The sequence below is a fragment of the Sus scrofa genome, chromosome 6, assembly GCF_000003025.6.
Source record: "Sus scrofa isolate TJ Tabasco breed Duroc chromosome 6, Sscrofa11.1, whole genome shotgun sequence".
Lineage (NCBI taxonomy): Eukaryota > Metazoa > Chordata > Mammalia > Artiodactyla > Suidae > Sus > Sus scrofa.
In genome coordinates this window covers 55,415,804-55,551,574 of record NC_010448.4, presented here as the reverse complement: position 1 = coordinate 55,551,574, position 135,771 = coordinate 55,415,804, and the positions used below count along the sequence as shown (strand labels likewise).

The 135,771-nt window shown below is 57.1% G+C and overlaps 7 protein-coding genes and 1 long non-coding RNA gene across 71 annotated transcripts in view; 3 read left to right on the top strand and 5 right to left on the bottom strand.

Moving 5' to 3' along the window:
- The window catches only part of LOC100620498, a 12,513-nt gene extending 4,008 nt beyond the window's left edge, over positions 1–8,505 (top strand). Inside the window, exons 3-9 of one of the 50 annotated variants that reach the window (XR_002344754.1) lie at positions 459–3,530; positions 3,727–3,769; positions 4,076–4,269; positions 4,678–4,756; positions 4,903–5,081; positions 5,835–5,875; positions 6,943–8,505. Coding sequence is in view for 19 of the 50 variants with exons in the window: in XM_021094812.1 (XP_020950471.1) it covers positions 4,409–4,756; positions 4,908–5,081; positions 5,835–5,875; positions 6,943–7,345 (966 nt within the window). In the remaining 31 variants the exon portion in view is untranslated. Of the gene's footprint in view, positions 5,876–6,942 lie in introns of all 50 variants that reach the window. The other 49 variants (XR_002344752.1, XR_002344762.1, XR_002344756.1 and 46 more) reach the window with 49 other exon arrangements.
- Positions 9,646–16,169, bottom strand: ACPT (acid phosphatase, testicular). 2 transcript variants are annotated; one of them, XM_013998709.2, is made up of 13 exons: positions 16,045–16,169; positions 14,434–14,626; positions 13,805–13,949; positions 13,629–13,733; positions 13,462–13,548; positions 12,545–12,691; positions 12,169–12,267; positions 11,856–11,951; positions 10,977–11,109; positions 10,810–10,892; positions 10,279–10,403; positions 9,904–10,082; positions 9,646–9,828 (listed from the first exon to the last, which is right to left on the bottom strand). In XM_013998709.2, exons 3-13 carry the CDS (start codon positions 13,910–13,912, stop codon positions 9,713–9,715), a joined length of 1,278 nt encoding a protein of 425 aa, XP_013854163.1. In that variant the 5' UTR covers positions 13,913–13,949; positions 14,434–14,626; positions 16,045–16,169; the 3' UTR covers positions 9,646–9,712. The 2 variants fall into 2 exon arrangements, 1 of the variants encoding a protein (XP_013854163.1); XR_002344767.1 differs by lacking the exons at positions 10,279–10,403; positions 10,810–10,892; positions 10,977–11,109; ... (5 more) ...; positions 14,434–14,626; positions 16,045–16,169 and having other exon boundaries at positions 9,646–10,082; positions 11,856–12,011.
- GPR32 (G protein-coupled receptor 32) lies at positions 29,173–31,643 on the bottom strand. Its single transcript, XM_005674555.3, is given in 3 exon segments — positions 29,173–30,296; positions 30,299–31,262; positions 31,568–31,643. Coding segments are annotated over 3 exon segments (1,047 nt in total). The 5' UTR covers positions 31,615–31,643; the 3' UTR covers positions 29,173–30,260.
- Positions 45,885–48,683, bottom strand: CLEC11A (C-type lectin domain containing 11A). Of its 3 annotated transcripts, none has more exons than XM_005664792.3 (5): positions 48,272–48,620; positions 47,815–48,007; positions 47,304–47,495; positions 46,511–46,901; positions 45,885–46,176 (listed from the first exon to the last, which is right to left on the bottom strand). In XM_005664792.3, exons 1-5 carry the CDS (start codon positions 48,416–48,418, stop codon positions 46,026–46,028), a joined length of 1,074 nt encoding a protein of 357 aa, XP_005664849.1. In that variant the 5' UTR covers positions 48,419–48,620; the 3' UTR covers positions 45,885–46,025. The 3 variants fall into 3 exon arrangements, with proteins under 3 accessions (XP_005664849.1, XP_020950468.1, XP_003356058.1); XM_021094809.1 differs by having other exon boundaries at positions 45,885–46,136; positions 48,272–48,619; XM_003356010.4 differs by having other exon boundaries at positions 45,886–46,901; positions 48,272–48,683.
- On the top strand, positions 55,271–99,480 carry SHANK1 (SH3 and multiple ankyrin repeat domains 1). Its single transcript, XM_003127374.5, is given in 26 exon segments — positions 55,271–55,525; positions 55,682–55,885; positions 56,372–56,443; positions 57,440–57,548; positions 57,646–57,797; positions 59,430–59,597; positions 60,363–60,479; positions 65,505–65,582; positions 65,845–65,911; positions 66,178–66,423; positions 66,426–66,507; positions 67,650–67,696; positions 67,699–67,842; positions 71,512–71,625; positions 71,835–71,910; positions 72,368–72,394; positions 79,842–79,924; positions 80,138–80,262; positions 80,819–80,954; positions 81,240–81,320; positions 82,101–82,169; positions 82,619–82,737; positions 91,344–91,440; positions 92,879–93,832; positions 93,835–95,989; positions 98,763–99,480. Coding segments are annotated over 26 exon segments (6,495 nt in total).
- LOC110261023 lies at positions 89,994–93,760 on the bottom strand. Of its 3 annotated transcripts, none has more exons than XR_002344734.1 (4): positions 93,675–93,760; positions 91,783–92,485; positions 91,513–91,697; positions 89,994–91,056 (listed from the first exon to the last, which is right to left on the bottom strand). It is a non-coding gene; the product is annotated as an uncharacterized LOC110261023 (long non-coding RNA). The 3 variants fall into 3 exon arrangements; XR_002344733.1 differs by having other exon boundaries at positions 91,513–91,920; positions 92,385–92,485; XR_002344732.1 differs by having other exon boundaries at positions 91,513–92,485.
- C6H19orf81 (chromosome 6 C19orf81 homolog) lies at positions 101,994–105,492 on the bottom strand. 2 transcript variants are annotated; one of them, XM_021094808.1, is made up of 4 exons: positions 105,244–105,492; positions 105,028–105,148; positions 103,181–103,320; positions 101,994–102,354 (listed from the first exon to the last, which is right to left on the bottom strand). In XM_021094808.1, exons 1-4 carry the CDS (start codon positions 105,363–105,365, stop codon positions 102,159–102,161), a joined length of 579 nt encoding a protein of 192 aa, XP_020950467.1. In that variant the 5' UTR covers positions 105,366–105,492; the 3' UTR covers positions 101,994–102,158. The 2 variants fall into 2 exon arrangements, 1 of the variants encoding a protein (XP_020950467.1); XR_002344731.1 differs by lacking the exons at positions 103,181–103,320; positions 105,028–105,148; positions 105,244–105,492 and adding an exon at positions 102,913–103,020 and having other exon boundaries at positions 101,998–102,354.
- Positions 102,253–133,626, top strand: SYT3 (synaptotagmin 3). 9 transcript variants are annotated; one of them, XM_021094805.1, is made up of 14 exons: positions 102,253–103,299; positions 108,624–108,825; positions 117,034–117,105; positions 117,400–117,547; positions 118,303–118,432; positions 119,857–120,027; positions 120,845–121,370; positions 123,500–123,887; positions 124,159–124,377; positions 128,023–128,143; positions 128,397–128,568; positions 128,677–128,809; positions 132,626–132,694; positions 133,115–133,626. In XM_021094805.1, exons 6-13 carry the CDS (start codon positions 119,877–119,879, stop codon positions 132,689–132,691), a joined length of 1,776 nt encoding a protein of 591 aa, XP_020950464.1. In that variant the 5' UTR covers positions 102,253–103,299; positions 108,624–108,825; positions 117,034–117,105; positions 117,400–117,547; positions 118,303–118,432; positions 119,857–119,876; the 3' UTR covers positions 132,692–132,694; positions 133,115–133,626. The 9 variants fall into 9 exon arrangements, with proteins under 9 accessions (XP_020950464.1, XP_020950463.1, XP_020950462.1 ...); XM_021094804.1 differs by lacking the exon at positions 117,400–117,547 and having other exon boundaries at positions 103,167–103,299; XM_021094803.1 differs by lacking the exons at positions 102,253–103,299; positions 108,624–108,825 and adding an exon at positions 114,448–114,479.

Below are 135,771 nucleotides of genomic sequence, written 5' to 3'. Positions count from 1 at the left end.
ATGACGGGAACTCCACCCAGATCTTGACTGAGATCCTGGGAGTCGGGTGGAAACTCCGTACAGCTTATAGGCCACAACGTTCAGGGAAAGGTGAGCGCGTGAACCGGACCCTTAAAACCACTCTAGCTAAGTGGTGCCAGGAGACTCAGCTACCACGGGTAGATGTCCTGCCCTTAGCCTTACTCCGAGCCCAAGGCGCTGCCCCAGATCCACGGGCTACACCCCGTTTGAAACTCTGTATGGAAGGCCCCCTCCTGTAATAGCGAAGTTGAAGGGGGATCCCAGGCAGAAAGCCGACGTGGAGCTATCCCGACACCTCCGGGCCGTGGGGAAAGTCCTCCATTGCATCACCCGGGAGACCCTGGAGAGGCTCCTGTTCCCTTAGGCAGCTGGATCCACCCCCACCAGCCTGGGGACATGCTGTGGGTGAAGGACTGGACAAAGGAGCTCTCCTCCAGCTGCGGTCAAAATTGCAGGTGTCCGTGGCTCCATCACACCAGAATAAAGAAGGCTGCTCCCACCGCTGACACAGATGCCTGGGACACTGCCTGGCACAGTGAGAACCCCCTCAAGGTCAAGATATGTAGGCGCCCACCATCGGAAAACAATGAGCCCTGCTCTGCCCACACCTGGAAGCTCGTTGAACTGTGCCCTGGAAGCCAGAGGATCTCCATGCAAACTTGAACTGACGGGGACTGTTGGTAATTGCCATTGCCATTGCCATAGCCCTCGTGTTTGGAGTGGGGCTCTGTGCCGTAACCCCCTCGGGATGGGGACAGGGAGCCCAGCTGCCTGTCTGTGCAGTGTGTCTCCTGACGGGCAGTGTGCTAGGATCCCTGCTCCTACCAGGTCAGCGAGCAAAATCAAGGGACTCACAGTCCTGTGAACACTCGCCCTGCTGCTCACTCCAGGGGCGACAGGCTGGAACAGGGCTGACTCATGCCAGGCTGCCTGGAAACCACTACCCGGCTGGCTACCGGGAATAGATTTCAAGTTCGAAGAGTTACATGAGGGGCCTCCGCCGCCCCCCTGATAAAGCTACTGGGCTGAAACTCAGCCCTCCGAGCCAAGGCCCCGGCCTGGGCCAGGTGCTGAATGCGGGGACTGCTGGCTCTGGCTGCCCATCCAGAAGCCCCAGCCTACTGCTGTCCCGATGAGCGTCCTCAGTGCCGCCAGGGAAGGCAAAGCCAGTTGGATCCAAGAACCTAGGCCGATAGGTGTATGCATGCCTCTCAGGGCCCTGAGGTGCCTTCAGAGCCTTGGGAAAGTGGTTCAGGTGGGTAACCTGCCGGCGAAGGAGCAGTGTGACAGTGTCACCAATGTCAAGGACTTAGACCCCTCCTTGATCCCTTGGTGCAGACCCCAGACAGGCCTCTTATTTGTGTGCGGAAATCACACCTACCAGAGGCTCCCTGCTAACTGGACACGGCCTGCACACCACACTAGCCTTTGTCACTCCTCAAATACATACTGTCCCTGGTAATCAGTCTCTTATGGTGCCCGTGGAGGCACATGGCAGAACCAAGAGAGCAGCACAAGTTATCCGCTTATTAGTTGGTCTGGGAATTTCAGCAGGGGTGGGAGCGGGAGGATGGCGTCCATTGCCTGTGATCATCCGTTATCTACAGGATTCACAGATGACAAGGAACAAGTAGCCCCTGCCCTAGTGGCCTTACAGGACCAGGTGGGCTCTGGCAGAAGTAGCCCTCCAGCACAGGAGAGGATTGGACTTCCTGCTGAGACGGGGGCGCTTGGCCTGCTCCTCAGTGAAGGATGTTGTGTTTACACACACAGGTCGGGAGTACTCAGAATAGGGCCTAACACTTAAAAGAACACACAGCGAAGTGAAGAGACGAATTGGCTGACTCCTGGTTAAGTTGGGGTAACTACTGGAGCCGGGCATCATGGCTCGTGGCTTTCGCTGGGCCGCTCCTGCTCTTCGTGCCCTCTCATTTGGACCCTGTATCCGGAGCTGTAGGGTCAAGTTTGTCTCCTCACGCCTAGAGTCCAGAATCTAACAAGTTACACATGGTGGTGACATCTGGGCCGCCCTTATATCAGCCCCTGGGCCAAGAAGATCATAAAGGTTGATGCCTTTTAGGAATTTCAAAGAGCATGGTGGGAGGTGGATGTAGGGGAGAGGTCTCCTAAGATAAAGGCCAGACGACAAAGCAGAATCCAGCTAAGTAACTACCCCCTCCCCACAACTCCACTTCTGTAAACTTGCTTCTGCATCAGCTACCTTGCCTGTCCTTACTCTGGTCTGTCCTTCCAAGCATGGGCCCAGAAGAGCTAACCCATGAAAGCCTTGTCAAACTCATCTCTGGGGCTCAGACTCCGGAGTGGGAGCTCCTCAGAGCCCACCAGCATCATAAACCCGAGTTCTCCAACTCTCCGAGTGCCAGCTTGGTTTCTTGCCGGTACAAGACCCGCTAGAGCTGATAGGCTGTGGCCCCGGGGCTGCTGGGCACCTGCCGTGACAGAAGTAGAGGCAGGTCTCGGGATGCTAAGGAAGAGGTGGGAGTGAATTACTGATTTGTTTCTGAGAAGCAGTTTCAAGAGAAAGCACATGGGGGCCTTTGTTCGCCTTTGGGAATCATTCTGACACGGCCCCTCAAATGTCAGTTTTGTGATGCCTCTGAACATCGGAATTCTGTTAAACTTTAGTTTGGGGCTAATCGGACATTTGGGGATCCGTTTCTTGCCTCTGGAGCAGTGCCATGCCCCTGCCGAGGAGACACAGCCTAGGAGCAGGTGGCGGAGTCCCATCTCCCTGCTTCAACGTAGCAAGAGGCCCTCTGGCTGAGTCTCTCCCTTCCGTCGGCGATCTAGAAAGCCGGTGGCTTTATCCTAACTGCTGCCAGGTCACCAGTGGAAGGACGTTTGTCGCCCGTTGGTTGATGAGGCTGTCTGCCTGCTTTGTGTTCCTAGTCTAACTCATCTCCACATGTCTTTCCCCTTTGATTTGGTTAAAAAAAAAAAAAAAAATGGTTGCAGTTAAGGATCTCCGGTCATCGCTTAGGCTGCTTGCATTTTCGGCTTCTTTCGTCCTTATTTCCCCCAAGAGGTTCTTCTAAGAATTTTGCAGCTTAGCTTGCACTGCTCTGGGTGAGCAGTCAGTGCTGGAAATCTGCAAAACCAGGGAAGAGGAGTCTTCACTGGGTTCTCGCCATGTAACGGGGTGGTTGTTATTTTCTTTCTAGGGTCACACCTGCGCATATGGAGGTTCCCAGGCTAGGGGTCAAATAGGAGCTACAGCTGCCAGCCTACACCCCAGCCACAGCATCGCAGATCCCTGACCCACTGAGCAAGGCCAGGGATCGAAGCCACAACCTCATGGCTCCTAGTCGGATTCCTCTCCCCTGCAGGAACTCCCATGGAATAGGTTTGAGGACAGCCCCATGTAGACCCGTGACGCCGGATGCGAGGACATCTTGGTGTCGCCATCGGGAAGGCTGTGGGCGGTTGTACCTCCTGCTGGAGTCTGTGTTCCAGTCTGAGAGCTGCTAGCTTGGCCTCTGTCCCTGAAGGTGAGTGTCCTGGGGACCTGGGTGCAGAGGGCCCGGGGCTCCCGTGATGACCAGCACTGGGCTCTGATCACCCCTGAGGACACAGTGCACCCCAGGACCTTTGACACCTGAGGATCTGAGGGGCCCTGATTTTGCTGTTCTCTGGACCACAGACAATGCCTTTCCCCACCCTCACCAGGCCCTTCCTGCCTCACAGGTGTGTCTTCCAGCCAAGGGGCCGCCCCCCATCCCCCACCTTGGTAAGCACCCCGATCTCAAACATCTCACCTTCATGTGGGGTGACCTTCCAGCCAGGATCTCTGGGGCCTCATGTATATGCCAGCAGGCATGTCAACCCTAGCTCTGCTCTACTTGGGCCTGGAAGTGTTGGTCGTGGGACTGAGAAGCCCCAAGCCTCTACCCAGGAGGGTGGGGAGTAGTGCTGTTTCTCGCCTTCGAAGGGGAGGGTTGCATCCAAGGTCCCGGGGGGCTGGGGGCGTCTCTGGGGAAGGGCGGGGGAGGGAAGGTGCCTGTTGGGCAGGGGATGTGAGAGGAAGCGTTGCCAGGCCGGGGCAGCACCCTGAGGACCGTGTCCAGGCCCTTCCTGAGGCGGAGCTAGCAGGCTGTGCTGTCCTGTCGGGGTGCGGCGAGGGCCCTCCCAGAACCAAGGGGAGGCAGCGCAGCGTGACCAGCAGCCTGACAGCATCAGGGTCCACGTGCAACTTGGTGACAAAGACCATCCTGCTGGGATGTACAGAATGTATGTTGTTATCTTACAAGGGGGACAAAGGGGCCGAAGTGCCACGGGAGATAACGGAGGGCGTGTGGGACCGCGCCCCGCCGCTGTCAGGGCTCAGCCTTTGGATGAGACTCCGCTGAGCCGGGGCCGGCCCGAGTAAATGCTGCTTCCTGGCCTGACGCCTCGGGGTCCCGTCTCTCCGTACCTAAGTCCTGCAAGAGGGGTTGGGGGGCGGGGGTTGAGGGCCCCGGACCCCGGTGATGTCCAGCACTGGGCTCTGATCTCCCTTGAGGACGCAGTGCCCCCCGGGACCTTTGACACCTGGGGGTCTGAGGGGTCCCGGCTCCGGGGAGGGAAGGATGGGGGTCCCGTGGTTGCCGTGCACCCCACCGACCTCCCTCCTGCTCCCTCACCCCTTCCTGTCAGCAGGGGGTTCTTCCAGGAGTCCATCAGCCTGGCCGTCCTCTCTGTGAGCTCAGAAGAGACTGCCCCCGAGATCGATGCCATGGTGTGTGTCTAGATTCTGATGCTGTGAGTGTAATGAAGCCAGATCAGAGAGCCTGTTCTCAGCTAGGCGGTAGGTCTAAGCCTGGGATTAATTTAACCTTCCCAGTAACGCCATTCTTTTTTCCTTTTTTTTCCCCCCTGTCTTAGGGCAGCCCCCGCAGCATGTTCCCAGGCTGGGGTCTAATTGGAGCTGCAGCTGCCAGCCCACAGCAACGCTGGATCTGAGCCGCATCTGTGACCTCTACGTCAGCTTGCAGCAACACTGGATCCTTAACCCACTGAGCGAGGCCAGGGATCGAACCCCCGTCCTCATGGATGCTGGTCGGGTTCGTTACCCATGTTAACCACTGAGCCCTAACGGGAACTCCCTAACAGCCTCATTCTTTGAAATAGGTGCCATCGTGTCCCCGCTGTCCCAGCTAGGAGTTGGGGTTCCTCGGAGATGATAATCTGTCCCTGTTTCGAGGGGGGGGTCGGGGTAGAGGGCCTCCTTTCTGCAGCCTCCCTGCACGTTCAGGTCCTGCTGGGGGCTGGGGCTCTCTCCCCCCCCCTCCCTGCAGTTGAGAATGCTGGGGGGCGGGGTTTCAATCCCCATTTCTGTCACTTTGGCCCTTAGGGCCCCTTCGTGGTTGATCTGCAGGGACTGGGCTGAGGGGAGGCTCCGGGGTGTGCCCTGTGAGGTCCGTGGGTCCTGGCCTTAGAGCAGATGCTCAGCCCTTACTCCGGAGCTTGGCCAGAGATGCCAGGGCTGGGTCATTGAACAGCAGCCTCTGTGCACCCTTCGCCCCCGCCCCCAGCACCATGCAGCACCCTGAATTCCACGGCAGCCCACGGAGATGGGGGGATGGAGAAGGAGGTGGCTGTGCTCAGGCGGCCCCTTCAGGAACCATGCTTGGGGACCCCCATGATGTCCAGCACTGGGCTCTGAACTTCTGTGAAGACGTGGTGCTCCCCCGGGACCTTTGACACCCAGGGGTCTGAGGGGCCACCCCCAGCTCTGGGAAGGAGTGGGTGGGGGTCATGGTTGCCCCACACCCCCTCCCCAACCTCTTACCTACCTCTCCCCTTCCTGTCTGCAGGCCGTTCCTCCAGAAGTTTGGCAGCCCCACCAGCCCCCTCGGTAAGAACAAGTTTTTTTCTTTATTTTTTTTTTTCTTTTTGCTTTTTCTAGGGCCACTCCTGCGGCATATGGAGGTTCCCAGGCTAGGGGTCTAATTGGAGCTGTAGCTGCCAGCCTACACCAGAGCCACAGCAACGCAGGATTTGAGCTGAGTCTGCAACCCACACCACAGTTCACAGCAATGCCAGATCCTTAACCCACTGAGTGATGCCAGGGATGGAATCTGCAACCTCATGGTTCCTAGTCGGATTCGTTAACCACCGAGCCATGACAGGAACTCTGAACAGGTTCTTATTAATACCATAGTTATACTTATGTTTGTAGGAGTTTCCATTTGTCGCTCGGGGGTTAAGAACCCAAGTACTACCCATGAGGACGTGGGTTTGATCCCTGGCCTCAGTGGGTTAAGGATCCGGCTTTTGCCGCAAGCTGCAGCATAGGTTGCAGATGTGGCTCAGATCCCACATTGCCATGGCTGTGGTATAGGCTGGCGGCTGTGGTGCCAATTCGACCCTAGCCTGGGGATCTTCCATATGCAGCAGGTGCCACCCTAAAAAGACCAAAAAAGGAAATGATAGCTGCAAAATGTAGAGATGGGAGTTCTGGCTAAGGCGCCGCAGGTTAAGGATCCAGTGTTGGCATAGCTGCGGCTTGGATCCCTAACCCAGGAACTTCCATGTGCTGCAGATGCAGCAAAAAAAAAAAAAAAAAAAAAAAAGTGGAGGTGAAACTAGTATACTGGCAAGTGATGAGCAGCTGGCCTTGAACCAGGCACAATTCTAAGCGTTGGGTTTATTTCATATCTGCAGTAACCCCACGGGGGAGGGGGGTACAGGGTGTGTAAGGGGAGGTTGGTGCAGGAGGGTCTTTGGGGGGTTATCAGGGCTCCTGAAGGGGCTGTGCTCAGGGCCCCCATGATGTCCAGCACTGGGCTCTGATCTTTCATGAGGACACGGTGCCCCCCAGGACCTTTGACACCTGGGGGTCTGAGGGGCCCCACTATGGGGAGGGGCTGGGGCTGAGTGGCGATTTCCCCACCCTTACACCCCTCTGTGCCCTTCCTGCAGCTCCCGGGGGGGGCCTTGCCCCTCCAGCCTCCGCGCTGCTCTCCGCACAGAGCTGCCGTGGCCGTGGCTGAGCGAGCCCTGGGTGGGGCGAGCAACCTCTTCGACACACACAGCGCTCCTGGCCATGGCGCAGCGCTTCCGGCAGAACCGCAGTGAACTCATGACCACCTGGACCTGTGGGTCTATGACGGGGGGAGGGGGGGCCCAGCCCTGTCCCTGGATTCCGGGGAGCAGATGCTGCGGGCGACCTGACCGGCGACACTGTCTTCAGCTACTGCTGCAAGGCTCTGCAAGACGCTGCTGGCCTGGCGCCAGCGCTGGAAGTCCTTCCTGCACTTGGAGACCACTGAGCCGCCCTCTGGCCCTGGATCGCCATGGAGGAGGGCTTCCAACTGGTGTGTGAGCTGGGCACGCTGGACTGGATCTACCACGAGCCAAGCCCAAGTGCCTGGCTCCCAAAGACATGCCTGTGGCGGTGCCTACTGACGGCCGCGCCCTCGGAGCTGTCCCTCTCCCTGGTCAGCCTGCTGGTCAAGGGCATGACGGTGCTGAAGATCCAGACCATGGCCGCCAAGCTCCTGCTGGGGCCCAACCCGATGAACACAAATCGTGGGCTGGCTGCTGAGCCGCGGTGTGTCCAGGGAGCGGGTGGACCGGTGAACCACCAGGGTCCTCCTGGAGCTGCCCATCAAAGGGGCCAAGCACAGCCGGGGCTGAGGCCCCCCACGTGCTGGTGGAGGAGCAGCCCCTGCCTCCCCGGTCCTCTGACCAGGCCTGCAGGGAGGAGCTGCAGTGCACCAGGACTACGCACCCCACAATCCAGGCCACTTTCTGCTTGGTGCTGGGAGTGGAGCAGGGGCCCATGTCGGAGAGACACAAAGTCTTGGCCAAAGCGCCTCCTGATCGTCCCCAGGATAGACAGAGGGACAGCACCCCCAGCTCCAGCCATCTCCTGCCAGGCCAGACCCTGACCACGCATCCTGAAAACCTCGGAGAGGGTCCTTGCCCCCGCCGCCGTGGGCATCACTGGCCTGAGCTGGTGGAGAGCAGCCAGTTGGCTGGCGTTGCTGGTTGAGGGGAGAGAGTCCGTTAAATATTTCAGTCTGTTACACCTTAGCCTGATAAGCGGGGTGGGTGGGCACCCACCGTTGTGCCACACGGGCCCCCAACGCACTACAGGCCAAGCTTGAGACCCCGCATCCCACCCCGCAAAAGCACCTTCAAGTTTGTGCCCTTGCCCTTGAGGTTTTTTCTTTAACGCGGTGGCTGTACCTGATACTTGACTTTAGGCGTGTGCGGCGCTTGGGTTTAGTGTCCTCACTACTGCTTTTGTGATGGTTTTTCTCTAAGTTGTTTTTTTTGTTTGTTTTTTTTGCAATGCCCTTTTCTTGAAATGGAATTTTTTTGCCTTTTGCTTTCCTGGGAAAAGGGCAGCCAGTCCCTTCCAGTTTCTCTCGCTGCACGCGTGGCTGGAGTGTCTGCATCACCAGAGTTCCAGCATTGTGAGGATGGACAGCCGTGGCAGGTGGTGCCGGACACCATTAAAGAGCCCATGTGCTGCTACGTGTGAGCTGTGGTGTTTGGGCACCGGTGTGGAACTGGGTCCAGAACCTTCCATGGGCAAAGGCCAGGGGTGGTGAGTGGGAGGGTTGCGTGGCTTCATTGGGGGGCACAGGTTTCCTGCTCCATGCTGCTGGGGGGTGGGTAGAGTCAGGGTGGGTGTGCTGGTGGCCCTGTTCGGGGGGGGGGGCATGTCCCCACTTGTCTAGCTGTGGCAGGGCTGCTGACCCACCCCTTTCCTTCTCAAGCCCATGAGGTCCTGGTAGCAGGGGCTGGCTGTCACTCTGTCACTTGATCCTCCACCTCTACCCCGTCGAATGGGCAGCAAGCACCTGCTACACACTGAACTACCCACACACAGTCTGAAGGGGTCCTGACACGTTTCCTGCACAGTCATTGGTGCCCCAGACTAGGGTGTGGTGCCTGGGGCAGGCACAGTCTCCTGAGCCTGGGGTTCAGTGCAGCAGCACAAGGCCTGAGACTGCCTGGTCTGTGTTGGAGGCTGCTGTTTTATGAGGTGTGGGTGCCTTTCTTTAGGTTTGGTGCTGTCCCGCAGATGATGAAGCTCCCTGTTGGTGCTGCCTGTTGTAGTGACCATCGGCACCCGCCATGTGGGACTGCTGAGCCCTGGAGCTGGCAGGGAGGACTGGGGCCCAAATTTTACGTTTTACTTACATGAATTCGAGCATCCGCATAGCGGCCAGTGGCAACCATGCTGAGCAGTTCTTAGTTGCGGTTCCACCTCCAAATCGCAACTGCTATGCTGGGCAGTCTTGTGGGCGTTAGTGGCCCCAGCTGCTCTGCTGGTCCCCAGGAGGTGAGTTTCAGAGGTCATGGAAACTGATGGCATCGTGTGTGGCAAAGGACGGGGGTGCCCAGCTGCCCGGTGATGGGGCCTGGCGTTGAACCTTGACCTGAGCTCTCCCTCTGCAAGGAGGGAACCCAAGCCAGGCTGGGCAAGATGAGCCCCAACAGGGCAAGACAGTGCAGGCTCTCATAGGTCTGTGCAGGAGCATGCGCATGAGTAGCTGTGCACGGGTACACGGTCCGTGCATGCACACGTGCATCAACACGCGTTCCACTTAAGCCCGGCCTGGTGACCCTCCCGCATTTGGCGCGCACAGTAAGTCACGGACACCAGAGTGGCAGGCGAGCAGGTGTTTTGGGATCCAGTGTCAGCTGTGGGGGAAGGGGTGCCCAGTTTCCGGGCTCACACAGGGCCTCCCCAGGCCCGCAAGCAGCCAGGTCTCCAGGCCATTAGGCCCAGCCCCATGCTGAGGACCGCCAGCACCGCCACAGCCCCAGACAGCAGGGGCACCACAGTGGCTGCGGGGAAAACATGGGGCTGTGAATCACGAAACTTGCACCCCCGACTCCCACCCCAGCACCGAAGGCCATCACCTGCGGGGGTGGCAGGCTCGTGGGAGCCATGGCAGGGGATCCCTTGAACTGAAGGCCGGGCAGGGGCTGTCAGCTGGCGGAAGCGGCCTAGAGAGCAGGGGGCTGGGCACCCGGGGAGCTTGAGCGTCAAGGGCAGGCCAGTAGAGTCGTTGCGGTAGAAGAGGGAGATGGTGACATTCCTGGAGGGAGAAAAGGAGAGTGGTACCCAGGCCCCTCCTCACCTTCCCTCCCAATGACCTTAAATCTGGAGAAGAGCTGGGCTGCTGGCTCCTGGTTAACCCAGCACCATTCCCTCCCTGCCTGGGCCACACCCTCCACCTGATACCCCATCTGACACTCTTGAGGGTTCCGTCCTGCCTCTTCCTGGCTTCTCACCCTCTGTTGTCATCCAGGTCCCCGAGGTGCCTCCGGAACTCAAAGCCCAGGCAGGCAGCATAAGGCGGCGTGTGGCCGTCATAAAGACCCAGGGCCCCCTGGAGGGCCAGGAGAGTGCTGTCGTGCTGCAGGCAGATCCAGGGCTAAGAATGGGCTTCTGGATTTGACGTCCAGCTGCCTCTCAGATGGTCCTTAGAACCAGTCCCTCCCAAACCTGCTCACACTGGAGGCAGCCCCACCAGTGACAAGTGGTCATTTTATAAAGATTGGTCAAACAGACACAAAATATGATGAGGCAGCCCAGTTAAACAGCCTGTCTTTCCAGAAGAGCCAAATTCCTTCCCTTAACCCCATCACCTCCCTCCTTCCAGAATCCATACCTCTAGTGATATGGTCTAAGAGTATGGTTCGGAGATAGGAATTACTCAAGGCATTAGGCTGAGATCCCCTTGGAACTGCCAGTTCTTCTCACCCAAATTGCCACCCCATCCCTGCACCCACGTGGCACTGCATCCCTTCCCGAAAACTCACAGCTGAATACATAACCATCTTGAGGGGCAGCCCCAAGTGCTGGACCCGAGAGAAGTTAGCGAGGATGGCATCCAACAGGATCCCTGACCGGGCGAAGATACAAGAGTGCTAAGAAATCCCCAGAGGAAGGCACCTCGGCCTCCCAGCCTCCCACCTCCACGTCTCACCCCCAGTCAGCTGGGCTTTCTCTGCTGCCCGGGGTGGGCCCACGTGGGCCCCAATATCCAAAGCTGAGATCTGGGCTAGCGTCTGCAGGACATCCGGGGAGGCCCAGGATGGGAGGGGAAGACCATGGGCTTGCTGGGGAGAGACAGGGAGGGGACACTGTGACCGTGACATCCGGAACACTCCATGCTCCCCTCAGGCCCTCCTGGGCTCCCCCGTTCACTGCCATCCTCTCCTCCAACCCTCTTCTGAATCCCTCGTGGGCTGGGTCTGGTCAGGAAATTACAGCGTGGGCCACAGCGATTGCTGATTAACCACAGTAACCACCATCATTCCAGAAGCCCTGATCTGAAACCCTTGGGGCCAGAGCTGTTTCAGAATTCAGACGTTTGGTATTCTAGAAAAGTCCTGTGGTGGGTTGCCATGTACTTCATAACACATCCGTGGGTCTTAATGCATAGGCATTGCTGTCCTCCACCCCCCACCCTGTGCGACTAAGAGCATTCCCATAAGGTGGGGTCAGCAAGACGAGCAGCATCACGCAGCTTCCGGTCAGCTCCTGCCGCCCAAGCTGTAGTTTCGGCCGCTCTTCCAGTTACGGAACTGGAATTGAAAACACGTAGCTTCAAACCCTCTGGAGGGCTTCACTGTGTGCCACGCGCTGTTCTAAGCACATCGCTGTGAATTAACCCGTTTTGCTCTAAAGAGCAACCCAAAGGGTGTTGGTAAGAGCGTCACCACTCCCACTGTATAGATGGGAAAACTGAGGCACTAAAGGTTAAATGACTTGCCTGAGGGAACGCAGGTAGTGAGGGGCAAAGCTGGGATGTGAACCCTGGTGCCCTTAACGACTTGGCTGGGTGGGTGGGGCAGGAGCCTACCTGGCAAATCAGAGTGTCCAGAACCTTCCATGCCTTGCGGAGTGGCTCCCCGACCAGCGACAGCCCGGTAAAATTCTCCAGGCGAGTCAGGAAGTCCTGGAAGCCCCCGCGCTGGGTGAGCCTGACAGAGCTCCTCGCCGCGCAGGCGCTATCCTTCTCCGCCCCTCTCAATCAGCCCCGCCCATCCCGCTGGTCCTGCCCCCTTAATCAACCCCGCCCCACCCCGCTGGTCCCGCCCCTCTCAATCAACCCTGCCCCATCCGATGGCCCCGCCCCCTCAATCAGCCCCGCCCACCACTCAGGCCACGCCTACCGTCCAGCCCTCTAGAGCGGCCTTGTACTCCGCAGCCTCCGTGGCCTCTCTCAGCAGCTCCCGGTAGCGGGGACAGCTGCGCGTTGGAAACCTCAGCAGCTGCGGAAAACTGAGACTCAGAGGGGACAGCACTGTGACTGGGGCCCGACTGCAGGCAGGGGAGTTGGAGCTGTGGCGCCCTGGCTCTGGTCCACAGTATCGCCCAGATGTGATGGCGCAGTGTGCCATTCGCGGGCTCACCCAAGAGGGCGGCTCTGCCCCAGGGAAGGGCGCGCTGCTCGGGCGCCCAGGAGCCACCCAGCCAGGCGCAGAGACTTCTCGGGGTCCTGGTCTCTCGCCAGCCCTCCCACCTCCAGGCTCTGTCCAGCCCCCTGACCTTGTCCTCAGTGACGGGCACCGTGTGCACAGGGATGGGCTGCCAGGTGGCCTCGGAGCGGCCCGGGCTGGCCTCAGGGAACAGCCCCGCGAGGTTGGCCTGAGCGCTCTCCAGCGTCCGGTCAAAGTCAGTGCTGCGGATGTACACCTGGGTGGAGTGGGGCGGGGAAGGGGACCACGGCTGGGGTGAAAGTTCAGCCCTAGCAGCAAACCCAAGGCTTCAGATTCAGATCCGGGTCGAGGATCGGGTATTGGGAGTCAAACCTCAGGGCGGCTTCAGGGGTCTGGCCTTTAATGTTGGAAGTTGGGATCAAGGGTCAGAGGTCAATGTCAGGAACAGTTGGCTTGGGGATCAGGGATCAGAAGTCAGGTGAACACCAAGGTTGAAGGGGGTCCGTTGAGTCAATGAAAGTCAGAAAGGAAGAGCAGAATCGCTGGAGGCTGGAAGTTAGAAGTCAAGATGAGGAGGGCAGGTTGGAGGTCATGGGGTCAGAGTTCAGCACAGGTCAATCAGGGATCAGAAGTCGGAGGTCAGAGAAATGATCCTAATTGCAGATCCGTCAGGAGACAGAAGATGATACAGGAAAGTCAGATTTGATGAGGGGTAGAGGTCAAAGGTTGGAGCCCAGAGGGCAAGCAGCATCAGTGAGGGTCAAAGACAAAAGCAATCACATTTCGGAGTCAGAGATCGGTGGGGGTCAGAACACGAGCTGGAGGTCCGAAAATAAAGTCAGAGTTGCTGGAGGTCAGAGGTCAAGGTGTGACTCAGGTCGAGATGGGGTCAGAGGTCCGTGTGGGCGAGTCACTGGTACAGGGAGGGGTCAGAGATCAGACAGAAGGGGCAGGTCAGGTGGATGGGGGTCAAAGGTCAGAGGGGGAGGCCAAGGGAAGCACTGCAGTCAGTGGGGGGGTCGGTACCTCCTCGCGGCGGTACTGGGGGCTCAGGAACGACTCGTAGCGGCTCCTCAGGAAGCGGCCCAGCTCCAGCTGCTGGTGGACCCCCTCCTGGGGACAGAACAGCCTCAGCAGACCCCTCTCCCACTCCCCCTCCCCCTGCCCCCTAACTCCCATCCCCAGCTTCTCACCCTCGTCAGCTGGCCCAGGCCACGTGGCCACAGGGTGGCAATATTCTCCTTATGGGGGTCGGTGGGATAGGAGGCCAGCGGAGCCCGGTCGCCGTGGCGGAACACCTGGGGAGGGGAGCCGGTCAGGACTGGCCTGGGGGACATGAGGGGCGGGCCTGGGGTGGGGGACACCTCACCACAGCCACGAAGACCAGGGGTCCTTCCGTCAGGGCCTGGCGCAGCAGCAGCAGCAGCAGCAGCAGCAGAGGTCCGGCCGGGTGGCCCCGAAACCCTGGCCCGGCCATTTCCACGCAGCCAGACGCTGAGCTCAGCCCTCTGTCTCTGCCGCAGCCCCACCTGGTCATTACCCCCGCCTCAGCATCCCCCCCCCAGGCCCAGAGCAGGTCCCAGCCCGCCTTCGCCCAGAGCCCAATCCCCCAGGGCCTTTGTCAGCCTTAGATTCACCCTGGATTACTCCATTTCATCTTCACCGCAGCCCCAGCAAGGGTCTGTCTCGGTGTCACCATCTCCATAGTGCAGATGGGGAAACGGAGGCACAGCAGGTATAAGTAATTTGCCGAACGGAATACAGCTAGTGATTTAAACCTAGGTGCCCTTAGGAGTTCCCTGGTGGCTCAGTGGATTAAGGACCTAGTTTGGGGTAACATCTTGTGCTGTGGGCGTGGCCAAAAGGCAAAACCAAAACCCAGGTACCCTTAAACTGGGCACAGAGAGAGGGAGAGAGACCCCTGCCCCTGCCCCACATTCTAGACTCTGCCCCCTCCTCCTTCCCCACTCCTCCCACCATGTCTTCCCTTTTGCTCACCCCTGAAATGCTGAGGCTCTTTGCAGTCCTCAAGGGCTTGTTGGTGGTTTCAGCTTCTTCTAGCATGGCCCACGGCTGGCCAAAGCCACACCCACACCCTGGAGCTGGACAGGCTGCGCTCATGTCCCAGCTTTGCCGTTTACAGTCTGTGTGGCTTTGGGCAAGTTACCCAACTTCTCTTTGCCTTAGATTCCTGACTCATAAAAATGAAGACAAGCACCGTCTAGGCCTCAGAGAGTTGCTTTGAGTAAATTCTTATTTTTATGATAAGAAACATTTCAACATTTAAAAGTCTTCTCTGGGAGTTCCCATCGAGGCTCAATGGAAACAAATCTATCATCCATGCGGATGCAGGTTCGATTCCTGGCCTTGCTCAATGGGTTAAGGATCCGGCTTTGCCATGAGCTGTGGTGTAGGTCGCAGACATGGCTCAGCTCCTGTGTTGCTGTGGCTGTGGTGTAGGCTGGCAGCTACAGCTCCGATCTGACCCCTAGGCTGGGAACCTCCATGGGTGCAGTCCTAAAAAAAACTACTAAAATAAAATAAAATAAAATCCTAAAACGTACTCATCTTAGTGGATTCTATTTTTTTTTAATTTTACAAACTAGAAAATTTGCCTGAGACCACCCCACTCACAGATGCCAGAGTTGGGATTCGAATCGCCCCACTGGCCCCGGAGCAGGTGTCTCTTACTTGGCACCACTGGCAAGGGCCTCTGGGCTGCTCTCTGCTCAGCAGCTGAGACAAGACAGCAGGTGATCGCTTGATCAACACAGGCTGGGAATGTACTGTCTCGAGATGCAAAGTTGTAGCCATTCTGTGCAGAGATGGAATCCTGGATTATGAGGGCTGAGCACGTGCTTCTGTCCTCTGTATTCCAGTAACCCAGAAGTTAACTGCTTTTTGTTTTTGTTTTTTGCCACTCTCCCAGCAAGTGGAAGTTCCCGGGCCAGGGATCAAACCTGTGGCACAGCAGTGACCCAAGCCACCACAGTGACAACGCCAGGTCCTTAACCCCCTGCACCACAAGGGAACTCCCAGAAGTTAGTCCTAAAAGCAAAATGGGGAGTTCCCGTTGTGGCGCAGCGGAAACAAATCTGACTAGTATCCATGAGGAGACTGGTGCAATCCCTGGCCTTGCTCAGTGGGTTAAGGATCCGGCATTGCCATCAGCTGTGTTGTAGGTCGCAGATGTGGTTCGGAGCCCTTGTTGCTGTGGCCGTGGTGTAGGCTGGCAGCTGTAGCCATGATTCGACCCCTAGCCTAGGAATCTCCATATGTCATGGGTGCAGCCTAAAAAGCAAAAATAAAGCAAAAGAAAAGAAATAAAGTAAAATAAAATAAAAGCAAGATGGGGAGTTCCCATTGTGGCTCAGCAGGTAAAGAACCTGACTAGTATCCATGAGGATGCGGGTTCAATCCTTGGCCTCACTCAATGGGTTAAGGGTTCTGAGTTGCTGTGGCTGTGGTGTAGGCCGGTGGCTATAGCTCCAATTAGACCCCTAGCCTGGGAACCTCCATATGCCGCGGGGGCAGCCCTAGAAATAAGTAAATAAATAACTAAGTAAATAAATGCAAGACAGACAAAAAAAAAAAAAAAGACTTAGGTACCTGTCTACAAAACTCGCAGGATTGCTGGCGGAGCAAAAGCCGGGGCCTGGCGCAAGAGGGCTGTGGGAGTCACGGGCGTGTCCCTGTCCCCGTGGCCCAGAGATGGGGAAGCTGTGGCCTCTGCCCTGCTTTCTGCCATGATGACGGCTGCCCCTGCCCCCACACTGGAGACCAGGCTCTGGCAGGCTCGGTCCCACCACGGCTCTTGCATCCGACAGACCCCTTAGGAAGAAATTTTTCCTGGCCACTTCGGCTGCTCTCCTGGCCTCCAGCCTCCCCCTCCCGGCGATATTCCGGCCCTCAGAGCTGGCCTGGTGCCTCCCCGGCTCCCAGCCCTCCCACGGCTTCCCAGAGCCCCCCCAGGGCTGCAGGTCTGGACTCCCCCATCTCAAGTGTCCCCTCCATGTGGCCGTCTGCATCCAAAGGCCCCTCTTGCCCCAGGCAGCTGCCTCAAGGCCCCTCTACCCAGCATGCCCTTCTCCCGTCACCATGGCTGCCATTCTGGTCTCCCAGACGACCCCCTGGCAGGTTCTGCCCACTGGTCTTTCTCTCTCTGGCTCAGAGGCCCAGCACAGGGAGAGGGAGCCACCCTGCAGCCGAGACCCATGGCCATGAACTTTCAGGAAGTGAGGAGGGGCCCGGAGAGGGGAGGAGGGAGGGAGGGAAGGGGAGGGGTCCTGACCTCTGACCCCTCCCCCCAGAATGTGACTCTGGCCATGGCCGTGTTTACCATCCTCGCCTCCATTTACTTCTTCAACAAGGTGAGTGGCAAAGGGCCGCGGTAGCAGGCTGGGTCTCTGGCCCTATGCCCTTCCCGTGAGCATCCTGGCCGCTCTTCCTCGCTCATGTTTCTCTGTATGTCTTTTCCTCTCAGGCTCAGCAATGAGAAGACACAGGACCCCCTCATCCCAGAGCCCTGTCTCTGCCCCAACCATGACTGTGGCCTCGGAAGCCAAATAAATGTGACCGAATCAGCTCATCCTTCTCCATCCTACCTGCTTGAGGGCCAGGCTTCCGGGTCAGAGAGCAGAGGCCTGGACTCCTGGCTCTGTGGAAGGCGAGGGCTGGGGTAGGGAGCTCGACGTGCAGGTTTGTGGCTAGGCGCCCAGAGTCCAAGCTGGGTTTTGAGGGATAAGTAGGAGTCTGCCACGAGCATTTAGAGAGGCTGGAGGACATTCCAAAGGCGGATGCAAGAGAAGTTCAGATTTAGTCCTTCTCTCTGAGCCCTGGTTTTCTTCTCAGTCAGACAAAAGTGAACATCTTTTTCCAGTGGGCCCCAGAAGGCCATGGCAAGGGCAGCCTGAGATCAAAGATGTGAATGGCATTTGCAGGCTGCAAGGGGTCTGCAGTCGTCCTCTGATGTCTTGTCTCAACACATCTTTCTCTTTTCTTAGAAAACTCCTATTCAGCCTTCAAGACCCACTGTAAACACCCCTTCCTATAAAAGTGTCCAGACCTCAAGACCCGCAGTTACTGGCCCCCTCACAAACTATCTCCTCCCCATTCCCTATCTCCATCCCCAGTAGATGGAGCGCCCTGGGTGACACCCCAGCCTTTGGTTGAGCTTCATCCTTTTTTCTCACCAAATAAATAAGATGATTTTCAACTCAAGATCTAAAAAGGCAGCTTCTGGAGTTCCCGTCGTGGCGCAGTGGTTAACGAATCCGACTAGGAACCATGAGGTTGCGGGTTCGGTCCCTGCCCTTGCTCAGTGGGTTAACGATCCGGTGTTGCCGTGAGCTGTGGTGTAGGTTGCAGACATGGCTTGGATCCCGCGTTGCTGTGGCTCTGGTGTAGGCCGGTGGCTATGGCTCCGATTCGACCCCTAGCCTGGGAACCTCCATATGCCGCAGGGGCGGCCCAAGAAATAGCAAAAAGACAAAAAAATAAATAAATAAATAAAAAATAAAAAGGCAGCTTCTGAGTAGGGTGACTGAACATGCTGGGTTTCCCAGGAAAGGCCTAGCAAGTTCCAATCAGGAACGGAACTATAGGAGTTCCCATCGTGGCTCAGTGGTTAAGGAACCCCACTAGCATCCATGAGGACTCGGGTTCCATCCCTGGCCGCGCTCAGCGGGTTAAGGATCCGGCGTGGCTGTGACGTAGGTCAGTGGCTACAGCTCTGATTGGACCCCCAGCCTGGGAACCTCCATAGGCCGCGGGTGCGGCCCTAAAAAGACAAAAAAAAAAAAAAAAAGGAACGGAACTATAATCTCACTGTAAATTTGGCTTGAGGATTACTCTGGGCCCATTGTTCCAGCATAATTTGTAACAGCGCCCGCCTCGTTCGCAAAAAGCGGTCCTGATGGAGAAGGTGGTCTTACTTACAGGAGACCTTGGTTGCAGAACTAAGAGTAACCACACGAGGGCAGTGTTGGACCACGTGCCCAGGCAGAGGGGGCCACGGTTTCCGCACTGTTAGAACTGAGACCAGGGGAGGCATCGGTCCCGGAGGAGGCTTCCAACCCGCTTCCCCAGGACCACAGCCCCGCCCCCTCCTCTCCCAGCCCCCACAGGGCCTTTCTACAGAGCTGACCTGTCCCTCCTTGCTCACAGCATTCCCACAGCTCCCCAGCCCTCCTGGAAAGAGAACCCTTACCCTGGCATCAGGGGCTGTGTACGACTGGACGCCCGTCCAGCTGTTGATTTTTTTTTTTTTTAAGTCTTTTTAGGGCCACATCAGTGGCATATGGAGGTTCCCAGGCTAGGGGTCAAATGCGAGATGTAGCTGCCAGCCTACGCCACAGCCACAGCAGTGCGGATCCAAGCTCACCACAACCTTCAGTCCTTAACCCACTGAGCGAGTCCAGGGATCAAACCCTCATCCTCATGGATACTAGTCGGGTTCTTAACCCGCTGAGCCACAATGGGAACTCCGGATGTTAATTTTTTAAAAAACTCAGTCACCTCCTACACCTCCTCTGTGGGATACACTTAACCATGAGAAATGGTCCAAAAAAAAAAAAAAAAAAAAGCCACACCCCAGGGCCTTTGCACATGCTGTGCTGCCTGCCCAGTGCCCTTTGCCACCTCTATTCTGTGTCTGTGTCAGCTCTACCTGGAAGGATTCCTAAAACCCCTCCCAATCAGAGAGTCTGCCTGCCTCTTATCCCCCACCTCCCTCCACCCCCTCCTCCCTCCACCCCCTCCAGGCCCTACCATCCACCGTTCTTGGCTACGACTGGGCGCAAGAAGCTGGGGGCACACAGATTGGGATCTGCTGGGCTCCCAGATTGGACTTGGCTATCAATGTTTGTAAAAGAAACAGCTGTTGGCAAAGAAGTAGGTCTTTGTTCCGGGAGGGGGTGGGGGGTGCCTCCATTCCCACCTCCAGGGTCTCAGCGTCATGCTGGGTCTCAGGCCCCTGGGAGCGATCGAGTTTGCATTGTCACAACCACAGGCACTTGGAGAAGGATGGGGCTCAGCCGCTGCCCGCGGGACTCCCTGGGGAGCTTTTGAAACTCCTGAGAGCCCAGCTCCGCCCTGGACCACTTAAACCACAGCGCCTGGGGCTGGGGCCTGGGCTTCGATTTGGATTTGAAAAGCTCCCCCGGAGATTCTAATGTTGCCGACCGGGTCAGGAGGCATCAGTGTAAAGCTTTTTCCAAAGACAGAAGCGATAGATTTTCCCCCCTAGGCGCTCTGTGCTTTTCTGAAGGAGCTCAAACAGCTCAGCTCAGAACATGGAACCTGAATGAATCTTTAGTTTGGAAACTTCTGGGAGTTTGAAAACTAAAGAGGACCGGCAGCCTCGTGTCCCAGGGGACAGGGGACATCCAAGGGGTGGTTGGGAGGCACACAGGTATTTCAAAAGGCAGCAAGAGGACAGATAACAGTCGGTGTCCTGGGGACCCCGGAAATCCAGGGGCCCAGTGCCGTCTTATGTGACTGGGTTCCACTGTTGGGGACCTAGTTGTCCCAATGCCAACGACACGTTTTAGCCCTGAGGGTCCCACAGCCCCGGTCTTGTATCACTCAGTCCTGGGCTAATGGGATGGTTGGTGCCGAATTCCTATCGCGTCTATACCATCCTCAGATCCGGTCCTGTGTCTATCTATCTGTCTCTCTCCCAATCTGTCTTTCTTTCTCCCCTTCAGTCTGAGACTTGTTCTTTTTTCATCTCCTCTGGGGTCTTTGTCTCCATATCTTTTTCTGTCTTGTTTCCCATTTGGTCCCTCAAGGAGCAGCCGGACCTGTCTCCAACCTCGTCTCTGACCACTGCATCTGTGTGATGCTACTGCGCCTGCGTTGCCACACTTTCCCCCCCCCGCCCCGCCCCCCATATCTTCTTCCACTTTGCCTGCTTTTCCTCTGCATCCCTGTCCCCCGCCTCTGGGTCCCTGTCCCCTCGCCCTGGGGCCTTGTCCCCCTCTCTAAACCTGTCTTTCTCGGTGTCTCACACTCTCCTGAATTTCGTAAGATGGGAGACCCCCCCTTCTCACCATCCCCAATATCCTCACTCCCCCCCAAGTAATTTCCCTTCAGTTCCTCTGAGGACACCTGAGCCTCCATCCCCAGGGCCCGACCCCACCCGTCTCCTCCACAGACTCCCCACTCTGGGAGGACCAGAGGGCCTAGCATAGGGGCCACCTGAAGGCCCAGTCCCCGCACACATAGAACAGTGGGTTGAGGCAGCCACTGCCCCCCCACACCCGGGGGGAGCCCCAAAGGTCTAAGCAGCACCCAAGCCTCCCTCACATCCAGCCTGGGCTCTCGCATCCCCACCAGCCTCAACAGAAGCAGCAGGTGGAGGGAGAACCAGCAGAGAAACAGCAGGGCCCCCGTGACCCAAGGGCCTCCCCCCTGAGCCTTCCCAGCTGCAGCCTGGCCTCCAGGAAGCTGCGAAAGGCACTCTGCACTGCCAGTGGCACCCCAAAGCCCAACACTGGCTGATCCAGTGCCTGGCCGGAGGATGGGTGAGGAGGTGCCGCCACAGGTGTTTGGTTATAAGGATCGGCCCAGCTCACCTGGCCCACCAGGGTGCTCAGGGCCAGTCTGCCCAGGACCAGCAGTAGGAGCCAGAACCCAATGACCCAGAAAACTGCCCTGTGGGCCACGCGATGGTTCAGTGCTCAGGTGGGCTGGAGCACAGAGGGGCAGCAGTCAGCATCTGCATGGGTCAACAGGCGGCCGCTGGGCATAGAAGCTCAGGGAGGCGAGGCCGGGGTCCAGGTGGCAGAAGATGCTCCCCAGGGGCCAACAGGAGCGCATCCCGGTGAGGGGCAGGGGCAGGGGCAGGAAGACAGTGAGGGCAGCATCCACGGTGGCCGGGTGGCCGAACCAGGCAGCTGACAGAGGGGGAGGCAGGAGGGGGCCTGCTGCTTGGATCAGCAGGCTGTGGCCGGCTGCCTCCAGGAGGTAGGGGTGAGGGCGGCCAAGGAGCAGAAGAGGAAGAGGGCAGTCCCCGCGGGCACATGGCTCCAGAGGGTGACGGCTGCCAAGGCTCCCCCACGGTGTGGGTGATGCTGTTGGGACCCATCGGCCTCCAGGTCCGCAAGTCCCAAATCCACCCCGCCTTCCGGGTGTCCTTCCAGGGTCCTTCTCAGGGGGCAATCAGGTTTGCATTGTCACAACCACAGGCGCTTGGAGAGGGATGGGGTTCAGCCGCTGCCCGCGGGACTCCCTGGGGAGCTTTTGAAACTCCTGAGAGCCCAGCTCCGCCCTGGACCACTTAAACCACAGCACCCGGGGCTGGGGCCTGGGCTTCGATTTGGATTTGAAAAGCTCCCCTTGGAGAGTATAACGTTGCCAACTGGAGTCAAGAGGCAAGAGTGTAATGCCCTGTCCTCAGGGCGGGGGCAGAAGGGGGGCTCTGTCCTCTCCCCCTTGCGCCCCCTCACGTCTCCCAGAATCACTGATTCTCTGCCTGCATCCCCTGCTGCATCCCCATCACACTGGCCCATCTCAGTCTCCACCTCACCTCAGCCCAGCCTCCTCCCCAGCCTCCCTGCCTCCAGGCATCGCCTCCAGTCCAAAGGGGACCTGCCGCTCCCCTGCTCACAGGCTTCCCCTGGCTCCCCAGGGTCCCTGGCCACAGTCTCAGCCCCCTCAGCCTAGGGTGGAGATCCTCAGTGGCCCACCCCCCTCGTCTATATCCCCTCCCCCCATCATTGCATCAACCAGCTCCTCGCTCCAGTCTCCTGCCCTCTGCATCCCTGGCGACTTTGTCCATTCTCTCAGGACACCTGTATCCTTCACAGGCTGTAGGGCCTGGCTGTGCCAAGCCTCTGACAGCTCCACCTTTCAGGTGGGGAAACTGAGGCTCAGAGCAGGAGAGACACTTGCTCAAAAGCAAAACAGACCTGGAGTTCCTGTGCGACTCAGTGGGTTGAGAACCTGACACTAGGAGGTGTCAGGTGGGTTAAGGATCCGTGGTTGCCGTGAGCTGTGGCTTAGGTTGCAGATGCGGCTCGGATCCCGCGTTGCTGTGGCTGCAGGGTAGACCGGCAACTGCAGCTGTGATTCAACCCCTAGCCTGGAAATTTCCATATGCCACTGGTGCAGCCCTAAAAAGCAAAAAAAAAAAAAAAAAAATCAAAGCAGACCAAGCAAGACTGCGAGCCTGGATCTGAACCCCCATCTGCATGACCTCAGAGGCTAAGGTGTTAACTCGGGGGCCTGCTCTGGCCTCCATGTCCTGCTCTGTGCCTCTGTTGTCCTGAGCTCACCAGTAGGTGGCAAGCAGGCGTCTTCCAGGGTAACTGAGAAGGGAACCGGCGGCCTGATCTCCCAGGGGGAATCTGGGATTGGGCAGCTCACAAGTGGATACAAATCAGAGGGGCCACCAGCAGGGTCCGAGCATGGGCCTCGGGTTCCCCTCTGTGAACGGAAGGATCAGCTTGTGCACCTGGGCGCAGTCTCCCCATCACCCCCCCAGGGTGTGGTCTGAGGGCCTCCACCTGGCATTTGCAGCCCTACCTATTGTGACTCCGCCCACATCCCCAGCCCCCTAGCTCACCACTTCCCTTCCTTCTGCTCTGGATTTTCTAGAACAAGTCACGGGGTTTCATGCACACATGCACACACCCAGCCTTGGTCCTCACTATTTCCTCATTCTGGACAACTTTACACTATCGTTCCAGCCAACGAACTCCTACTCATGCTTCAGAACCCGACTGAGCACCACCATCCCCAGAAACCCTTCTCTGACTACTACAGACCGCCTAAACTAAATTGGGTATCACCTTCATTATACATAGGGTCTCTGAGAGGTTCAGCTAAGGGCAGGAAGTGTCAGTAACACACAGGGCAGTGTACCTTCACATGTACCTTTTTCTTTTCTTTTCTTTTTCTGGCCGGGCCCACAGCACGTGGAAGTTCCTGGGCTAGGAATGGAACCTTCGCCATGGCAGCAACCCAAGCCACTGCAGTGACAATGCTGGATCCTGAACCCAAAGTGCCACAAGGGAACTCCAACAAGTGCCATTTTAATTTTGTTTCCTAAGAATCCAGTGAGAATGATACTATTGCTCTCCTCATCTTTTGTTGTTGAGTTTTAGGGCTGCATCCATGGCATGTGGAGGTTCTCAGGCTAGGGGTCGAATCAGAGCTGTAGCCGCCGGCCTACGCCACAGCCACAGCAACACGGGATCCGAGCCGCGTCTGCGACCTGCACCACAGCTCACAGCAACGCCAGATCCTTAACCCCTTGATCGAGGCCAGGGATCGAACCAACATCCTCATGGACCCTAGTCAGGTTCATTACTGCTGAGCCACAGTGGGAACTGACAGGAATACACCCATTTTAGAGAACAGCAATTGGAGGCTCACAGAAGGCCACATGCTTCACGACTGAGTTCACCCCTGGAGTAAGAGGGGGTAGAAAGTTGGAGACAGGCCTCAGGCAGAGGGGTATCTGGACCCAGGATGGCCAAGAGAGAGGCGGAGAGGGTGTGGCCAGGCTATGGCAGAGAGGGGCAGGGATGGGGAATGGGTGGAGGAGGGGGTGTAGATGCCTGGCTCTGCCAGGCTTCACCCGGTGGCTCCTGGGGCTGCAAAGTGACCAAGACTGGGGCGGGGAGAGGGGAGGAGGAGAGGGGTCCTGGATTGGAGCCCACGACCAGCTCTCCCTCCCTTCCCTGCCTCTCTCCCTGTCTGCCGTGCCCCTCCCCCCACTCTCCCTCCTCCATCCCCCACCACCCTGGGCCCCTGCTCAGGCCCCCTCCTCTTTCCCTGGACCCTCCCCCACCCCCACTGGTCTCTGTCCGGTCCCTACGGGGCCCCAGAGGGATCTTTCTACACTCAGCGTTGACCCTCCCCCTTCCCTGCTCACATACCTCCCATGGCTCCCCAGTACCCCTGGACAGAGTCCCAGCTCCTTAGCCTGGCCTCCCATGGTGGCCCATCAGAGCCTCCAATTTCACCCCTCATGGCCTTGCCCTTGAGCTCTGGGCACCACACACCTGGTATCTGCTCTGCCGCACCGGGACTGCCTAAATTCTCACCATCTGTGTCCCATCTACGCCCTCTTTGAGATGAGTGTCCTGGCTGGACTTTCCCCCAGCAGGACCCACCACGGGGAGGGAGGGGATGTTGGGGAAAAGGTGACCTCCGCTCAGATCGTCAGTGTCGGAAAGCGGGACACACAAACACCGGGAGATCTCGACAAGGCTCTTCTGCGGAAAGGCACTGGTGCTCAAAAAGCAGCAAAAAGAAGGGAGCTTCCCCCCCCCCCATTTATCCCTAACCCAAGCGGTACATCTGTCCCCTTCCCATTGGTCAGGTCAGGGCGCACATTCTTCTCGGTTGGCTAATTTGAAACAAATTGTTAGCGGGGAGAAGAGGGAAAGGGGGCGCGGAGGAGGGTGTCTGAGACCAAGCAGGAACAAAATGGAGTAACCAAGGCTTCCTTTGATAGAAAAGGCGTATGTTAATTCTCACACAGGGAGGCACCTGGAGGGTCCCCTTTTCCTTTTCTTTTCTGGCCCCTTCAAGGCATATGGAGTTCCCAGGCCAGGGATCAGATCCGAGCCGCGGTTGGGACCTATGCCCCGACTGCGGCAACGCGGGATGCCAGGCTGGGGGGGCCTGGGGATCGAACCTGTGTCCCAGCTCTGTTGAGACACCGCCACTGATGCGCCCCAGCAGAAACTCCAGGGTCCCCATTTTCAAGTGATTGTATCACTGAACACTCTGTAAACCCAGGTTTGGGTCCGTGGAAGACTGCGGAGGTGGGGAGGATACGGCTCCCGCCCCAGCACAGGAGACACGGAAGCATTGAAACAGACAAGGACGGAGGGCCGTCACGTGGCCATCTTATTCCACACGAACCAGAATGCGGATCGGGAGACCCGCAGCCCAGCTGGCCGGGACCGCCACGGTGCTGACTTTGCATGCTGCCCGGGACATCCTAACCCCGGCCCGGACTCGGGGCGAGCAAGTGTCTACCCCAGGGAGACAACGCCGCCGGGCGGTTCCTTCAACGGGAAAAGCACCTATGACTTTGCAGCCGCAGAGGGAAGGTTTCAGGTGTCGGGGTTGAGGAGGCTCCTGACAGCTATTTCCCGACACTGGCTGACAGTCTGTCTGTCTCCCACGGCTGGGAACATCGCAAACCAGGCCAGCTGCGGGGCGCCGTCTCCCATCCTTGCCGAGAGGCACAGAGGTGGTGATTAAGAGCGCGTAACTGCCTCCCTCCTTCCTGGAGGCGCGCATCTTTCTGTCTTTCCTAATCCGGGGGCTCCGCGAGGGCAGGCGCTGCGTTCTTGCCAAGCACGCTTGAATCCCAGAGGAGAGCCGCGATTTGGGCCTACTATGTGCTCCGTGAGTACCTGTTGGGACCGAGTATGACGTGGCGCTGGGGGCTGAAGGATGGAGCCCGTCAGCAAGGCCCTTGGGAGGTTAGCCCCGCCTCCTCGAATGTAGGCCCCGCCCCTCCCGTCTCGACCCCGCCCACCGGAGTACCTGTGCCTCCACCGTAGGGGTCTTTGTCTCCACCTTTTCATCTTCAGGGCCTAGAATTGTGCAGGTCCGCTGACAGGCACTCAGGAGAGAGAAGTGGATGGATTCGTTCGGTCAAACCGCTCAAGGCTTGACTACCACTTACTTGCTGTGTGACCTTTGGTGAGTGACTTGACCTCTCTGAGCTTCTGAGTTTCCTCGTCAATGGACCTAATAGGGTCGACTCCTTTATAAAGCTCTGGATAGCACCTGGAGCCCAGGACACCATCAGTACCTGTGAGCCATCCTTAGGGGATGAGCCGTCCTTAGGGGATGAATGAGGGTGTGAACCGCCTTCTTGGCTGCTCATGGAAAGCATATTAGAGAAGGATTTTCAGTCCCTTTTTGGCAGAGGAAGAATCTGAGGTTCAGGGCATCTTCTACCACCACCCCTCAAGGAGACTGATTAAAGAAATGCTGATTTCCGTGCTGGGCCATGTCCAGAGGCTGCGGCTGCTCGTTAGATCTCAGAACCCTCCTCATCCATCCTGCCAATCTCTTCCCCAATCAGAAATTCATCACGGGAGAATCCTGCAGTGGCTGTGCAAATCAGAGTCTCCTAGAAAGACTGCTTAACCGCATTCATTAGAAAATCAATGCAAATTAAAAACCTCACTGGGATCCCCCTATTTGCTGAGAAGACCAAAGAGGCTGACATCAGGGTTGCTGGTTGCTGCTGGTTGCAGGGAGGAAGGGTTGGGAGAGCTCCCGGTGGCGGCGTCTAGCAACGTCTAACATGCCCTCTGACCCTACCAATCCTGGAGGGAAAATCTTTTTTTTTTTTTTTTTTTTTTTTTGCTTTTTAGGGCCGCACCTGTGGCATATGGAGATTCCCAGGCTAGGGGTCAAATCGGAGCTACAGCTGCTGGCCTACACCACAGCCACAGCAATACAGGATCTGAGCCGCATCTGCGACCTGAACCACAGCTCAGGGCAACGCCGGACCCTTCACCCACTGAGCGAGGCCAGGGATTGAACCTGCAACCTCATAGTTCCTAGTCGGATTCGTTTCCGCTGCGCCATGACGGGCACTCCGAGAAATCTATTCTAACAGATGACTAGATGGATAATAGCAAACAGGTCGTCGCACATCCAGGGTGCCAGGCACTGAACAAAGCGCTTTACCCACATTAAGGTGCATACCGTCACTGCCACACTTTGAGGGAAGTGCTGTCCTGTCCCCATTTCACATAGATGGAAACGGAGGCACAGAGAGTGGAAGCAATTTGACAGGTGTCACCCAGCTCTAAGCAGCTGTCATGCCATTCTGCATGACAGAGTGTTCACCAAAGCACAGGAGTACAAGTGTAGGAGTTCCCACTGTGGCTCATGGGTAATGGATCCGACTAGTATCCATAAGGATGCAGGTTTGATCCCTGGCCTTGTTCAGTGGGTTAAGGATCCGGTGGTGTCTGAGCTGCAGTGCAAGTCGCAGATGTGGCTCGGATCCTGCATTGCTGTAGCTGTAGTATAGGCCGGCAGCTGTAGCTCGGAAAAAAAAAAGTTCATGAAGGTGGCAGAGATATTATGTTTGTGCCGGAGGAATGGCCTTGTTTCTAGGAGAGCAAAGACTTTACAGATGAAATATGATGTCTGCATCTACTTTCTTTTTTTTTTTTGGCTTTTGTCTTTTTAGGGCCACACCTGCAGCATATGGAGATTCCCAGGCTAGGGGTCTAATTGGAGCTGTAGCCACCGGCCTACGCCAGAGCCACAGCAACAAGGGATCCGAGCCGCATCTGCAACCTACACCACAGCTCATGGCAACGCTGGATCGTTAACCCACTGAGCAAGGGGAGGGATCAAACCTGCAACCTCATGGTTCCTAGTCAGATTCGTTAACCACTGCGCCACGACGGGAATTCCTGCATCTTTTTTTTAAGAGATGTCTCTGGCCTCTGGGCCCATCAGGGGACAGCACCTATGCTGAGGGCTCTGTCCCCCATCCTCTCAGACCTCACCTCTCCCAACGGGTCTGTTCGTCATGGCAGATGTGTGGCGAGATAGAGAGATGCATGTGTATTTAAAGAGAAGAAGAGAGAGGCATTCCCATCGTGGATCAGCAGTAACGAACCTGACTAGTATCCAGAAGAACTTCGGTTCGATCCCTGGCCTCGCTCAGTGGGTTAAGGAACAGACCTTGCCGCGCGCCATAGACCCCTAGCCTGGGAACCTCCATATGCCACTGGAGAGACCCTAAAAAGCACACACGCATGCACACACACAAAGGAATAATGCAATATAACTTTCAAGTAAATCTATCAAATGTTAGTATTTACCCATTCCTGTATCTTTTCCTTCCCCCTCCTTTCTCCTTATCTGTGTAAGGATAGAGGAATTGGAACCTCCTGTACAGAGGTGAGAGGCTTGAGGCTCCAGGGGGCGAGGATTCAGGGCGAATCAGAGCAGGACCAGAGCTGCTGCTTCTGATTATGAACAGGTGGCATGACATCTTTGGATCTGACTGAAACAAATACTTGCCTCTACCTAAAACCACCAGGGAGGTCCCGTCGTGGCACCGTGTTTAAAGAATCCAACTAGGAACCATGAGGATGCCGGTTCGATCCCTGGCCCCACTCAGTGGGTTAAGGATCCGGCATTGCCATGAGCTGTGGTGTAGGTTGCAGATGCGGCACGGATCCTGCGTTGCTGTGGCTCTGGCGTAGGCCAGTGGCTACAGCTCCAATTTGACCCCTAGCCTGGGAACCTTAATATGCCGCGGGAGTGGCCCAAGAAATGGCAAAAGGACAAAAAAAATAAAAAAATTAAAAAATTAAACCAACGGAATGGTCCACTCTGATGAGGAACCACTAGGACTTCTGCTCCCAGAAAGGAGTGTTTATTATATGCATCAGTAGGGTTGCTCTTGCTTTCTTTTTTTTTTTTTTTTTTTTTTTTTTTGTCTTTTTGCCATTTCTTGGGCTGCTCCCGTGGCATATGGAGGTTTCCAGGCTAGGGGTCAAATCAGAGCTGTAGCTGCTGACCTACGCCAGAACCACAGCAACTCGGGATCCAAGTCGTGTCTGCAAACTTCACCACAGCTCATGGCAACGCCGGATCCTTAACCCACTGAGTGAGGCCAGGGATCAAACATACAATCTCATGGTTCCTAGCTGGATTCATTAATCACTGAGCCACGACGGGAACTCCTGCTCTTGCTTTCAAGTCAGAGAAAACCCACTCCAAATGGCTTGGACAAGAAAGGAATTTATTACGTGGCTCACACAAGTTCCTGTGGTTGGCGGCACCATAGTTAAGGTGTGGATCCAGCAGCTATAACAGAGACACAAAATAACAATTGCTTTCATAAGCTAGAAATTGAAATCTCTCTCTTCGCAGCGCGGATGTCAGCATTCCAGGCCTCGTATGGGGTCACGGTCATTTTCCACATGGTTCACCACCGCACGTGCTGTGGCAGGTTGTCAAAGTGGTCCCAGTGCTGGGTGCCTTCCTGTATCTATGCTCCTTTAAATTGTCACTTTGCAGATTTTCCCATTGAGAGGTGGGATCTATCTCCCCAGCCCTTGAAACTAGTCATGTTGTGCTAAGGGTCAAGTGCAAGTCTTATGCTTCCCCTCTCGGCCCCGGAAGCCTCCCTAACCACCCGATGAAAAAGCCCCCAGCAGCCTCCTGGACGACAGGGCTCAGTCAATCCCATCACCCTACCTGAAAGCCAGCCTCTGCTGCCCAGAAACAGAGTCACTTAGCTGACCCAGAGCTGACCACATGCCCGAGCAAGCCCAGGTAAAACCGAACACTGCTCAGCTGAGCCCAGCCCAAGTGGATGACCCAAAGAAATCATAAAAGGTTATGATGTTAAGCCTCTAAGCCCGGGGGTATCTGTTACACAGCCAAGGTAACTGATACATCTGCATTCTAGACAATGGAAAGGGGGGAATGCAAGGAAGGAAGGCAAGCACTCTCCGTTAGGGGCACTTCGAGGAAGTGACATGGATTCCCTTCACTCACATCCTATTGGCCAGAACGTTGTCAGGTGGTACAATCTCGCTGCAAGGGACACTGGGAAATGTAGTCCTCTCCCCGTCCCCCAGGCTAATCATGTACATAGTTTAAAACAAACAGGAGTTTTAGGATAAAGGAAGGGTAGTGTGGATACTGGGGATACAGTAGATGTCTCTAATGGAGAGATTTAGATAAGACGTTGCCAGGAAGACTTCCTGAAAGAAGAGGCAGGATTTGGCAGAGTCTCGGGAGTCTCTAGGGCAGGGGCTGGAAACTAAGCAGGAGGATTCCCAGCTTTCACCTGCAGGTTTGCCTCATTCCCTGAGGGCTTCGCCTCGGGGACAGGCTGAGCGACAAAACCCTCCTCGCCAAAAGCCCTGGCAAGGGCAAAAGGCAAAGACTGGAAAAATTTTTCCCGGAAATCTCTGCCAATGAAGACATAGAGGAAAGGGTTGAGGCAGCTGTTGAGACAGCCCAGGGAGAAGGTCGCCCAGAGGATGAGCAGCATCTTGGGCTTGGGTTCGTTTTGCAGTTGCCCCAACTGGACCAAGAGCGCCACGTTAAACGGGAACCAGAAGATGAAAAAGGCGCTCACCAACACCAGCAGCAGCCTCTTTGGCCGGCTGGCATGGACCCAGCCTTCTCCCCGGAGTTTGGTGCAGATGAGGTGGGCACAGGCACTGATGACCACCAAGGGCACCAAGAAGCCCACCAGGAAGTGAACGATGACCACCGTCAGACGCCTCTCGAAAACCACTCGATCCCAATCCTGGGAGCTCTCCTCCTGCTTTTTCTCTATGTCGAACTTGAAGTAGCAGTAGAAACACTCGTTCTCTTTGCCGATGGTCCGGAATTTCAAGTATGGACTGCACATGACAGCAGCCAGGAGCCACACGCCCACCGCCAGCCACACTGCTCGCTGCACGGTGCGATGGTTGCGGCACCAGACGGGGTAGAGGACGGAGATGCAGCGGTCCAGAGAGATGATGACCAGGAGGCAGATGCTGGTGAAGAAATTGAGCGCCAAGAAGGTCATGTAGAGCTTGCAGGCTACTTCGTCCAGGAGCCACTGGCCGGTGGCCATGGTGTATGTGGCGATGGGCAGAGACAGCAAGACAGTGAAGTCGACCAGGGCCAGGTTGAAGAACCAAATCGTGGTGACAGTGCGGGCCATGCGGAAAAGGGTCATCCAGATCACCAGCCCGTTGGCCACGACTCCAACCGCAGAAGACACAGACATGAGGGCTACGGTCAGCTGGCGGAGGCACCCCACTTCCTCAGGAATGCATTCGGTCATATACGTAAGATTCATCTTTCTAGAAGAGGAAGGACCACATAGCAGACGTACACATTACCTTCCACTGCTTTTTTTTTTTTGTCTTTTCTAGGGCCGCACCCGAGGCGGATGGAGGTTCCCAGGCTAGGGGTTGAATCGGAGCTGTTGCTGCCAGCCTACACCAGAGCTTCAGGGACACCAGATCTGAGCTGTGTCTGGGACCTACACCCCAGCTCACGGCAATGCCGGATTCTTCACCCACTGAGTGAGGCCACGGATCGAACCCACAACCTCATGGTTCCTAGTCAGATTTGTTAACCACTGAGCCACGATGGGAACGCCTACCTTCCACTGCTTTTCAGAGACCATGGTCCCCTCTGAAACCCCGTCATTCATGTCTCCATCCAATATATTCTTTTTTTTTTTTTTTTTCTTCTCAGGGCTGCACCTGAGGCACAGGGAGGTTCCCAGGCTAGGGGTTGGATCGGAGCTGCAGCTGCTGGTCTACACCACAGTCACAGCCACAGCCACGCCAGATGGGAGCTGCATCTGCAACCTCTCTGCCTCCATTTTTCTCATCTGCAAAATGGAACTAATAGCAGTGTCCACCATCTAGAGCTGATGTGAAGACTCAAACCTAGATTAATGCCCATAAATCTTGAAAGTAGTGCCTGGATAGAGCCAGCACTTCATTCTCATTCATTTATCAATAATTCATTCAACATACAGTTATTAACTATCCTCTCCACTGTCTGATAAGGTAGCCAGTAACCACATGTGGCTATTTCAATTGAAGTGAAAATTTTTTTTTTTTTCCTTTTTAGGGCCGCACCTGCAGCATATGGAAGTTCCCAGGCTGGGGTGGAATTGGAGCTGCAGCTGCCACGCCACATCCGAGCTGCATCTGCAACCTACACCACAGCTCACGGCAATGCCAGATCCTTAATCCACTGAGGCGGGCCAGGGATCAAACCTGCATCCTCATGGATACTAGTCAGGTCTTTAACCCGCTGAGCCACACGGGAACTCCTGCCTTTTAAAACTTTGCTCTTTCTTGAGATCTCAGCAAAAAATCTCCTATGTCCCCCATAAGCCCCCCTTGACCACCTTCTGACCTACTGAGGGAATGTGACAGGTAGCAGTTAGACCCGAGTTGTTAGGTTAGCTGGTCAGCATCTGTCTCCCCCATAAGACTCTGAGCTCCGTAGAGCTGAGGCTGGCATGTGCCACATTCATGAGCCCCTCGCACATAGTGAGCACTCAATAAATAATTGACAAACGACTGGCTAAAGAGGACAATCTCTCCTTTGTCCCCCAGAGGATGGAGTCATGCATTTAGTCTAAAAATATTGAGCCCGGAGTTCCCGTCATGGCACAGTGGTTAACGAATCCGACTAGGAACCATGAGGTTGCAGGTTCGATCCCTGCCCTTGCTCAGTGGGTTAAGGATCCCGCGTTGCCGTGAGCTGTGGTGTGGGTTGCAGACGCGGCTCGGATCCCGTGTTGCTGTGGCTCTGGCGTAGGCTGGTGGCTACAGCTCCGAATAGACCCCTAACCTGGGAGCCTCCATATGCCGCGGGAGCAGCCCAAGAAATGGCAAAAAGACAAGGAAAAAATATATATATACTGAGCCCCGAGTGGATGTCATACAATCTAAGCAGGGGATGCAGCCATGACGAAAATAGTCAAATGGCTCTTCCTTGGAGCTGATGCAAGGGGGGCGAGAAAGTTCCTCTCCTGGAGGAGGTGTTTCAGAACTTTTCATCTCTCTCTCTCTTTTTTTTTTTTTTTTTTTTTTTTTCGGTCTTTTGTCCTTTTAGGGCCATACCCGTGGCACATGGAGGTTCCCAGGCTAGGGGTCTAATCAGAGCTACAGCTGCCGACCCACACCACAGTCACAGAGACACCAGATCTAAGCCTTGTCTGCGACCTACACCCCAGCTCACGGCCACGCCGGATCCTTCACCCACTGAGCGAGGCCCGGATCGACCCCGCAAGCTCATGGATCTAGTCAGGTTCGTTCCCGCTGTGTCATGACGGGAACTTCACTTTTCATTGCTTTTGCCTCCTCCCCTGGTATCCTCCAGCCACCCCTCAACTGTCCTTGCTGCCAAATCCCCACCCTCTGAGCTCTCTGAGGCCCTTCCTTCCAATCCCAGGCCCGTGTCACCGTCTCCTGTGTCCGAGGGCAGGGCGAGGGTCAGGCTGAGGGAGCTCTGTCTGTCTCCTCCGTCTGGCCTGGGCAGTCACCAGCCTTGGGTTCAGGGGGGCATGGGGCCCAAAGACGGCTGAGTTCTGGAACAGATAAGGTCCAGGAAAGAGTCTTGAGCAAGGGCCTTGAACACAGGGAGATCAATATCAGGGCTATGAAATGTCATTAGACGTGGGTCCTGATAGTGGCCCGGGCTGGGAGTTTGGGGCCAGGAGGAGGGGGCTAAAGAGGAGAGGGGCTCCGGGAGATCCTTCTGGGGTACCATTCCCAGTCCCTCTCTGTCCTTTCCAGTATCCCAGTCCCCTGTCCCCACTCATGAATGGAACTCAATTGGAGAAGCTTCAGTTCTCTTTTTCCTAGAAAATGATGGTGGGGAGATCCCACTGTGGCTCGGGGGTAATAAGCCTAACTACTATCCATGAGGACACGGGTTTGATCCCTGGCCTCCCTCGGTGGGTTAAGGATCCGCTGTTGCTGGGAGCCGTGGTGTAGGTCGCAGACGTGGCTCAGATCCTGTGTTGCTGTGGCTGTGGCGTAGGCTGGCAACTATAGCGATGACTATACCCCCAGCCTGGGAAATTCCTTATGCCGCAATTGTGGCCAAAGAAAGAAAGAAAGAAAGAAGATGGGAGTTCCCGTTGTGGCTCAGTGGTTAATGAACCTGACTGGTATCCATGAGGATGCGGAGGATTGGATCCCTGGCCTCGCTCAGTGGGTGAAGGATCCGGCGTTGCAGTGAGCTGGAGTGTAGGTTGCAGATGCAGCTCAGATCCCGTGTTGCTGTGGCTCTGGTGTAGGCCAGTGTCTACAGCTCCAATTGGACCCCTAGCCTGGGAACCTCCATATGCTGCAGGTGCCGCCCTAAGAAAATAAAAGAAAAGACAAAAAAAGAAAGAAAGAAAGAAAGAAGATGGTGGATGTATTGATGGGTAAGGTTGTTCATTTTTACAAGCCAAAATAAGTACATAGGTAAAAGAGTCCTCTGCACTCATTCTCCCAAGGCAGGGACGTGGGCTTGGTGGGGTATGGAATCCCAAGCTCTGGGGTGCAGGGGCAGTCTCCAGATGCCCAGGCTCAAAGGGATATAGAGCAAAGCCCAATCCAGCCATCAGACCTGCCCGCACAGGGGCTCCGGGTGTAGCTCAGCAGGTTGAGAACCCGACTGGTATCCATAAGGATGCAGGTTCCACAACTGGCCTCATTCAGTGGGTTGAGGACCCGGTATTGCTGTAACCCAGCTGGGATCTGGCATTGCTGTGGCTGTGGGGTAGGCCTGCAGCTGCAGCTTTGATTCGGCCCCTAGACCAGAAACTTCCATATGCTGCAGGTGCGGTCCTAAAAAGACAAAAGATAAAAAAAGAACTGCCCATAAGACCATGAGCAAAATATATGACTTTTGTTTATTGGGGGGTTTTTTGTTTTGTTTTGTCCTTTTGCCTTTTCTGGGGCCGATCCCGCAGCATAGGGAGGTTCCCAGGCTAGGGGGTCTAATCAGAGCTGTAGCCTCCGACCTACACCAGAGCCACAGCCACGCCAGATCTGAGCTGCGTCTGTGACCTGCACCACAGCTCAGGGCAATGCTGGATCCTTAACCCACGGAGTGAGGCCAGGGATCGAACCCACAACCTCATGGTTCCTAGTCAGATTCGTTTCCATTGGGCCACGATGGGAACGCCTCTGACTGTTGTTTTTTTAAGAGTCTGCATCCTGGGGTGGTTTGTTTGGCAGCAACGGCTGCCTGATACACATCAGAAAGGGCCCCTTTCATTCAGCCTTCAGTGACCATGTGTCAAGCAACTGCTCTTGGCAGGCATGGGGCTGGACGTTCGGGAGAACAGGGTAAAGCATGCAAAGACCCGGGCCCCTGCTACCCGGAAACTCTGAGTACGGATGACCACAAGCATTTATTTACAAATGGGGTTAAGTGTCCTGGAGAAAAAGAAGCTGATCTGATGAGGGTTGCAACAAAGGAAATGGTATCAGGGCTGGAGGTTTGCTGAGGAAGTGAGGCTCAAGGTGAGATCCAAGGGCGATAGGGGTGCCCTCGACAAAGAGGGAGGGAGGGGTGTTCCAAAGAGTGGACATGGCATGTGCAAAGGCCCTGGGGTTCATACCCACTTTTCCATCACTTCAGGGACAGCAGAGTCTTTTTGATTTCTTCATTTGCTGAGATTTATTCTACCAGCAGTTTGGAACGGCTGGAATTTCCTAAACCAAGCACCAACATTGCCTTGGTTGAAAGTAAGAGGAGTTCCCGTTGTGGCTCAGCAGTGACGAACCCAACAAGTATCCATGAGGACACGGGTTGGATCCCTGGCCTCGATGAGTGAGATAAAGGATCTGGTGTGGCTATGAGCTGTGGCTGTGGTGTAGGCTGCCAGCTACAACTCTGATTTGACTCCTAGCCTGGGAACTTCCATACACCATGCGTGCAAGCCTAAAAAAAAAAAAGAAAGAAAGAAAAGAAAAAAGAAAGAGAAAAGAGAACAACTTTAAGGCTCAAAACACAAATATGGAAAAGAAATACACTAAAGGAACTCGCAGCAAATAGAATATGAAGCATGAAGTGTTTTCCTCCATGCAGAAGAAAGTCAAGAAGTCAGCCTTGGGAAGGCCTGGGTCGCAGCCACAGCAACTCGGGATTCAAGCCAAGTCTGCGACCTACACCACAGCTCACGGCAACACCGGATCCTTAACCCACTGAGCAAGGCCAGGGATCGAACCTGCATCCTCATGGTTCCTAGTCAGATTTGTTAACCACTGAGCCAGGACAGGAATTCCTCCAAACCAGATTATTTGGAAGCAAATCCAGATATATCATTTCATTGCAAAATTTCAACTTACATCTCTCAAAGAAAGAGCTCTGTTAAAAATGCGTAACTGCATCATTGCAGATAAAAAATAACTCAACACAGACAAAATTAATTCTGTCAATGTTTACGCTGCCAATTGTCTCATACATACTATAACATTTTTTGAGGGTATGCAACACTTATTTTTTATTTTGATTTTTTTTGCTTTTTAGGGCCACACCTTCGGCATGTGGAAGTTCCCAAGCTAGGGGTCCAATCAGAACCGCAGCTGCCCGCCTGCACCCAAGCCACAGCCACGCAGGATCCGAGCCGCATCTGTGACCATCTGTGACCTGCACCACAGCTCACAGCAACGCCAGATCTTTAACCCACTGAGCAAGGGCAGATATCGACCCTGTATCCTCACGGACGTTATGTTGGGTTCTTAACCCGGTGAGCCACAATGGGAACTCCCAGCACTTCTTGATCACTCAGACTCATTAACGTCCATGCATTTCTATACAACAAACTCCCTGCTGCCTATATCAGGGGTGGGCAAACTTTTTTCTGTGAAGTGCCAGAGAATAAATATTTTTGCCTCTGTGGGCCACTTGCATTGCATGAAAAGTACTAAACCCTGCATTTCAGGAAGTGGGTCCACAGACAACACATGCATGGTTGGGCGTGGCCATGTGCCAATAAAACTTTAGCAATGGACCCTGAATTTTCAATTTCTTATTTTCTTATTTTTGTCTTTTTCAGGGCCACACATGAGGCATACAGAGGTTCCCAGGCTGGGGGTCGAATTAGAGCTGCAGCTGCCAGTCTGCACCACAGCCACAGCAATGCCAGATCCAAGCTGTGTCTGCGACCTACACCACAGCTCATGGCAACACCGGATCCTTAACCCACTGAGCAAGGCCAGGGATTGAACCTGTGTCCTCATATATACTAGTCAGGTTCATTAACCACTGAGCCACAATGGGAACTCCTGCATTTTCAATTTTATGTGAGTTTCTTGTGTCATGAACATTATTCTTTTGATTTTGTTCAATTGTTTCATTTTTATTTTACCTTCTTTTTTTTTTTAGGGCTGCCCCAAGGCATATGGAAGTTTCCAGGCTAGGGGTGAATCAGAGCTGCAGCTGCCGGCCTACAGCACAGCTCACAGGAACGCTGGATCCTTAACCCACTGACCTAGGCCAAGGACCAAACCTACATCCTCATGGATACTAGTAGGGTTCATTACCACTGAGGAACTCCTGCCTTACTTTTTATTTTATTTTATTTTATTTTTTGGCCATGCTCCCAGAATGTGGAAGTTCCTGAGCCAGAGTTCAAACCAGAGCCCCTGCAGCAAATCCCAGCCTCTACAATGACAATGCTAGGACCTTAATCCAGTATACCACAAGGGAACTCCTGTTCAATCAGTTGAAAATGTAAAAACCAGAATTCCTGTTGTGGTTCAATGGTTAGCAAATCCGACTAGGAACCATGAGGTTAGATCCCTGGCCTTGCTCAGTGGGTTAAGGATCCGGTGTTGCCATGAGCTGTGGTGTAGGTCGCAGACGTGGCTCAGATCTGGTGTTGCTGTGGCTGTGGTGCAGGCCAGCGGCTACAGCTCTGATTCAACCCCCAGCCTGGGAACCTCTGTATACCTCCATAAGCTGCAGATGCAGCCCTAAAAAGACAAAAGCCAAAAAAATAAAATAAAATGTAAAAACCATGCTTAGCACCCAGGCTGTCCAAAACCAGGCAGCCGGGCCATGATTTGCCAATCCAAACCTGGGCCCAGATTTAGTGAGGCTGTGTTTCGTTAAAGACAATATGAGAAAAGCCCATTGCTCCTGGGATCTTGAGGCAGCCTGGCAATTCCATGCACAGGCCTAGTACTGATTTCTGTTTCCAGGACTTTTCCAAACACGACTTATTCAACTCGGATCGCCGCCCCTGCCCCCGCAACTCCCCCGAGCGCACACACTCAGTGGGGTCCCAGGGGCTCAGAGTGGCCCGCAGTTATCGGCAGGATTTTCTTCCCGGCTTCAGACACCCCTTCTGCAGAAGTTCGTGCCTGGCCGGGAGCTGTCCTGCGGTGCCAGCCATTGGAAGATGCCTCCTGGTTTCAGACGGGTCAAGATGTGAGACAGTGTGATTCTTAGAATAGATCAAATACGGTACCTCTTTTATGTTCTCCTGTATCAAAGCCAGTTCCTTTTTCCAAGGGGAACACGGCGGGCAGCTGGTAAGAGATAATTCTTCTCACCAGGTTACGCTCTGCCCAGATCTGGGGACGGCTCCTGGCAACAGTGAAAGTCTCAGGAATATATTCAAGCGGATAGCTTTGTTTTGCTTAATTGATTCCTAGAAGTAAGTCTTTCTCCAGCTGCTGCATATCCATCAACCTTTTAAAAATCGTAGTATCCGGGCAGCAATCAACGTTCTCACCTGAGTCCACCTTGCGGGGGGAATTTAAGTTATGCTCCCTGCCCCCTCAACACCATGCGCTGTGCTATTATTATTATTAATTATGATGATGATGATGATTTGTTTTTAGGGCCACACCCATGGCATACAGAGGTCCCCAGGCTAGGGGTCCAATGGGAGCTGCAGCTGCCGGCCTGAACCACAGCCACAGCAACGCCAGATCCCTAACCCACTGAGCGAGGCCAGGGATGGAATTCACATCCTCGTGGATACAAGTCAGGTTCATTAACTGCTGAGCCACAACGGGAACTCCTGTGCTATTATAAATAGGGCTGCAAATACCATCTTTGGGGTCAAAGCTTTTTTGAGTGTTTAGGATTCTTCCTTTGGCTTTCCAGAAGTGGCCCCCAAAGAAGAAAAGATCTTGGCTTTGTTTTCCAGAAGGATCTCTGGATGGAGAACAGGGCAGGCCTCACCCACGAGCTCTGGGTCTCCCAGGTTAAAATTTCCTGGATTTTGTTTGTTTTTGTTTGCTTGTTTTTAGAGCCACACCCGCAGCATATGGAAGTTCCCAGGCTAGGGGTGGAATTGGAACTGCAACTGCCGGCCTGCACCACAGCCACAGCAACACTGGATCCAAGCCACATCCATGACCTACACCACAGCTCACAGCAACGCCAGATCCTTAACCCACTGATCAGGGCCGGGGATTGAACTTGCATCCTCATGGGCAGGGATTGAACTTGCATCCTCATGGATACTAGTTAGGTTCTTAACCCACTGAGCCTCAAAGGGAACTCCTTCCCTGGTTATCGATGTATTGGAATTTGAAACATTTCTTGTGTTGATGGAATATTTTCCTGAAACGGTGGGTCACGTACTATATTCCCTTTTGTGGGAACTGTCACTTTGTGTATTTTGCCCACTTACCTCCTGGATTCCAAGTGTTGTGTTTCTTTTTCTGTCACTTGACATGATAAGAGGATCACACCATTTCTGTCACATGAAGTACACTTTTTTCAAGTCTAGTTCTTCTCTTTTAATTTCAGTGTGACTTGTTTTTTATACACAGAGCTTTCAAATTTAAGGTTGTCAAATCTGTATCCTTAATAAGAGAAAAAAAAAAAAGGGAAAAAAAATCTACTTGGAGTATTTTTTTTTTTTTGTCTTTTGTCTTTTGTCTTTTGAAGGCCGCACCTGTAGCATATGGAGGTTCTTGGGCTAGGGGTCTAATTGGAGCTGTAGCCACCGGCCTGCGTCACACCCATAGCAACACAGGATCTGAGCCCTGTCTGTGACCTACATCACAGCTCACAGCCACGCCAGATCCTTAACCTACTAAGCAAGGCCGGGGATCCAAGCCGCAACCTCATGGTTCCTAGTCTCATTCATTAACCACTGAGCCACCACGGGAAGTCCATTTTTTTTTTTTTTTTTTGAGCATAAAGCTTTCATGGTTCATCCAAGTTGTACTGTGTAATACATATACTTGCCTATTTTTCATGTCAATTATTTTAGCTTTCCTAAGTTTTAAAATACTTGTATAAGAGGGTGCAAGGGAAATTTGGGGTGATGGAACTATTCTGTGTCTTAGTTGGGGTGAAGGTTACACAATGCGTGCATTTATCAAAACCCCAGAACTGCATCTAAAAGTGTGAATTGTGGAATTCCCACTGTGGCTCAGCAGGTTAAGGATCCAGGGTTGTCTCTGTGGCAGCTTGGATTCGATCCTTGGCCTGGAAACTTCCATATGCCTCAGGTAAAGCCATTAAAAAAAAGCGTAGATTGTAATGTATGCAAATAATGTCTTAATTTTAAAAAATATTCATGGAGTTCCTGTGGTGGCGCAGTGGAAACGAATCCGACTAGGAACCATGAGGTTGCAGGTTCCATCCCTGGGTTAAGGATCCGGCGTGGTCGTGAGCTGTGGTGTAGGTCCATCCAGGCTCAGATCTGGCGTGGCTGTGGCTGTGGTGTACGCTGGAAGCTGTAGCTCTGACTTACACCACAACTCACGGCCACGCCGGATCCTTAACCCACTGAGGGAGGCCAGGGATTGAACAAGCGACCCAAACACTGTGTTGTGTGGGGATAACAAATATGTGCCAAAATACTGAAGGCCAGCCAGTGAGGCATCCGCACAATTCAGGAGAGTGGTTAGAGGTGGCGGGGGTGAGGGTAGGATTGGGGAAGGCTGGCTTAACAGACAGGTCTTCTTCAAGACAGTGGTAGGACAATGGGTGGTCCTTTTATGTCTCAATTATATCTATCTGTTCTTTTAGATGCATCAGATATTACAAAATTGCCAAAGAGATTGTTTTTAAGGCAGAGCCACGGCTCCACTTCCGTCCCCCAGCTCCACCCCAGCTGTGGCTTCCTGCCCACATGACTGCCAGGAGTTGTCCCTGCTCAGGGTCAGACACCAACGTCAAGGTGGGCTTGGACTCGGTGGAGAGATCAGGAGGGGACAGTTCCTTGCCTCCCTGCAGGAACTTCCCCAACCCCGGCTCCTACAAAACCACCTGCGCTTTGAAAAGAAGCACTTTGCTCCTGGAGGTGATACGGCTGGCATTTGAGGAGGAGGTGGTGGCAGCAGCTCGGGGCTGGAGCAGAGGCAAGGTTGTTCAAAGGAATGAAGGAAGAACAGGAGGCCAGCACGGCGCAGGGGGAAAAACACTCCGGAAGCCAGGAAGGAATCATGGGCAAGAGGAACCAATGACGATGAAAAAATACCTTAAAATAAGCGGAGTTTCCGTTGTGGCTCAGCGGGTTAAGAACCCCACAGTGTCTGCGAGGATGCAGGTCCGATCCCTGGTCTTGCTCAGTGGGTGAAGGATCCGGCATTGCTACGAGTTGCAGCATAGGTTGCAGGTGTGGCTTGGATCTGGTGTGGCTGCGGCTGTGGTGGAGGTCACCGATGTGGCTTGAATTCCATGTTGCTGTAGCTGTGGCGGAGGCTGGCAGCTGTAGCTGATTATGCGACTCCTAGCCTGGGAATCTTCAGATGCCTCGGGTGTGGCCCTAAAAAGACCAAGATAGATAAATAAATAAAAATTAAACATCCTACTCTCGCCTGGCAGATGTACGTCCCTTTGACGCAGACAATAAGCCTCAGTTTCCAGCCCAGCTACAGCGCTTTAGATGGAGTTTCTAGACACAACATGCCATATTTATCTTAACTTTGTAGTTTCCAAGGAAACAGGACCCTGAGTCCACTCTGCAGCCCAGACCTGATGTTGACTCATTTAAACCGATCCCTGCTTTGCTCAGAAGCTATTAAAACACAGCTCCAGTTAAATTTCACTCAAATTCCTCTTGTCCCCTAAGTCCTATAGCTCAATCCCAGCTCTTTCGGGATGTGGTCTCTTTCACTGCAGGGAGTCACTAAATCGGACTTTGGTTTGTCCCTGGTGAATGGGTTAGGATAGAAGGGTGGATGATGAAAGGATAGGTGGATAAATGGATGGATAGATGATAGATAGAGTGAAAATAGAGGAAAACCTCATTTAAAATGAATTCAGGGGAGTTCCCTCTGTGACTCGGCAGTAGTGAACCCAACTACTATTCATGAGCACTCAGTGGGGTAAGGATCCAGCGTTGCTGTAAGCTGTGTGTGGTTCTCAGACATGGCTGGGATCCTGCGTTGCTGTGTCTGTGGCACAGGACGCCAGCTGCAGCTCCAGTTCGACCCCTAGCCCCGGAACCTCCATAGGCTGCAGGGTGGGTCCTAAAAAGACTAAAATAAAATCAAATAAATATTCAGGGAGTCCGTTAGAGAGAATTCTCATGCACATACCATGATTTGCAGCCTGAATAGCCAGAGGAAAAAGGAAGATTAAAACATTTTTTTTTTTTTGTCTTTTGTTGTTGTTGTTGTTGTTGTTGCTATTTCTTGGGTCGCTTCCGCGGCATATGGAGGTTCCCAGGCTAGGGGTCGAATCGGAGCTGTAGCCACCGGCCTACGCCAGAGCCACAGCAACGCGGGATCCCAGCCGCGTCTGCAACCTACACCACAGCTCACGGCAACGCCTGATCGTTAACCCACTGAGCAAGGGCAGGGACCGAACCCACAACCTCATGGTTCCTAGTCGGATTCGTTAACCACTGCTCCACAACGGGAACTCTGAATCTGACTAGGAACCATGAGGTTGCGGGTTCGGTCCCTGCCCTTGCTCAGTGGGTTAACGATCAGGCGTTGCCGTGAGCTGTGGTGTAGGTTGCAGACGCGGCTGGGATCCCGCGTTGCTGTGGCTCTGGCGTAGGCTGGTGGCTATGGCTCCGATTCAACCCCTAGCCTGGGAACCTCCATATGCCGCGGGCGCGGCCCAAGAAATAGCAACAACAACAACAACAACAACAACAACAAAGACAAAAAAATAAATAAATAAATAAATAAATAAATAAATAAATAAATCTGGGTCAAGGGCATATACAAATGCAAAATATTATTTGTATTTGTGCAGGTTATTTGTAAGCTTGAAATTATTTCCAAGTAAAACGTTTAGATTTTTTTTTTTAAGAGGCCAAGTTGGTTAAGACTAGTGTTTAGAAAAACTGTGGCAGGTAAAGGAAAAAATTTTGTATTGTGTTTTTAAATTGTAAGTCAGTACGTACTGAACAACTCAAATTTTAAGAACCCTTTCCATTTTCTCTGCATCCTGTTATTTTCTATGAATTAATTTCACTTAAAAAAATGGTTATGATGCACCCGTAGAGATTCACCCTTATTTTGAAAAACTCGCCTGAGAAAGATCGGAGCCCTCATTACACTCTAAGCCTAACGCAATGATAGACTCTGCCAAATTGGGCTTTCCCACCCATTGACTCAGGATCGGACTACATTTCCCAAAGTACCTCGGGGCGGGGCCCGGTAGGTGGGGAGCCAGGGAGCTGTGATTGGAGACGGTCGACCTCTGACCTTATTACAGGGGGTGTGGTCCTCCAGACGCTGGGAAATATGGACGAGCTTCACGTGGGAGGATGGGGCGGAACTAGCAGGAGGCTCTGTAGGAAGCGCCTGACGGCTTCTGGGAAATGTGGTTCTGGGCAGGTAGTACAGGGCCTGCCGCTCAACAACCTGGGATTTGTAGTCGGCCGGCCCGTGCCCCCCTGGTCCTTTTTCTTCCCGCCGGGTCCTCTCAGGCCTTGCGCCGTTCCTCTACCACTTGCCTAGGATCCCTTAACGCAGAGCACCCAACCAACAGCTGAGGCTTTCTCTGGTCTGGGCCTCCGAGCTCTCAAACCGCAGGCTCTCCAATGAGAGCCAAGGAGGTGGCATTGGCAAGAGCTGGCCCTTGAGAGGCCCGGGAGGGCTTCTCGGAGGAGGCAGCAGGGTGCACATATACAGACCCGAGTCCGGAATCAGCCCAGAATGCAACGCGCAGGCGAGCATTAAGCTGTCCCAGCTAATGCCCTCCACTCCCCACCTTGGACGTCTCTGTATGTCCACAGCTCTGTCCCTGGACTGGTATGACACACTGACCAAATGCTGGCACCTAGAATAATGGGAAGTGCGACGAGGAAAGCCCAAGACCCAGTTGGAGCCCAGAGGATGTGTCTGACGAAAGCCTCGGGAACTCCAGGGAAGACGAGAAGCACTTACAAATCCATTTCATCTCAGATTTCCTAAAATGGTCACATGCAGGCATCTTCATTTAAAGAACCCCCACGTGTCAGGGGATGCTGGGGACCTGGAGCTGGTCATACCCAGCCCTGCCCCATGAGGGTGCCCCAGTCTGGCTGATCAGGGCTAGGTCCGTAGAGGAGTCAGCAGTTCTGAAACACCAAAAGCAACACCAAACCCTGCTGGGGTGGGGAGCTGGGGAGGCAGTTTGTTCAGGGTGACACATGAGCCAGTTCTTGGAATGACCTTTGCATATGCAAAGACAGTGTCTGGAGAGAGCTCGCAGAGATGAAGGGGAGGTTAGAGGAGCCAAGCAGCTGAGCGAGGATCAGGGCTGATGTTTGATCCCTCTGTGCCCAGCACCATTCTAGAAGGTAACTGTTATCATCCCCATTGTACAGATGGGGACACTTGGAACAGCAAAGTTATGTCTCACTCAAGTTGCCCAGGAGATAAGTAGCTGAGGTAGGATTAGAACCTGGGCCACCTAGCTCCAAAATCCAGGCAGGTAACCACTGAGCTGTCCCATCCACTGACTTTCCGGAATGTCAGGGCCTGTGAGGGTGGACCCTTCCCAGGGAACAGCAGACACTCATCAGTGTCTGCCTAATCTGCCCTTTGGTTGTCTGTAACCCATCATACTGTCCCACTGCAACCCTGGGATACAAGCTTAGAGAGAGATGAATTTTGGGCAAAGTCTTCAGTCCCTTGATGGAAGCCTTTCCCCCCTCCCTTGGCTGCCCCCCAGCATATGGAGTTCCCAGGCCAGGGATCAGATCCAAGCAGCAGTTGCAAATTATGCCGCAGCTGTGGCAATGCCAGATCCATTAACCTCCTGTGCTGGGTTGCATTCTGGCGCTGCAGAGATGCCACCAATCCTGTCGTGCCACAGCAAGAACTCCCTGATTGTAGCCTTCTTGACCCCTGCCCACCCAAGACCCCCATTCCCTACTTCCTAGGGGGGCTTTGGGGCTGAGCAATGACTTCTAAAGGGAGAGGGTGGTACTCCTCCTTCCAGAGATGAGAGTGGTTTATCCCTCCCTCTGGTGGATCCAGTGGTGACACTTTGGGCAGGTGGTGCCATATGACTGATGAAGGAGAACAGAGATGTTAAGGATAGACAGGGCCACGCTCGGATTCCTGGGCGCCATGAGATCAGGGTCAGGAGATCAGTATTGGTGGGGGAGACACTGGGTGTTCCCACAAAGAGTGCTGTCCACAGTGCCGAGGCCCAGGCCGGCCCACTTCTGGGTGTCCTCACTGCCCCCAAGGGGCTAAGGTATGAACAATCGGTGGGAAGGAAATAGTGTGTGGCTCCCACCCCACCATTACCCGAATTCGCACTTTCCTGGGCACATCTGAACATCCCAAGAGCCAAACAAGGCCATGTGCAGATGAGGAAACAGAGCCTCAGGGTGAGGAAGGGACTGGCTCATGGCCTCACAGGCCAGGGAGTACAGAAGGGATCATTGGGAGGCAATCTTAAGCTTCCAGGCTGAGTAGGTCCTCGTGTCTCAACATGTGCCCCTGGGGGTGGGAAAGAAGGAGGTAGGGCAGTGCCTGACTTTAAGTGACATTACGGTACCATCTGGTGAAAAAAGACACACAAAAAGAAATTAAATGAGAATGTTTACAGCAGGACTTGTCAGTGGTTTTAGCTCCTTTGTGCTTCCTAGAGCTCATCCATCAGGACCAAGGCCAAGGCTCAGGGTCCCAAAGGCCTTGAGTCGGGGGACCAGGGGGGTGGAGGCGTCAGCAGCGTGCGCATTCCTCTACCCCAGACATCAGCGCGCAGGAGCGGATGACCCTGAATACATATGCACCTGTGTTCTCCATCACTCTGATCTGGGGCTCAAATGAGAGCTGTAAAAGGGAGACAGGACGTTGCCCCTCCTGCCTCACCCTGCAGGGAGATAAAGGCCAAAATTGTCTCTACTGTCTGCTCAAGCCAGATTCCACAAGGCTTTAATGGCGCCGGACCTAGGCCGGTGCTCATCGCTTCCGGGAAAGACAGGCAAGGAAGGGGTCCTGGCCCCGCAGGAGCCCCCCCAACCCGGGATGGGCCAGCCAGGGGGAACACCCTTCCACCTGTGGGCAAGGAGGGAAGGGCGGCTTTGCAGGGTGCACCACCCAGGCAAAAGGAGGTGATGGGATGGAGTGGAGAGGCGGGGGACCGGCCCCGCTAAAAGGGGAACTCGCAGACATAGTACAAGCGCCGCTCGCACTCGTGGTCCCACCAGGAGCCGTCGTCCGATGCCTGGGCCACGCAGTTCTCCAGCGCGCCGCCGTTGGGCTGATTGGGGCTGAGTGGGTGCGGCGCGGCGCTGGGCCCTGCCCGGGGCTCGGGGCTGGGCACACGGTGCCAGGCAAAGAAGGACACACGCTGGCCGTTCTCGAAGAGGTAGAGGCCCTCGGCGCGCCGATCGTGCACACCCAGCCACACCGGCCAGTTGTAGGGGGCGAGCGCCGAGCGAAGGTAGCGGGTGAGCACTTCCATCTGCTGGCGGTCCGCGGGCTGCGCCAGGTTCCCGCCTCGTGCCGTGCACCGCGCCTGCGCAGCCGCCTGCGCCTCGAAGTCGCGCGAGAGCAGGAAGCACTTGTGGCCAAGGCGCACCCCCTTCAGGCAGCCTGCGGGCGGGGCGGGGAGGAGCGTAGGCGGGGTTAGGGCCTCGAGGGCGGGAAGGAGGCGGGGTCAGAACCGCCCGGAGGAAGAGGCCGTCACGGTCTCCAGGGGCGGAGCCAGACTGATGGGGCGGGTCTGTAGGGGGCGTGGTACCGCCAGAGTGGGGTCCGCTCCAGCGCGTGCTGGGGAGTGTGCTTCTCCCCCCGTCCGCCTGCGCCCAGCTCTCACCCTGCCCGCAACTCTAAGCCGCCCATCAGCCTACACGCCCCAGATCTCCAAAAACCCCCTCGTCCCTGACACCCAGGGTCGTCACTTCTTCTCAGACCTTTCCAGGCCCCCCTCTTCCCACCAGTCCCCCACCTGACCCGGATCGTTCCTCTTTCTCCTCCCCACGCCCTGCGACTCACCCTCTAAGCGGCCGTGCTCGCGCTCAGCGCGGCTCTGCGCCTCCTGCAGGGTTTGCAAGGCGTCGCGGGTGTCGCCCGCCACCTCCCGCAGCTGCCGCAGCCCCCGAGTCAGCTCGGCCACGCGGGTGTCCAACGCGTGCAAACGGACGTGTACTTGGTGCAGGCCTGCGTCCAGGCCGGCAAGGCGGCCCACTGCGGATGGACAGGGCACACGCTGTATAAGGACCCTGGGGGCGGAGTCAGGGGAGCAGAGGACCTAGGGGGACCAGGACCTAGGTCTTCTGGGGCAGAGTTGGGAAGAGGGGGGTGTTACTTAGGACTCCTGGAAAGTAGGGGCCCGGTCGCCCTGGGCTCTTGGGAGGCAGAGCCGGGACCCGGAGCTCCTGGAGGTTGTGGGGATTCCGAGCTGGGCGGTGGGCTATGGAAAGATCCCGGGGCGGTGAAAGGACGTTCGTTTTTGTGAAAATGACCTCGGAACCCTGGGCGCAGGGCAGACTTCACGATTACTCACAGATATAAGTGACAGTGTCCTCAGGGGTGGGAGAGGGGCTGGGTCTGGAGGAAGGGGTTCGTGTTGGTTCCTCCTCTCCTTCCTCTTCCCCCTGAGCATCGTTCTCAGTCACTCGGGCCCCTTCGCCTGTAGGGGTTCCCTGGGGATTTTCGTCCCCCCTCGGCGCAGGCAGCCCCAGGGCTTCCTGTAAATGCTGAGACAGGGGAGGAAAGGTCAGGGCCAGCCTGGCCGCTGCATTCTGACTCCCCAGACACTCCAGCCGCCTTTTTCCAGCTGTAAGCTAGCTCTCTGGCCCAACCCCGTCTCCAAACCCATCACCCTCATCTTCTGAGCCCATCCCGTCCCTCCTCATTGCCCATTTTCCTCACCCTGGAATACCCCCCTCCCAAGCCTACAGCCCCCCTGCCCCCCTTCCCCGCCAGTCCCCCCACTAGAGTCCCAGCCCTCCCCAACTCACCTTGAGCATGAGGGCCTCCCTCTCCCGCTCCTCCTCCTGGGCGCCACCCCAGACCCCCTCCCACTCCCTCTCAGCTCCCCGAGCCCCATGACTGAAGCTCAGGAGCTGGGGTACCACCAGGGCCCCGAGGAGCCAGGCTGCCTGCATCAGGCTGGGCTCGGAGCACCCAAGGCTGCAGAAGGGTATCTCGGAGGAGAATGGTGTCTCGGTGGACTGGAGCGTGTGCAGATTACCCAGCCTCCTGGTCCCCGCCTCTTCCAGCTTCTGTCTGGTCCCTCTCCTCCCAACTCCTGTCTCGGTCCGTTGGTCTCTGCTCCTCTCGTGTGTGTCTCTCCCCGCCTCTCTTGGCTCCCCCGAGGCCCTGCCTCTGTGGCCGGAAACCTCCAACGTTCCAAAGCCTGGATCCCGCCTCGGGTCTTCACACACACCCTCCTCTTCCCACGTTCCAGGGTTTGCTTCCGTCCTGCCCTGTCCTGCCCTGCCCTTTCCTTCTGCCACGGCCAACAGCGCCGAAGATCAGGAAGAGAATGGAGCCAGCTTCCCGAGGGGTCCTGGGGCACAGCCTCTGCCCAAGAATCTCAGGAGGTTGTGGGGGCTTGGTCCTGCTCCCCTCTCCCCTCCCCCCCATCACTCCTCAAGACAGGGGAGACCTCAAGGTCTTGCTAAGGTTGTTATTATTCTGTGGCCACACACCCTGTCCTGTAGGAGGAGGCTCTCCCGCCTCAGTCAGGCTCTACCCCCCCATCCTGCTCTCCAAGCCCTTGCCCCCCATCCTGCTCTCCAAGCAAGTGAGTGTGGGTGGGGAGACACACAAAGAACACGCGTGTGGCTGAGTGTGCACACCTAGGTGGGGCTCTTGGACTCATCTGCCATGCTTTTCTGGAAGCCAGGTCCTGGGTGGGGCAACGCTGGGGATTCCAGCTGCTCCCAGACCGGCAGACTGGCAGACAGACTGGGTGAGGGGCTGGGGCAGAGAGGAGGAGGGGAGCTGGGGTGGGGTGGGGGGGCTTGGGGAGGCGGGGCACCCAGATGCCCGGCTGGTTGGGTGCACAAACAGCTCTGAGCGTTCAGCGAGGTGTCTCCTCTCCTGCCTGGACCACTGCAGTCCCCTCCTCCCGGCTTGCCCCCTCCTTCCTCCGAGCCCCCACCAATCCACGCAGCTTGCCGCAGCCAGAGCCACGCTTCCAAACCATAAATCAGACCACATCACTCCCCACTCCCCTGCTCTCTCCCCCCCACCCCAGCTTCCCATCATAAGTGGGAGAGAAGCCAAGCCCTGCCCTCAGCACTGGCCTGACCTGCCCAGTGGAGGGGGGCTGGGAAGGGTGGGCCCTCTGCACCTCTGCAGGCTCATCACCCCCATTGCTCCTCACCCCCCAGGCTCCAACCATGATGGCCTCTTAGCTATTGCCTGAATGCTAAGCTCCTTCCCACTCCAGAGCTTTGGCACTAGCCTTTTTCTCCTTCTAGAAGGCTCTTCCCCCAGCTCCTTCTCATCATTGAGGTCTCAGCTCAGAGAGGCCTTCCCCAAGTGCGAACACCCCATTTTTTTTAGGATCACACCTGCGGCATATGGAAGTTCCCAGGCAAGGGGTTGAATCGGAGAAGCAGCGGGGGACTTAACGCCACAGCCACAGCAATGCAGGATCCGTAACCCACCGAGCTGGGCCAGGGATCCAACCTGAATTCTCATGGATACTAGTCAGGTTCTTAACCCACTGAGCCACAACGGGAACTCCCTAACACCCTGTTTTATCTTTTTGGTAGAATCAAGACTGGCCTTGCCTTGTTGGCTTGTTTATTTGCTGGCTTTCTATCTCCAAGCAACAAAGGCCGGCAGAGCCATTGCGGGATCCCCAGAGCTGGAACAGGGTAACCCAGTGCATAGTAGGTCCTCCATCAATTGAGCAAGGAAGGAAATGGCCTGTCCCGGAAGGGCAACAGCTCAGGCCAAAGACCGAAGGCTGGCTGGTTGTGTTTAGGGGGCAACCCGAGTTCCCTGTGCTACTGGGGAAGGGGTGGCAGCCAGGTTGGAGGTGATGGGGACTGTGCGAGGGAGGCGCAGAGGCAAGGGAAATGGGAGGGCACGCCATGCCCACTCTGTGCCAGACCCATGAGTCATGGAGGGTTTTCCCAGCCCCAGCCTGGGCTGCTGGTGCCAGCAAACATGGTGCTCACAAGCCAGGGATGCCAAAGCCCACTCTTCAAGGGAGGAAACCGAGGCACCCGGCTGGGGGTCACCAGCCTGGTGGCAGCTAGCCAAGGCTTCTGGCTCTAAGCAAGATCGGGGCATCTGCCCTCAGCAGCCACAAGCCTTAGGAGGGGGTCTTGAAATCAAGGCATCATCGAACCTTCCATTTTCCAAGAAAGCAGAGGACGATGTGACCTTGGGCAGGCTGCCCACTTGCTCAGAGCCTGATCCTCTCTCGGGCACCCAGGAGCAGCCTGGGGACCCTGTCACTGAGAGAATGCACAGGCCAGGAAAGACCTTGTACATCATAGGAGGCTTTGCAGCCCCTCTCACTGCTGGCGCCAATGCGGGCAGATGTTCTCTCCCCAGGCCCAGCTGCTCACCACCTGCGCTGGTGGGTGTGCATCCAGAGGGGAGCCTCCTGGAGCTCAGCTGGCACCTGCTCCAGCTCTTACCCTGGTCCCCAGGAGCCTGCAGCTGGAGGTGCATCCAGAGACAGCCTGGAACTGCCCCCTGCAGGTGCCTGGGCTCCGGCTGAGGAGCTGTTGGAGCTGGAAGAAGGGTAGGAACTTGAGGTGGGGGGATGCTGTCACCACCGCTCTATGGGACCTGCCCTGTCTCTGTAACTGTATCCCATGCAGCCAGCGGGGAACTGAGCCTCAGAGATGGTTGGGCATGACCTCCGTGTGTGAGGGAGGAGGAGATGCAACTATGGAATGCCCAGTACTGAACAGCAGCCGTCTGAAGCCTTGGAGCCAGGCTACCTGTCTCTGATCCTTGCCACCACCTCTTTCTGGCTGGGTGACCTTGGGCAAGTTACTTAACCTCTCTGTACCTTGGTTGCCCCCCTCCGGAAAATGGGGAGGTGGTGCAAGTCCCTACCTGAGGGGCTGGGGCGAGAAGTTGATGAGTCAATCCAGAACAGAAGCCGGCACGCAGGAAGGGCTGAGAAATGTCAGCAATGATGATCACGGAGAGGAGCCATGGTGCAGGGTTGTGCCTCTCAATGGGCGTGTGTGCGCACACCTGTGTGATGGATGGTGCGGTGGACGCGTGTGATGGAGACGCAGGCACCCATCTCCCTACGATTCTGTGTCTCTGTTTCTGGGATGCGTGTGAGCTGGAGATCTGAGCAGGCACAGCCGGCTGGGTGCCCATGTGTGGGGCGGGTAAATGCGTGTGCTCTGCCGTGTGCCGGCTCCAGCACATGGGTGTAATATGTACGTGTTGTAGCTGGATCCGTTCGCGACAATGTACATTCAGGTATATCGGGTGGTGCCCGCCCAGGAGAGAAGGAATGTGTGAGCACATCTGCAGGTGCAGGGCCAGCCAGCGACTCTCTGCACCTGTGCCTGGGGGGAAGGGGTGTGTGTGTGTGTGTGTGTGTGTGTGTGTGTGCGCGCGCGCGCGCGTGGGTTTGAGGGGACAGTAATCTATAGCTCTCACAATCCAATTTCGGGGTGTTGGGTCTAGCAACAAATATTTATTGGGCCTCACGGTATATAGAGGGGTAGGAGGCGCGCTGGGAAGGGGCGATGCTGGGGGCGCGTGGAGCGGAGCCCTTAGGGGGCGGGGCCGCATGGTCGGGGTACAGGGGCCGTCAGGGGTGGAGCCAGGGTTCGGGGATCTGGCGGCGGAGAGGAGGGGTGGGGGAGGGCAGGGGAGGGGGCGGAGCCGGCGGTGGGGGGATGGGCGAGGTTTGGGGGCGCGGGGAGGGGCGATGTCTCCGCCGCCGGCTCCGGGAGGGAGGGGAGAGGGCGGAGGGAGGGGAGGGAGGGAGAGAGGGAGGGAGAGAGAGACGGGGTGAGGGAGAGACAGCGAGAGCGAGAGAGCGAGAGCGCGAGAAGGGAGGCAGAGGAGGCGCGGAGCGGGCGGCGGCGGCGGCGGCGGCGGCGGCGGCGGCGGCGGCCCGAGAAAGAGGAGGAGGCAGAGCAGGCGGAGACGCGGCGCCCGGAGCCGGCCGGACCGAGCCGGGGGCGGGCGAGCCAGGAGGGGCGCGGCGGCCGCGGCGGAAGGGGGGGCGCTCTGCGGATGGCCAGGCCCGGCCCGCGGGGGGGGTGAGGTCCTCGGCCCCCCGCCCGCCCCCCCGGCCCCCGACCGCCCCCTCCCCGGGCCCGCTCGCCCTCCGGGGCGGTGGGGCATGGCCTGAGGGTCCCCCGTCTCCGGGGGGTGGGGGGTGGGGGTGGGGGAGGGGCCGCGGGCGCCGCCGACCGGGACGCAGCAGCCCCGCCAGGCAGGTAAGGGGGCCGAAAACCGGGGGTCCGGGGGGGGGAAGTGCGGGGCCGGGGCTGGGGCCGCGGGAGGGGGCGGGGGCGCCCGGGACGTCCTTGGCCGAGCGCCGGGCTCCCGGCCCGGGTGTGCGGTGGGGGGTGGGGGTGAGGAGGGGAACGTGGCCCCGGGTGACGCCAAATTGGGTTACGCCCGGGTCCCGCGTGCCCCGTCCCAGATTGCAGACTTGATGAGACGATGCGCCCCCCCCATCCCCCGCCAGCCGAGCCCCCTGGCGGAACCCGCTTCCCCGCGCTCCGCGGCCAAAGGCTCGGTCGCTGTACCCGCCTCCTGGCCCTGCCCGGCCACTCCCCCGCCTCGCCCATCCCGGCCCACCTGGGCCCCGGACCCCCTTCTGCGGCCCCATCCCTCGTGGCCCCTGCCCCAGGGCCTCCCGGTGGCCATCCCGTCCAGCAGGGGTCTGGGCCTGGGCCTCCTCCGCCCCCTTCGACCCCCTGTGGTCCAGCTTCTCCTTCCCGGCTCCTCCAATCCCCTCCCACCCCTTCACTAGCTCCCCGCATCCCCACCCAGTCCCCTCTTCCTTCGCCGCCGGCCGGCGCGCCCCCTTGGCTCCCGCCCCCGAGTCCCGCTCTTGGGTGCCCCCGCCCCCTCTCCCCGGACCCGAGCTCTCCCCCACCAGTTTCTCGGCCCCAGCCCCGGCTCCCTCTCCCCGCCTCTCCCCGCCTCTCTCCGCCTCCATTCATTCTCCCGGGCCCGGCCCTCGGCCACACCAGCCGCCCCCCGTCCCCCCGCAGCTTCCCAGGGCACCCCCTCTCTCCCCTTCTCCCCCCCCCCAGCCGATTCCTCAGCCCGTCTCAGTACCAGCTGCGTGCCAGCTATTCTTAGCCGCGGAGCGTTTGATTCATGCCGCCCCGGCGGAGTGTGCCCGCTCCCTCCCTCGGGGCCTGAGGGGGAGGGGCCGGAGCTGGTCCTGGGGGTTGGGGGCAGCCGCGTGCGCCGGGGGCGGGAAGGGGAACCCGACTAGCTTTGCGTTCAGGCCACTGGCTGCCCCATTAGTGCCCCGTGGAGGCTGGGGGTCAGCCGGGGTCACCGAGGGGGAGTGGCTGCCGGCTCCTGGCCGGGAGGTGGGATGTGGAGTCGTCGGGTTGGAGGAGCTGGGATCTCCACCAGGATAGAGGTGGGGGCAGCTATGCTGGGTACCTAAGGGGGAGGGGGCTTCGGAGCGTTGGCCAGGCCTGGGGGAGGGGTTGGCCGGACCAAGGTTAGATGCTGGCTCACCCACAGCTCTTGGAACTCTCCTCCCCCCCTCAGACATTTAGTCTTCCCTCCCCAACCCCCCAGCCCATCCCCACTCCCCCAAAGTCAGCAGTACCCTCCACTGCTTCCCATCTCCATGGCAACGTGCAGGAGCCGGGCCTGGTGTGGGGGGGAGGGACCAGACCAGACATTCTGGTTTCCGGTGCTGGGTTGGGATGGGGGAGAAAATGAGGTGAAGGCACCCCATCTGGGACCCGCCCTTAAAAGGCCACCTCAGGGGGGTGAAGGATAGTGGGGACCTGGAAAGGACCTCCCATTCCAGTCCCCCCCTCCAGACACTCACCCCACTTCTTAGTTTCTCTCCCAGCCCCCCAGTCTTCCTCAGAGTGGGGCCACCAGTTCCAGGCAATGCCGATCCACCCACCCTCGCCAGGCCTCAAACACGCCCACAGATCGGCTGCAACCACCCTGCACAGACCTAGGCCACCGTGCTCTGCTGTCCATCGGTCAGCCCTCCCAGAGCCGGCCTCCCCACCCCCTCAAGATGCCCCCAGGAACTTGTACAGGCCACCTCTTGTGGTTCCCCCAGGACACCGCATGCATGGTGCAATGCCCAGTGACACGCTCATCCCCACACCCCTGCCCCCCTAGGAGGTGGTTCCCCAGTGCCCTCTGTACACATTGTCAGCCACACTTCAGTGAAGTCACCAGCTCCACCCGCTCCACCACATGGCCTCCTGTTCCTGATGCCCTAGGCTCGAGGCAGCTCCCTCTTCTCCTTACTACACTTCCCTGCCCCCCACCTGCTCTCCAGGAGGAAGATGGGAACCTCGGGTGAGGGGCCAGGCGGGGGCCAGGAGGGCAGCATGCCGGCGGGTCATCCACCTGTCTGTCCTCAGCTAATTTTAGCTTCATTATCCGTGGCCTGGCAAAGTGGGCCAGTAGCTCCCGCGGTGATTCTGTGGTTTCTGGGACACTGCCACGCTGGGTCAGCGGCAAAATGGGGCGCAGGAGGGGCGGGGGGCTGCAAGCAGGGCCAAGGGCAGGGAAGGAGACGCGCAGGCAGCCGGGCAGGGTCGGGGGTGTGTGTGCGCACGCGCGTGCCAGGCATGCCAAGCTCGGAGGCGGGAGGAGTGTCTGGGGGGTGTGTCCAGTCTCCTTGCTGCCTACCTCGGGCTGCGTGGTGTGGCCGCCCTTGACCGCTTGTCCACGGAGTGTGCCCGTGGCCTCTGAGGGGTCGGGGCTCCTGGTCTGACCGTGGCCCTTGGCCCTCCCGCAGCCGCCTGTGATGCTGCTGTCCCCCGTCGCCCCGTGGCCCCACGATGACCCACAGCCCCGCGTCCAGCGAGGACGAGGAACGCCACAGTGCCAGCGAGTGTCCCGAGGGGGGCTCAGAGTCCGACAGCTCCCCAGACGGGCCCGGGAGAGGCCCCCGGGGGACCCGGGGCCGAGGCAGCGGGGCACCTGGTAGCCTGGCCTCGGTCCGAGGCCTCCAGGGCCGCTCCATGTCTGTCCCGGACGACGCCCACTTCAGCATGATGGTCTTCAGGATTGGCATCCCGGACCTGCACCAGACAGTGAGTGACCGCTGGCCGCCCCCGGGGTGGGGGTGGGGGGCCTCTGGGGCTGCACGTGGCCCCCGTTTCCAGACCCACCAAATCCGTCCCCAGAATCAACCGTCCCCCCGCCTCAAGCTACCTCAGGCTCCTTCCTGTCGCCTCCCCCCCCCCCAGAAATGCCTGCGTTTCAACCCCGATGCAACCATATGGACAGCCAAGCAGCAGGTGCTCTGTGCCCTGAGCGAGAGCCTGCAGGATGTCCTCAACTACGGCCTGTTCCAGCCCGCCACCTCGGGCCGCGACGCCAACTTCCTAGAGGAGGAGCGGCTGCTGCGGGAGTATCCCCAGTCCTTCGAGAAGGGGGTACCCTATCTGGAGGTGAGGCCCACAGCCTTCCGGGCCCCTCGCAGATGAGAGAAGGCATATCCTGAGACACATCTGTCCCTTCCCCGGTTTGCTCCCAGCCAAGACCGTAGGCAGCGGAAACCCAGTGGGCCCTTCTGGATTTTCAGGGTGTCTAAGAATCAGAGTCAGGCCTGACTTAAATTACCATGCACTTGGCCTGTGACCAGCTGCGTGGCCTTGGGCCAGTTGTTTCCCTACCCCAAGCGTCCCCTCGCCTGTCCAACTGGGAAAGGATTCCTAATTACAGCAGGTATTCTAGAACATTCCCTGTGGGGTCCAGGCTCCTCAGGAGTGGCAGTCCATGCACCCACAGTGGCCCAGCACTCCTCTGCCCACCCAGCCAAGGCTCTGGGGCTGTTTCTACCCCAACTCAGAAGGAGGTCCAGCCTCCTCTTCAGGCCCCTGATTCTGCGTCTCTGTCTCCCCCGCCACCCCGGCCCCCGGCTCCCCCCGCCCCAGTTCCGATACAAGACCCGAGTTTACAAGCAGACCAACCTGGATGAGAAGCAGCTGGCCAAGTTGCACACGAAGGTGAGAGAAAACTCCCCCCCCTCCACCCACTTTCTCTCCCACCTCCTCCCAGCAGCCCTCCACGTTCCCCAAGCCGCCCCTTTCTCTGCCAGGGTCCCCCACTGAACTTGGAAGGCGGTGATGCATTTGAGATGACCCCAAGTGACCTGACCACCCCCCCATCACAGCCTTTCTTAACATCTCCCTTTGCTCCTTGTGTCTCTGCCCGGCCCCCCCATTTCCACTTGGTTCCCACTTTCTTCATCTCCCCTCTCACCTTCTGAGTCCCCCATATTCACACAGGTTCCCCCCCACCCCTGCCTCTGGCCGTGACTCTGACATTGAGCGTCCCTCTGCCTAGGGGCCATTTCACAGACAGACTACTGTTCCCCCGATCTCAGCATGCATTGCTTCCAGTCCTCGGACCCTATCCATATGTCCCCTGTGTCCCATCTGGTCCCTTAAAGCTGGGAGGAAGCCAGGGGGCTGCCTTGGTCAGAAGGGAAGTGAAGGGCTCCTGACACTTGGGTGGAAAACTCCCTGGCTCCTTCTCCTCCCCAGCCCCAGGTATCCATCTGTTCTCCCCCCAAACACTCCATCCATCCAGACCTGCAGCATCCCCTGCAGAAAAGCACCAGCCACCCACCCCCACCACGTACCTGAGGCGTGACAGGTCTGAAATGAGCCTCGCTGTGAGTGTGCAACGCACACTGGATTTCCAAGACTCAGGAACCACCCCTGCCCCCCAAAAGTAAAATGTCTCATTCATAAATCTCATGCGGCTGACCCGGGGAATCAGCGATATTGTGGCTCTAGTGGACTAAAAAGTGATAGATCATTAAAATGAATTTCAATACAATTGCCAAGTTCCTTTTCCTGTTTTTAAAAAAAGATGGATACTAAGGACTTTACAATGACACGTGTGACTTGCTGTCTGTGTCCTGCGGACAGTGCTGCCCCTGAAGCCAGCTCTACTCCCTTGTGCCCTGACCAGCCTGTCTTCTCTCTCTTGCTCAGACGGGGTTGAAGAAGTTTCTGGAGTACGTGCAGCTCGGGACGTCCGACAAGGTGGCAAGGCTGCTGGACAAGGGGCTGGACCCCAATTATCACGACTCGGATTCAGGAGGTAGGGAGGGGACTGGAGGGGCTTTGGGAGAGCTGAGGCGTCACGAACGAGGCCGAGGGGCTGCCTGTGACCGGCCTTCCCCACCCCCACTCCCCAGAAACGCCTCTGACGCTGGCTGCCCAGACAGAAGGCTCGGTAGAGGTGATTCGAACCCTGTGCCTGGGCGGGGCCCACATCGACTTCCGGGCCCGGGATGGCATGACCGCGCTACACAAGGCCGCCTGTGCCCGTCACTGCCTCGCTCTCACGGTGAGATGCCAGACCCCCTGGGGCCCTGCACAGACACCCCCCAGGTTGCCCTGTTTCCGGCTCGGACTGCACCCGGTGAATTGCCCCGGACCCTCCCTCCACCTTCCCTGTCACTCCTCTGACAGAACCTGAGACCTTCCTGGGACCTCTAGGTGCACCCCCCTCCCCCGACCCCCTGCCTTGACTCAAGGTTCATGATCAACTACAGCTCATGGTCACATGGATCCTTTTCCACGTGGATCATAGACCTCGACCAACACCCAGTACTTCTCCATTCCCTCTGACTCAGCCCAACACCAACACCTACTTCTGTCTCCTTGAGGTGTAGACCCCCCAGTGTCCTTTAAAATACAGAACGAGCTCCCTGCTCTGCTCTCAGATACAGACCCTCCTCCATACACACCCTGCAGACACAGCCCCTACACCTGCCTCCCCAGACTCTGGGCCTCGCACTTCCCAACACGGCCCCTCTATCCACCCTTCCCAACCTAGCAGCCCACCCCCCAAAAAAAATCCCCTCCTCCAGCACAGTGCCTGAAGTGTGTTTTCCCAAATAAACAAACCTCAGAGACTCTCAAAATACATACACGGAGACAGCTTGCCCAGGGGTAACTTAAAACACTCTTCCTCTCCTCCTGCCCGAGGGTGATTGATTCCCAGGTCAGGACAGACAGCCCCCAAAGATAGAGAGCTGCTTGATAAACACCTGGATCCACAGATGCTCCCGCTTAAGGGACCCTCCCTGCCTTTCTTGAAGAGTCCTAAAGGCAGTCCAACACCAGCCCCAAAAGTCTGCCTTATAGTCCTGTAATTGACAAATCCTCTTTATGCTCCTGCAGCCCCCAGGCCTAAGCTGTCCCATCCAGTAGCCACTAGCCCCACAGAGCTGTTTAGATTGAAATGAACTGCAAGGAAAACTTGCTTTCTCAGCCTCGCTGGCCATGTCCAAGCGCTCAGTAGCCCACACGCGGCTGCCATATTTGACGGTACGCTTCTAGAGTCTTTCCGTCGCCGCAAATGTTCGGTGGGCCAGCGTCACTTCAGGCTCTCCTCACTCCGGGCTGCTGCCAGCACTCCGTCCTAACGTGCTCAATGCCACCAGCCTTCCAGGCCCAGCTGTGCCTTGAGTGGGACCCCTCCCTGTCCCCGAGCCCCCGGCCCCAGGGAGGCTGGTCTGAGTTGCCTTAACCCAAGCTTGCCCTCTCCCAGGCCTCCTTCTGTGCCTTATCCTGGGGATCCTGGTCATAATGACCCCTCCCACTCAGCCAGGGGCCCTCCTGCATCCAGACTCTGTTCTTTCATTTGTTCCCCACAACCAGCCTGCTGAGTAGGTGGGCGCTGAGGCATTAAGCTGCTTCCATGGCTCATCCAAAGTTGCCCATGGGGGAAGGCTGGGCAGGATTTCAGAGTGGGAGGGTCCTCTGAGAGCATCTTCTGAGTCCCTTCCTTGTTCACAGGAACCAGAGAGGCCCTGATAGGGGTAGGGCCAGTCTCAAGGTCGCTCAAGGGCATCATGGCAGAACCAGGTCTGGCATTGGCCAGTGCGAGTCACCCAGGACTCCCTGGCCCACTGGCCCTTCTGAATGAGCTGGGACTGATGTGACGATCATCTTTTTTTTTTCCCCATCCCAGGCACTCCTGGACCTTGGAGGCTCCCCCAACTACAAGGACCGCCGGGGCCTGACCCCTCTGTTCCATACGGCTATGGTGGGGGGTGACCCCCGCTGCTGTGAGCTGCTTCTGTACAACAGGGCCCAGCTGGGCATAGCTGATGAGAACGGCTGGCAGGAGATCCACCAGGTGCTTCCGATCGGCCAGGAGGGGCGGGGGACAGCCTGGGCAGTGCCCGGACCCTGAGAGGGGCAGGTATCTGGGACCCTGGTCCAAGGGGCTAGGGATCCAGATGCTGGGGTCCTCACAGAGAGTGGGGGTAAAAGCAGCATGGTCCTCAAAGGGGAAAAGATGAGGGTGTAAACACCAGGCCCCTGAGGAGGTACGGGGCGGGACTTGGCAACCTTGGTCCCTGAGATGAGGATCAGGGTTCGAGTTAGGGTTAAGGTTAGGGTTGGGATTGGGGTTGGGGTAGGTTGGGGTTGGGGTTAGGATTGGGATTGGGGTTGGGGTTAGGGTTGGGATTACGGTTGGGGTTGGGGTTAGGGTTGGGGTTGGGGTTAAGGTTGGGATTATGGTTGGGTTGGGGTTGGGATTGGGGTTAGGATTGGGATTATGGTTGGGGTTGGGTTTGGGGTTGGGGTTAGGATTGGGGTTGGGGTTAGGGTTGGGATTGGGGTTGGGGTTAGGGTTGGGGTTGGGGTTAGGCTTGGGTTTGGGGTTAGGGTTAGGGTTGGGGTTAGGGTTAGGGGCTAAGGCTGGAGGAGGAGACACCCAGAGATCTGGGCCTTGGAATGACTCGTGAAGCTGACAGCGTGGCTCCCTAAGCAGGAACAGGGGTTGAAAGAAGGAAGGAAGGTGGAGGCAGGGCTCCCTGACCTGGAGGTGACAGATGCAGACAGAGGCCTTGGTCAGCAGGGTCTGATGGGCCCCCTCGACCCCCGTTCCCCGCAGGCCTGCCAGCGGGGCCACTCTCAGCACCTGGAACACCTGCTCTTCTACGGGGCAGAGCCCGGAGCCCAGAACGCCTCAGGGAACACAGCCCTGCACATCTGCGCCCTCTACAACAAGGTCTGTCCAGCGCGCGGCCGCCCCACACCCTCCTCCTCCTCACTCCAGCCTCCCGGCAGCCTCTGCTCTTTCACCATCTCATCCATCTATCCATTCCTTCAGCAGATGTTGCCTGAGCAGCATCCTTGTGTGTTAGAGCTGGGTGCTGAGGACAGGGTAGTGTTCGAGACAGACAGCCCTCCCTTCAGGGGCCACGCCCTTCCCTTACGGTCTCCAGGGCTCAGAGGAAGGGCACAGGGAATCCAGGTACCTATGGGAGCTCAAGTCTGGGCTTGGCCTTGGGGTGGGGATGGAGGTGGCACCCTGGAGGGCGTACAGTTTCGCACTGAGGTGAGCAGGAGGTGGCCGAGTGGAAGAGCGGAGAAAGGAAGTTCCAGGCAGAGGGCATAGCCTGTGCAAAAACCCACAGGGGAAGCCGTCAGGATTGTTACTGGAAATGCAAGAGGCTCTGAGCATCCGGTTTCTCGTGGGGCTCCATCCAGGCGCCAGTGGAACATCCACTGCAGGGGACAGGGCAAAGGCCAAACCACAGCCCCAAAGGGACAAGGGTGTGTTGCACACCGTAGCTATTCAGGGCTGGGGCGCTGGTCCCCAGTTCAGGAGTTCCAGGTGGAGGTGAACAGCGAGGAGCTGCCGGGGGCACGGGGATCTCATGGACCCACTCGCGCTGTGCGGTCATGGCCAGTTGGGTTGGCAAGGGATGCGGCTTTTAGCTTGATGACCTCGGCAACCTTGCCACCTGTGCACCAGGCCATTCTGGGTCCCTCCACACACACACCTGCCCCCCGGCCCCTCCAGCCTCCAGAGCCCCAGTGTCCCCTGGGAGCATTGCCGTGAGCACTTAGGAGGACAGAGCCTGGCACACAGAGGCTGATCCGTCAGCCCCTTCCCTCCTCCTCCAGGAAGTCTTCCAGAACAGCCCCAGCCCCTTCTGCCTCATTGGAACTTGCCGTGCCAGGATGTGGCAGGTAGCCACGTGCTGCCTTGTGGCAGCAAGCAGTCTGCTCGGCGCCCGCAGAGGCAGAACCGAGTGTTTGTCAAACTGAACCAGCGCAGCGCCGGCACTTCCCCTCCCCAGAGTGTCTGTCTCTCTCGCGCGCTCCCTGACACAGGCCTTGTGTTCTGATTTCCCGGTTCCATGGGCCTTGCGCGCCCCAAACAAGTCCCGGCCCCTCTCTGAGGCTCCGTCCCGCTTTCTGAAACGGGAATAATGTCAGCTGATGCAAGGGGATGAAAGATCATGCATATTCAGTGCTCATTCCCAGAAGGCAGCTATAATAATAATAATTATCACTAACCTCATCAATCAGGATCCGATCAGGAGACACACGCCCCACCAGTAATTTGTTTTTTGTCTTTTTGCTATTTCTTGGGCCGCTCCCGCGGCGTATGGAGGTTCCCAGGCTAGGGGTCGAATCTGAGCTGTAGCTGCTGGCCTACGCCAGAGCCACAGCAACGCGGGATCCGAGCCGCGTCTGCAACCTACACCACAGCTCATGGCAACGCCGGATCATTAACCCACTGAGCAAGGGCAGGGACCGAACCCACAACCTCATGGTTCCTAGTCGGATTCGTTAACCACTGCGCCACTAAGGGAACTCCCCACCAGTAATTTGAATGGGGAAAATGTAGTATTCACTTAGCGACTGGGACCAGTTACTCTGAGTGGGTCAGATGGGCCGCTGTCTCTTCCCCTTGAGCTTCCTCTTGCTCATCTGCGGGTCAGGAACACCTTACTTTGCAGAGGATCCGGGGGTGAGAGTTCGCCTTGCTCTCGGCACGGTGCTTGGCGAATGGATGCTTGCTGAACGCGTGTTCTTTTTCTGCTTTCTCTCCCCTCGACTTCCCTCCCAGGCCGTAAGCATCTCAGTGCCCAGAGCCAGTGACAGACCTGGCAGGCCCTTGTCGCCTCTGGCGGTGAAGGTCAAGCTTACGTCCAGGCCACAAGCTCCTCAAGGGTGGGGCCTAAGTCTGATGATCGCTCTGTCCCGAGGCCCCAGCCTGTAGTAGGCTTAGAGGCACCTCTGCTGAAGGAATGAGTGGCGCGAATGAATGAATGATGGGTCAGGTGCCATGCCGATCCCCGAGGCCATGCCCGGCGCCCAGCTCAGAACCCTCACCAGGTGTCTGCTTCGAGATCGGTTGAATGACTCCGTGCGGGAATGAATGGCCTGAACGAATGAGTTTTGAGCTACTCAGCTCCTCCTCCTCCATCCTCATCCTTTCCACGCACGTTTCGTGAGCGCCTACTGTATGCCTGGATGCGAGATGAAACAGACCCGGCGAGGCTCCGGCCCTCGGGAGGGTGGGGGGGGGGGTTCACCGTCTGGTGAAGAGGCAGATGTGTAAACACATCGTGGCAGAACAGTGAGAGAACTGCTAGCGCACCAGTAAACACGAAGTTCTCTAGAAGCGGACGGAATTGGCTGGGTGAGCTGAAAAAGATGTTTTGGGCGGAGTTCTAATTGTGGCTCAGTGGTTAACGAACCCGACTTAGCATCCACGAGGATGTGGGTTCGATCTCTGGCCTCATTCAGCAGGTTAAGGAGCCGGCGTTGCCGTGGGCAGTGGTGTAGGTCGCAGACGTGGCTCAGATCCCGCGTGGCCGTGGCTGTGGTGTAGGCCGGCAGCTGTAGCTCCTAATCGGCCCCTGGCCTGGGAACCTCCACGTGTTGTGGGTGTGGCCCTAAAAAGACAGAAAAAAAAAAAAAACGCTCTGGACCTGTCCAAGGTGGTGGGGGGTCAGGCAGATCTGCGGAAACACGCAGAGCGTTAGGAGACTTAGGCTAGTTGTGGTGGCAGCATGCGCGTGCAGAGACACATGCTTGTGCTCACAAACATACCCCGAGAAAGAACCAGGACGACTTTGCTGTCCAAGTGGTTCCCTCAGGCAACTGAACTGTGCTTTCGAGGAAGAGAGGTGGACATTAGAACATTCGGCTTAGAAGGCTTGGTTTGAGTCCTAGCTGCCTCATTGACTGACTGGGTGACCTTGGCTATGGATTTGCCCTCTCTGAGCCTGTCCTGCAGGGTGGACCCAAACAAGCATCCTTGAAGGGTTTGTCACATGAAGAGGGTGAGACTGAGGAGAAGCTTGGTGACTGCTGGTTGAATTAGCACCTGGGGAATCGGGGCTGGAGCTGAGCTGGGGGCCAGGCTGGGTTTGGCCAGGCCAAGAAGACAAAAGTGGAGGACTTTATCTGGCGCCTGTTTATGGAACAACTCTTAGGGGCCAGGCATTCTTCCAGATGGGGGGGGCACAGACAAAACCATGTCTCTCTGAAATGGACAAGGCAGTGGGGGAGAGATGCTAGATAGAAATGTAATTTCAGGGAGTCAGAGTGAGGAGGAAAATGAGTTCATTCTGGCTTAGAAAAATACCTGGCACATAGCAGGTATCATAAAAATAAAACTGGGAGTAGGACAAGGGGTTATTTTCAACAGAGTAGTCAGAGAGGCCCTTCCTGAAGAATCATGCCACTGAGCCATGCAGCAATCTAGGGGCAGAGAATTCCAAGCAGAGGGGGGCAGCAGGTGCAAAGGCCCTGGGGCAGGAGCCTGCCCGTCAGAGGAAGGAGGAGGCCAGTGTGGCTGGAATATGGGGAGCAAAAAGGTGGAAGAAGCTGAAGCTGGTGAGACTGGAGGAGGGGGTGGCAGGGCAGGCAGATCAGCAGGAGTCTCCTGAGCCAGAGCAAGGACTTGAGGTCTGACCCAGAGAATGACATTGGTAAGAAATTGGTCTGGATGCTGATGGCAACCTTACCCCCACTGCCACAGGAATTCTGGGTCTAGCAGAGCGTGTGATTAAGAGCAAAGGTTCGGGGGATTTCCTGCTGTGGCTCAGCAGGTTATGGACCCAACTAATGTCCATGAGGATGTGGGTTCGATCCCTGGCCTCACTCAGTGGGTTGTGGATCCCACGTTGTGGCGAGTTGTGATATATGTTGCAGACAGGGCTTGGAGCCCTCATTGCTGTGGCTGTGATGTAGGCCGGCAGCTGTAGCTCTGATTCAACTCCTAGCGTGGGAACTTCCATATGCCACAGGTGCAGCCCTAAAAAGCAAGGAGTCAGACCAGCCTGGGTTGGGTTCGAATCTGAGGGCCGATCAATATCAGCTTGAGCTCCTTTTGGAGCCTCAGTTCCCTCATCTGTGAAATGGGTGCAGTAATCTCCATCTTCTGGAATTGGTGGGTGATGCTTGGGGAGCTACTGCCTCTAAAGTGCTGAATACCTGGTATGCAGCCTGAGGAGCCCTCCCGGAGGTTTACATTGGCGGCTCTCGACCCGCACGCTTCGGCCCCCTAGTGGTCATTTGCCCAAGTCTGCAAACATTATTGGTTGTCAGGCCTGGGGAGGGGAGCGCTACTGACATCTAGTGGTCGAGTCCAGGAATGTTGCACCACGTCCTGCCGTGCGCAGGATAGACCCCCGAGGCCAAGAACGGCCCGGACCCAAGTGCCAGCAATGCTGAAGACAGGAAAACCCTGGTTTAGGCTCCTGCCGTCCAATAGAATATAACCCCAGTCACACATGCAATTTCATTTTATTTTAATTGTTCACACATGTAAATGTCCCAGGAGCCATTAAAAAAAAAAAGGAGTTCCCTTTGTGGCTCAGGGGGTTAAGAACCCGACTATTATGCATGAGGACGCAGGTTCGGTCCCTGGCCTCGCTCAGTGGGTTAAGGATCCAGCATTGCCGCAAGCTCTAACTGGTGACATTGATTTCAGCAGCATATTTTCCTTGACCCCGTGTATCCAAACTATCCACATGTGATCAATATAAAAATGGTTAGAGATATTTAAATTACTTTTGTTCGTTCCAAGTCCTTGAAATTCAGTGTGTATTTTGCACGCAGTTTGGACCAGCCACCGTGAAAGGGCTAGCGTCTGCTGTCCTGGGCGGGACAGGTGTCCATCGGGTGCTTCCTGAAGTTCTGAGGACAGTGTCTGTGTCCACTCATAGTGACCTTAACTGTTTGGTTGTTTTCCCCTTCACCCCGGGCCACTGACCATCCTTCTTAGGAGACGTGTGCTCGGATCCTCCTCTATCGAGGGGCCAACAAAGATGTGAAGAATAACAGCGGACAGACCCCCTTCCAGGTCTGGGGCTGTCGGGGTTGGTTGGGGGAAGGGGGCTGAAGAACACAGAGGGGATAAGAAAGGGGGACCATTTGGGGTGCTGGGAGGGACGCAGGTGGTCTAGGGGAGGAGGGAGGGCGGAGTTGCTGGGGTGAAGGTTTGCGGGAGGCCGGGGGCGGCTGGCTACAGACCTCCTAGTGTTTCCTGCTTTTCTCTCTCTCCCTCTTCTTTCTCTCCTTCTCTCTCTCTCTGTCCTGCCTGCGTCCCCCTGCCCTTCCTCCAGGTGGCAGTGATCGCTGGGAACTTTGAACTGGGGGAGTTGATCCGCAACCATCGAGAGCAGGACGTGGGTGAGCAAGTGGGAGCTGGGGCTAAGGGGGGAGCTGAGGTCCTGGCGGTGCACGGTGGGACTGGGCAGTCAGCGGACTCGACTTGGGGGCCAGGATGGGATGGGAGAACCTTAGAGGACCAGGACCATTGGAGCACAGGGAGGGCTGTGGTTCCAGGTCCCCTGTTCTTTCTCATCTCTTTCTTCCTCCCCTCCTGCCTCTCCCCCATGTCTCTTGCCTGCATGCCTCCCCCACCTTCTCTGCTCCCCACTACTGTGCCCCCTCAGTGCCCTTCCAGGAGTCCCCCAAGTATGCAGCTCGGCGACGGGGACCCCCAGGCGCAGGGCTGACGGTGCCCCCCGCGCTGCTGCGGGCCAACAGTGATACCAGCATGGCCCTGCCTGACTGGATGGTGTTCGCCGCCCCGGGAACCTCGTCTACCGGGGCCCCCGGCCCTACCTCAGGGCCCCAGGGCCAGTCGCAGCCCTCAGCCCCCAGCACCAAGCTCAGCACTGGGACCCTCCGAAGTGCCAGCAGCCCCGAGGTGCCCGGGCCCGCTCCCCATCCCGCGGGAGGCACCCTGAGGAGGCAAAGAGGCAGCCCCGTGGACGGCCCAGGTAGGGAGGGTTCAGCCCTGGTCCTGTGACCCCGATCCCAATAGAACCCCCTCCTCAGAGCCACAGCCGCCTCCAGGCCAGCCCAGCTGCCTACCTGTTGTCCTCAGGATGGCTGGCCGCCCCCGTCCACCCAGCTCACGCCACCCCCCCAGTCTATGCCGCTCACTGGTCCCCCCACCGGCCATCCAGCTCACTGGTCCCCCACCTCCAGTCTATCCAGCTCACTGCCCCCCCCATCCATCCAGTTCACTCCATCCAGCTCACTGGTTCCCCCCTCTCTATCAGCTTACTGGTCCCCCCATCCATCCATCCAGCTCACTGGCCCCCCCATCCATCCATTCAGCTCACTGGGCCCCCCATCCAATCAGCTCACTGGTCCCAACCTCAGACCACTGAGGAAATGAGGACATCGTAAACCATGGTCCTGCACCCGTGTCCCCGTACACTAAAGTTTAGCTGGGCACCTGCTCCATGCCAGGGGCCTGGGGGTGGGGTACCCCAAAGAAATATTGGTTACAGCCCCCAAGGACAGGCAGAAAGACTGGGCCAGGTGAGAGGCAGCCCAACAGAGGGGGGATGGGCGAGGGGGTGGGGGCGGGGTTTCCAAGCCTGGAGATGCCGCTGGAGGCAAGGGAAGGATGGGCAGGGGGCATTCTGGGAGAAAAAAGGCCAGGCTGGCTCTGGGAGGGTAAGAAAGGGGGCTGCCGCCGGCCAGCAGGACCCGAGGACGTGGGAGGGAGGAGGACAGCCGTGGCGGGCTGGGAATGGCGGGCAGAGGAGTTGGCCCCGACCCAGGAGGAAGCTGGGAGTCGCTGAAGGCTCGTGAGCCAGGGATGACACAGTCAGAGCTCAGCTCCAGGAAGCTGAATCAGGCGGAGTGTGCAGGATCGTGGGAGGGGGCAGAGCCGGAAGCCAGGAGGCAGGAAAGGGGGCTGGCGGGGGGTGGGGGGGGGCAGCAGCAACCGGCGGGCAGGCGGAGCCCCCAGATGCCCTCCTCCCCCAGGACGCCAGAGCCGGAAGATGCAATCAGAACCCCTCCCCCACCCTGATGCTCCATCTCCCCCCACCCAAGGACCCCTGTTCTCCCAGAAGCGCCCCCTCCCTCTGCGCTCCCCTGCCTCTCACACCCTCTGTGTATGCAGCTCCAGCGGGACACCCCGGGAAGGCCCAGCTGGGGGCACAGGGGGCCCCGGGGCCCTGGGGGCTCCCTGGGCAGCCGCGGGAGACGCAGGAAGCTCTACTCAGCGGTCCCCGGACGCTCCTTCATGGCTGTCAAGTCCTACCAGGCCCAAGCCGAGGGCGAGATCTCCCTGAGCAAAGGCGAGAAGATCAAAGGTACGAGGCCAGGCTGGGCTGCGGCCAAGGGGGGGGAGTCGGGGAGTTGGGCTCAGGGAGGGGCCCAGCAGTGACACCCAGTTCTGCAGCGCCCAGGACGTCCCAGGACCGCAGGGAGCCCCAGATGCCCTCTCCAGTGCAGAGAAGCATCAAGGGTAGCGAGGTCCCGTCTCTCTCCTGGTCACCCTTCTGGCGGCGGGGCGGGTGGGGGGGCGGGGATCAGGAACCTACAGCACAGATGAGGGAGCACAGCCTCAGCTGGGGAAGTGACCTGCCTGAGGTCCCCCAGCCCCAGCCCGAGGTCTTTCCCGCTGGAGTGTGAGGCCAAGCCGCCTGGATTTCACGTCCTACCTCTGCCAGGTGTTCTCATCCGAGAACTGGGTGGAACCCCGGGCTGTGTGGAGCCGGGGCCATGCCGAGGGCGCCCTGAACAGTCCCTGCCATCATGAGGGGTTGCCTCTCTTTCAGTTTCCCTGTCTTTCTCTGGAAAAGCAGGCCAGTGTCCCCGCGTGCAAACTTTGCAGGGCCGCAGACACCTGTTCTTGGACAGAATGGCACTTTGGGGACAGGAAGCTCCCTGCAGATGTGGTAGTTAATTCCAGGCGGAGGGAGGAATTCTTTGCCCAGCTCCAGGCTGCGGGGGAGCAGAGTAGTGTAGCGGTTGAGAGCCAGGCTGCCCGGGTTCCAGTCCCGGTACTGCCGCTTCCTAGCGGGGTGACCTCAGCCTAGTGACGTCTCTGGGCTTCAGTTTCTTCTCTGTACCATGGGACCCTCGTGAGAATGAAATGAGTCGGTTCATGGAAAGCCCTTAAAGCAGTGATTCACGTATAAGTGCCAGCCGTCGTTATTGCAAGCGGCCCCCACTACAGGCACTTAGAGGAGAGAGACCCCAGGTGCTGGGGAAGCTGGGGTGGGGGGGTTGCTCCCATAGGAGATGGGGTGTAAGCGGGCTTCGAAGAGAGCGCAGAGGTGAGCATGTCAGGCAGGTTGTGTAACTGCATCTGTTTTGCAGTCTGTCTCCCTATCACCCGTGTTCCTGAAGGCAAGGTCATGTGTCACCAAGGCCCAGTTTAATGGCCCAGCGATTCCAGGCACTGCCCTCTTTTCACATCCTCCCCTTTCATTAAAAGACGCTTCGTTTCCTCAGTCACAGCCACACCCATGATGTCACTGAACTTTGCCCGATGGGGTAGCAGGTTCCCTCTGCTCGCAGGATGAAGACCAAGTGCCAGAGCCTGGCCCGCAGGCCCCTCCTCTTCACCCTCAGGGTGAAGAGCCCATCCTTCTCCCCATCCCCCAAATGCCCCGCCTCCTTTTCCATCCCAAGCCCTTTGCACATGCTGTTCCTTCTTCCTGGAAAACCTTTCCTCCCTCTCGCTGCTCCTCCACTCCCAGCATCCTTCGGTCTCAGCCTATATGCCACATCCTGTGGGACACCTTCCCGGACCCCTTTGCCATCAGATTTATATACGCCCATCTGGCTTTTCTCTAATGCCCCGTTTCCCCCAAGCACCAACCTCAGTTTCCGGTCGGGGCGGGGGGTTACCTGTAGAGTTGGGCCTCCAATGGCTGCCAGTCTGGAAGCTCTGCCAGGGCGGGAACCACATTCACTGTTCCCAGTAGCTCTACCCAGTGCCTGGTATCTGATTCATGACCGGCACTAAATGCATGTTTGTTTGATGAATGACTAATGGTTCCGAGGCCACCATGTGCCAGCGCCGGCCGAGAACCCGGGGCCCTGGACATCCCATCTCCTGCTCTCTTCCTCGGCCTCGAGCATCTCCTCGATTTGGTTCCCCAGATGCTCTCAGCGGAGGTGGTTTGTGCAGGGAAGAGCATCTGATGGCCGCAGTCCTAATCCTCACGTGGCTTGGGGCAGCCCTGGGCAAGAGATATTTCCCTTCTAGCTTCAGCTTCATCTATAAAAGGGGAAATTGGTCGTTATCTCCTGGGAAGGGGTAAGGATCGAGTGAGTAAAGGATGGGAAGAACTGAATGGGGACAGAGCCCTGAAAAAGGCTGGACAGGTGGACGACTGTGTGCTTGTTACAGCTGGTCGTCATTGTCGTCATCAGAAACGGCAGCGGCAAAGTGCTGGAACCGAGAGGTAGCAAGACCTGCGCTAAAAGCCCAGAGCTGAGTTCAAGTCCAGGCTCTGCTGATCGCAGGCTGCAAAACCTTGAGCAGGACTTCCCGTTGTGGCTCAGGGGTGATGAACTTGACTAGTATCCTTAAGGATGTGGGTTCAATTCCTGGCCTCACTCCGTGGGTTAAGGATCCGGCGTTGCCATGAGCTGTGGGGTAGCTTGCAGATATAGCTCCGATCTGGCATGGCTGTGGCTGTGGCTGTGGCCAGCAGGTGCAGCTCCAGTCGACCCCAAGTCTGGGAACTTCCATATGCCATGGGTGCAGCCCTAAAAAGACAAAAAAACCCCAGCAAACCCAAAAAACCTTGAGCAAATGACCTTGGCTCTCTGAGCCTCAGTTCCCCATCAGTAAAATGGGGCTAATGAGCACCCCCCCCACCGCCCCCGAGGATCGTGGCCCAAAGTGCGAGCTGGAGAAACACTAGCTGTCCCTGCCATCCATCTCTGTGGACGGGCGGTGTGTGCTTGATGGCTAAGGGGTGGGGACGGCAGGAAGGGGCCTCCAGTAACCAGCAGTGGAGAGAAGGAAAGAGATGATTCCGCTCTTCCTTCTAGATCAGGGGAAGCAGAGAGAGATGGAAGGAGGGCTCTGGGAACAGAAGACAGAGATTAAGAGACAAAAGAGACCGCTCGAGGCGGCAGGGGCAGTGATGGGGGTGTGGAACTTGACCTAGGAGGTTTCATGGAGTCATGGGACAAGCTTTTTTTTTTTTTCTTTTTAGAGCTGCACCTGAGGCATATGGAGGTTCCCAGGCTAGGGGTCGAATTGGAGCTGTAGCCACCATCCTACACCACAGCCACAGCAACATGGGATCCGAGCCACGTCTGCAACCTACACCACAGCTCACAGCAACGCCGGATCCTTAACCCAGTGAGTGAGGCCTACATCCTCATGGATCCTAGTCAGGTTCTTTAACTGCTGAGCCACGAAGGGAACTCCCTCATGGAACAACTTGAGTTGTGACCAGTTACCAGGGAAGATGAGAGCTGGTTGTGGACATGTCCAAACCTGTTCTTTTTCCCAGTGTCTTTTTTTTTTTTTTTTTCCTGTCTTTTTAGGGCCGCACCCACATCATATGGAGGTTCCCAGGCTAGGGGTCTAATCGGAGCTACAGTTGCCGGCCTACACCACAGACACAGCAACTCGGGATCCAAGCCATGTCTGTGACCACACCACAGCTCACGGCAACGCCAGATCCTTAACCCACTGAGCGAGGCCCGGGGTTGAACCTGGAACCTCATGGTTCCTAGTCGGATTCATTTCCGCTGCGCCAGGATGAGAACTCCTCCCACTGTCCCTTGATGTCCCCACGGGGTCTGGGAAACCAGTGTGCAGAAGTGACATGACTGCTTCTTTTCCTCCCCCCTCCCCCTTCCCATGGATGTTTCTTAAGGGTGCCCTTGGGCCAGATTCCATGCTAGGTGCTAAGAATTACGGAAAGGCTGTGCATCAGGTTTGGGGACTGGGCAGGTGGGCAGTGCGGAAATGAAATGTCTCTGTGTCTCCCCCACTCCCCATCCAGTGCTTAGCATCGGGGAAGGAGGCTTCTGGGAAGGCCAGGTCAAAGGTAGAGTCGGCTGGTTCCCTTCCGACTGCCTGGAAGAGGTGGCCAATCGCTCCCAGGAGGCAAAGCAAGGTAACAACGGGCCCCAACTTGTCCCCAGCTTACGCTCGCTCGCTCGGGTTCTCAGATTCCTTCCTTTCCCCCTTCCCCCTGGGGGCAGGGTGCTGGGAGGTAAATGGAAAGGCTTGGGCTAGGACCCCGGGGGCTGGCCCCTGGTTTCTAGAGTGAAAGTCCAAGGTTGTCCTTTATCGTCCACTCCCCTCCCCCGCAATCCCCCACAGAAAGCCGAAGTGACAAGGCAAAGAGGCTCTTCCGGCATTATACCGTGGGCTCCTACGACAGCTTTGATGCCCCAAGGTAAATGTCCTCACACCCTCGGGCCACCCCCACCTCCCTTACACTCCACTTTCTAAATATTTTTCCCATCCCTGAGCTCCTCCCGCTTTCTCATCTGCTCCCTCTAAAGTTGGATCCAGGGGTGGGGGAGGTAGAGTTTGTTTCAGACCCCACAGCCCACTCCCAAACCGTCCTTGGCAGCCGCTGAGACTGCCCAGCTCTGGGGTAGCCAGAGACCCCGAAGTGGATTGGGGCAGGGGGCGGGGGGCGGGGGGGATGCCTGGGAGGCTGGGGAGCTCGGTCTCCTCCATGTGCTGCATCTCTGTGCAGTCCCCGTGCAGCAGTTGTATGCATCCCGCGCCTGGCAGCCGGCGTGGGGGGAGGGGCGGGCACAGCCAGCCGGGGCCCGGGTGGGGGTGGGGAGAAGGCACACTGACGCCTTTCCCCTCCCTGGCTGCTGGCTGACTTGCTTCGGAAGTTTGATGGATGGGATTGGCCCAGGGAGGTGAGAGGGGAGGGGGGGAGGGGGTCAGGAATGGGAAGGAAGGGGTGCCTGGGGCTGTATGGACGTGTGTGTGCACGAACAAAGCTGAAGTCCTCCCCCTCCCCGCGTGAAGGTCTAAACAGGCAAGCGTCCTTGAGTGTGTTCTTGCCTGTGTGTCGCTGCAGGTGCTCATGACCCGTGTCTGTGTGCATGTGTGAATGGGGGCCCCCGAGATGTATAGCCCTGTGCATATGCCCGTGACCATGAGAGGGTCTGTCCGGCTCTGTAGAGATGGGTGCATTGGTAGCCGTCACTTTGGGGTGCATGATTGTGGCTAATACGTGCGGCTGGCTCTGCACATCTATTTCCCTGCATCTGTGTGTCTGACAATGAGGGCCCGTGTTTCCAGAGATGTCTGGTGTGTCTGCTTACTACCCATGGACAGGTGGGTCTCTGCACATGCCTGTCCCTCGTAATGCATGCCACTGTGTACACATTGCCACCTAAAAGTGTATGCATGCCTTTCCATCTGTCTGATGGATCTGGAATTCAGGACCTGGGGTGCTGGGGGAGGGGAGGGCAGAAGAGGGGAGGCCTCCAGGGCTTGGGCTTGCAGAAGAGTAAGGCGGTGGGGGAGGGATGGTCATAATTGGGCATCTGAAAGCTGACACCCTCCCCCACTGCTCCCCCTGATCCAGGGAAGGGTCTTCTTGTTCGTAGCATCCTTCCATTAAATGTGTCCAAACCTTTGTGTCTGTGTTCTGGCCAGTGGGGATGGGTCGGGGGTGGGGGAAGAGGAAGGACAACATGGGAAGAGAGGGTGGGACTGGGGTGCCACCCTGCGCCCCGAGCGTCCGAGGCGCTTGACCATTGTGCGTGTTCGCCTGGCACGTCTCCGGCTCTGGGCACTGGGTGAGTATCAAGGTCCCCCCACCCCCACCCCGAGTCTTCCCCATCAGCCGCTGCTTCTTGTCTCTGTCAGTGTCACGCTGGGTCTCCCCTTGGCTCTGGCTTGGGGGTCCCTTGCTCTGCCAGCTGCCTGGAGGTGGTCCCTCTGGCCCTCAGCTTCTTCCTCCTCCTTCTCCCTCTAGCTCTGTCTTGTCAAGTGCATTTTCTCCCCTCTCCTCCACTCCTTGTGCCCGCTGGCATGCATCACTGTGTGTGTGTGTGTGTGTGTGTGTGTGTGTGTGTGTGTGTGAGGAGCTTCTCCTCCTCCCGCCTGCCCCCACCCCCTGCTCTCCCGGACCCTGTCTGGGGTGGCCCGGCCTGTGTTGTGACCCTGCAGCCTGCTGGAGTTGGGCAGTCCTGCCGTGTGTAGTCACGCCCAGCCGGGGCCGGCCTCTCTCCTGTCCCCGGGGGTCTGCGGCTCTCCGAGAGCTGTGGGAGCTGTGGCGTGTGGACGTCCCTCCGCCTGGGCCTCTTTGGGGGGAGGGGTGTCTCTCGCTGCTCTGGCACCCGGTGTGAACGTCCTGGCTTTCTCTTTCCGGCCCTTCCAGACGGTGTTGGGGTGCACTGTGTGTCTGTCTGCGGTGGGGGACTATGTGTCCCCTCCCGGGGCCGCCCGCACCGCGGTGTCCCTGCTCGGGAAGTGGGGCTCGGTCCGCGCGTCGCCGCACGCGGTTGCGAGGCATCTTGTGTGATGTTGTGCGTCCCTCTCCCCGCTCTCCCTCGCTCTGCACCTGCGCGGGAGGGCTCTGGAGGGGGGAGGAGGGTTAAGGGGGGGGCAGACCGGAAGTGCCTCCCCTTCTCCTCCCCCCCCCGCGCCATGCCCCTCCCCCTTCTCCCGCCAAGGGGGCCCCCGCGTTCCCCTCCCGGCCCCCTCCCCACCCCCTGCCCGGCCCCCTCCACCCGCCCGGCGCAGGACGCCAAGGGGTTAAGCCTCGCGCCCGCCGCCCGCCTCCGGAGCTGTCCGCGGTGCTGAAGCCGGCGCCGTCCGCGGTCCTCGCGCTCCCGCCGCGGCCCGACCCCGCGGCCCGCGCCCCCGCGCCCCCCGGCATGTGAGCCCCCGGCCCTGCCCTCCCTCCCGCGGGAGGGTGCGCGCCCCCTCCCCCTCCCCCTCCCGGCGCGGGTCAGCATGAGGCGGGGCCTGGGGGCCCGGACACGGGGGTTCGGCCGAGCGGGGACGGGGACGGGGACGCGGCGGCGGCGGCGGCGGCGGGGGCGGCCGGCACCGGGACCGGGGCCGGGGCCGGGGCCGCGGCGGCGATGGCTTTGTCTGCGGTCGGCGGCGGCGGCGGCGGGGGTCTCGGGGGCGGCCCGGGTGGGGGCTCCCTGCCGCAGCCGCCCCTGCGCTCTCCTCCAGCTGGCCGGCCCTGGGGCCCCGGCGGCGCAGCGTCTGGTATATCTACAGGTAACGGAGCGCGCCGCCCCTTTTCTCCGCGGCCCGACCCGGAGGCCCCGGCCCGCTGTGACGACCCTCCCCCTAGCGCGAATCCCCCACCCCTGGGACTCCTCCCCGCCTCCAAGCGGCCCCTCGGCCCCCTCCCCTAACCTCTCGACGCTGATCCCTTCCCAGACCCCTCTTCTCAGCCCTTCCTCCTCGCATCCCCCTCCCCGGGCCGCTCTCCTCGAGCTCCCCCGCCCCAGCTCCTCCCCAGGCCCCTCCAGGCCCCCCTCAGTTCTTCCCCCCAGACCCGCCTCCTAGGCAGGCCCTCCAAACGGGCTCCACTCCGGGGGTCGGGCCCCCTTGCCCTTTCTGCCACCCTTAGCGCCCCCGCTCTGTGGAGCCCTCCCCTCGGGCGCCTACACCCCAGGCCCGCGTTCCTCTTATGCCTGTCTCCCCACACCCCTTCACAGAGTTGGCAAGTCCCCCCATTCATACCCCTCTCTCCCATTCACAGTCATCCCCCTCATCACACACGCATCCCGCCCCCGGCCTCCCCTCCCCTCCTCTTTTTCCGCTGCGTGTCACTGTGCGACTGTGCGTGTGTCCCTGGGGCTGTGTCGGTGTGCGTGCGTGTGTGACTGCCTGCAGCTGTGGGGTGTGTGTGTGTGTGTGTGTGTGTGTGTGTGTAAGAGAGAGCGGGATGGAGAGATGGTGGGCTCCTAGCCCACCCCCCAACTGTTTCCATCTGTGTGTCCCTGTTTGACGGCGTCTGTCTCTGTGTGTGACTTGGAGCGATAGCGAGGCTGTCTGGGGACTTGTGTGTGTGTGTGTCTGTGACTGTGTGTGTCTGTGTGAGAGAGAGAGATGGAGTGGGTCTGTGTCCCAGGGACTGCGGCTGTGTTTCCCAACACCCACTGTCCTTTGCCAGACCTGTCCCCTCCCCCCGCGGCCCCCTCCGTGTATCTCTGTCCCCATGCGCCTCTCTCCCTGCCCCCAGGGGGTCTGTGCCTGTGTGGGGCACGTGTGCTGAGACATGGCTAAGCTTCTGCACGGGGAGCTGCACCTGCTTGTGTGTGCCACTTCTCAACGTGGAAGGGGGCTGGCTTCCCGCGTGGGGGTCTCTGTGCCGGCCACGGAGAGACCCGTGGAGATGGGGACACGGGGAGGGGCCGAGTACCAGAGGGGGCGCCAGGCACCGCAGCAGGCTCTGAGCTGTGGGATGCTGGGTGTGTGAGAGGGACCTCTGGGGTGGGGGCGGGGGCATGGATGCTGCTGCAGTCCCCGTGTGGGATCTGGTGAACAAGAGCTGGCCACTGGGCTCCAGAGGCTGCTTGGGTTGCTGAGGGATGGCCCGGGGGGAGAGCACTGTGTGTGCTCCTGCAGGGCGGGGAGTCAGCAATCCGGAGCATGAATGGGGTGCTGCGTGGGTAGCTGGGTATCGAACACTAGGGCCGGGAGTGGAGGGTCTGAGGAGGAGGGTGGGGTGGCTGGCGGGGTGAGTGTGGCACCAGGCACCAGGGAGAGCGGGGGACACTGAAGTGGGGGACATGGGGGATGCCGGAGCAGAGAGCGGGTGTGGAGCGTGCGGAGGAAGGGGGTAAGGAGGGAACGCAGGCGATGTGGAGAGGATTGGGGGGGGTTTGGCAGTTTGGGGAGAGCACAGGGAGAAGGCGCAGGGAATGGAAATGAAATGCAGCCGCGAGTTAAAGGAGGCGGAAGGAAGGGTGTGTGAATTCAAGGCAGGAGGAGGCTTCCAGGGATGAGAATGGGGGGCACTGGGGAGTAAGAAGGAAACCTAGGATGCTGTAGGGGACACAGCAGGGTTCTCTATAGAGGCTCAAGAGGGTGTGGGAGGGGCGAGGGCAAAGGAGGGGGAGAGGTGGCCCGAGAGGGCCAAGGAGGTCACCAAAATCTGTGGAAGTCACTTTGGCAAGGCCCCCGTGGGGTGTGCAAAGTGGGAGGTGGAGAGAGGGCCCCCATGCCGTGTGATGAGGGCTCCCGGAAGGGAGGGCTGCTGGGGTGGTACTGGCAAGGGCACCGATGGAGCTTTCTGACCCCTTGGAGGAGCAGGGGTTGTGGTGCCCAGGGGGGAGGGTACACGCAGGAGTCAGGGAGAGGGAGGAACGAGTTGCAGGGGGACCAGGGGGCAGTCAGGCCGTTCCAGGAGAACGTGGTGGGGGGAGGGAGAAAGTCACAGGAAGGAGAGAGGAGCGTGTCCAGGATGGGGAGACTCGAGGGTGGGATGGGGTGGTGGTGCTTTGATGATCTGAGGGTGTTTGGACATGATGGGGGTATCAGGGCTGTGGGGGGAGGGATTCAGGTCTTGGCTTTGACATGTCTTGGGCCAGTGTGATCTTGAGCAAGCTATTCCTCTGTGCCTTGGTTTCTGCAAAACGGGAGCGATAATAGTCAACCCCTTCCAGGGGTGTTGCGAAGGCTAAATGAACAAATAAATGGAAAGTGGGCTTGGAAGGCCATCCAGCCTTCAGCAATGGTTCCATAAACGTTCCTCGCTGCTGTGCTGCCGGCCTAGCCCGGGATAAATTTCAGGCATTGGAGGGGCATGCCGATGGTGAATCAGGGGCAGACGTGTATATACGCTGGGGCACCCGCTGGGGCACCCGGGTGCAGGGGAGTGGAGGGCGTTACTACTGCAGTTACCCGGGTATTTCCTTGGGTATTGTTGAAGAATGTCATTTGCTGTGTGAGCTCAGGCAAGTGGCTTAACCTTTCTGTGCTTCTGTCCCCTCCCTCCCTCCCTCCCAAAGTGGAATCGGTGCTCCTACCTACCTCAGAGGCCACCTGTGAGAGACAGTTGCCGCACTTACCAGTGAGGGGCTTCAAATACTGCCTCGCTCATAGCAAGTGCTTCCTGACTTCTAATGGAGAGGGGGTTGTGTTGCATTGCACTGGGGGATGGGACTTTTGGGGAAGGCTTCTGTGTGAGGCATGAGGAGGATGGAAGGGGGTGAACGAGGGACTCCAGGGGCAGGGGGAAAGGTAGGGGCTTGCAGCATGAAGGAAGGAAGGTGAAACTGCTGTAAATGAGGAGTAAAGGGGGGGGGAGAGTCCTGGAAGGGATGTGGAGGTAGCATGGGCAATGATGGCTCAGAGGAGGATGTCAGGTTATGCAGTGGAGAAAGAGGTGGGACGAGGACATCCCAGAGGGCATGGCCAGGAGCGCACAGCTCTGACCTCTCGACCAGTGTCCGTGAGTCCTGTCCACTCGCTCTCGGAACCTTCTTGGCCTCTTTTCTCCCCTCTCCTCCCCTCCCTCATCCATTTCAACGTCCTCCCGCCTTCTCTTCCAACATCCCCTCTAACCCAGCTCCAGAAGTGGCTCATCCCCAGCTTGCCCACGGGATCAGGAAGACACAGTGGGCACGGTGCGGATGTGTTTCCTGGACCACTGTGAACTTGAAGCCAGGGCAGTTGTGGGCTGGGCCTCCGCGTGCTGCTGGGCACCTGTGTTGCCCTAAGGGGGTGGGGGCAGGGCTGGCACACGCGAGTGTGTGAGCATGCGCAGAACACTGTCCCTACGGTACAGATGGATGGAGTTGGAAGTCGTGGGGGTCAGGGGAGTGTCCAGGGGTGCTTGTGCGCGTGGAGTGGGAAAGACAGTAGGAGCACATTAAGTATTATTGGCGTGTGCTGGCTTGTGTTCGCAGGCGTGGTATGGGAATAGACTGCGATCAGAGTGAGGGGGAGTTATTATTGGAGCATACTGGGCTGTGTGGGGGTGTCGCTGAACTATACTGGAGTATTCATGGAGGGCTGTTTTGCTGAATCCGTGGGGGTAGGTAATTGGAGGGCTCCGGGAGCACGCCTGGCTATTATTGGAGTGTGTTAGGGCCTGTGGCGGATATTATTGGGGTGCGCTGAGGGGGTCTGCCTGTGCGCGTGGCTGGGTTTCAGCTGTGCCTGCAGGACGTTTTGGGCACCGCAAGGCATGCGTTCTGGTGGCCCTGGGGGTGGGGGGATTGTGGGTATTCTGCGGGCCCTGGAGCCAGGGTGTCTGGGTATTCTCGCTGGACCCTGGGTGCCTGGCACGGAATGGACGTGCAGTCCTGATGTGGGGGCATCCAGGGCTTGGGGGCTGGCTGAGGGAGCCCCGGGCGGATGTTGAGATACCTGGAGCAGGTTTGAATTTTTCAGAACCTTCCCGGGTCCGTGAGCATTACCTCCACATGCCCGTGGGCTCTGGTCACCTTCCTGGGGAGCGTCCACATAGTCCACATAGTCTGCGTTTTGCTAGGATCTACTGACTGCGGGAGGAGGTGCATTTGAGTTCCCCCCAGGAATAGATGGCAACGGGGTCCGCTGAAATCTCCTGCCGTGATGAGGCTGTTCTGTATCTGTGCTGTCCAGCGTGGTGGCCACTAGCCGCGTGGGGCTGCCGCGAGCGCTTGGCAACATGGCTTCTGAGCCTGAAGAACTGAATGTTTGCTATTTCCGTTCTGGTTAATTTGCATATAAATACCCCCAGGCAGCTGGTGGCCACCATACTGGGCCGTGCTGAATAAGCACTGTTACAATGTGCTCGGGGACCTGGGGAGGTGTTACTGTAGCATATGAGAGAGAGGCAGGGAGCTGGGAGAGGTATCACCCAAGTGCCTATGTCCTCTGGACCCAAAGACGGCAAACGAGTCCTACTGCGCATGTGCTGCAATGCTAATCTACACAGGACTCCCACAGCGCCCCCATCAGGTGGGCCCCGTTATTGTCCCTCATTAGGGATGAGGACGCTGAGGCCCAGAAGGTTCAAGTGGTGGGTTCAAGGTCACCAGTAGTTAAGTGGCTAGCAGGGACTCTGGCCGGCCTGGCTGGTGACCTGGCGGCTTACTTCTCCACTCCCTGTACTGTGCCTGGTGCAGTAACTGCTTGCTGAATGGACGGGTGGATGGATTCACCGAAGGATGAATGAGGCAAGAGTGAGTGGGAGAGCGAGCACTCCGGGCTCCGAGGGGGAGGCCTGGCAGGGCTGCTGCGAGCAGACGCACGTGGAGTGGGGGAGGAAGCTCCTGGGAGGTGGGGTGAACGGTGCTGGAGCCCCGGTTCAGGTCACCAGGTGGGGCACCGGCTCTGTGTCTCACGATGCCTTTTCCACCCGCCCCACCCCGCCCCTCCCCCCCTCCCCGCCAGCGATTACATCATTAAGGAGAAGACAGTTCTGCTGCAGAAGAAGGACAGTGAGGGGTTTGGGTTCGTGCTCCGGGGGGCCAAGGGTGAGTGCTGGCTGGGGAGGGGACGGGAGAAGGGCTCTCTGACCCCCGGGGGATGGACAGGGGAAGGGACCCCAGCCCACCCACCTACCCCACCCCCTGGGTGCTGGTCCCTCAGCTACGGTGAGGCCTCCGTGACTTGGGTCTGAGCCCCATCCCCTGCTCGGCCTCTCCACCCCCTCCCCTCCGACCCCGCCGGCTCCTCCCCATCTGCAGCGCAGACCCCCATCGAGGAGTTCACCCCCACCCCGGCCTTCCCGGCGCTGCAGTATCTGGAGTCGGTGGACGAGGGTGGTGTGGCATGGCGAGCCGGACTGCGAATGGGAGACTTCCTCATCGAGGTGAGTCCTGGCCCCCAGCCCCAAAGACCCAGCCTCTGGCCCATCTTCCACGGACCCTGCGCTCTCCCCTGGAACCCTGGTGGCAAATCACCAGACCCCTTGTGAGCCATGCCAGGATGTGGCTGCCCAAATCCAGGTTCTCTTTTGGTACCAATCTTCCCAGTCCCCTGGGCCACCCCCTGGTCCCCCCCGCCCCCACGCCAGCCAGCCTCTGCTTTCTTCAGTGATTCCATGTGAAAGCCTTTCAGAAGCATCCAAGATGACAGGGCGCATGCCCGCGCGCGTGCGTGTGCGCACACACACACACAGTGCTGGAGGACAAGGAGGGAGAAAGGCAAACGGCATGGGCCCAGCCCCTTCCCATCCCTGAGGCTGGGAGAGTTACAGGAATGGAAGGGTGGAGGCTTGCAAGGGGGGCGGTCAGAGGAAGAGAAGAGGGGCTGATGGTGCCCCAGACAGGGCAGGGCAGGAGGCGGCCACTTCGATGGGGACTCAGAGGTGGAAAACATCCCTCTGCTCACCTATGTGGTGTGGTTTGGGGGTGTCTGTGCCGCAGGTGAATGGGCAAAATGTGGTGAAGGTCGGCCACCGACAGGTGGTGAACATGATCCGTCAAGGGGGCAACACGCTGATGGTCAAGGTGGTGATGGTTACCAGGCACCCGGACATGGATGAGGCGGTTCATAAGAAAGGTGCTCCTCTCCTCACCTGCGTGGCCAGGCCCGCCCCCACCCAACGCCTAGACTAAGACACTCGGGACCTGATGTCCCAATGGTCCCTACCACCACCAGCTGCCTTCCCTTCCCTGGCCTGCTGGTTCATAAGCCTCTGATCTGGGGACCGAAGCAGGGCTCAGCACGCTCAGCATGCTGGTGGCAGCTTCTCCAGCTATGGGAGCACTGCCGCGGTGGGGGTGGGGAGGTCGTGGGGTTTCTTTCCATGGTACTGACGCCGGATCCCCACTGTCGTGTTTTCAGCACCCCAGCAGGCTAAGCGGCTGCCGCCCCCAGCCGTCTCCCTGCGTTCCAAGTCCATGACCTCAGAGCTGGAGGAGATGGGTGAGCCCGTGGGGCTGCTGGGGGCTGGGTGCAGCAGAGGGAGAGGGGCACAGGGGGGCTGGACCGTCCCTTGAGTTTGTTAGTGTTGTTAGTGACCAGGGGTCCTTGTCCTCATCCTGTCCCCAGTCCATGGGTCAGAATCTCTCTGGCCTGCGGGTGTGTGTGTGTGTGTGTGTGTCTGGGAAAGGGCGCCGAGAGTTGACTTTCCTTTGTCCTCTGACATCTGTTTCTCGGTCGGGGTCTCTCTCTGGGTCTGTATGTCCTTCTCTGCGGGTCTCTGCTTCCTTTCTAGCCCCTCTCCATCTGTCCCCCTCAACCCACCCCCATTCGCCATCTCTTCCTCCACCAGATGCCCCACCCCCCACTCACAGACAGCAAGGCGAGCCCCTCCCTCCAGACAGGGCGGAGTGGACCTGGGGGGTCCTGTTTCCCCTGGCGGGGTAGGGTCGGGCAGCTGACCGCCCCCACCCTGGGGCCCTGAGGGAGGCGGGCATTCCAGAAAGGGGGTCCCTCGCCTCCCCTGAAGTCCTAACTCTTGGCTCCTCTACTGCCTCTCCCCCGGGCTAGTCTCCCCCTGGAAGAAGAAGAGTGGTGAGTGGGCACAGGACTGGAGGGAGGGCCCCCGTCCCGATCCCGCCGGCGGACTCGCCCCTCCCCATCCCGGCCCCTCACTGCCCTATTTGCGCTTGCGCACGCCCGCTGGCCACGCCCGCCGGCCGAGCCCGCTCCGCCCAGCCCCCGGGGGCGCCCCTGGGCTTCATCCTCCTCCTTTGCCCACAGAGTACGAGCAGCAGCCCCCGCCGGTGCCCAGCATGGAGAAAAAGCGGACCGTGTATCAGATGGCTCTCAGTAAGATGGCCCAGCCCTGCCCCCCCCCCCCCCCGCCCTGGCCGCCCAGGGCCCCACCCCACGCCCCCTGGGGTGCTGCCTTCGCTCCATCCCTCTCCCACGGCCCCTTCGGCCACCTCTGCACAGGTCACTTTCACACCGCCACACCAACCTCAGCCATCGAGTCTGAGCTCCCACCCCTGTCTTCAGCTCACCCCATTCCCTTCCGCCTCCCCTCCACCCTCTCTCACGATGGCTGTCCTGCTCACCACCCTCGCCGCTTCCCATAGCTGCCTGCCTGCCGGTTGAAGATTTTGTCTCCCAGCAGGGCTGCCCACTGGGATAGGGGAAGGGGTGCCCTTTGCTGGTTCATACGGGATCTCAGTGGGCTTCGGCAGCTCTGTCTGTGTGCCAGGCCAAAGCCAACTTCATTTCGCTGTCTCTCCATCCCTCTTCTGCCTCCCGTCTAGACAAACTGGATGAAATTTTGGCCGCAGCTCAGCAGACCATCAGTGCAAGTGAGAGTCCGGGGCCTGGTGGCCTCGCGTCCCTGGGCAAACACCGACCCAAAGGTTTCTTTGCCACTGAGGTAGGCGGTCTGGTCTGCGGACCTGGGGGCCTTAGGGGAAGGAAGCTTGAGGGCACAGACGCCCCCCTGGAGTCTTTCTCCCTCCCCGCCAACCCTTCCTGACTCCACTGTGTTTAAGGTCCGTCCCGAAAGGGCAACACCCTCCCTGGGGTCCCCTACTTTCTCCCCATTCTGGGGGCCCCCTTTCCTCTCTGCCCACCCTCTCTCCTCCTTCCTCCCCCAGATCCCACCTCTCTCACCTCCCTCCATTCTCCATCCCTCCTCCTCACCTGCGCCCTCTCCCGTCCTACCTCTTTCTGGCCATCTCATCCCACCTCAAGGGTGTCCGGGAGGGTAAGATGATGACATGGATGGCGCTGCCTGGCACAGGCCCAGCACATAATAATAGACACTCGACAGGTGGTAGTTATTAAAACATCAGTTATCACCTCTGTCTCCGCTCTGCCTGCTCACCTGCAGTGGGTGTTGATCACATATTTGACACTGTGTTTTTACGCAGATTATCTCATTCATTCCTTCGAATCATCCTGTGAGGTACGCTCTGTGGTTCTACAGAAGGGAACTGAGGCTCAGAGAGGAAGCTGGGGTTTCAGCCCCAGGCAGTCAGGCAGCTGGGTCCATGGTCCAGCCACTGGACTGGCTCTTCTGGTGGGAACCTGCGGGTCCTTCCCTGGGTGCCCTCCTCACTGGGCTGTGCCCCTTCATGGGGACACGTCCCCCACCGGCCCTGCCAGCACCCCCACCCCCCATCCTTGTACCTCTCTCAGCACTTCCTTCTTCTTTGCCCAGGCCCTGCTCTCAGACTCCGCCCTCCAACCCCCTCTTTTTATAGGACACACCCACCACCGGGGGGCCAAGGGGCCATTTACTTTAAAGCTGGGGTGCTTTGGCTTTGGGAGGACCTCGGACCCCTTTGGCAGGCTGGCGCAGCCCCTAGATTGATGCTTAAAAACGCACAAAATAAATAGCATCATCCACGAGAATCAGGTACTCACCCCTGGGGAGCACTGCGAGGGCAGCGCGAGCCCCAATGAAGAGGTCCGCTCTCGGGAGTGGGTGAACTTAGGTCACAGGCCCCTGGAACAAAAATTAAAATGAAGTCGGAATTACTGGGTGGCACACTGGGTGAAGGATCCAGCGTTGTCACCACTGTGGCTCTGGTAGCTGCTGTGACTCAGGTTTGATCCCTGGCCCAGAACTTCCACAGGCCGTGGGTGTGGCCAAATTAATAAATAAATAAAGATGTAGTTTTTTCCCCATCCCCGTGCACAGCGCCCCCCTCCAAGTCTATCCACAGCTTCCCAAGGTTTCGCCCACCTGCTCTAGAAGATCTAGTACTTCTCCCACAGCCAAGTGCAGGTGGCACATTTCATAGCTGGACCGAAAATTTCAGTTTAGAGGCAGAGGTTCTTGGCCGTTTCTCAGGGTTTGGCAGAGCGCCCTGCACACAGTAGGCCCTCACCTGTCCTTGGCTTCTCGAGGAATTTGCAGTCTCTGGACCTGTTAGGTCATCTTCCATGCCCACCTCCCCCCAGGGTCAGTGTAGGGATCAACAGTGCAGGTCGGGGGAGGAATAAATTAGAAGCTCTGGGATTAACAGATATGCACTACTGTACACAAAGAGATAAACAACAAGAACCTACTGTTTAGCACAGGGATCTGTATGCAGTATCTGATAATAACCTATAATGGAAAATAATCTGAAAAAAATATGTATGTATATATATATATATGAATCACTCTGCTATATACTTGAAACTCGCACAACACTGTAAATCAACTCTACTTCAATTAAAAAAAAAAAAAAAAAGGACGTTCCCATTGTGGCTCAGTGGGAATGAACCTGGCTAGTATCCATGAGGACCAGAGTTCAATCCCTGGCCTAGCTCAGTGGGTTAAGGATCTGCTGTTGCCCTGAGCCGCCATGTGGGTCACGGATGCAGGTCAGATCTGGCATTGCTGTGGCTGTGGTGTGGGCCAGCAGCTGCAACCCTGATTCTACCCCTAGCCTAGGAGCTTCCATATGCCACAGGTACAGCCCTAAAAAGAAAAAAGTAATAACAATAAAAATTTTAGGAGTTCCTGTTGTGGTGCGGCAGTAACCAACCTAACTAGTGTCCGTGAGGACGCTGGGTTCAATGCCTGGCCCCACTCTGTGGGCTAAGGATCTGGCGTTGCCCTGAGTTGTGGTGTGGGTTACAGACAAGGCTCAGATCTGGCATTGCTGTGGCTGTGGTGTAGGCTGGCAGCTGTAGCTCCTATTTGACCTCTAGCCTGGGAACCTCCATATGCCACGGGTGTGGCCCTAAAAAGCCAAAAAAAAAAAAAAAAATTAAAAGTTTTTAAAAAGGACCTGTCCAAAGAAAAGTGATTGGGCAGTAGAGCCAGGCAGACCTGCCTTCAAAGCCCATCCTCTAACTTACTGTGTCACTTGGCCCAAGCTTTTTAATTTCTCTGTGCCTCAGTTTCCTGCTCTGTAAAATGGGGCTAAAGCCAATCTTGCTGGTTCTCAGGAGGATCGAATGACGTCATCTTCCAGCCCAGCAGGCTCTCAGGAGATGGCGAGCCCCCCGGGCCATAAAATAACAAACCGCAGACCCCACGATGACTCGCCCGTGAGCCTGGCCTGTGCCCCAGAGACCCCGGGACAATATATCAGGCCCGGTACTGAGTCTCCAGGAACAGATGAGAGCGAGTCCTGGTTTCATGGATTCAACAAGTGCATGGGTACCCAGGGTGCCAGCCCCTCCCTGCATGAGCCTCCGTTGCAGGACAGACAGGATGCTGTCCCACACGGACCTTGCTGCCATCTGAGCTCCAAAGAGACCCCCAGATAGGCCCACACACTGGCCAATCATGAAGCCAGCTGCCCGCCCCCATCTCCTAGAAACGGAACTCATCTGAGGTCTTGCGGGGCCTCCCTTGTCTCCATGTCCGGGAAGCCGGTGGTCATTTCCCTTCCCTTCTCCCTCTTGGGGTCTGTCCCCCTCTTATTGTTGGCTCTCTCTGCCGCTCCTCCCCCCAGCCGTCCCCCTCTTTCTCTGCACTCTGATTGGCTGTCCCCTCTGAGTAGGAGCGGACGCTCCCTGCCCCTTTGGTGATCGATGTCAGCCTGTCCCACCTTGGGTTGGTCCGCCCCTCAAGCGGTCACTCCTAGCCTCCTCGGATGCTGTTATGGCTCCTCTGTTAGTTAGTCTGACCTCTCCTCTTGTGCCAGGCTAGCCCATTATTTGCTCCATCGTCTTCTGCTCGGTAGGGCTTCTGCCCGTGTGCTGATGTGCCGCCTCTTCAGTTAGGGGTACTCTTTCTCTGTCACTCTAACCCCTCTCCTGTCATTCTGACCCCTCTCCTGTCACTCAGACCCCTCCTTGTCACTCTCAGAGGAACAGCACTGGGGTTTTGTCATTGGGGTGCTCCCCCCACCTTGTCAGGGTGTCCTTCATTCTACCTATATTTATTGAGCACCTCCTATGTGCTGGATATGCTGCTTAGCCCTGGGAGTATAGGAGTAGAGCAGTCAAAGTCACTTCCCTTAGATAACATATATTCTCTAAGGATGGGGGTATTTTGTAGAATTGGGTTCTGCTGTATGTACGAGAAACCTCCAAATAATGGTAGCTTGAACAAGATAAACGCTTATATCTTTGTCATGTTGAAGAAGTCTGGAATAGGGAGTCGCAGGCAGGTGTGGCAACCTCCATGGTCATGAAGACCTAGGATCCTTCTCATCCTGGCCACAGCATCACCTCATAGTCCAAAATGGCTGCTGAAGCTCTAGCTGTTGCACCAGCATTCCAGGTAGCAGGAACAAGGAAGCGTGGAAAGGCAGAAGTGCAAAGGCAGGCACATTGTTGCTTCTTAGATTCCCTCTAATGAGACTTCCCACGAATAAGACACAGCGCTTCCATTTACGCATTTGAGGTCACACTTAGCCACAAGGGAGCCTGGGAAATGTAGTCTCTCAATAGGTGCCAAATAAGATTGGGTTTTTCTTTTTCTTTTCTTCTTTTTTACATTTTATAAAATTAAATGCAAATTTTATTAAGGATTTCAAATGACATTAGATTTATAGAAAGGAATAGAACCATTTTGAAACTGGATAGAAGGCAGAGATGAATGCTGACATCCCTTGAAACTCCAACATTAAGAGTTCCCATCGTGGCTCAGCGGAAACAAATCCGACTAGTATCCATGAGGATGTGTATTCAATCCCTGACCTCACTCAGTGGGTTAAGGATCCAGTGTTGCTGTGAGCTGTGGTGTTGGTGGCAGATGTGTCTCAGATCCCACGTTGCTGTGGCTGTGGCTGTGGTGTAGGCCAGCAACTGTAGCTCTGAATCGACCCCTAGCCTGGGAACTTCCATATGCTGCGAGTGCAGTCCTAAAAAGGAAAAAAAAGAAAAAAAAAAAAAAAAAGACTCCAACTTTATTAAGAAACGATTCCTCTGCAAACCACATTTCCCCTTATATAACAAGATGAAATAGCATCTACTTCATTTTGGCAGTAGCTATTTCCTAAAGGAATAAAAAAAAAAAAGTAGTGATTTTGCTACTTCTTTTAAGTTCATTAAAAATGGGATTCTATCTTTAGATGAAAATTTTTATGTTCAGAAAAAGCTGTGTTCAGATGAGACCCCCCCCCGAAAAAAAGAGCACAAAATATCTAATCAAAACAACCAAAATCATTTTGAAAATGAAGAGGAGAAGCAGATGTTTTCAGGGCGTTTTTTTCCCTACAAACTACTGCAACCAGTTAAGGATTTCCAGTAGTTAAATAAAAGGATCGGGGTTTTCTTATCAAAGAATAGACTAGGAGTTCCTGCCGTGGCTCAGTGGTTAGCAAACCTGACTAGCATCCATTAGGTTGAGGGTTCAATCCCTGGCCTCGCTCAGTGGGTTAAGGATCTGGCATTGCCATGAGCTGTGGTGTAGGTCACAGAGGCGACTTGGATCTGGCGTAGCTGTGGCTGTGGTATAGGCCAGCAGCTACAGCTCCGATTTGACCCATAGCCTGGGAACTTCCTTATGCCGCAGGTGCGGCCCTAAAAAGACAAAAGACAAAAAAAAAAAAAAATGGACTAGGTATTGGGTGGGCTACATGCCCAGGAAGACAGGCAATAAGCAAGGAAGCAAATAATTGTAATAACTCTAAGCCGGGATACGTGGAGGAAGTTGCAGGCAGAGTAACAGGAAGAAGCCTTCCCAGGGGAGGAGATACCTGAAACTACCAGCTCCCATGCAGTGTCACCCTGCTCCCACCTGTCTGATGTCATCTTCCACCCTCAGCCCCTGGCTCACGCACTCCAGACACACAGGCTCCTAAACGAGTGGTTGAACACACCCGTCTGGCTCCCGCCTCAGGACCTTTGCACTTGCTGTTCCTTCTGCCTGGAATCCTCTTCCCCTGGTTATATGCATGGACCCTTCCTTCAGGAATTTGCTCACGTTAGACCTTCACAGCGAGGTCTTCCTTGATTGCCTTTTATCTTATTTTATTTTATTTTATTTTATTTTTCTGGTTTCGGTCACTCCACGGCATATGGAGTTCCTGGGCCAGGGATCAGATCTGAGCTGAAGTTGTGACCTAAACTGCAGCTGGGGCAACAGCGGATCCTTAACCCACTGTGCTAGGCTGGTGACCGAACCTTCGTGCCAGCCCTCCCAAGATGCCACCGATCCCTTTGTGCCACAGCAGGAGCTCCCCAACTGCCTTATTTTGAAGTATCATCTGCCTGTCCTGTTGCTCGCCTCCATCTGACTCATGCTGGGTTTTATTCAGTTACTTGTTCACAGCCGCCTGCCCTTCCCGTGGGCACGGACTTTTTCTGTTTCGACGATGGCCGCATCGGCAGCATCTAGAACAGTCGCTAGCGTGGGCCAGGTGCTCCGTAAGGATCTGTGGAATGAATGAATGAATGAATGACACAAACACCAAAATAGTCTCAGTCCAGGGAGGTCCATGCAGGGAGAGGAGCCGCACAGGCTCTGGAAGGATCTAGAGCATAGCGGTCCCCTCGAGCTTTCTGTGATGTTGGCGGAGTTCGCCATCTGCACTGTCCAGCCCTGTAGCCACCAGCCACGTGTGACAACTGAACGCTTGGAATGTGGCCATTGTGAGGTGGAAGCGAATTGGGGATGTTAATTTACTTTCATTAATTGACATTTACATCTGAATGGCTAGTGGCTACAGGATTAGGCAGTGGGGTGGGTGCTGCTGGGGGGAAGGGGGTGGCCGGTGGCCAGGTGGGGGCGGGGGGCAGGACAAGGAGTGGGTGTTCCAGGCAGAGGGAACAGCAGGTGCTCAGGCTCTGAGGTGAGCAACAGCACGGGCACTTCAGAGAACTGGTAGTGGTGACAGCAGCGGGGCAGGAGGGGATGTGGTGGGAGGCGAGGGCAGTGAGGGTCGCAGCCCAGATTTGGGGAACTCACGCATCTCTGCACTTCCGGTCTCAAAGACAGAAAAGGGAGACATGTGGGCCTGCCTGGCAGAAGCAAGGGAGTCTGCAGTGCCTGATACTGGCTTGTTCATTTGATGTGAGCTGAGAGAATATCAGGCCCGTTTGGGGACCAGACACCTAGCAGTGAACAAGACTGACAAAAGTCACTACCCTGCAGGCTGCGCCACAACCTCAGGGGACCTTTTTGGCACTTTTGCCTTTATGAGCCCCCCCCCCAAAAAAAGGCTGAAAATTGAAGTTTGGAGTTCTCTTGTGGTGCAGCGGGTTGAGGATCTGGCGTTGTTACTGCAGCAGCTTGGGTCGCTGCTGTGGTGGGTTCGAACCCCAGCCCAGGAACGTCCACATGCTGTGGGTGTGGCCAAAAAAACAAATCAGTGTTTTATGACTGTATTGCTGCAAAGCTGAATGTTATCTGGGCTGACTTATATTCATTTTTCCTTTGTAGTTGAAAAGAAATGAAGACATTTCCCCTAAAAAATATTATGGGTCCTTGGAGTTTCCGCTGTGGCACAAGGGGATTGGTGGCATTTTGGGAGCACTGGGACAGTGGGTTAAGGATCTGGTGCTGCTGTGAGCTGCTGTGTAGATTGTAACTTTGGCTCAGATCTGATCCCTGGCCCAGGAACTGCATATGCCAAGGGGCGGCCAAAAAAGGAAATAAAAATTCCGTTGGCTCTCAGAGTTCCCATTGTAGCTCAGCAGGTAAAGAACCCAACTAGTATCCATGAGGACACAGGTTCGATCCCTGGCCTCACTCCGTGGGTTAAGGATCCAGTGTTGCCTGAGCTGTGGTGTAGATCGGCTCAGATCTGGTGTTGCTGTGGCTGTAGCTGAGGTGTAGGCTGGCAGCTGCAGCTCCAATTGGACCCCTAGCCTGGGGACCTCCATATGTCTTGGGTCCAGCCCTAAAAGGACCAAAAAACACCATGGGCCCTTGACCGTGTACCGACCCGTGGTGCCTTCTGGGAGCTGACATTGTAGATGGGGAGACAGACAGTAAGTAAGGCAGATTGTTTCAGATGGAGACAGTGCCAGGAAGAAAACGGGATGGTGGATGCAGGAGCGAGTGACGGGGAGGGTTATTTGAGTGGAGGATGGAAAGATGGAAAGGAAGCCGTGGATGATAGGGAGAAACGTGGCGGAGAGAAGAGCCGGGACTTGGAAGTACGCTAAGGCAGCGATGGACCTCAGGGCACTGGAGGAGCAAGAACAGATGGACCAGAGCGAAAGCAGTAGGTCTGGGCAGGCCATGCAGTGTCTTAGTTGGGGTTTCATAGACTTGGAGCCTGAGATAAGGATGCTGGAGACAATGAGTTGCCAAGGGGGAAGCTGCAAGGGCAAGGGGGCAACAGATGGCTTACAGAGAAGGTCCATGAACCTGGTCCCCACTAGAGTTTGCTTCCAGCCTGACCCCTCAGGCAGCGCTGGAGTGTGACTAACGGGGCAGGGTTAGTCCTACCTTAGACCTTCCTAGCAGTTGGCCACAGGCTCTTCCCAGAAGTCCTCCTTTTAGGGGAGGGCGATTCTTCAGAGCAGGGGGCATCCGAGAGCAAGTGACACTCACAGCGGCTGGGGATGGGCACAGCAGCCTGGCCCAGGAAATCTGGGTGGGCACGGGCATCGTCTACAGTAGGGGGCCTCACAGACCAGGGTTGGGAGTTCGGATCCCCTCGACTCATGTGGGATGTGACCTTAGGATTTTTAAGCCGGGCGTTGGCGTGATCTGAATTTCTTTTTGAAAAATCTGACTCTTGGGAAAGCAGACCTTAAAGTGGTGGCAGGACAGGGGTGGCAGGCCGAGACAAGGGAAGAAGGCACTGCAGTCGTCCAGGCTGCGGTGAGTGATGGTGATAACTTGGACCTAGACAGTGACAGCCAGAGTGGAGAAAAGTGCCCAGATTAGTGAGGCATGGGAGGCCGAGCAAACAGGCTCAGTTGAGAACCTGCCTTTTTTCTCCCCACTGCCACTGTCCGGACCGAGAAACCTTTGCCTTCCCCAGAATTCCCTTCCACCTCCTTCCCGCCCCTCTCCCTTCCTGCAGAGGCTGGAGGAGGGTGGGGGCGGGGGGGGGGGAGAGGCAATCCATGGTTTTTTCATGATCTTTCTCTGCTCTCTCTTCTCTCTCCTCCTCTGACCGCCAACCCAAGTCGAGCTTTGATCCCCATCACCGCTCTCAGCCGAGTTATGAACGTCCTTCCTACCTGCCCCCAGGCCCTGGGCTCATGCTCCGGCAAAAATCTATCGGTATGTCGCCTGCAGGCGTGGGTGTAAGGGATGCCGGTGGGGAAAGGGGAGGCTGGGAGGGTGATCGCTTACGGAGAATACCAGGGAGGCTGGAAATGGTCTTTTCGACTTGCACACGTGACCACAGTTGCATCCAGGTGGGCACAGAACTCAGGCTTTGTTGCGGGGCAAAGCTGGGTTTGAATCCCGGTGCTGGTCCACACCAGCTGGTGACCCAGGGTAGCTGGCTTTCCTTCTCTGCGCCTAGGGCTCTGCATCTAGAAAATGGGGACATCAATCCCCCTGCCTGGATGCAGTAAGTCACAGCCCCCACCGCAGACTCTGCTTTGTTCTTTCTCATACCTGACTCCATCCATTCATTCGCTCATGCATTCCTTCTACAAGTGTTCATTGACACAACTGTTCGTGAGGCGAGGCAGCTGGGAACGTGTCAGGAAACAGAACAGACTAAAGGGGCCCTGCCCTCCTGGAGCTTACTTTCTAGCAGGGGAAGACAGACAACAGATTATAAGGATAAGAAATAAGAAAATTTTGAAGTATGTTAACTCTGATGAGTGCTGTGGGAAAAAAAAGAAAATGTAGAATGAGAGTAATTGGAGATGAAGCAGGGAACCATGGGGATATCTGGAAGTAGGGCATTCCAGGAAGCAGGAACAGCCAGTGCAAAAGTCCTGAGGTAGGACTGGGTTAGCAGCTTGAGGAGACTATGGTAGGAGATCAGGAGGTCATATTTGAACCTGCTGAGTTTGAGATGCCAGTGAGACCTCCAAGTGGATGTGGCATTTGGATGTAGGAGCCTGGAGTTAAGTTGGCAAAGAACTTCACCCCTCCAAGGTGTTTTGCTGTTTGGATCTAGCTTCCCCCCAACTTCCTGTGCCTACATCTCCTAGTGTGTGTCATTTGCCTAATACCAACTACCTGTCCATCTACAGGACCCTGCTTACCTATGAATCAGCTCCCTCTTGTAAACATGTCTCATTCGAAGCAGTTCTGTCTCTGAAATCGCAGGTTTCATGCGCTAATTTCATTTCTTTTCTGCATGCATCTGAAAAGAAATGTATAACTGCACAGAAACAGTGTACCTCGTCTGGCTTAAGCCACTTCTGCTCACCCTATGCCTTTTGGTAAATTGGAAAAGGCTCCCCCTCCTGGCCCGGGAAGGGAGTTCAACTGAATTTCGCCCCACCCCTCTAGCTCCCTCTGCTGTTTGCTGTTGTTCAGTGCACAACCTGTATTACTGCATTAAGTGGATTTGGATTTACCACAGCTGGGGAAGCTCTGGACTAATCTGTTCTTAACAGACACCGGGTGTCCTCCTCATTATCATCCTCACCATTCGTCTTCTTCTTATTATTACTGTAGCTCTAGGGGATAGGGTAACAGGGAGACCACCCCCTCCCACCCCTGCCCTGCTCCTGGATCCTCTGTGTCTTCTCAGGGGCGGCAGAAGATGATAGACCCTACCTAGCACCCCCAGCCATGAAGTTCAGCCGCAGCCTGTCTGTGCCTGGCTCGGAGGACATCCCCCCGCCGCCCACCACGTCCCCACCAGAGCCGCCCTACAGCACACCTCCAGCCCCCTCCTCCTCCGGCCGCCTCACTCCCTCCCCCCGGGGTGGGCCCTTCAACCCCAGCTCAGGTGGCCCCCTCCCTGCCTCTTCCCCGGCGTCCTTTGATGGGCCCTCCCCTCCTGACACTCGTGTAGGGAGCCGGGAGAAGAGCTTGTACCACAGCGGGCCTCTGCCCCCTGCCCACCACCACCCGCCCCACCACCACCACCATCACGCCCCGCCCCCCCAGCCGCACCACCACCACGCCCATCCCCCCCATCCCCCGGAGATGGAGACCGGCGGCTCCCCCGACGACCCCCCACCCCGACTGGCTCTGGGGCCCCAGCCCAGCCTGCGAGGCTGGCGGGGCGGCGGGCCCAGCCCGACCCCGGGGGCCCTGTCGCCGTCGCACCACGGCAGCGGGGCCGGGGGCAGCGGCTCCTCCCAGGCCCCGGCCCTGCGCTACTTCCAGCTGCCTCCCCGGGCGGCCAGCGCGGCCATGTACGTGCCAGCCCGCTCGGGGCGCGGGCGCAAGGGCCCGCTGGTCAAGCAGACCAAAGTCGAAGGAGAGCCCCAGAAGGGCGGCGGCCTCCCGCCCGCCCCCTCGCCCACGTCTCCGGCGTCCCCGCAGCCGCCCCCGGCCGCGGCCGCCCCGTCGGAGAAAAACTCCATCCCCATCCCTACCATCATCATCAAGGCTCCATCCACCAGTAGCAGCGGCCGCAGCAGCCAGGGCAGCAGCACCGAGGCAGAGCCCCCGACCCAGCCCGAGACCGCGGGCGGGGGCGGTGGCGGCGGCTCCTCCACGTCGAGCCCCGCCCCGGCCGTGTCGCCCGTGCCTCCGTCCCCTCGCCCGTGCCCACCCCCGCCTCGCCCAGCGGCCCAGCCACCCTCGATTTCACCAGCCAGTTCGGAGCGGCCCTGGTGGGGGCGGCTCGGAGAGAAGGGGGCTGGCAGAACGAAGCCCGCCGGCGGTCCACGCTCTTCCTGTCCACCGACGCAGGGGACGAGGACGGCGGCGACAGCTCGCTAGGCCCCGGGGCGCCCCCGGGCCCCCGACTGCGCCACTCCAAATCCATCGACGAGGGCATGTTTTCCGCCGAGCCCTACCTCCGGCTGGAGTCCGCAGGCGCCGGGGGCGGCAGCGCCTACGGGGGCTACGCAGCCGGCAGCCGCGCCTACGGGAGCAGCGGGAGCAGCAGCGCCTTCACCAGCTTCCTGCCGCCGCGACCCCTGGTCCACCCGCTAACCGGCAAGGCCCTGGACCCAGCCTCCCCGCTCGGGCTGGCCCTGGCCGCCCGCGAGCGGGCGCTGAAGGAGTCCTCGGAGGGCGGCGGGGCCCCCCAGCCCCCTCCCAGGCCCCCGTCGCCCCGCTACGAGGCCCCGCCGCCCACCCCGCACCACCACTCGCCCCACGCCCATCACGAGCCGGTGCTGCGTCTCTGGGGGGCCTCACCCCCCGACCCGGCCCGCCGCGAGCTGGGGTACCGGGCAGGCCTGGGCAGCCAGGAGAAGTCCCTTCCGGCCAGCCCGCCAGCCGCCCGGCGCTCCCTGCTGCACCGCCTGCCGCCCACCGCTCCCGGGGTCGGGCCCCTCCTGCTGCAGCTGGGGCCCGAGCCCCCGCCCCCGCACGCCGGGGTGAGCAAGCCTTGGCGGTCCGGAGCCCCGGAGGAGCCGGAGCGGCTGCCCCTCCACGTGCGGTTCCTCGAGAACTGCCAGCCCCGGGCCAGCGGGGCGGGTGGGAGGGGACCGCCCGCGGAGGACGGGCCCGGGGTCCCGCCGCCCAGCCCACGCCGGTCGGTGCCCCCCTCGCCGACCTCCCCGCGGGGCAGTGAAGAGAATGGGCTTCCTCTGCTAGTCCTGCCGCCGCCCGCCCCCTCGGTGGACGTGGAGGACGGGGAGTTCCTCTTTGTGGAACCGCTGCCCCCACCTCTGGAGTTCTCCAACAGCTTCGAGAAGCCAGAGTCACCCCTGACGCCCGGGCCTCCCCTCCCTCTGCCGGACCCCCCCACTCCGACCACCCCGTTGCCCCCGGTGCCGCCCCCTGCGGTGGCCGCCGCCCCTCCCACCCTGGACTCCACCGCCTCCAGCCTGACTTCCTATGACAGCGAGGTGGCGACGTTGACCCAGGGGGCCCCCGCAGCTCCCGGGGACCCCCCTCCGCCAGGTCCACCAGCCCCAGCTGCCCCAGCGCCCCCTGCCCCACAGCCTGGCCCAGACCCTCCTCCCGGCACGGATTCTGGCATCGAGGAGGTGGACAGTCGAAGCAGCAGTGACCACCCCCTGGAGACCATCAGCAGTGCATCCACGCTCAGCAGCCTGTCTGCCGAGGGCGGGGGCAGTGCAGGGGGAGGGGGTGGTGTCGGCGGCGGTGGCGCCAGTGTGGCCAGCGGGCCGGAGCTTCTGGACACATATGTGGCCTACCTGGATGGCCAGGCCTTCGGGGGGAGTGTCACTCCTGGCCCACCATACCCCCCGCAGCTCATGACACCCTCAAAGCTCCGGGGCCGGGCGCTTGGGGCCAGTGGAGGGCTGCGGCCAGGCCCCAGTGGGGGACTGCGAGACCCAGTCACTCCCACTAGCCCCACCATCTCGGTGACAGGGGCTGGAACGGATGGGCTGCTGGCCCTGAGTGGTTGCCCAGGACCCTCGACGGCAGGCGTGGCTGGGGGGCCAGTGGCTGTAGAGCCAGAAGGCCCACCGGTGCCCTTGCCGTCCGCCTCCTCCCTGCCTCGGAAGCTGCTGCCCTGGGAGGAGGGCCCGGGCCCACCGCCACCACCCCTGCCCGGGCCCCTAACCCAGCCTCAGGCCTCAGCCTTGGCCACAGTAAAAGCCAGCATCATCAGTGAACTCAGCTCCAAGCTTCAGCAGTTCGGGGGCGCCTCTGCAGCTGGTGGCGCTCTGCCCTGGGCCCGGGGAGGCAGCGGGGGAAGTGGGGACAGCCATCACGGGGGAGCCAGCTACGTCCCCGAGAGGACTTCCTCCCTGCAGCGGCAGAGGTGAGTGTGCAGGCTGGCAGCCGTCAGTGGAGGCCGGGGGGCTGTTGCTGTGGGTACCAGCGTCCACCTTCCCCATAGCTGTGTCCCTTGAGGGTCCCAGGTGATAGGAAGAAAACAAGCCCGGCCAGTTTTGAAGAAGTTTGCCCTCAGAGAAACATGATTTCTCAGGCCCTTGGAACTTCCTTTATCTCAGTAGCTCCTGTGTCTCCTCCCATCACCATGACAACCCACATTCCACCAGGACCAAAGAGAGTGATAGCAAAGGAGACTGGCGCACAACTTGTTCATGTTGGTTTCTTTGGTGGGTTGTCAGTTCTGACGGTCCTGGCAATCTTGGAGTCCCTCGAGTCCCTTGTTGGCTCGAGACAAGATACTCTAGGGCACAGCGGTTACAAGTGTGGTTCTTCTTTGGGTCCTGGTTCCAGCCTGACACTCTCTAACCGGGTGACCTTAGGCAAAGGACTCTGCATCTCTGTAGCAAGGGGACAGCATAGGACCCATCGAAACAGGCTTTTCAGGAGTTCTTGTTGTGGTTCAGTGGGTTAAGAACCTGACTAGTATCCACAAGGATACAGGTTCAGTCCCTGGCCTCACTAAATGGGTTAAAGATCCAGCATTGCCACGAGCTGCAGTGTAGGTTGCAGATGCAGCTCAGGTCTGGCATTGCTGTGGCTGTGGTGTAAACCAGCAGCTACAGCTCTGATTCCACCCCTAGCCCGGGGAACTTCTATATGCCGTGGGTGCAGCCCTTAAAAGGAAAAGGGGCGGGGGGGGTTTGAAGCCCCTGTTGTACCATGAGATGGGGGAGGGGGGCTGCTTACAAAAGCCCAACATGTATAGATGGAGAGATATGGGAAGATGGAGAAGTTTTCCAGAGCAGCTTGCCAGTTGGCATTGCCACAAACTCCAAGTTCAAGTTCAAGTTAGGGAAAGCACAGTCACATTGCTGACTCAGACACCCAGAGTGGGGGGAGGTTTTTAAATCCTGTGTCCTTCTGCAGTGCTCACTTTAATTTGGCTTGAGGCTTTGATATCTTTTTTTTTTTTTTTTTTTTTTTTGGTCTTTTCAGTGCCGCAGCCATGGCATATGGAAGTTCCCAGGCTAGGGGTCTAATCAGAACTACAGCTGCTGGCCTACCCCACAGCCACAGCCATGCGGGATCTGAGCCACATCTGTGACCTACACCACGGCTCACGGCAATGCCGGGTCTTTCACCCACTGAGAAAGGCCAAGGATCAAACCTGCGTCCTCGTGGGTACTAGTTGGATTCGTTAACCACTGAGCCAGGATGGGGACGCCAAGGGTTGGATGTCTTGATGGTGATGTTCTACTATGGTATTAGGTCTGTGAGACTGAGGGCAACTCACTGACGAGTCTCAAGAATTCTGGGTTTAAAAAAAAAACAAAGAAGAAAAGAAAAAAATGGAGTTCCCATCGTGGCTCAGCAGAAACCAATCCGACTAGGAACCATGACGTTGCAGGTTCCATCCCTGGCCTCGCTCAGTGGGTTAAGGATCTGGCGTTGCCATAAGCTGTGGTGTAGGTTGCAGACACAGCTCGGATCTGGGTTGCTGTGGCTGTGGTGTAGGCCAACAGCTGGAGCTCTGATTGGACCCCTAGCCTGGGAATCTCCATATGCCACGGGTGTAGCCCCCAAAGTGGGGGAAAAAAAAAACAGGAAAAAAAAAGAATTCTGGGTAGACAGAGAGGATGCTTAATTTAGTTGCCAGATCCACCAGCGATGGATTTGCCATCCATTATGTACCAGGTGCCCTTCAGGGTGAGAGGGACCCACAGTGGACCGAGCAAGGGAAGTAGTTCCCTCGCAGAGCTAAGAGCCTGAAGAGGCAGAGGTGGAGTCCAGCCCCTAAACAAAATCTCTGTAATCATCCTGGCGGAAGAGACACCGTGGGGATGGTTAGAAGAGGTCCCTCAAATAGCAGGCAAGCTGGACCGAGACAGGAGGAGCTGGGGAGCAGGTTACGAAGCTCCCCAGGGATAAGCGAGCGAGGCAGAGCGGACAGTTCAGAGGCCCGGAGGCAGGACTGTTCTGGAAGGAGCTAAAGGGATGAGGGGAACCTTTTCCTCCCCTTGTTTCTTCTCTCTTTCATCTCCCTCTCCTCATCTCTCTCTCTCTCTCTCTCTCTCTCTCTCTTCTCTCTCTGTCCCCGTCCCCTTCCATCTGTCTCCCTTGAATGCCCGCCCCTCTTTTCTTTCCTCTCTCAACCGTCTCCCTGTCTTCCACTCTGCTGTGACGGGCCGCACCCCGAAAGGCAGTATAGGATAGTGGTGAAGAGCTCAGACTTTGGTGCCATATAACCGGGCTCTGCCGCTTCCTGGCTGTGTGTCCTTAGGCAACTTCCTTAACCTCTCTGTGCTGCTGCTGACGATAATGATAACCATAGTACCCCGCACCAGGGCTGTCACAGGGATTCAATTGAGGTGCGATATGCAAAGCACTTAGAACCATGCTGGGCGCACCTGAGCATCAGTAAGTGGTGGCGATGATTATTATTCTCTCTTAATGTCTCTTTTTCTTTGATCTCTCTTGACTGTCACCCTCTCCCTGTCCTCTCATTTTTCTCTCCCTTCATCTTCTGTCCTGACCTCCGTCTTACCCCCCTCGCTCCTCCTCTCTCTTGTCTCTCTACCCCCCGCCCTGTGTCTCTCTTCCTCTCTCTTGATCTCTCTCTCTGTCTCCCCGGCCCCCGGCCCCTGTCACCTGCCCCCCCCACTCCTCTCCTCCACCCCTGCCCCCTTATCACATTCCAGACTCTCGGAAGACGCCCAGAGCTCGCTCCTCTCCAAACCTGTCAGCAGCCTGTTTCAGAACTGGCCCAAACCACCCCTGCCGCCGCTCCCCGCAGGAACTGGGGTGCCCCCTTCAGCGGCTGCAGCCCCGGGGGCCACCTCACCGTCAGCCTCCTCCTCCTCCACGTCCGCCCGCCACCTCCAGGGCGTGGAGTTCGAGATGCGGCCACCTCTGCTCCGCCGGGCCCCCAGCCCCTCCCTGCTGCCCGCCTCGGAGCACAAGGTCAGCCCTGCGCCCCGGCCCTCGTCTCTGCCCATCCTGCCTTCCGGACCCCTCTACCCGGGCCTCTTTGACATCCGCGGCTCCCCCACCGGAGGGGCAGGAGGCTCAGCTGACCCCTTCGCCCCTGTCTTCGTGCCACCACACCCCGGGATGTCCGGGGGTCTCGGTGGAGCCTTGTCGGGGGCCTCCCGCTCCCTCTCACCCACCCGCCTGCTTTCCCTGCCCCCGGACAAGCCGTTCGGCGCTAAACCTCTGGGGTTCTGGACCAAGTTCGACGTGGCTGACTGGCTGGAGTGGCTGGGCTTGGCTGAGCACCGAGCCCGGTTCCTGGACCACGAGATCGACGGCTCCCACCTGCCCGCCTTGACCAAGGAGGACTACGTCGACCTGGGGGTGACCAGAGTGGGCCACCGCATGAACATCGACCGGGCTCTCAAATTTTTTCTGGAGAGGTGATGGCTGGCCTGGGTGGACCAGCCCGTCCACAGAACCCTGGAGCCTGCTGGCCCCTTGACCTCTGACCCCTGACCATCATTCTCTCCCCCCGCCCCCGGCCAGGGACTCTGCTCAAACTGCGCCCTGACCCTTTGTCTCCCACGGCCGGAGGTCACCAGGTGGCCTGATCCCGGCCAGACATTTGCACCTCACTGGAGGGGCAGCTGACACAAGACTGTGTGTGTGAAGCGGGGAGCGGAGGGGGGGATGGAAGAAACCACGGAGGGAGACGGAGGAGGAGGGAAGGGTCGATTCTGGGGAGGGGGGGGACAGACAGAGCCATAGAGGGTCAACCCTGAGCCTGACTGGTTGGGGGGCGTCCCCCAGGCCGCAGGGGAAGGGGATGCCCTCAGATTCCACCACCTGCCGCCCCTCTAACAACCCTTCCCACCCCCTCCAGGCCCCTCGGCTCTCCCCGCCTTCCCCTCTCCCCAGCACACACGGCAGCCCCCCCCCAGCCTCTTGCACGCTCCTTTGCACGCCGGCTCCCCTCTCTCCCTTCCCTGGGCTACGATTTTGCACAAATGCTCCCTCTCGCTGTCTTGCACACTCCGCCTTCACGCTTCCGGCTTGTGAGGACCAGCGCTCCAGCTCATCAGCTCCAGTTTCTCTGGCGCCCCGTGCGTTTCTTTCCCCACGTGCCACATCCTCTGCTCGCAGACACCGCCACCACCGCACACACTTCCCTGGGCGCCCTCCCCCCCACCCCGAAAATCTCTGGACCCTTGCTGCAGACACACTTGGGACACCCTTTCCCTCACCCACCCACGGACTGTGCGCCTCCATCCTCTTTTAGCACCTTCCCCTCTTATTCTTGCACCCCTACATCCTCACTCTACCCACCCCTCCCTCTGGCGGTGACACTCCACCCCCCCCCACTGTCCCTTCCTGCTCACGTGCCTCCCAGGAACCGGACCTCTCTCAAGTGCTCCTGCCTCCTTGCCCCTTTGCCAGGCTCCCTGACCTTTCTTTCCCAAACCCTTGTCCATCGCCATGGTCACCTCTTTAGTGAACCTTCCTGCACGCTCGCTCTAGCACACGCATCCTCCCCAGCATGTCTGCTGCTCTCTCGAAGCCTTTTGCACTTCCTTCACACTATTCTTGCACCACGTGGCGCTGCTTGCACACTCATTCTTGAATTTATCCGGGTGCTGGTTAAGTTCCTGGATGACCTCTTTCGTCTCCTTTGGGGAGCTCTCCTGCCTCTTTCCTTTCGCACACACCTCTCATTCCATACGCTCTTGGGCTGTATTATTCTTTTCCTGCCCCCCCCTTTTTTTAATCCCATAAGACCAACTCTTGTCATTTGCACGCTGCCTATTCTCTTAGCTCTTTACACTTTTGTTCTTTTTCTGGCGAGAGAAAACCCCATGCGCACTCACTTCCTGACCACCTTGCTTCCTTCCTCCTTCTTTCCCTGCCCTAGGCTTTGCCTTCTTTCACCTCCTCTCTCCTCTCGCGGCCCCCAGCCTTCTGGTCCATCCATTTTGCACGAAGACACCGCCCCTCCCGTCTCCTAACCTGTGTTTCTCCAAGAAATTCGTCCCTCCAGCATGGCTGTTCCTTCCTGCACGCACCCCCCTCCCTTTATTCCTGGGGCTTGGGAATTTTAAGCCACCCTTCCCCTGGAAAGCCCCCTCCCCCACTGTGGGCAAAGGGGAAGGCATCGCCCTCAGGTCCCCCTCATGTTCAGCTGCCAAAGAAGGGAGCTTCCCCTCCTTCCCCCAAGCCCATTCCCCCTCTGCTGCCCCCACCCCCGATGGGGGGGGCGCTCCGTCCACGGGGTGGGGAGGGCGCTTGTAGCCCTCTCCCCCTCACCACGTCAGGGATCTGCGGGAACCTTGTGGGAGGGTCGTGGGAGGGGGGAGGGGTAGCGAGGAGCGGGCGGAGGTCGCGCTGGGCCCCTACCCGCCCCCTCCCCCTTGTCGGATGCCCCCCGTCCGCAGGGGGCCTGCGCGGTGCCCGTCTATCAAGGGCTTGTTCATTCTGGATGGGTGCCGCGGGGTTGGGGAGGGTGTGGGGGGTGGGGAGGGGGGAGGAGAGGTTGGGGTGGGGAGGGGGAAGGGACTGGATGGGGGGCAGCGCGGGGCGGAGAGGAGAGACAAAGCAAAAAGAGGAACAATAACAAAAACATACGAAAAAAAAAATAGAACACACACACACGAAAAAATCCAGAAAAAAAAAAACAAAAACCTGAAATAAAAGCCCGAGAATTGTCTTCCAAGGGGGGTGGGAGGAGGAAGAGGAGGGGGGCGGATGAGGACGTCTGGTTCTCGCTGGGACAGGGATCGCACGCGCCGAAAACCGAGGCGCTCGGGCCTCAGAGTTCATCCTTCAAGGGACTGGGACCCAGGCGTCTGTTTGCAGGCACTGGGGGAAGATTAGGGAGGCGGGATTGTTATGGGGGTTCATCCCTACCTCCCATCACCTCCCTCCTCCTGACTCCCCACCAAGATTTTGCAGAGAGAAATGGCTTTTGTACCAGGTCATTCTTTATAATTAAACTCACAGTATCCACCCCCTCGAGCCGACCCCGCCTCCTTCCTGGGGAGGCAACACCCCTTTCCTCTCGGGTTCCGGGCTACTAGCCCGCATCTGAAGGGCGGTGCGCAAGCGCAGCCGGGGTCCGCCCCCAAGCGTCAGTCTTCCTCCGTCGGCACCGCCCCCAGAGCCTCGAGCATGCGCCGTCGGACGAGGGAGCGGCGCAGGTGCAGGCGGTAATCGCCCATCAGCAGTTCGTCATGGCGCACGAGAGGGCGAGTGAGCCCGCGCAGGTGGAGTCCCGAGCGCAGCAGGCGCGAGCGAGTCTGGAAGTCCGTGACCATGATGAGCCACCTGCGAGGGGGCGAGGCCAGGAGGAGAGGGGCAGGGCGGAGACGGGAGGGGAACCGCTGACGGTCGCAGCTCTGCCTTTGATTGTCAGAGGCCCTGCCTGGCCCCTGCTCGTTTACTGACTCCAGTCCCTCAACCCGTCACTACGTCCCTAAAACTCCTCTCCAGCTCTGCACTCTCGCCGAGGTTAGCCTGTACTTCGACCTTCACCTGGGTCAGTCTAGGCCCCGTCTTCCCCCTCAGCCTGCTTCTGTCGAGACTCCATCTTTTTAAATTGCTGCTCGGGGGTCCTACTCTCACCCAGCAGCTCCAGGCCGGGTCCCTTCAGGGTGGCTTTCAGGTCTGTCCCAGATCTCCTGGCCTCGCCCCCAACTAGATACTCCAGGTTCGCCCAGTCACTCCGGCCGGGCCCCTGCAAGGTGCCCAGTCCCGGCTCCGCTCCCTCGGAGCTGCCTTCCAATGCTCCGACCCCACACCTCAGTCTTGCCCATCCCCTGGGTCACTGAAAGTCTGGTTCCTCACTCCAGATCTTTTACGGTCTCTTCCACCCCCTCGTCGCACCTGCTCTCGGCGGGGTCGGGCCCTTTACACTCAGCGCGCCATTCTCCGGGTGCGTTAGGCCCCGCCTTCTGCCTGCCTGCACTTCCCCGCCCCGCCCCTCGCTGGCCTGTGGTCCGCCAGCCCCTCCTATTAGCCTCGGCCCCGCCCAGCAGGCGACTCCGCCCCCTCCCAACTCTCTGGGCTCAGCCCCGGCCCTGCCCCATCGTGGCTTTCGCCGCGGTCCTGCTCCTCCGCTCAGCTCCAAACCCTGCGCTCGCTGAGGGCTCACCGGTCCCGGCGCCCAGCCGTCCCGCAGATGACGTTCATGTTCTCAAAGCGGATGCTGCTCACACGCCCGCTCTCCATGGCTCCGGGTAACTCGGCCTCCAGCGCCTCCAGCACCTCCAGGTGGGTAAGGTCCTCTTCCGGCTGGGGCGGGGGTGGGGGGAGGGGGGTCGGAGAAAGAGCCTCAGCCCGTGACACCCGGCTTCAGAAGTCCACACCCGAGGCCCCACCTGGAGAGCCTGCCAGAGTCCCAGGTGGCTTTTGAGGGGCAAGAATCACATTTGATCCCAGGATCTTGTTCCTTTTGCCAGAGTGAGTAGGATAGGAACCCTTCAGGGAGAAAGACATCCACTGTCATTCTAGGTCATGGTCTTAAAAAATCATTTCTCATCAAGCCGATCTGCCAAAAGTCAATGAACAGTTGGCTGAATGATTCACCAATCTGGCTAACTCTATCAATCTACTGAAAACTCTTCCGGCAACCTGCGTTGGCTGGTGAGCTCTTGGCAGCTCTTGAAGATTTCTGCCAGGGATTTAAGCTGTAAACTTTTTCCTTTTATAGTCATGTTAGCATTTTAAGGACTGTTGTCAGAAAATAAAGATGGGTGTTGACATCTTCTCAATCTATTTAACATTCAGAAACACACATTGATACTAACCACATTTTCAGTCTGAGGTTACCATGTCGAAGGCAATGTAACATTGCCGAGAAACAAAGTTGGTCATCTCCAGGAAGCCAAGCCTTGGGTGTGTGTATTGAGGGAGGGAGTGTCTCAGGTTCAAAGCCACAAGGAGAGGAGCAATGGGGTGGGGACTGGTCCCTAAAGGAAAGACAGTGGGGAGTTCCCCTTGTGGCCCAGCGGGTTAAGAACCCAACTAGTATCCATGAGGATGTGGGGTCGACTCCTGGCCTGGCTCAGTGGGCTAAGGAGCCAGCTTTGCCCACAGGCTGCAGCATGGGTCACAGGTGCAGCTTGGATCTGGCATGGCTGTGGCTGTGGCTGTGGCTGACAGCTGCAGCTCTGATTCCACCCCTAGCCCAGAAACTTACATATGCCAGAGGTTCGGCCCTAAAAAGAAAAGAAAGAACAACAGTGATCCCTGTGTTGGGATAAAGTCAGGGTTAGGGTTCGGGTTAGCGGGAACACCTCTGAGGTTTGTGCCTAGCAAGCCTCATGTAATTCTCAAATGGGTGAAAACCCACTAGATACCTTCACTGACTGAGCCAGGAATGGTCAGAGGATTCACACACCAAATAACCATTTCACTGAATCTCTCAAAAACATGGACTTTTAGGAGCACCCTTCATGGCTCGGCAGTTAACAAACCAGACTAGGTTCCATGAGGTTGTGGGTTCGATCCCTGGCCTCACTCAGTGGGTTGAGGATCTGGCGTTGCCCTGAGCTGTGGTGTAGGTCGAAGACGTGGCTCAGATCCCATGTGGCTGTGGCGTCGGCCGGTGGCTACAGCTCCGATTTGACCCCTAGCCAGGGAACTTCCTTATGCTGCAAGTGCAGCCCTAAAATAGCCAAAAAGAAAATGAGATTTTACAATATCTGTACATTTTACAGAATTTCATAGTAGGTGGATTAGCAAGACTCCCTCTGTCTTCAGTCTTCCCTCACTCTGCCTCTCAATCCCCCTCTGGGATCAGCAGTGATAAAGATGACGATGGGTTCCCCCCCCCCATTCACAATCAATATTCAGTCACTCATCCTGGTGCTGAGCCCCCAGCTGATAAGCCTCAAAGCCTGGATGCAACCTGTGTCCATCATCGCTTCTAAGGCTCTGCCCTTCCCATCACCACGTCCTGCGGGGACCTGGGGTCGTGGGGGTGGAGGGTCCACTCACTGAGGTCTCCATGCACAGACAGAGGGGCTGCGAGGCAGGCGGCATGGGAAACTTGCGGATGCACGGGAGCTCTCGGTCCAGCGCCTCATATTCTGCAATGACCTGGCGCAGGTACTGCTTCCTGGGAAGACAGCACACAGGGACCTCCTGAGGTCAAGGGCTGCTGCCGGCTCAGAAGAGCTGAGGTTGGAAATCACGAGGCCAGGGTCCACTCACGAGGATTTGATGGGTCTGCCTTGGCTCCAAGCCTGAGTCTCCGCTGGGGTCTCTAGGTCCACAAGGAGGCCTCCTGGGGATGGAAAACCCAGTATAAGCTGCCCTGAGCCCTTCTCACACATGATTCTGCTTAGATGGCATCACCAGGTGCTGTCCATGCTGCCCCTGAGATAGCTTTTTTTTTTGCCCTCTGTCTTTCAGGGCGGCACCTGCAGCATATGTAAGTTCCCAGGCTAGGTGTCAAATTGGAGCTGTAGTTGCCGGTCTACACCACAGCCTCAGCAACGCCAGGTCCACGCCTCGTCTGCAACCTACACCACAGCTCATGGCAACGCTGGATCTTTAAACCACTGAGCAAGGCCGGGATCCAACAGGCACCGCTGAGCCGCAATGGGAACTGCCCCCATCCCTGCCTCAACCTCCAACCCCGTAGATTTTATGCCAATTATTAAGCTGCTGTCTCCAGCTCAAAACTCCTCCCACCTCCACCCAGAGTGCTGGGACTCTATCAACACCATTTGAATTTTTTTTTTTTTTTTTTTTTTTTTTGCTTTTTATGGCTGCACCCACGGCATATGGAGGTTCCCAGGCTAGGGGTCAAATTGGAGCTGCAGCTGCTGGCCTGCAGCACAGCCACAGCAATGCGGGATCCTTAACCCACTGAGCCACTGAGCAAGGCTAGGGATGGAACCTGCAACCTCATGGATCTTAGGTTCGTTAACCACTGAGCCATGGAGGGAGCTCCCCCAACCCCACTGCTGCTCCAAGAGTTGGGGTCCTCTTAGGTTCTGCCTAAAGGGGGTGCTAGAGGGAGATTGAAAAGCAGGAGGAAGAGAACTTTGCCCCCTTTTGCTTCCTATTCCAATCCCCCCAGCCTGGCTTCGTCAAGGCAGCAGCAGCTACATCCAGTTTGTGGGTATTCCCATCGTGGCGCAGCAGAAACGAATCTGACTGGCAACCATGAGGTTGCAGGTTTGATCCCTGGCCTCGCTCAGTGGGTTAAGGATCCAGCGTTGCCATGAGCTGTGGTATAGGTCACAGATGCAGCTCAGATCTGGCATGGCTGTGGCTGTGGCGTAGACCAGCAAGTGTAGGTAGCTCCAATTGGACCCCTAGCCTGGGAACCTCCATATGCCGCAGGTGCAGCCCTAAAAAGACAAAAGAGAAAAAAAAATCAATCAATCCAGTCTGTGGTTTTTCCAGCAGTCTCAGAACTGGCCTCCAGATTGATTGGTAACAGCTCTCAGATCTGGGCTCTTTCCACCCCACCCCCACCCCCGGTCAGCTCACCAGTCTCTCTTAGGGCTGACTGCCAGATGTCCTGCATCATTCATTTCCCCTTCCTCTGCAATCCTAGAGGTTTCTCCAGCTGGAGACAATAGTTCCCAGTCTCCCTGGCAGCTAATTGTGGCCAAGTTCTCACAAAGGGTGCTAGCGGGAGTGATGAATGCGACTTTGGAGTCGTTTGCTTAAGAGAAAAAGTCTCTTAGACTCAGCGTCCCTTCCGTTGGACCAGAATGTGGACGTAGCAGCAAGTCAGCTTCATCCTGGCTGGAGATGCGGAAGCAACCCGGGTCCCCGTGTCTTCTCATGGGGCTGAGATATCCCACCCCTCCAGACCACCTGCCTCCATCACACGAGAGAATAAACCAGTTTCCTAACGCCATTGAGTTTTGGGGTCTCTTTGTGGCGGAAAAAACAAAACAACAAAAAAAGAAAAAACAGGAGTTCCCGTTGTGGTGCAGTGGTTAACAAATCCAACTAGGAACCATGAGGTTGCAGGTTCGATCCCTGGCTTTGCTCAATGGGTTAAGGATCTGGTGTTGCCGTGAGCTGTGGTGTGGGTCGCAGATGTGCCTCGGATCTGGCATTGCTGTGGCTGTGGCAAAGGCTGGCGGCTACAGCTCCTATTAGACCCCTAGCCTGGGAACCTCCATATGCCGCAGGTGCGGCCCTAGAAAAGGCAGAAAGACAAAAAAAAAAAAAAAAAAGAAAAAAGAAAAAACAAAGTAGCTGCTGCCAGCCAGGAGCTGGTGTGGCAGCCCCAGCCAGACCCTGGCGTCCTCATTGGACCTAAGGAACGTCACAGAACACCCACAGCAGCCAAGGTCACCCCGTGATAGCAATGGAGCAAGATAAAATTAAGACCATTCTGGGAGTTCCTGTCATGGCTCAGTGGTTAACGAATCCGACTAGGAACCATGAGGTTGCGGATTTGATACCTGACCTCGTTCAGTGGGTTACAGATCCGGCATTGCCACGAGCTGTGGTGTAGGTCGCAGACGCAGCTCGGATCCCATGTGGCTGTGGCTGTGGCTGTGGTGTAGGCCAGAGGCTACATCTCTGATTCGACCCCTAGCCTGGGAACCTCCATATGCTGCAGGTGTGGCCCTAGAAAAGGCAAAAAAAAAAAAAAAAAAAAAAAAAATTAAGCCCATTCTGGAGTCAAGTGTCAACCCAACAAGACATGGCCTCAGCCCAAACCACAAACCCCAGCACATAGCCCCCGGTCTTACTCAGACCCGACGCTTCTTTCTCCGCCAGTATTAGTGCTGTTCTTTCCTCCTGCATCATGAACTTGCCTCTGCTTCTTGCCAGCCTCAGATCCAGAGCAAAGCCTGCTTTCCTGATTCCTCTGCCGGTCACCTAACTCAGTCCAGTTCCTACAAGTCCTGTCTCAACACCTCTAACGCAGGAGTTCCCACTGCGGTGCAGTGGGATCGGCAGTGTCTCTGCAGCACCAGGATGCAGGTTCAATCCTTGGCCAGGCACAGCAGGTTAAAGGATCCTGCATGGCCACAGCCGTGGCACAGGATGCAACTGTGGCTTGGACCTGATCCGTGGCCCGGGAACTCCATATGCCATGGGCAGCCAAAAAAGAAACAAAAAACCCTTTCTCAGACACGGAGGTGTTACTGTCACCTGCATTACAATTCAATAAATAAACCCGGTGGTGTGCTGGTATTTTCTTTCTCTCTCTCTCTCTCTCTCAGCATTTGCCACTTTTCATGGTGTCAGTACTCCTGCCCTGACCAATTTTGTGCTCCCCGTGATCTTAAAAACCAACTTGGGAGTGTCTGTCCAGGTGCAGTGGCAATGAATCTGACTAGTAACCGTGAGGTTGCAGGTTCGATCCCTGGCCTCGCTCAGTGGGTTAAGGATCCAGCGTTGCCATGAGCTGTGGTAGGTCACAGACGTGGCTTAGCTCCCACATGGCTGTGGCTGTGGTATAGGCCGGCAGCTGTAGTTCAGATTCGACCCCTAGCCTGGGAAACCTCCACGTGCCATGGGTGCGGCCCTAAAAGATAAATAAATAAATAAAATAAAAACAAGTACCTATTGAATAATTGAGTAAATACAGCACTTTCAAACTTCCACAGGCATCTCCGAGGCCTGCTCTGTACCTTGGAGGATGCTGCAGGCCAAGAGATTAACAAGACCCGCCCTGCCCTCCAGGAGCTTCCGGTCTGGTGGAGGAAGCCAGCACTGCAAAGGGTGATACAGTGAAAGGCTCACGAGGTGAAGAGGAAGCCCAGTCTGGAGGCAATCAGGGAAGGCTCCTTAGAGGAGGTGATGTCTCAGGTGAGAGTTAAGGGATAAGGAGAAGTTTGCCACATAAAGAAATGGCAGCAGAGTTCCCGTCGTGGCTCAGTGGTTAACGAATCCAACTAGGAACCATGAGTTGCGGGTTCGATCCCTGGCCTCGCTCAGTGGGTTAAGGATCCGGCATTGCCATGAGGTATAGTGAAGGTCACAGATGCGGCCCGGACCCCACGTTGCTGCGCCTGTGGCATAGGCCAGAGGCTACCTACAGCTCTGATTCGACCCCTAGCCTGGGAACCTCCCTATGGCTTGGTTGCAGCCCTAGAAAAGACAAAAAAAAAAAAAAAAAAAAAAAAAAAAAAAGGAAAGAAATGGCAGAGAAAGGGACGTTTTATGCAGAGAGACCACAGGGGGCTAAAGTCTTTAAGCAAAAGAGAATATTCCCAGAATTCTCTTCAGGCCCGAGGCTGAGTGCTTACTGCAATTGTAGGTTATTAATTATTCGTGAGATGATGTGTTTCATGTCTGCCCTCCTTGCATGAGAACAGGCTGGGTCACTTCATTCATTAGGAACTCTAGACAAAACACTTGGGACCCACAGGAAAGCCAAAGTCTGCAACCTGATAAGCTAAAAGGGTTATCGGTTCCAAAACACCACAAAGGGAACAGCCCGACTGAAATAAACAAACAACGAGCTCCAAAAAATAGGCCAACTTGTCAACCCAGTTCCACTCGGCTTTCCTGGAGCCATACATACATTTTGCTTGTCAGTCAAGTGCCTAGGTTAGAGATGCTGGGGGTGCGGGATGGGATCGCCAATGAAAGAGGCCTTCAAAGACACTGAAAGAGACCTGAAGACAGGGAAATTGTTTTCACCACTAGAGAATTTGCTATGCCTGGCGAAGAGCAGGTGCTTATAGCAGACACCAGAAAGGAGACCCCCTCTGCTATTCTGCTTCCCCCAGTTGCGGAGTGTCCATTCCTCCCACCCCCCATCTAACCAGATAGGGCTCACGGGTGACATCCCAGTATCCTCAGTGATAGCCCATCCGGTGTAAACCAATGACTCCGAGCAGGGCCCCGTGGGGCTCCTGGGCACAAGCCTTGCTGGGTGGTCCCCCATTTCTTGTTTTTAGGGAATAAGTTTCAGCCTCTGTGACCTTCCCTGAGTTCCAAAGGGCAGCCGCTCATCAGGGAAGGGAGGGGACGAAGAGACCTTGGAGGAGCAGAGGAGAGACAGGAGTGCAGCCTCAGGGCAGGGCCCTGGCTCCCCCTCAAGGAATATACAGAGCAATACATGAGACCTGCAGAACTAAACCCCCCAACCAGTGAAAGACGTTATGAAGCATTCTTCATTCCAGGACCTCCAGAACCTGTCCTGGGGCTACTGAACTTTTTTTTTTTGCTTTTCAGGGCTGCACCCGTGGCATATGGAGGTTCCCAGGCTGGGGGTCCAATTGGAGCTGTAGCTGCTGGCCTACACCTCAGCGACAGCAACGCCAGATCTGAGCTGCTCCTGCAACCTACACCGCAGCTCACGGCAACACCGGATCCTTAACCCAGTGAGCGAGGCCAGGGATTGAACCTGCGTCCTCATGGATGCTAGTCAGATTGGTTTCCACTAAGCCATGACGGGAACTCCAGGTCTGTCATTTTAGGCACTCCAAATGATCTCCTCCCATCTCATTGGCCAATACTAAGTCACCCACTCTTGTCTCTGGAAGAGATGCCTGGAACTGTGGCAGCCATTTTGTGACCATGAGGTATAAGAGCTGGTGTGCAAAGGGGATCTATCCCACACTAAAATGCAGGCATATGGAAACTGGCTTCTCGGTGACATCATTGAGCTGCTGATCCAACCAGCACAAGCCCTGTCATCCCACCTGTGGGCTTCTTTTTGTGAGACACCGACTTTCCCATTTCTACTGCATCAAGTCCAGTTCTCTATCACCCACTAGCCCAATGAATCCTCACCAAGATATTATCTGGGAAATGCTGAATGAGTAAATGAATGAATGAACTGTGCTAAAGCAGAGTGGAAGCAGGGAGCCTTGGAAGAGGAGCCTGAAGTTGTCAGCTGGGGTCAGGCGGGACCTCAAACACCAGGTTGAGGGGCTGGGACTCTACCCTGGGAGTCGTGGGCAGCACGGGTGAGCCACGAGCAGGGGAGAAACAGGGTTAATGCTGGGTGTCAGAAAGACTCCCTTGGGTCAATGTGGGGTATGGGCCGGAGGGGAGAAACTGAAGACCAGGGCGTTAGGTGGAGAAAGGATCCAGGGGAAGCGGACAAGACCTGAGCTGGGGCCGTGGGGGCTGGAAAGGTAGGGACGGGGCAGCGAGAGTGAGCAGGAAGATGGGGCTGCGGGCTGACGGCTGCAGGAGGGAATAGGAGTCAGAGGAACAGTGCCTGGGGTCTCGCCCAGTGCCTGGGCTGGCAGTGGGGCCATTCAAAGCGGGGAAGCAAGGAAGAGGAGTGGCTTTGGGAGAAGATGCTGAGTTCAGTGTGGGAGACAAGGACGGTGCTAGGGACCAGGGCAGGAAGTCTGTGGGGGATAGTGGCCTCAGAAGAGCTGGTGAGTCTCCAGAGATTCATGGGAAATGTAGTTCTGCATCCAGAACATTGGGCAGGGAACTGCAGGGGCTCATGGGAAATGTAGTTTGAGGTCTAAAGGGTACTGCCCAAGAATCTGGAGGACACAAGAATTGGGGGTGGCTCTCTCTTTGGAAGTCCAGTGATTCACTTAAGGTCACGCTGCCAGGTGGGGCTGTGACACAAGGCCTGGATGAAGGCCCCTCACCCCCCCCCACCTCCACACCTGCATACACACAGACAGACAGACAGACAGAGCTTAGTACCTGCCTCCCTGTATGTTCTGGGGCCGCCCATGGTGGAGGAGCACAGGGGCTCCTCATTTTGCTGCATCCTGGGGAGGTGGGTGGGGGTTGTCTCAGGAGGGCGGGGAGAGGAGCTCTGACCGGGCCACCCTCCCCAGCTCCTTCTCCCCGCTGCTTCCTCCTTCTTGTCTTTGAAGCCCCGGGGGAAAAGTATGGAAGGCTGAGACCACATCGGAATCCGGGTTCCCCTAAGCCCTGGGCCTCCCTGTACGCCCCAGTTCCTTCTTTCCCACATTCCCGCTTCCTCCTCTCTGTCCCCTAGTCTCCAGGAGCTTCCTCCCCGCCGAGCCCTTCTCTCGCCCCCTTCCTCATCCACTCCCCATCCCTCCCTCTCTCCCCATCTCTTTACCCTGAGTTCTCGGCTCTCTCCCCATCTCTCCTCCACTCTTCCCCTTAATTTGTCTGCCCTCTTTCTCCCATGTCCCCCCTTCCCCTGTTCCACCTCCTTGGGCTCCATCTCCATCAGTTTCCCCAATAGCTCCCCAGCCCCCGACCCCCTGTCTCTTCATAGCTCTCCGCCTCTCTCTAACCCTATCCCCTCTCTCCCCGTTTCCCCATCTCTCTTCTGGCGTAGCTGCCTCCGCCTTGCTTTCCCTCCCTCTGTCATCCCTTCTCCGATCCCACTTGCCCTCCACTCATCCCTGTTTCACACAGGAACTGGTCAGATACAGGCGAGATTTAAACAGAAACTGGGTCCTGGGTGGGGGAGGGAAAGGTGGGCAGGGGACCTGGTTGCCATGGTACCGCCAATGGAGGGGGGAGGGGCTGGCGGCTCGGACTTGGGGGCTCAAAGAGGGGAGGGAGCTGGGAGCCTGGGGTGCCTGGGTCTGGAGGGGAAGGTCTGGGGACTCCTGGGCCCCAAGGGCAGGAACGAAGGACTGTGGCCACACAGGTGCCCAGTGGGCATCTCTTCCCTGTGTCTACAGAGCTCTCAGCGGCAACTGTGGGAGAGGAGCCTGGACTTTTTTTCCAGGTTATCCTGTCTGTCTTTGTAGTCTGTCTCTGTTACCTGTATCTCTGGTTTTCTCTACACTTCAGCAGCTCTCTGCCTTAACTGTTGATTATTCCTGCCTTTTTTTTTTTTTTTTTTTTTTTTTTTTTACAGCCACACCCACAGTATATGGAAGTTCCCAGGTTAGGAATCAGAGCTGCAGCTGAGGCCTACACCACAGCCACAGCCACACTGGATCTGAGCCGCATCTGTGACCTGCGCCTCAGCTGCAGCAATGCCAGATCCTTAACCCACTGATCGAGGCCAGGGATTGAACCTGCATCCTCACAGAGACTATGTTGGGTTCTTAACCCACTGAGCCACAACAGGAACTCCAATTATTCCTGTTTGATAAGCACTGGTTCTCTGCTTTTTTAGGTAGTAGCACCTTGATTCCCTGAGTGATTTATTCAGAGGGGAACTTAAAAATCAACCTAGGATACAGAATCAAATTTTGGACTTTTGCTGGACCTGTTTTTTGTTCGTTTGTTTGTCTTTTTGTCTTTTCTAGGGCCACACCAGCGGCATATGGAGGTTCCCAGGCTAGGGGTCTAATCAGAGCTGTAGCTGCTGGCCTACACCACAGCCACAGCAATGAGGGATCGGAGCCGAGTCTGTAACCTACACCACAGCTCACCGCAACGCCAGATCCTTAACCCACTGAGCGAGGCCAGGGATCAAACCTGCAACCTCATGGTTCCTAGTCGGGTTCGTTAACCACTGAACCATGACTGGATCTCCTGCTGGACCTGTTCTAAGAGGATCTTGCTTTTTCCAATGAAGTTGCTAGGCTGGTCGTATCCTAGGCTGGAGCTGCTGGGGAACTTCATATCGACATGGGGGGGATCGATGGGAGGGGAGAGTCTGCCAGAAAGCACCAACCAAAGATGCAGACAGTCAGATTCCTGATGATGGTTGGGGCAGCTGGATCTAGCTGCGCCTGAAGCCCTCATCCACCCAATTAGTTCTCTCTTATGCTTCGGTCATGTGAGTTTCCATCATTGGCAATTAAAATAGTCCAGACTTAAACAGACTCATTTCCAGTCCCAGTTCCGCTGTGGCCCTGACTCCCTTTCCGCATACCTAGGTCTCTTTTTGGCCCATCAGGCTGCCCTGCACCTCAGTTACCAAGTCCATCCCCACAGGTTAGGGGACATCTTTCACAACCACAGGCACCCCTGCTCCCAACAGCCCGTCAATCTCCAAGCTCTAGCCCTTCTGCCTCCTGACTCTGCTCCTTCCTCTTCTCTTCATTCTCGCAGCCTTGACACCCACTGGGGTTTCAAGATCCCCTCCTGCCTGGACCCTTGCCCCAGCATCCTTCTTGTCTTCACATCCTCCAGTCTCTTCCCTTCATTCCTCTCCTCACAGGGTTCCAAAGGGGTCTTTCTGCACCCAGAGCAGACCCAGCCCTCCCATGGCTCCCTGGTGCCCCCGGACAACATTTCAGCCCCTCAGCCCCTGTGCCTGCCTTCACACTCCACATGCTGCCTTCTGCCCTTTTCCTGGTGCTCAGAAGAAGCTCCAGTGCCCCCTCCTCCAGGAAGCCTTCTCTGACTCCACCTCCTACCGGTTGGTTGTCTCTTTCCTCTGCATGTTCTTTTCTTTAGATTTTTTTTTCTTTTTAGGGGTGCACCCGTGACATATGGAAGTTCCCAGGCTAGGGATTGAATCAGAGCTACAGCTGCTGGTCTACATCACAGCCACAGCAACACTGGATCCAAGCCCCATCTGTGACCTACACCAGGCAACACCAGATCCTTAACCTACTGAGCAGGGCCAGAGATCGAACCCGGATGCTAGTCAGGTTGGTTACCGCTGAGCCACCACGGGCACTCTGCTTCTGACCGTCTTTGTCTCTCATTCTCCGTGTCTCCACACCTTTCCACATGTCTCTGCCTCTGTCTCTGTGTGTCTCTGTCTCCACTGCTTTATTTCGCCACCTCTGTCTCTCCCTCCCTCCTTTCCTGTCTCTCTGCCTTAGCCTCACCTGCCTCCCTAGGCCTCTCACCCCACATCTCCTGGGACTGCCCCGACCCACTCCCTGGCCTGGCCTGCAGCCTGGGACACAAATCCCTGAACCAGCACTTTCCTCTTCTTCCAGAAATTAGAACTTATGTCAGCGCCGCAGTGGGGGTGGGGCTGGCCTTAGCTCCGGTTAAGAGGGTTTCCTTCTCTGCACGGACATCCACACAGGCCCCGGTCAGCTCGGTCTACCTCTGCTCATGGGGTTTTTTCTCCCTGGCGAGAACCAGGAGAAGAGACGAATCTGTGTTTACACATACTGCGCATGTCTCTGGCGGGTGTGTCTGCTTTTGTTTCCAGGCACATTTGTGTGCAAATCCATAGGTACTTTGCAAACCCATCCATTCATTGATGCACGCATGCGTTCATCCATTCAGCCATCCGCTCATCCTCTCATTCAGCCATCCATCCCCTGATCCATCTGTCCATTCACCCATCCATTCAACTATCCATCCATCCATCCAACCATCCACTGATTCATCTATCCGTCCATCTGTCCATCCCTCCACCCATTCAATTATCCATCCATCCATCCAACCATCCACTGATCCATCCATCTGTCCATCCTGCCGCCCATTCAACTATCCATCCATCCATCCAACCATTCGACTCATATATTCACACATACATACACTCCTCTATTTATCCATCCATTTGCTCATTCATTCATCCAAACAATATTTGAGTGCCTACTGTGTGCCAGGTGCCATGTCTGGCAAGCGGGGACACAGCAGTAAACAAAACAAAGTGCTACCCCCATGGGGCTCATGGGGCCCAGCAGTCCCCCTCAGGGCGCCAGACTCCCTCCTGCCTCAGGCCTTGCAGAGACGGCACATCTGGCTTATGCCAACTCAAATGTCACCTGCTCAGAGAAGCCGTCTGCGACCTCCTGCCCAGACACACAGCCCCCTGGACTTTCCCTCACAACGCTGACCCTCAGTGGCAGTTATTCGATGACCATCTGTCTCCTCCACAAGACCACTCTCAAGACTGGGATTTTATTTCTTCCTTTTTTTTGGCCGGGGGGGGGCATCCCTTGGCATATGGAGTTCCCTGGCCAGGGATCAGATCGGAGCCGTAGTTGCAACCTAAGCCACAGCTGCAATGCCAGATCCTTAACTGACTGTGCTGGGCTGGGGATCAAACCTGTGTCCCAGCGCCCCCAAGATATCGCCAACCCCATTGCACTACAGCGGGAACCCCCCCAAGACTGGGATTTTTGTCTACTTTGTTCCTGGCTGAATCCTTGGTGCCTGTAACAGCGCCTGGCACTCAGTTGAGGCTCCGTAATTATCTATCGAATGGCTGCATGGATTGAATTGAATGAATGTCTGGCTCCTGGCTCTCTGTCCAGTGCTCTGCCTCTTCTACACGCCTGGTGACCATGACAGACAAGCTCCTCAAACTTCCTAGCTGGAAGTTCCCAGGCTAGGGATTGAATCAGAGCTGTAGCTGCTGGCCTACACCACAGCCACAGCAACACCAGATCCAAGCCTTATCTTTGACCTGCACCACAGCTCATGGCAATGCTGGATCCTTAACCCACTGAGCGAGGCCAGGGATCAAACCTGCATCCTCATGGATACTAGGCGGGTTCATTACCGCTGAGCCACAAGGGGAACTCCAGCAATTTCTACTTAGAGATTATATTTACATGGGTTTCACTGGGAGGCAGGGGCAGCATTGAGAAAGACTTGGTGGGGGTGGGGGTGGGGGTGGGGCACTCCCAGCCACCCCTGCTGGCTGCCACTGAGGTTATGTAGCGCTGGATCTTTAAGAGAGTCTTAACTTCTGTGAGCCTCAGTTGTCTCCTCTGTGAAATGGGAATAACATAATTGCACACGCCCTGCCTCATAGGGCCAAAATGAAGACTAGAGGAATGCTTTCAAAGCGCTTAGCTCAGTGCCCAGATCACAGTGGGAATTATCATTAACTGCCATGAATACACCAGCAAAGGTAAACTTGCTTTTTTTTTTTTTTTTTTTTTTTTTTTGCTTTTTACGGCCGCACTAGCGGCATATTAAGGTTCCCAGGCTAGGGGTTGGATCAGAGCTACAGCTGCCAGCCTACACCACAGCCACAGCAACGCCAGATCCCCAGATCCGAGCCACGTCTGCAACCTACACCACAGCTCACAGCAACGCCGGATCCTTAACCCACTGAGCAAGGCCAGGAATTGAACCTGTGTCCTAATGGACACTAGTCAGACTTGTTTCCACTGAGCCACGATGGGAACTCCCAAACTTGCTGCTTCTTAAAAAACATTCATTAAGAACCTACTTGGTGCCAATGCTCTATCTCTACTGACTGGTTTTTCAAACCTCTGGGTCCCCTAGAAAACAGCTTATTGTCTATATCTGGCTGATAAGGAACCTGGAGCTCAGAGCACAAAGTGCGAGGTCTCACAGGTAAGAGCCAGCCCGGAAAGGATTCAAACCCGGGACCCTGCTTCTACCTCTACTCCTAGCTGATTTCTGCCTCCGCTCCCACCGCCAGCCCTCAGAGCTCCTCTGACGGGAGGACTTGAAGTCCTGGGTCTTACACAGGACTGGGTTGGGGGATCGGGACTTCTGGGTCCCCCGGGGGGAGGGACCGGGAGAAGTGGATTCCCGGGTCTGAGAATGGAGGGGTTTGGGGGCTTAGTCCTGGGGGAAGAGTCGACCGGAATCCCGGACCTCTCTGTCTGCGGTGGGGGGGGGCAGACCCCTGGATCCTAGGGGAGCAGAGGCTCGTGATCTCAGACCTCTGCATCCTTGGCTGTGGAATCGCGCTGGTTCTCTGACGCCTCGGTCCGGGGAAATCTCCCTCCTTCCTCGCTGCGGCCACGCGATTTCGGCTTTCAAGCCGCAGGTTCGAAGGGAAAGAAGGAGGGAGTGCAGGGGGAGGAGCCGTGGACCTGCGACAGGGGCGGGGGGAGGAGCCGAGCGGGCACCGCGGCCGGCTAGCGGGGCTGCTGCTGCGGCGGCGGCGGCGGCAGCTCCGGGTGAGTCCGCTCCTCCCCCTCCCCCTGCCACAGCCCCTGTCCCAGCCCCATCCTGGGGGGCGGCCCCGGCGCGTGGGGGCGGAGGTAGGTGCAGAGGTGCGCGGATCGCCCTCCCAGGAGTAGGAGTGCCGCAGAGCTTGCTGGCCGCCCCGGGGGAGGGGCACGTGGCCCTGGAAGGGGGGGGTCCCGAAACACCTGGGTGTACCCCGACCTCGCCCACCCACCTCCCGGCATGGGGATGTTTATCCACTCCATGGCCCCTAAGGATATAGGACTCCGCGGGTTCTCGAGGTCCCAGACATCGTTCCTCTCCCCTGCAGCGCCTTGGGACCCCGGCATCTCATAACGCACCCCCCCCCCAAATTCCCATCTCTGCAGCCAGGAGAGGCACTAAGTACTTCAACTCCCATCAGTCCCTGCAGCGCCAGGTCTATGAAGCCGCAGCCACGCGAGCGCAATGCCTGCCGGGAACTGTAGTCTCTAAGCTTATGGGGAGCTCGGGGCCCGGAGGTGGGAGGGGGTAGCTGGACCTCCTGGGGGTCGTCTGAGGTCGAGCAGCCAGCCCGAGTAGGACGCGATGTCAGGCTCGGACTGAGCTTTTTCTCACGGCCACGGCCCCCAGATCCGGCACCCCCTCCCACCACCTGGCTCGTGGGGACAGGTCTGCAGTCCTTGTCCACTCTACAACCCCCATGGGCTACAGCCAGCCGCCGCCTCAGCTGCCACCCAGGATACGGCAGGGATAAGCGCAGGTGAGTCTGACGATCCTTGTCCCGGAGTCCTGGCCTTGTGCGGCACCCCACGACACCTGTCCCCTCTGTAAGCCCTGATCTGCCCGTCCCTAATTTCCCCTGCACCCTTTTTCTAGTTCCTCTCTGATGTCTAGCTCCAGACCATGTGTCGCTAATTCCCCTTCTCCCCACAGTCACCTCTGTCTCCTGGTCCCCTCTCTTTTATGCCCCCTCCACCCCCCACCCCACCCCCACAATCCATCCAACCTTCCTTCTGCACCCGTGTCTGCCGGCACAGCCCTCCTCTGTTCATCTGTGATCTCTGGCCATGATCTGTCTGTCCTTTATGTCTGCATCCCATCCATTCTCCTGTCCACTGCTTGTCTCTCAAAGATATTTCTGTTCATACTCTTGCCTGGCACTTACCACTGCCACTCTGTCTGCCCATCTCTCACACTCCCTTGAATTACACACCAGCTCCTTCTTTACGGCTTGTCCATCCCAAACCTCCATTCCTGACTTCCCCTCCGTCTGTCTGTTTACCTGTCCTTCTCTTCTCGGCTCCAGTTTGCCCTTCACAGTATCTGTCTCCCCTCCCCTCATCTCGCCCTCTCTCAACCCCGTCCCCATCTCTGCCTCCCTCATCTCCATCCCCCCTCAGCCCGCACCACACCTAACCACCTCTTATCTCTCTACAGCCATCCCTTCGTCTCTCTCTCCCACCTCCCCCTCTCTTTCTCTCTCCTCTCCTTGTCTATTCCTCCCTGTTTCTTGAACCTGCCAAGCCCTTTCCACCCTGAGCCATTGCTCATGCTGTTCCTGCCGCTTTGGATGCTTTTCCCCACTCCAGCCCCACTGCCCACCGCCCATGGCTGGCTCCAGCTCATCCTTCAGGCCTCAGAGAGCTCCCCTAATCGCCCACTTCCAGGTCCCTTTGTGACACATCCTCCAACAGTCTGAGGGCTGTGTGTTTGCGTGTTTGTTTGTTTGTGTGTTTGTTGATTTGTCTCCTCGCATCAGATGGTGACACCAGGAAGCCAGGGACCGCATGGGGTTCGTTCCCTGCCTGGTCTGCAGCAGCCGGCATGTAGTTGGTGCTCCGTGACTCTGTCTTGAATGCACGAGGGAGGAATGACTGCGCCCCTTGTCCCTTCATCCCTAAATTCCATCCCTCCATCCGTCCAGCCCTAATCTTTGCCTCCTTGTCTGTCCATCCCTTTATCTGTGCATCCTTAATCTCTGCCCCGGGACTGGCCTTCCCCAGTCTCTTTTTCCCCGTCCATTTGCCCCTCATTTCTTGTTTCCTTGTCCATTCCTCCCCTGATCTCCACCTCCTGGTCCCTCCACCCTCCATCTCTGTCCCCTGGCCTATCCTGCCTTTTCTGTCTCTCTCCGCCCTTTATCCACCCTGTCTCTGCCATCACCCTTGCCCGACCCCTCCCCAGCACAGGACCCGCTGGCCACCATGTCAGGCGACTACGAGGATGACCTCTGCCGTCGGGCACTCATCCTGGTCTCGGACCTCTGTGCACGGGTCCGAGATGCCGATACCAGTGACAGGTGCCAGGAGTTCAACGACCTGCGAATCCGAGGCTACCCCCGGGGCCCAGATGCAGGTCAGCGTCCTGGGCCATCTTGGCCAGCCCCCCTCTGCTGCTACAGCCAGGATTTGGGGGACTTGCAGAGCAGATGCCCTCAGCCTTCTGTTCCCTGTGGGGCCAGTCCCTCTTTGAGGCTTGCCTTCATCCTGCCTGTCCCCCTCTTATCTAAGGACCAGGAGCTGTGAAGTCCATTTGACCCCTAACCTTTGGAGTTTTGCCCTGGTGGCCACCCTTCCCATCCCCTCCCCACAGCTGGTATCTCTGCGCAACTCACATAGCACTAAAAAGCTCAGGCTCTTGGAGTTCCTGTTGTGGCTCAGCAGTAAAGACCTGACTAGCATCCACAAGGATGCCGGTTCCATCCCTGGCCTCGCTCAGTGGGTTAAGGATCCGGCGTTGCCATGAGCTGGGGAGTAGGTCGCAGACACGGCTCGGATCCCGCGCTGCAATGGCTCTGGCGTAGGCCGGTGGCTATAGCTCCGATTCGACCCCTAGCCTGGGAACCTCCATATGCTGCGGGGGCGGCCCTAAAAAGACCAAAAAAAGGGGGAGAGAGAAGAATAGGAAGACAGACTCCAGTTCACATCCCTGGTCTGTCACTGATTTCCTGGGCAGCCTCATACCTGTTACTCACCTCCCAGTCGCCTCACCTTGAAGATGGTCATTTAGAAGCACCGGCCCTGTGTAGCGGCAGAGTTCATACTAAACAGCGTATATGCAATGCTTTGGACCAAGAGCGGCAAATACCGAAGCGCGGCTCTCCGGGGACAGCACTGGGAGGATCAACTCTGACCCCACCCTGACCCCTGACCTTTGTCCTCCCTCTCTCCAGACATCTCCGTGAGCCTGCTGTCGGTCATCGTGACGTTCTGTGGCATTGTCCTTCTGGGTGTCTCCCTCTTCGTGTCCTGGAAGCTGTGCTGGGTGCCCTGGAGGGACAAGGGGGGCTCCGCAGTGGGCGGTGGTCCCCTGCGCAAGGACCTAGGCCCTGGGGTCGGGCTGGCAGGCCTGGTAGGTGGAGGCGGGCACCACCTAGGGGCCGGCCTCGGGGGCCATCCCCTGCTAGGGGGCCCACACCACCACGCCCACGCGGCCCACCACCCCCCCTTCGCGGAGCTGCTGGAGCCAGGCAGCCTCGGGGGCACGGACCCCCCTGAGCCCTCCTACTTGGACATGGACTCGTATCCAGAGGCTGCAGCCGCTGCAGTAGCTGCGGGGGTCAAACCCAGCCAGACCTCTCCGGAGCTGCCTTCTGAGGGCGGGGCAGGCTCGGGGCTGCTCCTGCTGCCCCCCAGTGGTGGGGGCTTGCCCAGTGCCCAGTCGCACCAGCAGGTCACAAGCCTGGCACCCACCACCAGGTGAGACAGGCTACGGGGCTGGGGGTCCACTCGGAACTTCTGTGTCTCTGTCTCATCTGTGACTCTCCTGAGTCCTGTGGAAGGACAGAGCTTGGGGTGTGGACTCCTGAAACCGGGGGAAAGCAGAGGCTGGAGTCCCAGACTCCTGGGTTTACAGGAGGAGGGGGCTAGAGGTCTGGGCTCTTGTTTTCAGAGGCAGTTGGAATCAAGGACAGGACTCTGGGATCGGGAAGGTGGAAGAGAAGGGAGATTAGACCCCTGAGCCCCCGAGGCACAGAGCAATTCATCTCTTTCCCCCTGAGCTGGGATCGGTAGGCGGCCCTGCAGGTCGTTCTTCCATGCTTCCTCCTTCTGCAAGTGCACACTGAGCATCTAATATGAGCTAGACCGAGCTGGGTATTGGAAAGACAGAGGTGAGCAGAGCTGGCAGACGCTGTCCTCATGTCCCTCCCAATCCAGGGGAAATTGGTCCCCACATCGGCCGTCCTGGGCTGCAGTAAAATAATTTAGGGGACATGCGGGGGGCTGACCACACGGAGCCTTGAGCGCCAGCCTGAGGGGCTGGGACCTTGTCCTAGGGCACTGGGGAGCCACAGAGGGCTGTGGGCAGAGGAGGGCAGCTCTGGGTGCAGAAAGGCCACACTGGGGACAGACTGGAGCCCAAGTGTCCAGGCAGGAGAGGACAAGGCTGCGCTGAGGTCACAGGATGGAGGAGGAGGAGACAAGGGAGAGAGAGTCAGGAGCAACTTAGGGATGGAACTGGGAGCTGACAGCTGTGGGCAGGAGGGGGTGGGAGGAGGGAAGGACCGCACCCAGGGGTCTGGCCTGTGAGTGGGTGAATGGCGCAGATCCAGGAAGAGGAGTGGGTTTGAGGGAGACCCTGAACTTATCTGAGTCTTGCTGAGGGGGCGGGGCCTAGGGGGCGTGTCCAGAGGAAAAGCCCCAGGGGTTCATGGGTGGTTCTCATGGAGGAAGCCCGGCCAGGGGCTCATGGGAAATGTAGTTCGAGGTCTCTGGGGAGGCCTTGTAGAGGTTGATGGACACACCAGTTTGAGTTCCTCTGTCCCCCATTATACAGATGAAGAAACTGAGGTTCAGAGGCTGTTAATGATCTGCTCAAAGTCACTCCGGGAGCAGGGGGCAGCTGACTGATCTGCAGCTGAATGCGTCTCATCCTACATCCCTTCTCATGGCTCCCTGAGCCCCGAGCCCACCTCTCTGTGCACCTGGGGCTGCCACGTCCAGTTGTGGCTGCTGAGCACTGCCCTCCACGAGGGGCCAGGGCATGATGGTCCATGCAGGAGAGGATGGATGAGCAGGGACCAGGGGGGTGGGGAGATTCAAGAGGCAGGAAAGGATTTGAGGGGAGAGAGGAGGTGAGGAGGGGCCCAGGGTCTGACCTGGACAACTAGATGGATCATGGGGACCTGGGAGAGGGAGTGGATTTGGGAGAAGGCACTGAGTCCAGTGGGGAGCATGAGTATGTGGTGACTGGCGGATGGCGGAGGCCAGGGAGGGGGGCTGAACCAGGCTGGAGCTCAGGAGTGAGATTTAGCAGATGTCAGACTGTCGAAGGTCATGGAAACCCGGGGTACAGGGAAAGCCTGTCCAGGGAAAGCGTGTGAGTGACAAGGGGGAGAAGACACCAACGGTGGCTGAGGATGAAGCTTTGGGCTTCTAGAGTGTTCTACGCAAACAGACAGCCAGAAGGGGAAGCTGAGAAAGATCAGGCTGGGTGGATGAGGGTCACGTGGGAGCTGATGAGATGGGGACTGGGATGACTGGGGAAGTTTGGAGAAGGGCAGATGGAGGGGGTTAGGGGGTCCTGCTGTGTGAGGCCCCAGAGGTCCACAGAGTTTACTCTGGGTCACCCTGTTAGGTCAGAAGGAAGCTTCTAGAGGCTGCTGCACATGCTGGTGTGGGCTGGAGCTAGCGCTGAGAAGGGGATACCCACCTCCCTTCTACCGATGGGGAAACCGAGGCTCAGAGTGCTCAGGCGCCTTGCTCAAGCAAAGGGGGAGATTTGTTTCTGGCCGCCTATGGGTTTGGGGAAGAAATAGGAAAGCCTCTCCCAGGTCATCAGTCAAAGGTCAGGGCAACTGACACCCGGCATTCCCCACCCTCTGCAGGTACCCGGCCCTGCCCCGCCCCCTCACCCAGCAGACCCTGACCCCTCAGCCAGACCCAGGCAGCGAGGAGCGGCCACCAGCCCTGCCCCTACCCCTGCCAGGTGGGGAGGAAAAAGCCAAGCTCATCGGACAGATCAAGCCGGAGCTTTACCAGGGGACCGGACCTGGCGGGCGACGGGCCGGCGGGGCCCCGGGCTCCGGAGAGGCCGGCGCGGGGGCACCCTGTGGCCGCATCAGCTTCGCCCTGCGGTACCTCTACGGCTCCGACCAGCTGGTGGTGCGGATCCTGCAGGCCTTGGACCTCCCGGCCAAGGACTCCAACGGCTTCTCAGACCCCTACGTCAAGATCTACCTGCTGCCCGACCGAAAGAAAAAGTTTCAGACCAAGGTCTGGAGGGGGTGGGGCGGGCTGGACATCTGGGTACCAGGGCAGAGAGGGTGGGGATCCGAACCCCTGGGTGTGAAGGAGAAGAGGGAGATCCGGACTCCCTCCGACCTCTGAAAGTGGGGAAGGTTGGCGGTCTGGACTCCTGGGTCTAAGGGAGGAGGGGACTGGGGCACAGAACGTCTGGGTCTGGGGGAGGAGGGGGCGGGGGTCCGGCCTGCTGGGTCCTGGTGGGCATGCTGTCTGTCCCCCTTCCTCGCCCACCCCCCAACAGGTGCACAGGAAGACCCTGAACCCGGTGTTCAACGAGACGTTTCAGTTCTCCGTGCCCCTGGCTGAGCTGGCGCAGCGCAAACTGCACTTCAGTGTCTATGACTTTGACCGCTTCTCCCGGCACGACCTCATCGGTCAGGTGGTGCTGGACAACCTCCTGGAGCTGGCGGAGCAGCCCCCCGACCGCCCACTGTGGAGGGACATCGTGGAGGGCGGCTCGGTCAGTGGCACCTGCATCCCCCACCCCCGGGGACCCGGGACCTCTCGGTCCACCACCTCCTTGCTCTCCGCTGCATAGCCTTCTCACTCCCGGCTCCTGCAATTTTCCTTTTAGCTTTATTTTATTGCAGAATATTGCAAACGCACAAGCAAGCATAGAGAATGGTAGGAGTTCCTGTTGTGGCTCAACAGGTTAAGAACCCAACTAGGGAGTTCCTGTTGTGGCTCAGTGGTTAAAAAATCTGACTAGGAACCATGGGGTTGTGGGTTCGATCCCTGGCCCCCATCAGCTGGTTAAGGATCCGGCGTTGCTGTGAGCTGTGGTGTAGGTCACAGACATGGCCTGGATCCCGGGTTGCTGAGGCTGTGGCATAGGCCAGCGGCTACAGCTCCGATTAGACCCCTAGCCTGGGAACTTCCATATGCCTCGGGAGCAGCCCTAAAAAAAGACAAAAAGACCAAAAAAAAAAAAAAAAAAAAAAGAACCCAACAACTAGTACCCGTGAGTATTTGGGTTTAGTCCTTGGCCTTGCTCAGTGGGTTAAGGATCTGGTGTTGCCACAAGTTGTGGTGTAGGTCATAGGTGCAGCTTGGATCTGCATTGCTGTGGCTGTGGCTGTGGCCGGCAGCTCCAGCTCCGGTTTGACCCCTAGCCTGGAAATTTCCATGTGCTTCGGGTGCAAGCCTAAAAAGACCAAAAAAAAAAAAAGAATAGAGAATGATATCCTGGGTCTCCCCCCCCTTCCACACTTTGTCAGACATTATTTGAACTGGTCCCCAGCTTCTGACCGCCCCCCATGACATCTGATGGTGACCACTGAGAAAATGATTATACGGGAGCTCCCTTCGTGGCTCAGCGATTAACAAAACCGATTAGGATCCATGAGGATGCAGGCTCGAACCCTGGCCTCGCTCAGTGGGTTAGGTAAGGATCCGGTGTTGCCGTGAGCTGTGGTGTCAGTTGCAGACACAGCTCGGATCTGGTGTGGCTGTGGCCGGCCTCTGTAGCTCCAATTCGATCCCTAGCCTGGGAACTTCCAGGATGCCGCGGGTGTGGCTCAAAAACCAAAAGAAAAAAAAGAGAAAACGATTGTAGACACCCACATACCTACCAGCCAGCTTTATCAAATCTCTGTGCAGTGACCCCATGACTTCTGCTCTCTGAGCCCAGATTCCTGACCCTCCAAGTTTCCAACCCCAGAGTTCCTGGCTTTTGTTTTTCCAGCTTCCTTTCCCTTCCATCCTCCCGATTTTCCAGTTCCCTGGCTTTCTGAACCCTAACCCCTCTTCTCTGAACATTTTGTTTCAAATCTCTGAGCTTCAAGCGCTCTTAATTTGATCTATTTCTCTGTGTCTTCATGGTCTCCGCCAGAATCCTGATGGCCTGACCCCCCCATCGGACATTCTGGAAGCCTCCCTATCCTAACATCTCCCCACTTCCCCCAGCACCCCCATGGGAGGACCTAGCACCCCCACTGGCTCTCTCCCTTGTTTCCTGCAACTTCGTTCTCGGGGACATCCAATCCCGTCTGAACCCCAAACTTCAGCCCCTCTCCCAACAAGCCCTTGACTCTCTTCATTGCAGTCTATGGGTTTTCCAGTATTCCAGCTCTGTGGAGTTCCCACTGTGTCTCAGTGGTTAACAAACCTGGCTAGTATCCATGAGGACACGGGTTCAATCCCTGGCCTCGCTCAGTGGGTTAAGGATCTGGCGATGCCGATGCCGTGAGCTGTGGTATAGGTCACAGAAGCGGCTCGGATCCTGCATTGCTGTGGCTGTGGTGTAGGCTGGCAGTTGCAGCTCCAATTGGACCCCTAGCCTGGGAACCTCCATTTGCTGCAGGTGTGGCCCTAAAAAGACAAAAGGCCAAAAAAAAGCCCAGCTCTGTGCCAGTCTGGGGTAGCTGTGGGGTGGGGGCAGGGGGGGGAATGAGTCCTTTCCTCAAATCAGGAGATGGTTTTGCCCACTTGCTGGCCATACTCAAGGTCCTTCCTGTCTCTGAGTCTCCGTTTCCCCATGGATACAATGACATAGTGGAACCAGCCTCTCTTGGCGCTTGCTGAAGTCCCCTTCGTGGGGCTCCCTGCAGCCTGCGTGCTCCTTCCTGCAAACCTAGCCTTTGAGAACCAAGTGCCTAGTTGTAGGGTCTTGGAACCCCGGACCCCTGCCCCCCTCTGTCCCACCAACTCCCACTCCTCACTGTTCCTGAGCCAGCCCACTGGGGGACCCCTTCCAACATCCATCTTTGTCACTTTCTGTCACCTCTCATCTTCTCTCTCCATGGGGGCCCATGATCGCTTCAGGTATCACTCATCCTTTCATTCATTCCTTCAACAACTGTGGGGTTTTTTTGTCTTTTTTTTAGGGCCATACCCGAGGCATATGGAGGTTCTTAGACTAGGGGTCAAATCAGAGCTGCAGCTACCGGCCTACACCACAGCCACTGCAATGCCTGATCCAAGCCACATCTTCAACCTACACCACAGCTCACAGCAACACTGGATTCTTAACCCACTGAGCGAGGCCAGGGATCGAACCCACATCCTCATGGATCCTAGTCGGTTCATTATGCCTGAGCCACGATGAAAACTCCCACAATGGTTTTCTTTCAGGATCAAGACCCAGGGGCCCCAAGACAGTCTCTGGGAGCCACGGGTCTAGATGGTCACACAGTTTGGTCAGGGGCCAGTGTTATGGGGACACGCAGGGGGACAGTCTGCTCAGGGCTGTAGGGAATCTGGGCGCCTGTGGGAAGAGGGGACAGCTCAGCTGAGGCTGCATGGCTGAGAGGAGCCAGAAGGCAAGGCTGGTTTAAGCCGAGGGGACAGCCCAGGCAAAGCCTCAGTGAAGTAGGTGGAGGAGTCTGGGGACCTGGGCTCCAGCTGGTGTGGTTGGGAGGTGGGAGGGGGGCACTGGTGGCACCCGAGGCATATGGAGGGTCCCAAGCTCAGGGTGGAATCAGATGAGGCCGAAGGATGGGACAAGCGGGTCGTCAGTCCCCTCGCTCTGACCACTGCTCAGGTCCATCGGTGTGTGTCGAGGTGGAGGGCGTGCCTTTTTGTAACCTCCTTGTGGCTCTTGGCTTCTCCTGCCGGAAGTCTGACCCCTCCATGTGTTTTTTCTGTGTCCCACTCTCTGCATCTCTGTCCCTCTGTCTTTCTCTGTCTCTCTCTCTGAGTCTTTTCCCCTCCCCTCTCATTCTGGATCTCTGTCTCTCTCTCTGGGTCTCTACTTCTGGCCCCTTGGGGACTCTGTCCCCTTCCAGGTCTCTGTCCTCTCCCACCTGGGTCTCTGCGTCCCCCCTCTGCCCTGGATCTTTCTGACTTTGCAACTCCGCGGGTCTGTCTTTCGAATCGAATCTCTCAGCGTTTGCATCTCTGTCTCAGCCTATTTCTCATGGCTTCTTCTTCTCTCCCTCTCTTTCTCTCGCGCCCTCTTTCCGTCCCTCTTCTGCTCTCCCTCCCCCACTCCTGCCTCTCCCCATCTTCGCTGCAGAACAAATAGGCTTTGACGGCGGCGGGGCAGCTGCGGCTGGGGAATTCCCAGGTTTTGGCCCAGAGTCAGACTGGGGGTCTGGGGGAGACAGGCAGGGAGGGATGGGGAGGCTGAGGCAGGGCCTCGCTGTCCCTCCCTCCCCAACTGCAGGAAAAGGCGGATCTTGGGGAGCTCAACTTCTCTCTCTGCTACCTCCCCACGGCTGGACGCCTGACCGTGACCATCATCAAAGCCTCTAACCTCAAAGCGATGGACCTCACAGGCTTCTCGGGTGGGTTCAGTGAGGGCGCTGCCCTCTGGGGCAGGGGACAGGGGGCAGGGACTCGGACTTCTGAGTCTGGGGGAGCAAGAGTCTGGTCTCCTGGCTCCTGGGAGGAGGAGGCTGGAGAAGCAAAGGCTGGACCCCCACCCCCCGCCAAGCCTCGGCTCTGGGAGAAAAGGGGTCTGGGGGCCGCAGTTGGGTCTGACGGAGGAAGTGGGGGTTCAGTGCTCTTCCCTCCCATCCCCACCCTCCCCCCACCCAGACCCCTATGTGAAGGCCTCTCTGATCAGTGAGGGGCGGCGTCTGAAGAAGCGGAAAACCTCCATCAAGAAGAACACGCTGAACCCCACGTACAACGAAGCGCTGGTGTTCGACGTGGCGCCTGAGAGCGTGGAGAACGTGGGGCTCAGCATCGCGGTGGTGGACTACGATTGGTGAGGGGCCGTGGCCCGGTGGGGATCGGGGGAGGGGGGAGCTGGGGGTGGGGCCGGCCCACTTTCCTCCCTCCCAGGGGCTCACTGACCCCCGCCCCTGACCCCCAGCATCGGGCACAATGAGGTGATCGGCGTGTGCCGCGTGGGCCCCGACGCTGCCGACCCCCACGGCCGTGAGCACTGGGCGGAGATGCTGGCCAACCCACGCAAGCCCGTGGAGCACTGGCATCAGCTGGTGGAGGTGAGTGGGGAGCCCCCCAGGGCCCCGCAGCCTGCCCCCCCTTCGCCCCTTCATTCCCGCGATGTGTCCCGTCTTTGCGGGCTGTGCGATGTCAGCCTAGATTCGAATCCCCGCTCTTCCATCTTGGGCTGTGTGACTTCGAGCAAGTTGCTTGATCTCTCTGTGCCTCCGTTTCCTCTGTTGGGCAGTGGGGCTGTTAATAGCATTTATTATTGGGACAGATGTGAGGAATCAGTGAGGTAAGTAGGACGGAGTGTCTGCCTCTTAGGAAGGGCTCCGTAAATGATCAGCTTCTGTTATCATTACTCGTGATGCCAAGCCCCATAAAAGGGGGGGAAGCTAGCAGATAAAACAGCAGCGGGAGTTTCCGTCGTGGCTCAGCGGTTAAGGAGTCCAACTAGCATCCATGAGGATGCTGCTTCGATCCATGGCCTCGCTCAGTGGGCTAAGGATCCGGTGTTGCCGTGAGCTGTGGTGTAGGTTGCAGACGTGGCCCGGATCCTGGGTTGCTGTAGCTGTGGTGTAGGCCGGCAGCTGCAGCTCTGATTCGACCCCTAGCCTGGAAACCTCCATGTGCCACAGGTGGGGCCCTAAAAAGACAAAAAATAAATAAAATAAAATAGAGCAGGTTTTTTTTTTTGTTGTTGTTGTTGTTTGTTGGATTATTTGGGATTTAAACAGGCTCTGAGAATTAGTGGATTGCAGTTTACTGAGTAGGGATCAACAATCTTTCTTTCGAGGAGTTCCCGTTGTGGCTCAGCAGAAAAGAATCCGACCAGGAACCATGAGGTTGTGGGTTCCATCCCTTGCCTTGCTCAGTGGGTTAAGGATCTGGCGTTGCCCTGAGTTGTGGTGTAGGTCGCAGACGTGGCTCGGATCTGGCGTTGCCGTGGCTCTGGTGTAGGCCGGTGGCTACAGTTCCAATTAGATCCCTAGCCTGGGAACCTCTATATGCTGCTGGTGCGACCCTAAAAAGACAAAAACAAAACAAAACAAAACAAAAAAAACCCTTTCTTTTAAAATGACTAAGAAAATAAAGTTGGGAGTTCCCATTGTGGCTCAGCAGGTTAAGAACCCAACTAGTATCCATGAGGATGCAGGTTCAATCCTTGGCCTCACTCAGTGGGTTAAGGCTCCAGGGTTGCAGCAAGCTATGGCATAGGTAACTGGGACCTTGCATTGCTGTGGCTGCGGTGCAGACCAGGAGCTGCGGCTCTGATTGGACCCCTAGCCTGGGAATTTCCATATGCTGCAAGCGCATGGCCCCACCCTCAAAAATAGAACGGAAATTTTAACAGGGCAGCAGACCAAGGATCATAGTGTTAATTTATTTTTTCCCTGTGGATTGTGGTCCAAAACGTTTGGGAGGCTGAGAGGTAGAGGGAGTCTGGATGGAGGATGGGGGATGCTCTTTGGGTGAGGGGGTCCGGGAGGGCCTCTCGGAGGAGGTGACATTTGAGCAGAGGCCTGGAGGTTGAGAAGGCAAGGCTGTGAGTTCTTCTGACTCTGTGAGGAGGCAGGTTGGCATTGAGCCTGCAGCAGAGAGGGAAGGGGCCAGGCAGATCCCAAGTGGCCTTGTGGGTCACGGGAGAGCCAGCGAGACAATTTTTAAATGACAATTTTAAGGTGATGTAAGAGCATCACTTGGTCAAGAGAGATTTTCAAACAAGACCATTCTCCCCTTTGAGACCTGGAAAAGCCAAGAAGGGGATTTTGAAACTGTGGTTAATTCGCAGTCGTTAAAGCCAAGAAAGTAAAATTATACTAAATTCTTAGTAGGGTATAAACAAAACATTTGAACTTCAAATAATGCAAATTTCAACCTGCATACTTTTCTCCATTTTTGGTTTTTTTGTTTTTTGTTTTTTTGCCTTTTTTTGGGAAGGGCTGTACCCGTGGCATGTGGACGTTCCCAGGATAGGGGCCGAATCGAAGCCACAGCCGCAACCACAGCAACTCGGGATCTGAGCCTCGTCTGCCACCTGCACCACAGCTCATGGCAACTCCACTAAGTGAGGCCAGGGATCAAACCTGCATCCTCATGGATACTGGTTGGGTTTGTTCCCGCTGCGCCACGATGGGAACTCCATGGACTCTTTCCTTTTTTTCAATGTTTTCTCAATTATTTTAATAATCTGGAAAAAGTACATTGAAAATACAGAAAAATCGGGAGCATATTTTTCTTTTTGTCTCAGGTTCCTGAGCCCAGAAACTGGCTTTGACATAAAATAGAGATTTATTTCAATTTTAAATACATTTTAAAAGTTTTCTTTTGTGATGTGGGATCTCAGTTCCCAAATCAAGGATGGAACCTGGGCTGCCGTGGTGAAAATGCTCAGTTCTAACCACCAGACCACCAGGGAACTCCTTAAATACAATTTCGTTTTATTTCATTTTATTTCTTAGGGTAAGAAAAAATAAAATACAAATTCATTTTATTTAAGTGAAGTAAATTTAATTTCAAATTTATTTAAAATGGCACAGGACTGGCCTTTCTTTAAAATTTTTATTTTGCTCATCATGGAATTTTTTTGTTGTTGTTGGCTTTTTGCCTTTTCTAGGGCCGCTTCCATGGCATATGGAGGTTCCCAGGCTAGGGGTGTATTCGGAGCTCTAGCCACCGGCCTACCCCACAGCCACAGCAACGCAGGATCTGAGCCTTGTCTTCGACCTACACCACAGTTCAGGGCAACGCCGGATCCTTAACCCACTGAGCGAGGCCAGGGATTGAACCCGCAACCTCATGGTTCCTAGTCGGATTTGTTAACCACTGAGCCACGATGGGAACTTCTCATCATGGCATTTTTTGCATTAATTTTGATTTTTAAAAAAGATTGCATTACAACAGCATTCACCTAGATCACTGAGTTTGGCACACTTTGAATTTTGCATGTGGAGTCGATGCCGCACTTGAAATTGACTCATCTGGCCCTGCTTTGGGGCTCTTCCCAGGTGGGGAAGGACCTCAAGGGCGGAGCCCAGAACTCAAGTGTGAGTTTTGAAAAGACTTTGATTCGGAGTTCTCATCATGGTGCAGCGGCAACAAATCTGACTAAGAACAATGAGGTTACAGGTTCAATCCCTGGCCTCGCTCCGTGGGTTAAGGATCCGGCATTGCCGTGAGCTGTGGTGCAGATCGCAGAAGCAGCCCATATCTGATGTTGCTGTGGCTGTGGCATAGGCCGGCAGCTGCAGCTCTGATGAGACCCCTAGCCTGGGAACCTCCATATGCCGCGGGTGTGGCCATAAAAAGCAAAAAACCAACAAACAAAAAGACTGTGATTCTCTTTAGATGGACAGATGGCAGCGTCCCCCTCTTTCCATCACTCATTCTTCTCCTAATTCACTCCCTTGTTTATTCACAAACTTCCCTGGAGGCTCCCAGGTGCCATGCTTGTGCTGTGCAGAGAAGGGGCCGCAGAGAGGAGTTGAAGACCGGGGGAGTCTGGCCCTGACCTTGACTTTTGGCCACTGGTGTTATGTGGCCCCAGAGGGTCTCTCTCCTCCAGAGCTGCCCCAGCTCCTTCTTGGCTCAGCCCTCCCGTGGCTCCCGAGCACCGCTAGGCCTAGTCTCAGCTCCTCGGCAGCACTGCAGAGTCTTCCTCCTCTCCTCACACTCCCGGTGCCTGCTTCTTTGCGCCTCAGTTTTCCCATCTGTGGAATGGGGCTGTGCTACCACTTACCCCATCGCTGCAGAGCCGAGCCCAACAGAGAACTTTGAATGATGTGAGCAGGGTGGTGTCTCATTCGGTTGACTATTAGCCGTTGCCTTGCCTCTGTCCCCCACTTCCGAGCCTTCTGGATTTCTCCCTTCAGGAAAAGACTTTGACAAGTTTCACTAAAGGCAGCAAAGGATTGTCAGAGAAAGAGAACTCAGAGTGAGGGGTGAGGAACCGGGCCCTGGGGCGGGGTGGGGAGAGGAGCTAGACCCCTGGGTCTGAGGGAGAAGGGGCTGAGGACTGGATCCTGGGTCCGAGGGAGGAGGGGCTGGGGGCCTGGACTCCTGGGTCCGAGGGAGGAGGGTTGGGGGCCTGGGTCCTGGGTCTAAGAGAGGAGGGGCTGGGGGCTGAATCCTGGGTCTGAGGGAGGAGGCGCTGGGGGCTGGATCCTGGGTCTGAGGGAGGAGGGTTGTGGCCTGGGTCCTGGGTCTGAGGGAGGAGGGAGCTGGGGGCTGGACTCCTGGGTCTGAGGGAGGAGGGACATAGGACCGAGATTCCCAGGTCCCTGGGGTGGCGATGGAGCTTCAGCAGGTCACAGGCCCCCTCTCTGCCATCGCTGATATCTTGGCCCTGCCCGGTCCTGCAGGTCTGGCCCAGGCTCGGGATCGGACCAGGCCCCTTCAGGATTCCACCCCTTCCTGCCTGGACTGTGAATTCATCTCCTCGAAGCCATAACGCCCGAGCCGAGTGGTGCGGGGCAGCCCTGGGCCCGCCCCTCCTTCTGCCCCCAGATGCGTGGGGGTGGGAGGCTGGCGGGCCCAGCTCCCTGTTTCAGGGTGGGGGGCATTCAGTCTCCACTGTGTCTGTCTTCCCTTCCCCGGGGCTCCCCATCCAGGCGAGGGGCCATGCATGTCTGGGGGACCCCTGCCCCCCCAACCTCCGTCTGTCTCTCTGTCTGTGTCTTTGCTGTTTGTACAAGACTTGGTGTCCTAATCCTCGTTCTCGCTGTGAATGTCAATGGACCACTCCTCCGTGTTCCCCTGGATACACACCCCTGTGTCGACCCTTTCTGTTCACCACACTCCACGTCTAGCCCCTCCTCCCCACTGCTGCTGCTATCAAATACCAGAATAAACACTCACCGTGGGTCTCACTCCATCTGGGGCTCCTGTACTTTCTGGGCCTGGAAAGCTTGGTTGCAACATCCTGGCTCTGTATTCAGACACACATTTCATTTTCTGTCTTTGGCAACCTAATTGACTTCTCTGAGCCTTAGATTCTAAATTTCACATTGGCCAGGACCACCATGATTATAGGACACAAAATGCACCCAAACTTCTGTAACCCACAAGCAGAACAGAAAGACCTCCCTGCATGGCGAGTCTGAGAGTTAAAAAAGGACTTCAGGCATGGCTGCATCCAGATGTTCGAGTGAGTCCGCTTTATTGACTTCATTCTCAGGCAGGTCTTCGTGATGATAACAAATGGCCATTTGGAGCTGCAGGCTTATCATGCTGCATCTCTTATGATGCCTTCAGCTGCAGAAAACAGAATTCCTGACAGAAAGAGCTGAAATGGTAGAGATTTCTTTTGCTTATCTAAGAAACGCTTTAAAGACACAAAGTCCCAGGGTTAGTTTAGTTGTTCAACTGTCAAGCACTGGGTTGGCATATCTGAGATTCATTTTGCTCACCCCTCATGGGTACAAACTGTCTGCACCAGCCCCACACGTCCTGTTCTCACACAGTGAAATCTAAAGCAGAAACTGTGGAGGGGGGCCTCCTCTTATGTGTTGGCCTTTTTTTTTCTCCCCAGAAAAGTTCTCCTTATTTCTCATTTGCCAGAACTGGGTTCTCCGGCCATGCCAGGTTGCAAGGCAGTCTGGAAAGAGAGCATCTGTCATTTCTAATTTATTTTGTGGGGTGTGGGCTTTGCCAGCCAGGCAGCACAGAAAGGGCGGTGATTGTTGGGTAGGAAATTGACAGGATTTGGTGCAGTTACAAAGAATTAGGAAACAAGCAGTAATAATAATAATAATGATAGCAGTTCCCGTCGTGCCCCAGCAGAAACAAATATCTGACTAGCATCCATGAGGACGCAGGTTTGATCCCTGGCCTCTCTCAGTGGGTTAAGGATCTGGCGTTGCCGTGAGCGATGGTATAGGTCGCATGTGCAGCTTAGATCTGGCGTTGCTGTGGCTGTGGCGTAGGCCCGCAGCTGTAGCTCTGATTCACCCCCTAGCCTGGGAACTTCCATATGCCACAGGTGCAGCCCTAAAAAGCAAAAAAACAAAAAACAAAAAACAAAACCCACCAAAATTAGGATAGTCCCTCCCTCTTTCTCTCCTCTCTCTCTCTCTCCCTCCATATCATTCAAGGAAAAAAGACTTCTGATTGGTTCTGCGCAGGTCTTGGATGATCACCCCCCACTGCAGCGGCCGACTCCGCCCCCCGCCCCCAAGCCCCGCCCATCTGACCCGGCTTGGCGAGGCTCAGACCCTCTCAGGAACGCCTCCCTTCTGGTCCAGCTGTGAATTCACCTCCGGACGTCCTCACGTTCTTTAGTAGAGAACATGGCCAGGGCGGGGGAGGGGGGGTGTCCCTGGATTGACAGCCCCACTAGACTCCCGTGGGAGTGGGTGGGGGCAGTCCTTCCAAGCAGTGGATGGCCACTACATCCCACCCCTGGCTAGCTGACACTCATTCACACCCACTTGCTCCTATACATCATTTCAAAACATTCTACTGTGGAAAAAAAAAAGGTACAACCACCATATCTGTTTGCTAGGGCTGCTGTAACAAGTTACCGCAAATTGGCTGGCTGGAAATGACAGAAATGGATGCTCTGATCCTTCTGGAGACCGGAAGTCTGAAGTCAAGGTGTCAGCAGGATTGCTTCCTCCTGAGGCCCTGGGAGAGAGGCCAGACCATGCCTCTCATCTAGCTCTGGTGGCTGCCTGAAATCCTTGACTCCAATCTATTTCTGTCTTCATATCACTTTGTCCCTCATGTCTCTGTGTCTCAAATATCGCTGTCCCCTTCCCTACATTTTAAAGCACATAGAGGAGTTCCCGTCGTGGCACAGTGGTTAATATATCTGACTAGGAACCATGAGGTTGCGGGTTCAATCCCTGGCCTCGTTTAGTGGGTTAAGGATCCGGTGTTGCCATGAGCTGTTGTGTAGGTTGCAGACTCGGCTTGGATCTGGCATTGCTGTGGCTGTGGTGTAGGCCGGTAGCTACAGCTCCAATTCGACCCCTAGCTGGGAACCTCCATATGCCACTGTAGGCCGGTAGCTACAGCT

What these genes read in the sequence shown, in the direction of transcription:
- ACPT (XM_013998709.2), bottom strand. Translation starts at nt 13,912, where the DNA reads ATGGCCGGGCCAGGGTTTCGGGGCCACCCGGCCGGACCTCTGCTGCTG. An exon ending in CCGCTCTAGAGGGCTGGACG is followed by an intron (nt 11,952 to 12,168) that starts GTAGGCGTGGCC and finishes GGGGGCTTCCAG; the next exon opens with GACTTCCTGACTCGCCTGGA. An exon ending in CGAGCCTGCCACCCCCGCAG is followed by an intron (nt 9,829 to 9,903) that starts GTGATGGCCTTC and finishes TTTTCCCCGCAG; the next exon opens with CCACTGTGGTGCCCCTGCTG.
- CLEC11A (XM_005664792.3), bottom strand. Translation starts at nt 48,418, where the DNA reads ATGCAGGCAGCCTGGCTCCTCGGGGCCCTGGTGGTACCCCAGCTCCTG. An exon ending in GGGAGGCCCTCATGCTCAAG is followed by an intron (nt 48,008 to 48,271) that starts GTGAGTTGGGGA and finishes CCCCTGTCTCAG; the next exon opens with CATTTACAGGAAGCCCTGGG. An exon ending in CGAGCACGGCCGCTTAGAGG is followed by an intron (nt 46,902 to 47,303) that starts GTGAGTCGCAGG and finishes CCCCGCCCGCAG; the next exon opens with GCTGCCTGAAGGGGGTGCGC.
- C6H19orf81 (XM_021094808.1), bottom strand. Translation starts at nt 105,365, where the DNA reads ATGTGTGAGAAGGGCTCAGGGCAGCTTATACTGGGTTTTCCATCCCCA. An exon ending in GGCAGACCCATCAAATCCTC is followed by an intron (nt 105,149 to 105,243) that starts GTGAGTGGACCC and finishes CTGTCTTCCCAG; the next exon opens with GAAGCAGTACCTGCGCCAGG. An exon ending in ACGGCTGGGCGCCGGGACCG is followed by an intron (nt 102,355 to 103,180) that starts GTGAGCCCTCAG and finishes GCCCCCTCGCAG; the next exon opens with GTGGCTCATCATGGTCACGG.
- SYT3 (XM_021094803.1), top strand. An exon ending in AGCCTGGCACCCACCACCAG is followed by an intron (nt 121,371 to 123,499) that starts GTGAGACAGGCT and finishes CACCCTCTGCAG; the next exon opens with GTACCCGGCCCTGCCCCGCC. An exon ending in GGACCTCACAGGCTTCTCGG is followed by an intron (nt 128,144 to 128,396) that starts GTGGGTTCAGTG and finishes CCCCCCACCCAG; the next exon opens with ACCCCTATGTGAAGGCCTCT.